The 144,179-nt window shown below is 39.2% G+C and overlaps 2 protein-coding genes across 2 annotated transcripts; both read right to left on the bottom strand.

Annotated features, from left to right (window-relative positions):
• Positions 1–45,239: 45,239 nt before the first annotated feature.
• On the bottom strand, positions 45,240–74,757 carry LOC127417941 (melatonin receptor type 1A-A-like). The gene is made up of 2 exons (XM_051658220.1): positions 74,465–74,757; positions 45,240–47,713 (listed from the first exon to the last, which is right to left on the bottom strand). Exons 1-2 carry the CDS (start codon positions 74,649–74,651, stop codon positions 46,845–46,847), a joined length of 1,056 nt encoding a protein of 351 aa, XP_051514180.1. The 5' UTR covers positions 74,652–74,757; the 3' UTR covers positions 45,240–46,844.
• Positions 74,758–91,875: 17,118 nt separating this feature from the next.
• Positions 91,876–143,324, bottom strand: LOC127417939 (protocadherin Fat 1-like). The gene is made up of 27 exons (XM_051658217.1): positions 140,060–143,324; positions 136,061–136,375; positions 134,646–134,707; positions 134,188–134,502; positions 133,514–133,743; positions 132,840–132,883; positions 132,469–132,608; positions 129,991–130,266; positions 129,408–129,618; positions 123,853–127,911; positions 122,978–123,174; positions 116,362–116,515; positions 115,683–115,916; positions 108,530–108,919; positions 108,222–108,436; positions 107,108–107,245; positions 106,822–106,965; positions 106,498–106,686; positions 104,561–105,362; positions 104,352–104,483; positions 102,312–102,463; positions 101,459–101,912; positions 101,079–101,232; positions 100,856–100,966; positions 98,992–99,593; positions 98,216–98,329; positions 91,876–93,240 (listed from the first exon to the last, which is right to left on the bottom strand). Exons 1-27 carry the CDS (start codon positions 143,322–143,324, stop codon positions 92,846–92,848), a joined length of 13,494 nt encoding a protein of 4,497 aa, XP_051514177.1. The 3' UTR covers positions 91,876–92,845.
• Between the last annotated feature and the right edge of the window lie 855 nt (positions 143,325–144,179).

Genomic DNA, 144,179 nt, shown 5'->3' with positions numbered 1-144,179 from the left:
GCTCACTAAATCGACGCCGGATGATTCGGCTTTGCATTTTGCTTCATACTCACAATATTTCAGTTTTTCTGTAGAATTTATTACAGGTCTTCAAAATATACAAGTCGTTTTATTCATCTTACTTCTGCAAACGACACCCATATAATATCTATTAAATCCAACTTCCAGGCACAAACTCCAAATGATTTCATACGTCCTCGTCAAACAAGACGAGTCACTCCATGTCTATAATACAGTGTTATGAAATTACTTGCTTTATGTTGGAAAACAATCTTTAAAGCTCCAAACCATACATTTAAGTTAAATAAACATCAGACTATGATATTTATCTGGACACATAATTTCAGGTGCCTTCTATTTTCATGACAAAACCAACCTTAAATTACGTTGTATTTCACATGCAAGCATGTTTCCCGACACTGCTTCACATATGTTCCTGACATTTAATCTAGCAAACAGGTCATGTTCAGGTGTCCACAGATGCTATGTTTACCATGTTACTATGTTTACTATTGGCTCAACACATCCCTAAGCAGCACAAATATGCCATCCAGGTGCCGCAACTGCGACGTCTTTTGGGCCATGCGACAAACTCCCTCTAACCTGCAAACAGTGCAACAAGCTGACCAAGCACCACTACTGTGGTGTCTTTCGGGCCATGCGACAAACTCCTACTACACTGAAAAACAGTGCAATGTGCCGTTCACAGGCCACAACCGCAGCACGTCTTTCAAGCCATGTGTCTAAGCATACATGGCCCCGTAACCTCCATTGTGCCATTTATATCAAACAAACCATTACCCACCTAGTGATCGACACAATCGGGCCATTTTAGTTCTTCCCTAAAAATTTCACCATAAGCCCACACCTCTGCACCAATTTCATTCGAACATGGCCTACCATACGCCCTCAATGCTTGATGACTCAACCCATTCATATTGCAGAATGAGTTCTCGTTTATATGCAGCATAAACTTTTCTCATGGAAACACAGGCTCCTCCTATTAAATGCTGAGTGGTCCCATGCTCGAGGATTCAGCCTGTTTCGTTTCGCATAGCGAGCTCCTTCAAAATACAGCATATATTCACTTCCTCAAGAATCAAGCGTTCTATCGTCCAATGCCGTGCGGGCCCACACTTGTGGACCCAGCCGCCTTGCAGCTCCGAGCGAGCTCAGTAATAATACAGCTAAAACATTCCCACGAATTGTATGCTGTCCCTTTTAACGCAGTGTGGTCCCATGCCTAAAATTCAGCTCATTCATTTCGCAATGCATATGCAAGCCTGTATCCTGACATTGCTTCACATACGTTCCAGTCACTTAATCTAGCAAACAATTAAGCCTAAGGCATCCACAGATTCCATGCTTGCCATGTCTCTCTCAACACTCTCATTCAAATGCAGCACGGCTCTCCTGTCCAAACGCAGCACGGGCTCTTCCATTCTAATGCACCAAGAGTCACAACGTCCAAGCCGCAGACTCTCCTGTTCGAATCGCAGTGAGGGTTCCCCCTTTCAAATGCAGCATGGGCTCTCTCGTTCGAATCGCAGTAAAGGCTCTCCCTTTGAGTGTAGCAAGGGTCACCACGTCCAGGCCATGGGAGGGCCCCCATTTTAATGCAGGCTGGGCTTACCCATTCGAATCGCCATGCAAATCTTACGTCAGTAGGATGCAGGAAACGCAACAGACTAAATCATTTACGAGAACCAGACCAACACAAAGAGGTCATTCAATTTACATTTTCAACCTGCCAAATTCTGTCCAGCTCTCCCAAGCTAAATTCCCTCTCAACAAAGAAAACAGACTAAACCTAAAGAGGGCTTTCAATATTTATTTTCAATCTGCCAACTCCCATCCAGCCCTTTTAATGATTAGCACACTATCCATTATAGAGGGTCCTAATCCAGAACCCCTCTCAATCCACTTTTGTAGATGACAAAAACCTAGCAGTTTCCCAATTCTGGTTCCAAAATGATTAATTCCAGCATCTCAGAAAACTATACTCAAGCCATTCCTTCCGCATCTGTGCCTCAACCACAGCAGCCCAAAAAGGCCTGCCTGAACACCAAATATGCCTACAGGGCCGTTGGTCATCTGGTGCTTATCTCAGCTACATCCATACCAACCGTCTCCATATCAGAAACAAGCCCTCATCAGATAACCACGAGGCATTCACGATCAGGACCAGGGGGACGCTAGCTTTATCCTGGTCAGTCATCTAGGCCCCACCATTTAGATGCCGCGGGGGCCCCTCTGGCCAGTCCGATAGCCAACCCGTCTAAAATTGCTGGACAGGGGGTCAAACACTCAAGGGCTCTCCTGTTCGAATCGCAGCAGGGGGTTCTCCCATTCTAAAGCGTGCGAGCTAACTCAGGTTTATTCGTATCGTGAGCTCCCCGTTTGAAATGCAGTGAGGACTCCTCCGTTAGAACACTGTGAGGGCCCCTCCATTGCATCTGGAGGGGGGCCAAGGTCTGTTTTGAGCAGCTAGGATTCATGCCTCCACTCAGGCCAATCCTGCCAGACCACGGGGGAGGCCCATCCAACAAAATCCATTCAAGGGCTCTCCTGTTCGATCAGCAGTGGGATCTCCCAACCGTTCACGGCCCGGGACGACTTCCCAGTCTAATGCAATGAGGGCCCCTCTCATTCAAATGCAGGTTGGGCTTGCTTGCTCGAGGGCTGCCGAGTCTCCTTCCAAGGGGCTCGCAACATTCACCACACAGGCCCATCCGTCGAACCAACCAAGCCTGGAGGGAGACTTAAGGTTGGTCTGGGCAGCTAGGATTCACGCCTCCATTTGGAGCGACCGTGCCTTGTCGGGTGTAATGATCCTTCCAGTGCACAACAGCTCTCGCAGAGGTCATTTCCATGTGGCCGTAACCGCCACTGTCCCTTCAGTGTTTCAACTTACATTCACTCTCCAATCTCTACCGATCCTACACCTCCCAGTTTCCTATCCAACGGCCCCATTCGATTCTATCTTCTTTGGCACATCTGCCCATCTCACACAAAGATACGCAAGCGACCCCTCCTGCAAATTCGTTTAATCATTTCACGCTCCTTTTGGGGGTACAAGAAGCATTGCAATATATTTCATCTCATCTCAAACACAAAGGCTCCGTAGACAACAGATCGCTGTCTCATTTTCTGGCATCTTTTGAGTTTTTTTTTAGCTTTGGTCGAGTCTTGAGCCCCTTTTGCCCAGGACAGTGAACCACACATTTACACTATCCTCAAGGCAGGATTATATTAATTTGTGAACTACTGAATCAGCAGTAAAATCTGACAACACTGGTATCATAAATTGTGCTTCTTTACCTCCGATTACGATAAAAAAATGAATTTTCCCAGCTTGTGTAGCTAATGCACATGCGCATTCTCAAGCTGATTGACAGGTGATTGGCTCTATTACCTGTAAGTTTTACATCTGTTTGGGCTTTGTAGAAGTGACCCGTCTCTGCTAAATAGTCTCTGGTCAGGGTTTGGTTGGTGAATGGTCCAGTCAGACCCTGCTGGTAGATGCCAAAACTATACCATTTTTAGGGTAAAAAGTCAAGTTATTTTCAAGTCATTTTTATTGTATAGCACTTTTCACAACCAATGTTGTTTCTAAGCAGCTGTACAGGAAATTATGCTATAACAGAAAATAAAGGTGTAATGTCTTAATTGATTGATTATAGCTAACTTTATTTGCCCCATCGCTGGGAAACATCACATGTAACACATCTACGATACAGTTTATATCCCCACTGTGTACAATTCATTCTCCTCCCCCACATATAACACAACACATAGTGAGTATTCCTATTATTTGTTCAAGATGTTAATAGCCATAGGCAGAAACGAGTGCTTATACTTTTTAGTCTGCACCAGGAGACCTTGAATCTTCTCCCCAACGGAAGTAACTGAAATTCATTGTGGAGAACATGAGTAGAATCAGCTACTATCGTATGTGACTAAGTAGACACTGTTTATAAATCAAGAGGAGATATGTGTAGATTTTAACACTAATGATCTTCATAGCAGTCTAGTCTTATAGTCTTAGGCTGGGTTTTCCGAAGCACTAAGCAGAATGTTAGTAGCAATTAAGTAGTACTTAATCTCTAAGGCGCGTTTCCCAAAAGCATCGTTATCTAAGTAGTTCGTAAAAATTTTAGAAAATTAATGAGATCTTTGAACTGCTCTTAAGTCCAGTAAGTGCAACTTAAACACTTCTTTCTGGCATCTTTCACAGTTTATCAAAGACAATGGGACATTGAATAAATTGTATTAATATATTTTGATAATTGGAAAGCCATTGGAAACTATTTCAGAGGATAAAAATGTGTAGAAAAAAAATGCAATGAAATCAATACATAATACAGTATAACATTATATTAGCCTTCTTTCCATTGATGACCTTTCAAATGTAGATGTGTATTCTGACAAAATATGTTTTTGCAAGCAATATATAAATCATAAATATTTCATTATATTATAGTAGATGTTTTGCAAGTGACTGATTTTTGGAGGGCTCTTAAAAGCGTGAAATTGACTTTCCTTTTGCCTTTGACGTTACACCTCAGGATAGTCGCTAGTGAAAGGTTGGGCCTGTGCAAATTCTTGTGGTGCCATCAGCCAATCAGCTTTGTCAGCATGTCAGGATGTCTTTTTTCTATGGCTCTAGAGTGAGATTAGTGACTTACAGCTCAGGTGATTGACTTGAAAAACCTGGATGTCCATGAGCAAAGATGGCACAATTCACATTGCATACCTCAGGTTGTCACATTCCATACCAGATGAGCAACTGCCATTGACATGAATGGGAATTGTAACGAATATAACACCTTTTTCCAAGTTTTATATATCTCCTTGGTTGAAACACACAGCATGGCTGAATGGCAGGTAAAAACATAAAAACAAGTCAATGAAACATTCCTGATCATATGCATTCATAGAAAGCAGTTAGTTATTGTAACATTGCAAAAACATATGCAACTGGGTCCATCAATGAAAAATTATGCATGTGCAATGTAGTTACACCAGATTTGGGTGGCATCAGAAGTAATATAAGAGTGGTCCTTGAATAAGAGTTAGAGAAGGAAGCATTAAACTGTGTGATGGGAGTTGGCAGAAAAAATCTCTAGTAATGTGTCTGAGCACAGAGGGGGCATAAGCCAGAGCATCCATGAAGAGGATATTTAGAATTCATTATGTTCCAATTTTTCGTCCACTGTTAACACTTCTGTATAAGAAAGTAAATGTATGCTTTTAGCAATACATGGGCTGCAAAATGTAAAAAAAATAAAATAATAAAATAAAATAAAAAAAAATCATAGAAATTGTAAAATCATAGATAATACAACTATTAAAGGAATAGTTCACCCAAAAATGAAAATTTCTCTTGTAAACAATGACGCACTTCCTGACTCCTCCACCTGACGCGTGACCTTACCAACAAGCTTAACTCATCCCTCTCATGAGCGCACATCACAGAGATGTACGGAAGCGAAGATTTGTAGTTAAAAAGTATATAAGTATTGTTTTGTTTCTAAAAATAATCAATCGTTTGCATTCAGAAGAACTTTATTTGTCGACTGGAGTCGTGTGGATTATTTTGATGCACCCCAAATATGCATTTTGGACCGTCAAAAAATGGAGGACATTCATTTACATTGTTTGAAGGAGGAGGCCTGAAATGAAATCCTAAAAATCTTAAATTCTGTTTTTGCACATTCTTGACCACCTAATTCAAAGATTTTCATTTACAGCAATATTTAAATACAAAGTGTTTGTTCATGTGTGAATTTACTGTTATGTTCATGGCAGATGTTTTCTAACCAAAGAGATGTGCACAGAAGTTCATGACTTGCGATGGTAAAGGTTACATTGGCAGGTAGCTAAGGATGCAAATTGATCAACACCACAAATATAATGACTCCAATTTTCAAATGTTAATGCTAATTTGGCATAAGGTTTATCTTCAACTCGTCATAAATCATGATCACATCTCACAATACTTTCCTATTCTCCTTGATGGCTTAGGCAGTCACCTGACCAGCTCTATTTCAGAAGAGCAGCCGAGCTGGACTGTGCCCATTCTCAAGCTGGTTTCAGAACCACTGAGGGTACAAAAGTGTTTCATGTCTTGGAAGAGAGAATGGGATTCTCGTTCTTCAACAGATGGACCTCATCTGTCACCTTGACAAGAATATTGTGCTCATTTTTTGTAAAAAAAAAATAATAATAATAATATAGTTACATTGTATAGGCCCCTCCCTGTGTTGTGAGCTGGTCTACAATCAGTTCATATCTGGCACAAAGATTCTAAAACACTGAGGTATGGTTAATATGGGAAAAGTGGGACACTTTTGGAAATCTTCCTCTTCCGTGCACTTCCAATTATGATCCAAATGCAATATGGCTACACATTATAACTTTATAGAAAGCTTAGTATGTCTCCTAGTCAAAAGCACAAAAGAAATCAACCTGCAAGAGAGATAGATCAACACCCCCGATAGTGTGGCAACCCCACTACGACATCTGTAGATCACCCCTGTGCATTACCAGTGACAAATACTGCTGTACCTACACACACCGGCACTCGCATCCTTATTAAATCCATCAAAATGCTCTTGCGAGGAAATTAAGGAAGTACAGTAGTTATCATCATCTGCATTGGCAGTTTTAGTCATGGAAAACAAAAGCTAATGTGCCATGTAATTCCATTGTCTAGATTTTAAACAGTTACTGATATCGGTACAAGCTTTATAAACAATCTAAAAAAATAAAATTAAAAATTAAAATATATATTTTCACAAATCACTTCAGTTTGGGTGCCAAAGACAAGCGCAAGTGTGGCGGTGCAGTGGAGGGTAAAGATAACACTAGTATTACAAAATGAGCAAGACAGAGAAGCTGACTACGCCACCCCATTTCTGTGAACAGGGAAATTACTACCCAAAATAGGGCACACAGGATCGTTACCACAGAAGGCAAGAGATGACGTGGGTATCAATACAAAGCTACTTTTATTTCACAGGCAATAAATATATAAATCTGTTAAAGTGACAGTTGTGCAAAAATTCACTTAGACCCTCTACAATGCGGCTCAATGCAACAAAATAGAAAAACAACAAAACGAAAAGGACATGAGCTGAGGCTTACCAGTAGGGTGGCCAGCTGAGAAGCGATTATCCTAAAACCACACCACTCACCCAATTACACGTCACACAATCACACTCACACTACGTGAGGGAGAAGCAGTTGCCAGTGGCAAAACACTCTTGTGAGAGAAAAACCACCACCAAAGGGCAAGGACAGCTAGCCTCCCTACCCCCAGGGCTAGCCTTCAGCTCCTGAAATAAAGAGATTGCAATTAGCCACCAGACATACATTCATCTACACATTTTAGTAGAACTCAAAACATAAAGAGGTCCACATTTTGGCATTTTGCTATCAACAAGTTACAAACAAGATGTAGCTCAATAGGTTCACACCAAATTGCCAGCAAAGCCCAGACACAACCAGTAAGGTAGCCAATTGCTATAAAGAGAGAAAAAAAAAAAATAATAGTTACTACAAATGAAAAACAATTATTAATTGGGCTTCAGCCAAATTAAACCAACATAATGAAACAAACTTTTAAGGGGACACCTTTTTGTTTTTTTCCTCACCGGGGTGGAAACGGTTTGAACCCTATGTGGCAGCAGGGGTGTGGTCAAGCGTCCGTCCGGAGAGAGAGAAAGCTGTAAGGGCGCTTGCACTTGAGCTAGATTATGTGTAACACCTGTCTCTAATTCCAGTGAGCATGGGGAGAGCGGCATATAAGCAGCCAAGCCACCAGCAGAGAGAGAGTGTCTGGCATAAGAAGGCCACGGTGCTCCTGAAGTTGCTACGTTTAATCTGTTATGTTTGTGAAGCTGATCTGTTTAAGTTACTACGTGCCTGTGAAGCTGACGAGTTTGTGAAGTTATAAAGCATTGAAGTGGCCGATTAAAAGTCCTACCTGAGCCTGGAAAAACCTGCTTCCCTGTGTTCTCCTTCCCTTCTGTTTGTGAGCTGTTACACCAAACAAAACAGGTTCAAAACAGTGTTACTATGAATGTAAACTTTAATACAGTGAAAGACACTCTATTAGCATAACATATATAAATACAAATTTACAACATTCTTTTGAATGTCCATGTACTAAAATAAAATATTTGATGCCATGAGTGTACCTTAAGTCAGTGTTTACCCAACCACTGTGCCGCGGCACATAGTGTGTTACCGTGAAATATTGTCAGGTGTGCCATGGAAAATTATCAAATTCCACAAAATAAGTACATTTTTTAAAAATAATTTCAGGGATCCAAACTCCTCACCTTTCGGAGAAATTCGCCATTTTGAAACCATAATCAGTCACTTTTGTGACTGTGAAGAGCAATGATTAATGTGCAAAAGTGACTGATATTTATACGCGTTAATGGGCTTTCGCATGACTCGCGTCAGCGCTGCAGAATACATTGAAGTCTATGAATTGCCGCCACTTTACACCAAAGTGTTTTTCACACACACGTTTTTGCTTCACCAATAATATCTTTGAGAGTACTAAGCAACAAGAAATATTTAAAAACTGTCCAAATTTGTGAAGAAACATTGAATGTCTCAATTTCTTTTAATTAAATATTACCTTATCGTTTACGAATATCAGAGACCCCAGTTACTGAACTAATTTAAATTCACCAAGAAAACGCTTAGACCTAAACATAAATGAGTCCTTTTATTACTTTCTGCTATCAAAGCAACTGCAAGCATTTTTTCCTCTTCCAAATATGTTTAAAATGTTTATTGTGCACACCTCCCGCTTTTTTTACGTGGCAAACTCATAAAATCACCCCTCTGTGACGCTTTCTGCAACTCGTCATTTGGAGGGCAGTGTGGCGCTTGACGCTGGCGTTGAACAGAGCGTTGATGCCTCGACCCAGCTCATGTGAAATGCACTTTACAATGACGAAAGAACACTACTGAAACACAAAATTATTATTTTTTGTCTATTATTGTGGTGTTTTCTGATAAAAGCCATGCTCAGCAGTTTAAATAGGCTACTGTAGGAAAATGATACTGTAGATTTCGGTCATGGAAGACTCAAAATGATTCACTGACTCACTCCTAGCACATAAGATGCTCATTTGTCACCACCTAGTGAAATTTCCAGAAGGAGACACTGAACTAATCAGTTAATAAAATTGAACAAATTTGTGAAACAGAAGCAAGCCTCACCAAAATACTCTTTATTTTGCAGTTAATTCTGCACAAACTTGAATCACTAAAATAGCTGGAATTGGTGCGTTTAGCTTATTCTTTAAAAAAAAAAAAAAAAAAAAAAACAAATCACGAGAAAACATTTTTGTGGAGCAGTGATTCTTACCTATTTCGCCCATCATTTTTTTATTTTTTTGCATAGCCGAATTTCAAACATTAAAAGTAAAAACGCTACTAAGACGGACAGAAAACATGGACAAGTTCTTAAAAGGAAAAATATTGACGATGGTTAGCCTATGTGGGATGGTGGTGTGCCGTAGAATTTTTTTAGTCGTAAAAAGTGTGCCGTGGCAGAAAAAAGGTTGGGAAACACTCCCTTAATTTACTATTACTATTATTTTGAATGGCCATGGAAAATGAAGCAATGTGTTAACAATTTTACGTGGTCACAAAAAGTAGTCCGTTAATTTACCTGGTGAACTTTCGCCTTTTGCTGACCCTTTATGCTTTGCAGAGCTAATGTGTGCCTCTAAATCACTTGCACCTTTATTAGCAACTGACACATAAGTGCCAGCTTTAAATGTCATACATTCTGCTTTTTGTCTTGGACGTTGTCTGCCTTATTGTCTACGACAGACACTTTTGGACATTGGTTATGCAATTACACACCATAAACCGGACTTCAAATTCCTCAATGCCGACCCGCTGTTTACAAACACGCCAGCGGAGCCCTTTGTCTGGGCAGCCTGGCCGCAGAAACGCAGAAGGAAAAGGGGAAACAGAGCCGGCATTCTCATCAGAGTAAGATGTCATGCAAATTGACCCCCGCTACCCAGTATTCTACTGGCAAATGTTCAGTCTCTGGACAACAAGCTCTGCGAGCTGAAAGCATGGATCTCTTTCCACCGAGAGACGAGGAACTGCTGCATTATCTGCCTTACGGAAACTTGGATGTCTGCAGAGATTCCAGACTCAGCCATCGAACCCGCAGGGTTCTCCGTGCACCGAGAGGACAGAGCGAAAGACCTCTCAGGTAAAAGCAGAGGTGGTGGTGTATGTTTTATGATCAACAAATCCTGGTGTGATCAGAGGAACCTACATTCGATCAAGTCTTTCTGCTCTCCTGATCTGGAATTTCTCATGCTGCTGTGTCGACCATTCTGGCTACCGAGGGAATTCACAGCGGTCATTATCACAGCTGTGTACATCCCGCCACAAGCCGACATAAGCAAGCAGGAAACCGCGCACCCTGAGGTCGCGTTCATTGTGACCGGGGACATTAACAAAGACAGTCTCAAATCAATCGCACCAAAATTCCACCAACACATCAGTTTTAACACACGAGGGGACCGGGTTTTGGACCATTGCTACTCTCCCTTCCGGGATGGCTACAAATCCCTCTCCCGCCCACCATTTGGCAAATCGGACCACTCTTCCGTTCTGCTTCTGCCCGCTTACAGGCAGAAACTGAAACAGGAAGCACCCACTCTCAGAACGATCCAGTGCTGGTCGGACCAATCAGACTCTAGGCTACAAGACTGTTTTGATCACGCGGACTGGGAGATGTTCCGGTCCACCTCTGATGATGACATCCAGCTTTTCGCTGATAGCGTCACGTGTTTCATCAGAAAGTGCACAGAGGTTATTGTTCCATCCAAAACAATATGGATCTACCCGAACCAGAAACCTTGGATTAATAGCAATGTTCGTGTGGCACTTAATGCGCGGACCTCCACTTTTAATTCCGGGAATGCAGAGGAGCATAAATAAGCCAGTTATGCCCTCTGCCCTCAGAGCAGCAAAACGGCAGTACAGGAACAAGATTGAAGGACAGTTTAACACCACCAACTCTAGAAGCATGTGGCAGGGAATTAATATCATCATGAACTTTAAAGGGAATAAAAACTCCGCCGTGAACACCGCTGCCTCTCTCCCGGATGAGATAAATACTTTTAATGCACATTTCAAGGAAAATAACACCGCCCTCGCAGATAGAGCTCTTGCGGTTGAAGCTACAGAGGTTAGTTCACTCTCCGTCCCTGTAGCGGATGTAACCCGATCCTTCCGACGGCATTCCGGGCCACATCATCAGAGCGTGCACGAACCAACTGGCTGGTGTTTTTACAGACATTTTCAACCTTTCCCTCTCTTTGTCTGTAGTCCCCACATGCTTTAAAACATCCACCATTGTGCCTGTACCAAAGCAATCAAAAATCACTTGCTTAAATGACTAGCGTCCTGTTGCTCTGACCCCCATCATCAGCAAATGCTTTGAGAGACTAATCAGAGATTACATCTGCTCTGTGCTGCCTCCATCACTGGACCCATTGCAGTTTGCTTGCCGCAACAACCTCTCCACTGATGATGCCATTGCATCTACAATACACACTGCTCTCTCCCACCTGGAAAAAAGGAACACTTATGTGAGAATGCTGTTTGTAGACTACAGCTCAGCATTCAACACCATAGTGCCCTCCAAGCTTGATGAGAAGCTCTGGGCTTAAAGAACTTGCTGTGCAGCTGGATCCTGGACTTCCTGTAAAGCAGACGCCAGGTGGTTAGAATGGGCAGTAACATCTCATCACTGACCCTCAACATTGGAGCCCCACAGGGCTGTGTTCTCAGCCCACTCCTGTACTCCCTGTACACACATGACTGTGTGGCAACACACAGCTCCGATGCCATCATTAAGTTTGCTGATGATATGACGGTGGTAGGTCTGATCACTGACAATGATGAAACAGCCTACAGAGAGGAGGTGCTCACTCTGACACGCTGGTGTCAGGAGCACAACCTCTCCCTCAACATCAGTAAGACAAAAAGCTTGTGGTGGACTTCAGGAGAAGAGAAAGAGAACACAGCCCCATCACCATCAATGGAGCACCAGTGGAAAGAGTCAGCAGCTTCAAGTTACTGGGTGTCCACATCACTGAGGAACTCACATGGTCTGTCCACACTGAGGCCGTTGTGAAGAAGGCTCATCAGCACCTCTCCTTCCTGAGAGGAAGTTTGGAATGAACCGCCACATCCTCACACGGTTCTACACCAGCACTGTAGAGAGCATCCTGACTGGCTGCATCTCCGCCTGGTACGGCAATAGCACCGCCCACAACCGCAAAGCCCTGCAAAGGGTGGTGCGAACTGCCAGACACATCATCGGAGGTGAGCTTCCCTCCCTCCAGGACATTTATACCAGGCGGTGTGTGAAAAAAGCTCGGAGGATCATCAGAGACTCCAGCCACCCGAGCCATGTGCTGCTCTCATTGCTACCATCAGGCAGGCAGTATCGCAGCAACAGGACCCGCACCAGCCGACTTCATGACAGCTTCTTCCCCCAAGCAATTAGACTTCTGAACTCTTGATCTCTCATGATCAATATACATCAGCACTGCACTTTATTAATCTTATTATCTCACACTGGACTGTCATAATTATATCTCTCTTAACAACACACTTGCAACTGACTATCAACCAACAGCCTGAATGTCAATACAGTAAAATACAACCTACTGTACATTTTATATATACTATATATATATATATATATATATATATATATATATACAGGTGCATCTCAATAAATTAGAATGTCATGGAAAAGTTCATTTATTTCAGTAATTCAACTCAAATTGTGAAACTCGTGTATTAAATAAATTCAATGCCCACAGACTGAAGTAGTTTAAGTCTTTGGTTCTTTTAATTGTGATGATTTTGGCTCACATTTAACAAAAACCCACCAATTCACTATCTCAAAAAATTAGAATATGGTGACATGCCAATCAGCTAATCAACTCAAAACACCTGCAAAGGTTTCCTGAGCCTTCAAAATGGTCTCTCAGTTTGGTTCACTAGGCTACACAATCATGGGGAAGACTGCTGATCTGACGGTTGTCCAGAAGACAATCATTGACACACTTCACAAGGAGGGTAAGCCACAAACATTCATTGCCAAAGAAGCTGGCTGTTCACAGGGTGCTGTATCCAAGCATGTTAACAGAAAGTTGAGTGGCAGGAAAAAGTGTGGAAGAAAAAGATGCACAACCAACCGAGAGAACCGCAGCCTTATGAGGATTGTCAAGCAAAATCGATCCAAGAATTTGGGTGAACTTCACAAGGAATGGACTGAGGCTGGGGTCAAGGCATCAAGAGCCACCACACACAGACATGTCAAGGAATTTGGCTACAGTTGTCGTATTCCTCTTGTTAAGCCACTCCTGATCCACAGACAACGTCAGAGGCGTCTTACCTGGGCTAAGGAGAAGAAGAACTGGACTGTTGCCCAGTGGTCCAAAGTCCTCTTTTCAGATGAGAGCAAGTTTTGTATTTCATTTGGAAACCAAGGTCCTAGAGTCTGGAGGAAGGGTGGAGAAGCTCATAGCCCAAGTTGCTTGAAGTCCAGTGTTAAGTTTCCACAGTCTGTGATGATTTGGGGTGCAATGTCATCTGCTGGTGTTGGTCCATTGTGTTTTTTGAAAACCAAAGTCACTGCACCCGTTTACCAAGAAATTTGAGCACTTCATGCTTCCTTCTGATGACCAGCTTTTTAAAGATGCTGATTTCATTTTCCAGCAGGATTTGGCACCTGCCCACACTGCCAAAAGCACCAAAAGTTGGTTAAATGACCATGGTGTTGGTGTGCTTGACTGGCCAGCAAACTCACCAGACCTGAACCCCATAGAGAATCTATGGGGTATTGTCAAGAGGAAAATGAGAAACAAGAGACCAAAAAATGCAGATGAGCTGAAGACCACTGTCAAAGAAACCTGGGCTTCCATACCACCTCAGCAGTGCCACAAACTGATCACCTCCATGCCACGCCGAATTGAGGCAGTAATTAAAGCAAAAGGAGCCCCTACCAAGTATTGAGTACATATACAGTAAATGAACATACTTTCCAGAAGGCCAACAATTCACTAAAAATGTTTTTTTTATTGGTCTTATGATGTATTCTAATTTTTTGAGATAGTGAATTGGTGGGTTTTTGTTAAATGTGAGCCAAAATCATCACAATTAAAAGAACCAAAGACTTAAACTACTTCAGTCTGTGTGCATTGAATTTATTTAATACACGAGTTTCACAATTTGAGTTGAATTACTGAAATAAATGAACTTTTCCACAACATTCTAATTTATTGAGATGCACCTGTATATATATATATATATATATATATATATATACTTTTTGTTATTGTATAATGTGTATTCTATATTGTGTGTATTGTATAATGTACATTGTATGTTATTATTTGTATATTGTGTTGTGTTTAATTATGTGTATATTAGATTTTAAATTGTGTTGTGTAAATCTGAAGTTTATTGTAAATTGGTATATGTCTCATCACTGTCACAACTATGATGTTGCTCGGAACTGCACCCAAGAATTTCACACACTATTGCACTTGTGTATATGGTTGTGTGACAATAAAAGTGATTTGATTTGTTGTCCATGACAGCCAATCCGCAAGTATGCGAGTGATACACATAAACTGCAATGTATTGGAAGCATAAGTTACCGGGGACCACACTAAAACAAAACATTAGCCAGTTGGAATCGACCTACCTGGGGGTAATAGGCAGCCTGCTCTCAACCACAAAACTACACAAATAGGACACTAACCTGGCTACAATAAGTAAACACACACTTTAACAGTGCATATTCATCAGCAACAACATTAGCCAAATGGCAAGGTACATAGCTCCAGCAGAACTGCGTGCATACACACAGGAGCAGTCGTAACGATGACGCATACCCAGGTGACATAAACTCTGCCTTAAATAGGCAAGGGATGCCCGCTGATAGGCTGTCACTACTGTCAATCCCTTGACAACCACAAACATTAGGGCAGGACCTAACCTACCTTGCCACACAAGCATCCATAAATATACTGAAAAAAGTGTTAATTGCATCAACTCTGTATACTGTGGTAATAATTTTTTGCAGCCAAAGTGTCTTGGTGTTAGTTGAAATGATACATATGTTTTCATAAAGCTGAAGTCCACTGCATAAATCAGTTATGTTTTCATATTACCTACATTCATTATGTAAAAAGCTTAGAGCATAGTGCCAAACAATAAATATGCATTATGACATTCATACTAAATGTTTCGTATTCTCTTATGAGAAAGCAAGTGCCTCTATAAACAGAATCTCCCCAATCAAAGGAGCCTGTCTCAGATTAATGGCTTTTGCAGAGGAAAAACGTGTCTATTTTTAGAGCTTCTGCATTCATATATTTATACATTTATATGAATCACATTGTCTTTTGCCTTAAGCAAATCTGCACTGTGTTGACTCCCCTGTAAAGGCTGAGTGGATGGCAATACTGCTTCCTTCCACAGATGAAACACAGTCAATTGTGGCAGGTTAAAGGGGCATTCAGTAGTTCTCTAGTTAGCATTAACATTGCTCTTCTTTGTGTACTTTAAGTACTGATGTGACAGTGGTGTTAGACGCTGTACTGCCATCTTTCGACGTGGCTCAGTATGATCGTCTCTGCTGACCCCGTCAGGTCTGGAATATAATTTGCATCTGGAAAATGACAGAGTTTGAGGTCATATCTAAAATTATTTATTACTACTATAATATAATTGCTTTTCCAAAAAACAAACGTCAGAAAAGCAAACATGCTTCTACTGTTAAGGACAGATTATTATTGTCCCCCGTATCAATAATCTTTGGAGACTGTCTGTAGGATTTCATGGGCTGAAGAATCGTTAATTTCCATGCTCAGAGGCCCCTGGAAATTCCTCAAAAGCCATAAAACTAAGAGCTCACAAAATGGCTCCTTAAAGTCTGGCATGATCCAACTAAAAGAGATAAGGATGACAATCTGTGTAACTTAATCATTGTGAGACACAAGGACAGATCCGTCCGAAAACACACTTGGAAAAACTCTACCACTAGAAAACACATTCCAAGAGAGAGATAAAGAACCGTCGCCCTGGAAACCCATGAAAAGCTAAGATAGTCTTTATTCTGGACAATAACAATTTTTCTAGGCTCCAAATTAGTCATGAGACTTCCTCTCTGATCAGTATTCTGCAAACAGCAGCAAAAAAAAAAAAAATCCCTTTGTTTCATTCATTAACACACAAACACTTAAAATTTAGACATTTCCTGTGTCACATGACTATCGTCATTGGTTCAAGACACAGAGATTGAACAGACGGGGAACTGTTGAACTCCTCTTTAGGAGGACAAACTAATGCTCTGTTGAGCCTCATGTACTCAGATATGTGACAAAGGCAGGCTTACATACAGCCTGATAACAACCATGGCAAAATAAAACAAAGGGAGTCCAAAACAGACTGCAGATCCCATGAAGCCTTGCTCACTTTACACCGATGTGTGAAATTATGAAGGATCGAACTCTCAACTCCTATTGGATGAGGCGCACGACAAAATGCGTCCCTCAATCATGACATCATCGGGAGTATAAAAACGTCAGAGATCTTTCTGGGCATTGCTTCCAGCTACAATATGTGAACTAGATGCAACTCTGCTGCTCTCAGGTGTAGCCTCGTTGCCCAAGGAAGTAACGTAGGTACCTGAAACTTTGGCCATACAATCTCCATCTCGCTGAATGAGTTGAGATTTCTCCATGTTCCACCGAGCATGCTAACTGATCTGAAGGAGACCGCCGAGCAATCCATGTCTTCACCCTTTTGCCTGCAGAAGTGAAGAAAGAAGATTTATCTTCCTTCAACCAGTCGACTTCGCTGTTTTCTCCGCCAAACCGCCGAGAATCAGCTGTCGTACAGGCTGCTGACAGAGCGAGGTTACGGCCTCCTGTCATCACCTGAGCTTCGAAAAACCGATTTGGAGTCAAACGACGGATGAACACACATTCTACATGCGTCCTCACGCGACTCAAGTAAGAGGTTTACGTCTGAGCAGAGATATATTATTATAGTGTGTTATTCTTGTGTATCAAGGCTATTGATTTATACAGTTTATGAACTGCAGAGTCTGCTCATTGATGTAAATAATAGGTATTACTGTAACTTACTGTTACTACGAATGAGATTTGCTGTGTTGTCGACCAACCACGTTGGACTGTTGTGTATTTACATCATCGCGGGTGAGACCGGCACACTGAATTTATCCATTAAAGAACAAAAGACCGCTGCGGACGGATTACGAGCCATTCACCGCGTCTCTGAGTGGAAAACTAACAGTTGCCTTCTCAACCACGGTTGGTGCCATTACCCTGTTCTCTCTCTCTCATACTAACGCACACACACACACACACACACACACACACACACACACACACACACACACACACACACACACACACACGACCCCTCACAAACATTCCCGCACACACATTTGGCAAGTAGATAACTTGCCGATAAAGCTCAGCAGCTCAGTTTGTCCCTAAGTTAAGGACCAGCGGAGACACGTGTTAAATGGGCAGACGCCATTAACCAGTCTCTCCGCCCACATTCACGTGACCTATTTTCCGCGAGAGCCACATCCGCCATTTTGTGCCCTCCTTCCCTCCTTACACACACACACACACACACACCCATGTTGGTCTACCTATCATTATGAGGACTTTCCATAGACATAATGATTTGTATATAGTACGAACTATAGATTCTGTCCCCTAAACCTAACCCTACCCCTAAACCTAACCCTCACAGAAACCTTTTTGCATTTTTATATTTTCAAAAAAACATAGTTTAGTATGTTTGTTAAGTGATTAAAATTATGGGGACACTAGAAATGTCCTCATAAACTACATTTATAGCATAATACCCTAGTAATTATCAGTTTGTAACCTAACAAATTGTCCTCGTAAACCACATAAACATGCCAACACACACACACACACACACACACACACACACACACACACATATAAACACACACCTTCCTCATGTATTATATAGGCTTAATTGTTACCATATCTATTCATGTTACTGTTTAGTTTGTAGTTGGAAGTCGGAAGTTTATTGACTGCATTGTATTGAATATTAATTGATATTACTGCATTAATAAACTTTGTTATACTTTAAAGAGAAGTGTTTTGGTATTGTTCTGCATGATCCTGTGTCAAGGGCTGGCAGGGGATGTCAGTGCTCAGATTCAAGCCTTCATTTTTTTCCCTTTGAATGTTGATGTTCTCTGGATGTCGACTTTCCAAAGAGAACAATCCTGTACAGAGACTGCTATACTGTTTGGTTATTAGTCCCTGATTCCAGGGTGGTGCCCCGGTGATATTAATTCTTATTAATATTCTATTGATTTTGATAATTGATAATTATCTTTGATGATTGTTGATTTGAAGAATCAATAAGCAAGTGTTAATTCTAATCAATGTTCTATTGATTTTAATAATTAATAATTATCTTTGATAATAATTAATATTCTATTGAATTTGATAATTGATGGTTATCTTTGATGATTGTTGATTTAAAGGATTAAAAAGCTAACATTGATTCTAATCAATGTTCTATTGATTTTAATAATAATTATTAATTATTGCTAATAACCAAACACGCTACTGAACGAAGCGCCCCGTGTGAGGCCACCTACATGCCAGTTTTGTCACAGTGTGTATGCATAAGAATCCAAAATAATAACTTGAATCATTAGTTCAAAGTTTGGTTCTGTTTGACGATTGACATCTCTCACAACTTGCCAGGCATAAATCAGTGTGGGGTGAAAGTGCTCTTAGAGTGGATTAGGGGTTGGTAAGTTTACGATAGTCTGCTCAAATCCTGCTGTTGTTGTTATTTAACTCCTAACACTTTCGCTTAGATGTTACAGGGAGGTGTCAGGTCACAATTAACGTCCACCAAGGAGAGGTCACAGTGAAATTTGCACATTGCATAACAGTAACCCGTAAGCCACAGGTCGAAGCCTCTCACCTGTGTGTTTGTGTCAGCATTATAGCAACTGTAACACAACAAGCTATGAGAGCCACTGTGTCGCGAGCATTTTTACTGCCCCGGTAAAATGAGTCGCCAATTGCCCCATGTGGCCGTAGGTGAAGCTCTACAGAGGTCAGATAACCCAGCACTGCAAGATGTGGTCGCCGCTGTCCTCCATCTCTCCATAGAGGAGAGAGATAACCTTAACGGCTACATGTTAGTCGTTGTGATGAAGCATTGCAGGAACTAGTTTATTATGTCAACAACCTGGTCGTGAAGCCAAAGCGCACAATCACAGACCTCGTGGGCCAAATGTTCCTTCATCACTGCAGAACCCAACTGCAAACTGCAGAGCACCAGGCCCAGCTCACCCAGCTGCAGAACAGCTACCAAAAAAAAAAAGAAACAGATGAAAAATCTCAGCCTGCCCCAAGAAGTTAGGTGCACGCAAGCTGAGAGAGTCCGGGCACAGGAAGATCATGCCCGGATGCAGGAGGTAAATGAAACCCTGTGCAGGCATGCTCAAAGCTGCCTAGCTAAGAGCATAGTCAGATCAGGTAAGTGCAGCTGCTGACCTGGCCACCCAGATAACACACAGCACAACATCTGACATCGTTGGGCAACAGAACCAGGGGAGTGGTGACCAGACACACCCCTATGATCACGCCGGGCCAAAATGGCTAAATGCTCACCGGACGAAAGGAAAGGTACCTTTCGAACGGAAACCAAAACAAGAAGGTGAGTGAGAAGACAAGGTTTCAAATCCCCCCAGAGGACAAGGTTTAAGACTGGAAATGGAGGGCATAAATGGTACGGTAAATGACGGTAATGACGAAGCCGACCACCTAGCCAAGCTAGGCATGGAACGGGCACGGCCTGGGAGTTCTGAGACAAGTGGCTTCAAATTACCCAAAAGTGTGCAGTAAACACAATCATCGCTCGGCAGGCAAAAGAAAGGTGAGGAGACCCACAGACCTGCCTACAGACTCTGCACCTGGGACAGAGACCCAGCAATGCAGATCTGATCACCATGCAGGAGCAAAATCCAGCCATCCAAACTGTCCGGCAGCGGGTAGCAAACCTTGCAACACAAGGGACCTCTCAAACCCCACATTGTGAGTCAGAGGAGCTACATGCTCTCCTTCATGACCAGCCGCATCTTAAACTGGAGAAAGGTTTGTTGGTCTATACCCAAACTGACTAGGGACCAGCTCGCTGGGTTGTCCCAACCGATCATAGGAGAGTGATGCTTGCCCACACTCACGACTCCCCTGTCGGAGGCCACCGGGGTTACAAGGCCACCCTCTAGACCCTCCAGCAAGTCGTTTATTGGCCATTGATGGCCCGCAACACCTGGTCCTATGTCAAAGGATGCCTGGTCTGTAGCCAGTTCCAGCTGTCCAGACCACTGGATCGGACCCCACTCCAGAACCGAGGAATCACGTTCCCGTTATCCCATCTCCAGGTGGATTGGATTGGACCAGTCCCCAAGTCATCTCGAGGTAACAAATACCTCCTTACGGTTACCTGTGCTTTCACCAAGTGGCTGGAACGCCTTCCTGCTCTTAACGACACAGCCACAACAACCGCAGTCTTGCTGCTGAACCATGTGTTCAACCACTGGGGGCTACCCCGCACCATTGATTTGGATCGAGGAACCCATTTCACCTCAAGCATCATGACTATCATGGGCGTGGAAGTCAACTTCACTAGGTACTCTATTTCAGGTTCACCAAACCAGCAGGAATCTCTAAAAATGTCCTACCAAATTGGTCAGGCCCCTTAGAGATCGTGGGAAAGCTCTCACCAGTAGCCTACCGCATCAAGGTCTCAAAACCAAGCCAAACACCAGCATACAAATGGGTCCATTCGAACCAGATTAAGCTCTTTAAGCCATTTTCCAGGTCACGTCTTTTATTTTGAAAGTTTGAAATGAGACGTTGTATTACAATTTTAATGGTAGAGAATTTTATTCAGACAAATAATCTAATTATCTGTCATTTATCTTTCTTAGAACAAGGCTAATTCCAATATACATTTCCCTACATAATGATGGAGGTATGCGACACTTTAATCCGTACCGTGTATATCTTCATTAACCGAAATTCCTACATGTCTATGCTTCATGTTATTTCTAAAGACAATTATTACATTTATTAGAGTACTGCTTAGTGTAAAATAACCCTCAAATATCTAATGATACAGAATGTCAAGTTAAAGGAAAGATTAGAATTATTTTTGATGATCAAATTTAGCATGTCCATGAATACTATATTTGTACTAACTATATATAATACTAACTTTTTATATGTTTCCAAGCAACCAAAGTCATGGTTTACACAAAATTCATAACAATAGCTGTGCCAAGCTACTTTGCACTAAACGAATGAAGACATGTGCCATTTCATTGAGATGAAGGTAGGCAGGCCCCCCTTTCTATAGCTATGATAACAAAGAAAAGAAAATTACAAGTTGCTTTCCGGTTGCATTTGTAAATACTGCTGAAAACTGTAGACTACACACAACATTTTTAAAAGTTTGAGGGAATCTTGTATGAGTTATCTGTAAATTCACTGATACTATCCAGGGGGGCACCACACTACGGAATTTTTTAAATTTGTCTTAGGTCCATTTTTATTTCAATGGATATTAAAGTTTTTCAGTATAATTAATCAGGTGTGAATTATTGTTTAAAGGTCCGGAGAGCTACCGAAGCAGCACATAAAAAATACAGTGGTCTAAACAATTAATAATTCCTTACCTGTCCAACAAAAAAGAAGCATCATTGGCATCACTATTCAGGTTTAGTGTAACACCGTGGGTCATGTGATTTCAACATGGTGAAACACATTGAAGGGGGTGACCCACACCATGTATAATAAAACACTTTTTATAGAAAAATAGTATGAGTACAGTCTTCATCTCATGTGAGTGTACATGATTCAGATCATTCTTCACAAAAACACAATTCATTCATTAATGTGTAAAATGTTTTATATTAGCCCCAAATTACTGAATGCACCTTTAAGGACACGCGTGAACCAGGAGGAAGCAGACACGGCTGACTGATACTCCAGGGCTTTCACAAAATACAGTATGAAAGTCCACTCCATTTTGAATGGGTTTTTGTGGGGAAAGGCTGCTCATCCAGAATACTAATAGGGCAAATGGAGTTCAATGAGGATATTAATGAGCCAGTGAGGTGTGTGATTTTAACAGAAGTAAAAACTGATAATTAGGCATTATGTTTAAATTGTGTGCCTTTGATGAGGTCATTAGGGGTTATTCTGCACAACAGATGTGCTAAACTGCTCTACATTGCCTTTTGAGGGCAAAATCATTTACACAGTGGGACAGAATGTGATGGGAATTTTAAATCCCTCAGCATCGGTAGTTTTTTGTTAAAGATGGCTTTTAAATGACTAACCTGTCAGGCAGGGAGTCATGCTTATCAAACACAAAGAAATTATGTTTGTTTTTCATACGGATTGTTCTTGTTATTTGTTGCAGAGGCCGGAAATCAGTGGGAGGTCAGTAAGCTGGCACAATCAGCGTGCATGGGTGAACATAGCAAGCTTTAAGGCATGATTCACTGCACACACTCTGAACCTGTAAGCTCTCTCTCTCTCTCTCTCTCTCTCTCACACACACACCAACACACACACACACACACACACACACACACATAAACACACACAGTGCAGAACCCCATATAGTTTTTATACAGGTCGAACAGTCTTCACATACAAAAAAGACTTGTACACAAAAGTTATTTCCTATAAAACTCATGGTTAGGTTTAGATTTGGATTAGGGGCTAAAATTAGGAAAAATCATAATAACATCAATCGTTAGTTATTTTTCTCTATGGGTGTAAAAGTCGTTTTTGTATGAGCCAACTCTATTTCCTTACAACTTCTCTCGTACCGTTATTGTGAATTCTCATGAGAGCTGGTTGTTTTTCCACAGAACTAGATTTTTACAAACTATGTGTTAAATTTTGAAAAACGTGCGCTCTATTTCTTTTAAATAAATGAGGCTTGATTTTATATTTTGTAATATAATGCAATAACATTCATACATTTTAAGTATTGCAATACCTTTTGGGGCAAAGTATGTTTCCACTATATGATGCTTTGTAAAACTGCATTGCAATCTAAAGAACAACATTTTGAGCTGCATTACCTGTCAAATCCTTCACGTGTGCTTTTGTCAGGCTCCCATTGTTTCTCTACAGTGAATCACAGAGACGAGATAAAGGTGAAGACACTAAGCTAAACAGCAAGATCGAAAACTCAATTAGAGATTTTGCTGCTGCAGTGAGGTGGATGAGAACAGAGGAGTTTGAGCATGTGAGGGTGAAGGATCATGGGAGCTGCAGACAGGAGTTCACACTCGTTATAGACTATCTCTGCCCTACTTAGGTGAATACATTGGCGGCTCGGCTCATTATTGCCGGGCAGAGAATGATATCTTGTGGTCAACCGCGTGACACATGCTGTTTCATGATTGATGAGAGACTGAGGCTGTTCATATGGCTTCCTGGACTTCTGGTGTTTCAAATTATTCAGATACTTTATTAAATCATTATTAAAATTCATTCATGAGTACAGTACTGAATCAAACCCAAAGTATCTTCAAGTGACATCCACTGAAGAGGCACCTGGTTATCATCTTTTTCCAGGCAAAACATTTGTTAATAATTATTGAGAAATAATTATAAACAAATAATTTTAAAAACATGGAACGTTAGACAATGAAAAGGAGTGGAGAGAGTGTGAGAAGGACATGGACATATAATTTAAATAAATTAATCCTGCAAATAAATAGTACAGAATTAGAATACAGATTAATAAAAAATAAAATAAAAAATTCAGGTGTACGACACCCTATTATCTAGCCTAAATTCACGGTCTTTTAACGTTCCTCTCCTCAAACCTGCTTGTTATCCTTGTTATGAGCGTAGATGCTGTGTTTTCAGAACTAAGCGTTGACAATTCATTATGTAATCTGTTTTAACACAAAGGTTTAATGAAACGTAAATATGTGCAGCTACAGTAAAGTGATTATTTACATATTCCTCCCAGAGAATCATGGTTTCAGGGTAGTAAAATTCATTCAGGGTTGCATTATATATTATTAAGGGTTGTATTATGTATTGGCACAGTTCTGGCAATGTTCTACAAGGTTTTTTTTTTTTTCTTTTTTTTTTTTTTCAGCAGTGATTTACCACATGCTAAAATGAGTATTAATTTTGAATAGTAAAATGTGTTATTGTAAAATCTGGGTATTTTGGGTCACATTGTCTCAAACAGCATAGTGTCCCTTGTGTTTCTCTAAGATTTTATATCATTTTATGTTTAATGTTAAAACAGTTTGAGGTGGAGGTGTGCATGTTTATAGACATAGGGAAATAGCTTGTGTTGTCACATATCAATTTTGTGGACTTAATGAACCCCACAAACATTTCTGTCCCTGTTTTATTCCAGCTTCAACTCAGGAGTTACACAATTCTGATTATTTAATGCAGTTTAACAATGCTGCAAAAAAAAATAAATAAATAAATAAATAAATAATAAATAAATAAATAAATAAATACATTATTATTATTATTATCATTATTATTATTTATACAACAGTTAGTTCTGGTCCTCTAATTTAACTGGACAACAGCATATCAAGAGACACTTCACTGTTTGGATCACTCCACTTGTCCCTATTCTCTGTTCTGCTCTGGCTTATTTGGGCTATTTTTGTTAGATTATCAAAAAGTAACTAAATAAATAGCCATATTGTGACTAAAATTTATATTACTCTTTAATAACTTGTTAATATAACTGTTGTATAATTGTATAAAAGCAATATCACTTTTGCAACTGTGCTGATATATTTTTTTAAATGATCAGAATGTACTCTGCTCTTTGTTTGTTTTATTTTATTTTTTCATTCAGTTTTGTGTAGGCTATCATTTTTTCAGTTCTGATCACATAAATAATATCAACAGAAGCATTGCAGAAATATTTCCATACAATCCACCTAGAATCTTGAAATGCTAAATAATAACTAGAGTATAAACATTCCCCAAGATTTTGCCTATGTTTCAACTACACTGACATGTAGTACAGTGACATGACAGAATGATCTCATGAGTTTATCTAAGAGGCAGTAGATTCATTTAACTAAAAAGTAAAGAAACTCCAAATCAGCACTGCTGAGGGAGGTTTTGTTGGGAGTTGTCTCATCTCAGCCCATTAATAAAAAACTGAGGCAGATGGATGATGAAATATAAAAAGCTCATTACTTTAGCACTGGAGAATATCATTTAGTTCCAATTAATGTTTATTTAAGCACAGCACCCCTCTTTATTGCTCTGGTATATGATATTTAATGTGCAAACTCATTTCACTCGGAGCAAAGGATCGTGTACCCTGTCCTTGTGAATTTGAGCACAAGCCAAGGCTGCTGGCCTCGCATCAGATTCCACTTGCTCTTAAACTTCACACCCATGTCCCAGGGACATGGAGGTTAACCTTTGTGTTAGGTGAAGGTTGTTCAACTAAAGAGAGTGGATGTATATTGCAAGTAACATGTTCATTGGCCAAAGGAATGTGATCACATGCACATTTTGTCATTTTGACATTTTGTCATTGATAAATAAGCCCTATAAGCCAGAATATTAATAGTTTCCTTTCTTTGTCACCCTCCTGTGTTCAAAAAAGATTTTTTGAATGGCACTAAATGGTGCATATTTAAAGTGCCTATTAATTCAAGGAGCAGTTTGTCACTCCTGACATCTCATTCTCCTCAAATGATTATCCGGCTCGCTTTATTTGGGAATATATGAGCCTCGTGTGTCATGTGAAAGCATTCTACAGCCTCAGCCCTATAAATAATACTGGTGTGTTATGCTATATCGGGATAAAAAATCTGTTACTATGCATTTTTGAATATCAGTTAGCCCCTACTGTTTGTGGTCTTCAGGAATTTCTTATCACATCACATAGTTACTCAGAAAAAGAAAAGAAATAACAACAACTCTCCATTGACTAAATTGCTGCTGGTTTAAGCCTAAAGCAGTTATTTTAATTAGCCATACATTACGATACCAAAACCCTTCTTCCAGTGGTTTCAACAAAATTTTGACTGGCTCTGCATAATGTGAGATCATTCTAAAAAGCCATGATTTAAATAAATCTGCCGGTACTTCTTGCACTTAATGGCTCATTGTTAGAGTATGTTACAAAGAATAAGAATTAAAGGGATAGTTCACCCAGAAATGAAAATTCTGACATAATTTACTCGCCCTCTTGTTGTTCCAAATTGGTATGACTTTCTTCAGTGGAACACAGAAGAAGATGTTAGCAAACTGTTAGCCTCAGTCTCCACTGACACATTTTCATTGTATGGAAAACAATGCAATGAAGGTGAATGGGGCTCATATTTTCCAGAACATCTCCTTTTGTGTTCGACGGAAGAAAGAAAGTCATGCGGCTTTAAGATGGAAAGAATCTTCATTTTGGGTGAAATATTCCTTAGAAATAAAACTACTGTATATTGTGATATTATGAAATGCAGAAACAATCATCTGAACACAGTTTAATATGCACATTAATAGCTAGTCATGTTGCATATCAATGCAGTACTGCAAGACACAAGAATAAAAATGAATTTAATTATTCATTTATTCACTTATTTAGTCAGTCAATAACTTATTTGCTTGTCTATTCAATCCACCTGATGCCATTCCTGCTATTTGACAGCAATCCAATTTGTGGTGATACGTACTGTACATGTGCACAGCAGGGCTCCAGCCGAACAGACTGGTCAGGCAGGACGATTTAAAAGACTAATGAGAGTGCAAGCACAAAGGTCAGCCCCATCAGACCACACTGTGAAACAGACTGATTACTGTACTCTACACAGCTGGATTGGATCTCCATGGACATCGAGTGAGTAACACATTAAAGTTGCAAGTCAATGAAAAAGTGAGATATCAGTGCTCTTTATCTAGTTTCAGTTACTGCAAACTGGCAGAGCAAGCTAGCAGAAATTATGATACCCACTTATAGTGGGACCGTCTGTGTGTGATACTCATGATGTATAAAAAGCCAATAGGAATGAAAAACACAGAGCACCACAGGGCTCAAGGCCAAAGAATAATGGTTGTGTTGAGTATAACAATTTCCTTTATGTTAAAAATGAATACTCATTGGCATAGGACTCCTGATGTTTAGTGAGGTTAATGCATGCTGACTTCACATATATGTTTACTCTTCCAGCTGGGAATATGTCAGCCAACCACCAGGCATCACGTTTTATTCTTAGCTGCTGCCTCTGGTGTCTTCTTCTCTCATTTTTTCAACCACCTTTTCTTGAACAACACCCTTCCCTTGTTCTCTCCCCAGCTCTTTTTTGCCTCTCTTTTAAATTATTGCTCACATATATCCAATCCTTAAGTTGATTTGATTTGAATTCAATGACATTAAAGGAATAGTTGTAACAAATTAGGCTGGTATTCATTCAGCTGACCGCCAGAGGGAGCCCTCTCCCAAATACTAACATTGAATTGTTTCTTCTATGGTGATTTCCTGTTTGCACTACATAAATAACCATGCCTTTCCATTGTTACTTTGCAAAGTATTGCCAGTTTCACTGCCTTACCAAGTGGTTTTCCCATTGCCTGTATTCATTGTCTTCATGTTATGACCATTGTGCCTGCCTTAATGGATTACTGATTTTTGGATTACCGTTTTGCTCTGTTTGCCTGGTTGGACTGATTACTTGATAATGACTACTTTGCCTGCTTCAACGATTATGTCTCTGTGTTTTGGATTTGTTTGCTGTGTTTAACAAACTTCCTGCATATGGATTCTACCTTTGCCTCCATGTCGAGTCCCTCACAGAATACTTCGCCACCAATGAATCAAGTGGAAGTTTCTTAACTCCAGGCTGCATTCGCTTACCAGAGCGAACTTCTTGCAAGTTACCAAGAGTAACTGAACAACCTAAGAGCTGCAAATGAGAGCATCACCCACTACATCTTCCATCTGCACAAGCTACACCGGTAAGATTTGCTCTTCTTGATAAGTTTGATGGTTCACCAGAGAAATGTAAGAGATTTCTATATCAGTGTAGAATATATTTCTCCAACCAACAAGACTCATTCAGCCAGGATTCGAAGAAATGTGCATTTATGATGACATTACTTACTGGTAAAGCATTAGACTGGGCTTCTGCTGTTTGGGAGACTGATAGGCAACTCCAAACTTCATTTGATTACTTCGTTTTCCAGATCCATGAAGTGTTTGAATACCCAGAGTGAGGTAAAGATGTCTCCGTTCAGCTGCTTCATTTACACCAGGGTTCACATTCAGCAGCTGACTTTGCTATACACTTCAGGACACTAGCAGCAAGTGGATGGAATGATATCGCACTTAAGACTGTGTTCAGAGAGGGACTGAACCACAATCTGCAGGCCGAACTTGCATGCAAGGATGAAGATTCTATGCTCACTGAATTCATTTTGTTGGCTGTAAAGATTGATAATTTACTGCATAATTCACCACATTCTAAGATTAGCCCCAAGTCACAACTATCAGTCCATAGTCAAGTCCAGGCATGCCCCGAAGCTCCTGAACCTATACCGATCACATATACAAAAGTTTCTGTTGAAGAACGTGATCGTCGTCATAAGGAGGGACTGTGCTACTACTGTGGTAAAAGGAGTCATCAAAACTCTGCATGCCCTCACAAAGACAAGAAATAACAAAAGTGAGTACCAAGAATATTTCCTCTCCCATACACCACAGTTTTTCTGTTCCCATTGAACTCCCCTTTGACGATACATTTAAATGTGTTTCTGCACTCATCGATTTCAGGGTCTGCAGTTAATTTCATTCACCAAGATCTTGTACAAGAACTCCATATCCCAACAGTACTTTGCATACCCACCATTAACATCACTGCTGTGGATAATGCACCCATAGGCACAGGCATCACTCCCCAAACTGTTCCAGTAACACTACGAATTGGATTATTTCACACAGAAACCATATCTCTTTGTCATTAACTCACCCAAGCATATTCTCATTCTGGGTCATCCATGGCTGGCTGTCCACGATCCCATCATCTCCTGGAACCAGGGTGAGTTAAAACAATGGTCAGACTATTGCCGTTCAAATTGTCTTCATTTCACAGTTACCATGCCATGTTTTACCACTAGCATTGAAAGTCCTGAGATTCTAGCTCGAATCAAAATCCCCAAAGATAATTCAGAATTTTCTGAAGTATTTAGCAAGATCAAAGCAACTCAATTAACCCTTCATTGTCCATGGGACTGCACTATTGATTTACTGTCCAACATGGCACCTCCCAGGAGACCTGAAACCTTTGTTATAAAAACCTACGTCGAGGAGGCTCTAGCTTCAGGTTTTATTCGTCCTTTCACCTCACCAGCTGCAGCAGGCTTTTTCTTTTTTGAGAGAAAAGATGGAGGGCTCCGTCCATGTATTGACTACCAAGGGCTGAACACTGTAACAACCAAATACAGATACCCACTCCCTCTTGTTCCATCTGCCCTAGAACAACCACATGAAGCACGTATCTACACTAGACTTGATTTGAGAAGTGCTTACAATGTAGGGCTTGATTGGTTGTTTAGATCAGTGTTACTATCAGAAATAATTATTTCTTTAGTTGTTAATTAATATTTTAATTAAATCTAACTCATTAAAATCTCATGGGTCTCCAGTAAATGTAGTGTGCTACGTTTAGGAGCGGGTTTGGTTATTAGCAATAATAATTATCAATTATTAAAATCAATAGAACATTGATTTTCAATGGCGTCTACCAGTCACCGCATGTATCTGCTTGTACGATAGCTTGGGGACAAAGCTCAGCTTTATCACGAAGCTATCTACGAGCCAAAAATGTGTGCGAGAATGTTTGTGAGAGGTCGCGTGCGTGGTTAGTACGAGAGAGAGAATTAAGTGACAGCCCCAAAGCCAGTTTCGCGATCATGGGAGAGAAGTTTATCACTCAGAGACGCGGTGGGCGGCTCGTAAACTGTCCCGCGGTCTTTGATTCTTTAATGGATAAACTCAGTTTGCCAGTCTCACCCGCGATGGTGGAAATGCACAACAGTCCAATGTGGTTGGACTACAATACGGCAAATATCATTCATGATAATTAATACCCTGAGTATTAATAATGAGCGGACACAGCGGTCCGTAAACTGTACAAGCAATAATGTTGATACACAAGAATAACACATTATAATATTCTATCTCTGCCCAGACGTAATCCTCTTATTTGAATCGCATGAGGACACAGATAGAATGTGTGTTCATCCGTCCTTTAACTACGGCTCGGTTCCTCGAGGCTCGGGTGATGACGGGAGGCCGTTTCCTCGCTCTGTCGGCGGGCGGTATGGCTGCTGATTCTCGGCGGGCTGGCGGAGAAATCAGCGACGTCGACTTGAAGATGGAAGAGAAATCTTATCTCTTCACTTCTGCAGGCAAACAGATGCAGGTGCGGATTGCTCGGCGGTCTCCTTCGGATCTGTTAGTGTTCAGTGGAACACAGAGTAATCTCAACTCGTTCAGTGAGATGGAGATTGTATGGCCACAGTTTCAAGTCAGACGTTACTTCCTTGTGCCACGAGGCTGCACCTGAGAGCAGCGATGCTCGCCGTGTGTAGACGCAGCTCAAAGTTGCTGGAAGCAAATCCCAGAAGCATTTCAGAGGTATTTCTACTCCTGATGATGTCATGGTTGAGATGCGTTCTGTCATGTGCCTCATCCAATAGGAGTTGAGAGTTCGGTCCTTTAGTGAGCAAGGCTTCATGGGATTTGTAGTCTGTTTTGGACTCCCTTTGTTTCATTTTGGTGCGATTTTTATCAGTAAAATTTATGACATGGTATGTGGGCCTGAGTAAGGTTTTACGACTGTGTTAGGCCTGCCTTTTTGTTTTCTATCTGAATACATGAGGCCCAACAACAATCTCATTCATAGTAGAGGAGACGAGTGGAAAACCACATTCATCACCATTAGTGGGCACTGAGTACCAGGTGATGCCTTATGGCCTCCAACGCACCAGCTGTTTTCCAATCATTCATTAAGATTTTCAGAGACCTCAAGTGTGTCATCGCCTACATCAACGACATACTTATCAACTCCCAAAATAAAGCACAACACATTAAATGCCAAGATGGTCCTCTTACGTCTACAGAAACATCAACTCCGCATGAAAGCAGAAAAATGTGAGTTCCACATTACCCAGACAACATCCTTGGGGTATATAATCAGTCATAGGGGCGTCGAGATGGATAACTCCAAGATCCAGGCAGTCTCGGAATGGCCAAGACCCAATACTGTTAAGGAGCTACAACGTTTTCTGGGCTTTGCGAACTTCTACAGGAGGTTTATACGCAACTACAGTCTCATCTCTGCCCCTTTAACATCATTGCTCAAAGGGAAACCATTCAAACTACCATGGAGAGTCTCTATTCAAAAGGCCTTCAAAACCCTCAAGACAAGTTTCACAACCGCCTCCGTTCTCAAGCACCCCGATCCTAACCAACTGTTCATTGTGGAGGAGGATGCATCAGACTGTGGCCATGGTAACCCTGGAAAACTTATCCATGTGCTTTTTCACGTAAACTAAACTCCGCTGAAAGGAACTATGATGTTGGAAACAAAGAGCTACTCCCCATGACGTCTGCGTTAGAAAAGTGGCACCACTGGCTTGAAGGATCTGTCCATCCATTCCAAGTAATCACCAACTATTAAAAACCTCGAATACATCAAGGGAGCAAAATTACTCAATCCAAGACAAGCCCAATGGTCACTCTTCACAAGATTTCAATTCACAGTCGCCTACCACCCTGGCAGTAAGAACTGTAAGGCTGATGCTCTTTCCCATCACTATGATTATTCTCACAACATACCTCAATGTATCCATATTACCACCTTCAGTCATCGCACCTGTAAGCTGGGACATCATGGTAGAAATCAAAAGAGCCCAACAGACAGACCCTGCACCACCAGAATGCCCCCCAAATAAACAGTATGTACCACACACTCCATGCCAAAGAACAATCCAATGGATCCATACATCCCTCAGTACTGGACACCCTGGCATCCAGAGGACGATAAGCCTGGTATGTAACTCATTCTGGTGGCCTTCACTCATCAATGATGTCACTGCATATGTTAAGGCATGTCAAGTTTGTGCACAGACTAAACCCCCCAGAGAACTGCCAGCCGGCCTTCCACAGTGTTGGGCCTCATGTATTCAGATAGAAGACAAAGGCAGGCCTAACAGTCATAAAAAACATTCCTCAAGCCCCCTCCTAAGTCATAAATCTTACTGATAAAATCGCGCCAAAATCAAACAAAGGGAGTCCTAAACAGACTACAGATCCATGAAGCCTTGCCCACTAAAGGATCGAGCACTCAACTCCTATTGGATGAGGCACACAACAGAACGTCCCTCGAACATGACATCATCCGGACTTCAAATAATTCTGAAAATGCTTCCAAAGTTGCTTCCGGCTACTTCGTTCACCGAATACGGACGTAGCTTTTTGCTGCTCTCCGGTGTAACTTCGTGGCATAAGGAAGTAATGTCCGACTTGAAACTGTAGCCATACAATCTCCATCTCGCTGGACGAGTTGAGATTACTCTGTGTTCAACCAAACACTCTAACGGATCCAAAGGAGACCGCCGAGCAATTCGCATCTTCATCCGTTGGCCTACAGAAGTGAAGAGATTAAAGATTTCTCTTCCATCTTCAATCAAGTCGACATTTCTGAGTTCTCCGCCAGACCGCCGAGAATCAACAGCCGTACCGCCCTCTGAGAATCAACAGCCGTACCGGCCGCCGACAGCGCGAGGAAACCTCCTCTCGTCATCACACGAGCCTCAAGAAACCGGGTCAGAGTTAAAGGACGGAGGAAAACACATTCTACCTGTGTCCTCATGCGATTCAAGTAAGAGGTTTACGTCTGGGCAGAGATAGAATATTATAGTGTGTTATTCTTGTGTTTCAAGGTTTTTGCTTGTACAGTTTACGGACCGCCATGTCCGCTAATTATTAATACTCAGGGTATTAATTATCACGAATTTGTTTTGCTGTATTGTAGTCCAACCAAATTGGACTGTTGTGCATTTTCGCCATCGCGGGTGAGACAGCAACTGAGTTCATCCATTAAAGAGTCAAATAACAAGGGACTTTTACGAGCCCCGCTCGTAAAACCGCGTCTCTGAGTGATGAACACGGCTGTTTCATCTCCAGCTATCGCGAAATCAGCTTTCGGGCTGTCACTTAATCATCTCTCTCTCTCTCTCTCTCTCTCTCTCTCTCTCTCTCTCTCTCTCTCTCTCTCTCTCTCACTAACCACACTGACACACACACACACACACACACACACTGTCACACACACACCTTATGTGTTATAGGATTATTTTTTTATTTCCATATCTAATCATATCACTGTTTAGTTTGTAGTTGTAAGTCGGAAGTTTATTGACTGCATTGTATTAATTATTAATTGATATTACTGCATAAATAAACTTTGTTTATATTACAAAGAGAAGTGTTTTGGTTTGTTTTGCATACGCCTGTGTCGTGCTGACGGGATGTCAGTGCTCGGATTCAAACCTTCATTCATTGTTTTTTATTCGAAAATCGATATCCTTCGGATGTCGATTTTCCTAAGAAAACAATCTAATATTGAGACTGTTTTAATATTCGGTTATTAGTCCCTGACTTCAGGGTGGTGCCCCGTCAATGTTAATCCTTATTAATATTCTATTGATTTTTGATAATTGATAATTATCTTTGATTGAATTAGAATGATCAATAAGCTAGTGTTAATTTTAATGTTTCTTCGATGTTAACAATTGATAAGTGTTGATTTTAAAGGATTAAAAAAAAAGCTAACATTGATTCTCATCAATGTTCTATTGATTTTAATAATTCTTTAATTATTAATTATTGCTAATAACCAAACTTGCTCCTAAACGTAGCACACTACATTTACTGGAGTCCTATATGAGGTTTTAATGAGTTAGATCCAATTAATTAATTTAAATATTGATTAATAACTACAGAAATAATTAATTATTTCTGATAGTAACACTGATCTAAACAACCAGTAAAGCCTACAACAGCCACTGCCTATCCCTCAGACTCTGGTCCCACCTGTCCGTTGACTTAATCACAGATCTGCCAAACTCCAATGCATATACTACCATCTTTGTTATCATTGATCGTTTCTCTAAGTCATGCAGACTAATCCCCTTGAAAGGTCTACCCACTGCCATTGAGACTGCTAACGCTCTCCCACCAAGTTTTCAGGATCTATGGTTTGCCAGAAGACATGGTGTCAGATCGAGGACCGCAGTTTACCTCCAGAGTCTGGCAGGCCTTCTGCAAGCAGCTAGACATCAACATCAGCCTCGCATCTGGTTATCATCCTCAAGCAAATGGACAGGTGGAGAGGCTGAACCAGGAGTTAGGCAGATATCTCAGGTCGTACTGCAGTCGTAAACGAATATGTGGAGCGAATATGCTCGGAACTCACTCGCTTCTCTACTGGACTCTCTCCGATGTGTGCTGGGCTACCAACCTCCTATGTTCCCTTGGTCAGGTGAACTCTCTACAGTGCCAGCGGTGGATGATTGGATCAGGCGGAGCGAGCAAGTGTGGGACAGTGTGCACGTCAGACAGCAGCGGGCCATCCAGGCCCAACAATTCCAAGCTGATTGACGGAGGCGTCCCCACCCTGACTACAAGCCTGGTCAGAGGGTCTGGTTATCTACATGTGACCAAGTTGCGGCTACACTGCAGGAAGCTCAGCCCCAGGTATGTTGGTCTGTTCAGAATTCTCAAACAGATCAATTATGTAACATACTGATTGGAGCTTCCTGCTAACTACCGCATTTCTCCTTCCTTTCATGTGTCATTGTTGAAACTGGTCCACCCGACATCTGGCCCCGGAACCACGGATCCTGAGCCGCCGCCTCCATTGGAGATCGACGGATCACCTGCTTGCATGGTCAGAGAGATCATGGACTCTCGTCGTAGAGGGGGCCAGATGCAGTACCTGGTGGACTGGGAAGATTACGGACCAGAGGAGAGATCATGGGTAGCCACCAACAACATACTGGATCCATCCTTGATTCATGACATTCACCAAGGTCACCTGAATTGTCCAACACCACGACCAAGGGGTCGACCCCAAAGGAGAACACCGGGAGTTGTTCATGGGGGGGGGGTCTGTAATGAATGAGGCTGGTATTCATTCAGCCGACTGCCAGAGGGAGCCTTCTCCCGAATACTAACATTGAACTGTTTCTTCTATGGTGACTTCTTGTTTGCACTACACAAATAGCCATGCCTTTCCATTGTTACTTTGCAATGTATTGCCAGTTTCACTGCCTTACCAAGCGTTTTTTTTTTTTTTTTTTTTTTTTTTCCCCCCATTGCCTGTTTTCATTGTCTTCATGTTATGACCATTGTGCCTGCCTTATTGGATTACTGATTTTTGGATTACTGTTTTGCTCTGTTTGCCTGCTTGGACTGATTACTTGATAACGACTACTTTGCCTGCTTCAATTACGTCTCTGCCCTGTGTTTTGGATTTGTCTGCTGTGTTTAATAAACTTCCTGCATATGGATTCTACCTTTGCCTCCCATGTTGAGTCCCTTACAATAGTTCAGCTAAAAATAATACATTTGTCATTTTACCCACCTTTATGTCATTCAAGATCTTTATGACTTTTATTTTTCCTTGTTACATAAAGGTGAATTTGCACATAAAATATTACAATTTGTGCAGAATATCCTGGTCACAGTCTTCCATTCATAGTGAATGAGAACTGCACTTAAATTTTAGGGCTTACATTTCAGTATATTCCTCACACAATACCTTTTGTAACCCTTAAAAAAAAAAAAACAATACTTGGAGCATCCAGTAGTGCATCCAGTTTTGTGTTTTTTTTTTTTTTGTTTTTTTTTACTGTGCTGTCATTTGAGGTTGACAGCCTCAGCTGTCACTTTCATTATATGGAAAAGATTTGGGATGGGAATCGTGAGGAATTGATTTCAATTCCTTAAAGGTTCCATTAACGATTCTTACTTTTGAAAGATATATTTGGAAATAAGAAACTGAATTTTTATTGCAGTTACTGCCCCCAGCAGTCTGTTGCCAAAAGATGAGGATTTTATAGTGCAGATATAACACAAAGGGGGAAAAAAAAATACAATTCTTGCAAAAGACATGTTTAAACAGTCTTTAGGTCTTTTCAAAGACTTTTTAGAAGTATAAATATAGTAGAATAATTGCTCCTAATGCAAGTATATATTAAATATAGTTCTAAATTTCATTTACTTTATTTCCACTCATTAAAACAAAACTTGCAAAGTGAAAGCTTATTATTAAAGGGATAGTTCACCCAAAAATGAAAATTCTACATACAGTATGAATACTTCTAGCAAATTGAAATTAACTTGTAAACAGGGCACTTGCAGTTAATCTAAATTTGTGAACTGCTCTTTAATTTTACATCTCTTCCAAATTTTTTTTATGAAAGATTTATGAAAGGTCACTGTATATCTTTATAGACAGCTAGTTGTATTTATTTGATCTTCAATGGGAAATGCACTTACAGTTGTGCTCAAAAGTTTGCATACCCTGGCAGAAATTGTGAAATTTTGGCATTGATTTTGAAAATATGACTGATCATGCAAAAAAAATGTCATGTCTTTTATTTAAGGATAGTAATCATATGAAGCCATTTATTATCACATAGTTGTTTGGCTCCTTTTTAAATCATAATTATAACAGAAATCACTCAAATTTCCCTGATCAAAAGTTTACATACCCTTGAATGTTTGGCCTTGTTACAGACATACAAGGTGACACACACAGGTTTAAATGGCAATTAAAGGTTAATTTCCCACACCTGTGGCTTTTTAAATTGCAATTAGTGTCTGTGTATAAATAGTCAATGAGTTTGTTAGCTCTCACGTGGATGCACTGAGCAGGCTAGATACTGAGCCATGGGGAGCAGAAAAGAACTGTCAAAAGACCTGCGTAACAAGGTAACTTGCATAACTTTATAGAGATGGAAAAGGATATAAAAAGATATCCAAAGCCTTGAAAATGCCAGTCAGTACTGTTCAAATACTTATTAAGAAGTGGAAAATTTGGGGATCTCTTGATACCAAGCCAAGGTCAGGTAGACCAAGAAAGATTTTCAGCCACAACTGCCAGAAGAATTGTTTGGGATACAAAGAAAAACTCACAGGTAACCTCAGGAGAAATATAGGCTGCTCTGGAAAAAGACGGTGTGGTTGTTTCAAGGAGCACAATACGACGATACTTGTACAAAAATGAGCTGCATGGTTGAGTTGCCAGAAAGAAGACTTTACTGTGCCAATGCCACAAAAAAGCCCGGTTACAATATGCCCGACAACACCTTGACACACCTCACAGCTTCTGGCACACTAATTTGGAGTGACGAGACCAAAATAGAGCTTTATGGTCCCAACCATAAGCACTATATTTGGGGGGGGGGTGGTCAACAAGGCCTATAGTGAAAAGAATACCATCCCCACTATGAAGCATGATGGTGGCTCACTAATGTTTTGGGGGTGTGTGAGCTCTAAAGGCACAGGGAATCTTTTGGAAATTGATGGCAAGATGAATGCAGCATGTTATCAGAAAATATTGGCAGACAATTTGCATACTTCTGCACGAAAGCTGTGCATGGGACGCTCTTGGACTTTCCAACATGACAATGACCCTAAGCACAAGGCCAAGTTGACCCTCCAGTGGATACAGCAGAAAAAGGTGAAGGTTCTGGAGTGGCCATCACAGTCTCCTGACCTTAATATCATCGAGTCACTCTGGGGAGATCTCAAACTAGCGGTTCATGCAAGACGACCAAAGTGTTTGCATGACCTGGAGGCATTTTGCCAAGACGAATGGGCAGCTATACCACCTGCAAGAATTTGGGGCCTCATAGACAACTATTACAAAAGACTGCACACTCTCATTGATGCTAAAGGAGAATACACAATATTAAGAACTAAGGGAATGCAGACTTTTGAACAGGGGTCATTTCAAACATGCTCACTCATGTTTTCTTTAAAAATGGTACATATATTGCCAATTCTCCAAGGGTATGCAAACTTTAATATGTGTTTTTAACTTTAATATTTAACTTAAATATGTGTTTGTGTTTGGGTTGAGGTTGAGAGCATATTTCCAGTTCAGCCCATTTAAATTGTCATGCAGGCACATTGTGCAAGTCTAAAAATACACATTGATGAATGAAATATGACTGCCACCTTTTCTAAATAATGCAATGTCTAGTTTAAGGAGACACTTCAAAGTCTACACTCAATCATTTATCAGATGCATGGAACCCCACCCCCTCCACAACACACACACACATAGTTTATTTTATTGTAAGTTGTGTTGCATTCAAAATTTAGAACATTCAACCGCTTCAGCAGCATTTCTTTACTTTGTTGCATATTATTTCATGCAATTTCATAACAACCATGGGTATTTCTGTCAGATCTGGTTCTAAGCCACCAATGGTTATGTAGCACCTTATGTCAAATGTTTTTCTCAGAATGTTCAGTTGTCCTTACCAGAATGTATAGTTAACTCTCCACTACCCAGGAGATATTGAATCCCTTCACTTTAAGGTCAGATGAGCATCTGGTGAACCTTTGACCTCCACATGGCCATGACAGACAGTGGTCCAGCTAGTTAGACACATGGCATTAGAGCTGACTGCCTTTTCTTGATACGAACAGAGTGTTAACCACCATGACGTATGTGCGATCCAGTTCACCCAACATGGAACAGCAACAATTCTCGTGTAAAGATATTACTTTATTTTTTTGGATTTTGTATACAGATTGAGTAACACCGCTCCTGCCCGGGGCTGTATTTTAAGTCAGAGTTGAAAAATTTATAAAACACTGTAATATTTTCATTTGATTATAATGGTGTGTTCTTTCTGCCTAGATGAAAGGATAAGTTTCTTTTTACCTGCTGTGCTCTCCAAAATGGAGAAAATAAAGACTGTAAAAATATTGGATTTATAAACTGCAAAGTATGATGAAATTATAGAGGACCTTTAGAGATGTGGCTCTCCATGATTGTTTATACTTGATTTCATAAATACAGCACTGGTTAAAGGTGCACTATAAAGAAGATTTCTTGTTTAATTTTTGATTAGAAATTAACAAAATGCAACTCTGTCTTATGACAAGTCATACAAATAGTTAGACATAGCAAAAACATAAGAAATTGTATAGGAGTTTGCTCAGATAAAAATGTAAAACGACTTTTGCTCACATAGAGAAAACAAATTAAATTTAACCCCTTACCCAAACCTAAACCGAACCATAAAGTTTAACTACTTTACTAAATCCTAAGTCAAACCATGATTTTAATAGGAACAAAACCTTTGTGTACCAGCCAGAGAAGAAATTAAATATCAGGTTTGGAACGAGACGAGAGAAGCGTTATCGAGACAGGTTATTGACATACATCAGTTCAGGTTAAAGGGTTAGTTCACCCAAAAATGAAAATTCTCTTATTATTTACTCACCCTCATCCCATCCAATATGTGTATGGCTTTCTTTTATCAGCTGAACACAAATGAAGATTTTTAGAAGAATTTCTCAGATATGTAGGTCCATACAATGTAAGTAAATGGGTGCCAAAATTCACATAAGGGCAACAAAAAAATATTCCAGATGACTCTGGTGGTTAAATCCATATATTCAGAAGCGATGTGATAGGTGTGGGTGAGAAACAGATCCATATTTAAGTCCTTTTTTACTATAAATTCTCCTTCCTACTCAGCCAATCTCCACTTCACTTTCCCATTCCTCTTCTTCTGTTTTTGGTGATTGACTTTCTTTGTGGGATGAGAATTTATGATAAAAAAAATAAATAAAAATGACTTACAAATGTATCTGTTTCTCACCCACACCTATCATTTCATGTCTGAACACATGGATTTAACCACTGGAGTCATATGGATTACTTTTAAGCTCCCTTTATGTGGATTTTGGCACTTCAAAATTTTGGAACCTATTCACTTGCATTGTGAGAACCTACAGAGCTGAGATATTCTTCTTAAAATCTTAAATTCTGTTCTGCAGAATAAAGTCATTCACATTTTGGATAGATTGAGGGTGAGTAAATCATGAGAGCATTTTCTTTTTTGGATGAACTATCCCTTTTAATTTGCCTGAATTGTATTGATTTTCTGTTTGTTGATTGGTTAGTATCTATAGGTATTAAAGCTGTACCTTTTCCTACGAGCCAAGTCATGCAACATCTTACGATTTTGCAATCTCACGAAATCTGTGTTCAAAACCGTGTTTTGTAAAATGTTATTCTATATTCACACCCAGGTTCGATTTGGTGGGAAATTTCTGGCTTCCGTCATTCGTCCTTGCAAATTTATGCCATGTCCGTAAACAAAACAATGTCTGGCTACTGTTTTTTTTAAAGGAATTTATGAACTTGTTTCAGTGCACTTTATGGGCTCTATTTTCATGAATGTGCAAAGCACAGGGCTTCGCACTACAACCGTCTTATCCACTTTTCGTGAGAGCACTAATTATAATCGCAATTTTCGGACCAGCACAAAGCCCAAGTGGCCGTGTTTGCACTATTGTGGATGAATGCGCGCAAACCGTGGGTGTATTTTATGTAAATTAAGTGGCGTAAAGTGCAATTTGCTATTTTCCTGAGAAAAAGGTCATTGCGCTAAGATGTTTGAAAACCACATCTTAACTCAGCGCAAAGTTTAAACTTAGTTTTTGCATTTGCAATTTGTAGATTCCACTAGCAGGTGGTTGTAAAGTTCATGTCCAAACTCTGAAAATATAGAGGAGAATCAAATGATGTCACTGACGATCAGAGTTGTAGCCATCTTCTAATAAACAAAAATGTATGAGATTTGCATTGAGCTATCTATCTGTCATGGTTTATTTATTACTATTATTATGTTTAAATTTACATTTGTATTTATCATTTAATTTGTAATGGTATTTTTCCACCTGTCATAGAGTGATTTTTAAGTCACTGCAAAATGTGCTGGTGGAAAAAAATTGGAAAGAGTAAAATGTTTTTGAATTGGTATGGTTTTTTGACTACTTTGTTATTGTGATTATATTTTCGCATGTATATAGCACACGCATGTATATAGCACATTATATAGTGCATGCTTGCACAAAAATACCAAAACTTCATGGCCATGCCCACTGACTTTGCATTTATGACTTATGGCATAGCACTGCGCTTAACGCTTGTGCTCTTAAAATAGGACCTGATGTTGGAGCTTTTAGCCCATTTTTTGTTGGGATCCTTTGTTTATTTATTCTTATTTTTCTGAGAATGAAGCATAGTTTGAGCAACTTTTTGTCTGAATGCTTGCTTTCCTTTTATTAGCAATCTGGTCAGCTGACAATATAACATTTTTATGCCAGCAGCCATATCACCCTATAGCTCTAGACTGATTGCCCACTGAAGCTAAGCAGGGTTGAGTCTGGTCAGTACCTGGATGGGAGACCACCTGGGGTAAACTAAGGTTGCTGTAGGAGGTGTGAGTGAGGCCAGTAGGGGGTGCTTAACTTGCGATCTGTGTGGGTCCTAACACCCCTGTATGGCGATGGGAACACTGTACTGTAGAAAGCCACCATTTTTAAGATGTTAAACTGAGGTCCTGACTCTCTGTGGTCATTAAAAAATCCCGGGTCACTTCTCATAAAGAGTAGGGGTGGAACCCTGTTGTCCTGCCAAATTCCCCCATTGGCCCTTATCAATCATGGCCTCTAAATAATCATCTTCCATCGTTTGGCTCTATCACTTGACTATCTCCTCTCCACCAATAGCTGGTGGCACTAAGACTGCTGTTGCATCATCCAGGTGGATGCTGCAGTCTGCTGGTGGATGAGGAGAGTCCCCTGTCCCCTATGTAAAGCACTTTGAGTGTAGTGTCAGAAAAGTTCTATATTAGTGTAACATTTGTTCATTCATTCATATAAATTAATAATGTTAACAAATGTCATTATGTTATGTCTGTCAACAGCCAGTGATAGAAACACAAAGCACAAAGTTTCAACTAGCAGTTACATCATATTCATATTTATTGATGGACTGAACAATGCTGCAATATATTTCCACTCACGTTTCAGTTCAGTTACCAGACTGAAATTAATGTTATTGTTTTCTCTGTAAATATAGAGGGTTAAGGCAGGAATTCCAAACACAAGTATTTAACTGTGGAATAACAGCACAGTAATTTCATTTCACACCTGTTTGTTGCAACTGCCCAGAGAGAGTGATTCCATCCACAGTTTAAGCTTTAAGATAAAGAGCAGATTTAAAATTCTCGAGAGCCTAACACAACATCACTTTATGAAACCCCTCTCCATAGCCAAACGAAAACTGAAAATGTTGCTTACTCAATTATGTTTTTAGCTCCATTGAATAGTAAGCCATTGTTTCTTCAGCTGTCCAATAGCTGCAGGTTGGACTGAGACTTGCTGATAGTGAAATCTTGACTCTGCAGACAGACAGACGCACACAAAAACATGCACAATTGCACATACACAAATACACGGTCCTCGCCTGAACGCACAGAAACAGCGGGCTTCATCAAACTGCTGAGCTCTGGACTTGAGCAGGTTCAGAGTTGAGTCTCTCTGGCCCTGAAGGAAGTTTTCATTGTCCACAGACACACAGGACTGTGTGGCATGCCATCACTTCACAGAGATGCTCTGGGAATTTTTAGTGCTCAGATAAAAAAGCTGGTACACTATATGGCCAAAAGTATATGTACACCACACTCATATGTGCTTGTTGAACATTACATTTCAAAACCATTGGCAAGAGTGAGTTGGTCCTCCCTAACAGTTTCCACACTTCTGGAAAGGCTTTCCCCTAGATGTTGTAACATGGCTGTGGGGATTTGCTCCTGTTTAGACACAAAAGCATCAGTGAGATCAAGCAAAAACACATTCAGTATGAACAGCCCCTAACTTGTCTGTTCGTGCACAGTGTTTTTCATTTAATTACAAAGCCGAACCAGACCCAAACCCAAAGTTATACTTGAAAAACCTGACCAGTTTGCTAGGTCCCTTTGGGCTGAGGTCAGGTATTAGGCATCTAAAGGTTAATAAAAAAAATAAAATAAAAAAAAATGCATTCCTGTTGACCATTACATCATTTACAACTTAAAATACAACTTGCATTTGGCGCCACCCTGTGGACATTTCACATTAAAATTTGAGTTCACTGGTGCCAATACGTTCAACAACACTTCCAGCTTCTGCCACTGGGGAAGTGGTTTGAATTTTGGTTAAAACGGACCAATTTCAGCAGAACCTTTGATCTACTGTCGCTATACTCATAGTGAGATCAGTCTGCACAAAGCTGCAAGCATACAATTCTAAGTCTTTGTAAATCATAGCTCTAAGATTTGTTTTTACTGGAATTAAGAAGCATAGCAAAACCCATTACTTAAAAGGTGGTGTCCACATACTTTTGGCCATACAGTGTACTTCTCTACAGGAATAAGATAAAAAGTCTCCCAACAACCTGATCACTTTAACAATTTTTCTGTACAAGGCAGTATGGACAGATGTATGGGGGAATAATTTCACTTTGATTCTGCCTAGTATGTAATAAACTTGGCATATGCCACCACCACATATTTCCTTTTGGCAAGGTGTGCTTGGAAGATAAGTATCAAATGCAGTCTAGCAGTAGTGGTACATGCATAATGGCTACCTCATTACCACTTGAATCTCTCCTCTGAGAATCAGCCTAAGATTAAAATATGTCATCATAATGTAATCCAAAAAAAAAAAAAAAAAGTATCCACAGATGGGGTGGCTACTCTGTGGCTCATCCTTTAAAATCTTATTTAATCTGTTGAAGTTCATTAAGATGAAGTGAAGAAGACATGGATTTGAGTCGCCCGGGAAAAGAGGGGGTGGAGATACTCAAAGGAAGGCTGATCCCTCGTCAAGCTTGTGTGGAGACAAACGTAATTACTTAAGCTTTCACTGATTTTAAAGACACTTCCCGCCAAATGTCCAGAAATAACCATCCACGGGCACAGAAGCAGGCCAGTGCAATGAGTTTTTGGTTTGCTCTTAAATAAAGCTTTGCACGATTATTCTCAAAGTGTATGCATGAGAGGAGCCAGATGAGTCACTATGAAAGGCTTACGTATGCGAATGTGTATGATTTGGGGGGAAAGAAAGTGTGACGTGAGATGTCAAAGCTCATTATTTGATGTGCTGGAATTTGGAAAGCTTGAATAGCAGCAAACAGAATGCACATCAGTGTGTGTTAAAACCACCAGTGGGATCATTCCAGAAATGAATGCATGTTCTGTCTTCATGGAGGTGTCCAATAAACAAAGTGAGGCTCTAGATGCTGGGATGTTAAAGGAATAGTTTACCCAACAATGAAAATTATGTCATCATTTACTCATGCGTATGTTGTTCAAACCTATATGACATTCTTTCCTCTGTGGAACACAGTAGGAGATATTAGGCAGCACGTTAACCTCAGTCACCATTTACTTTGATTGAATCAAAAAATATACAATGAAAGTGAATGGTGACTGAGGCTAACATTCTGGCAAACATCTTTTGTGTTCTAGAAAGAAAGTCATACTGGTGTGCAGGGGCACATAATGCACATGCTTATATGGGCTGAAGCCCAGGGGCCTACAACTCCCATGGGGCCCAGCTCGTGGCCATGGGGCCCATTTTCCCCTATCCATGTTCGCAGGAGGAGTGCGTTTAAACGCTTTCAGCGGGAGATGCGGTTGTTGACATGGCGACAGTGCACAACCGTTAAAGTCGTCCGTGTAGTGCTTGTTCAATGCCCCACACACACACACAATTATGTATAAATAGCACTTTAATAATGCTTAGCTAAATATGTAACCTTTGAAAGCTCTCTTGATAATCCAGATTCAGGAGATCACAATTGCCTTTTATGAAATCCAGTCTTAACATTAAAAGACAATAATACTAATCATAAAAAGAATGAAAAGAAGGGGATCCATTGTTTCTCCTGAATTTTTGTTGGTTTTTATGTTGTAAACAAGAAGGTACTGTATTGAACATCAACCACCGATAGGACATTACAATGTGATTTCATTATTAGCATTCATAAGGTTTTTGTATGTTGTGTGGTTCTAGCATAGACATCGAAACATACAGTATCAACATTTTTACTTCAAATTGATATTTCATTAAAAAACGCAAACCCCTTTATGTATGAGCAATTTTTAGGACATACAAATGTTTACTTTGTTAACACAGTTAACACATTTTACAATTAACTCATTTGTCTGACATAACGGATTGTTTTCTGGAGACTGGTCGGAAACATTGTGACAGTACACACACACACACACACACACACACACACACACACACACACACACACACAAATCAATAAATGCATAAAACACACATTAATGTTTCACTGTAACATGAAGGTATTTCACTCATATTTTATACTTTTTGAGCTTTGATGATAATTAAAAGAGTGCAAATCACTTTACAATAAGTCCCATCTGGATTACATTTTTGAAAAAAGTATTGAACCTGGTCTTGTGACAGTACACCTCACAAAGTTCTGAGTCCGACCAGTCTTCAGAGGCTTTGTAAAGATATCTGTAAAGCTGAACATACATGAAAGGTTTTACATTTTAGTGTCTATTCAAATGTACTACAAAGTATGTGCACACTTTACATACAAACAATGTGGTTTATTTCTATATCGGTCTATGCCAAAATACAGATCTTGGGTTTTCAGTTTGATCGCTATACTTTTGGATTTATATAAAAGCTTGCATTGCTTTTCAGCTTAACTGCACTTTATTGTGATAGTCTAACTATGGTATGTAATATGAGTATTAAACAAATCATACAAAAGAGCTGAAGGCTAGCAGATGAACCAGAAGAATCCTGTTATGGTACATCAATGTGTAAAAAATATAATTTTCAGTTGGCAAATTTTACCATTTTCTTCATATTTCATAACATATGCATGTCACAAGTTATTGTGACCCCTCAAGAGGTTGATTACACTTACATTGATATCCAATCCTAAAACTGTAATGAAAGCAGTAAGACATTTGCATTCAAAGACAAATTTTACAATGTTGTTTGCTTTAACTGGCCTGCAGGTTAATTTTTATATAACTACTATACCATAAAGTACCATAAACATGTAGTATTATTTTGCAAAAGCACTGTATGGCATGTGCCTCACACAGCCTCAAAGATTGTTTAGAAATTGCCTATGCCTAAAAGAGAGAATCTGAGATCATAAAATGACTTTGCTGAGCACTTATCAGAATGAAGGGCTATTAATCTGGCACCTTGTTCTGCTTGTACGACAGTGTGTGCATTGGTTTGTAGCATAATGTCCTGTAAAAATGTGTGTATAAAATCAAAACATTTTCCTTACATTATGAACTTGTAAACACTAAGACCAGCAAGATATTTGCAGTGCACCTTTTAAGAAGCAACAAGTACAGGGAATACATACGCCTGTACTGTATATACGTTATACATACAGTATCTGTTATAAATACTTTGATCTGCAAACAGCTGAGATGTGTTTTTGGTATGTGTTGTTTTCACAGTGCCCGTTTTTATACCGAGTCTACTTTCACTCTGTTGTTGTTTGTCATTAAAGGGGATGGCTTGCTTTTGATCCGGTCAACAGCATCATTTGAACTCTCTGGGAAGAACATCCTCGCAGTGCAGATAGAAACTATAATTTTTTTGTACTCTCTTCTGAAATTCTGGTTTAGCAGTCCGTAGACTATGGCATTAAGGCAGCTGTTGAAGTAGGCCATGAAATAACTGGATACAAAAAACCACTCTGGGATGAGAGGCCCGACCCGAATGGGGTTCATGGCAACCGCCAGGCCGATGAAATTGAGAGGGGCCCAACACACAGCAAAAAGTACAAACACCACAAACATGGTGACGAAATTCCTTATGTCATGCGGTGTGAGCTTAGGCCGGAACTCTGGTTTGACACGTCTCCTCACCTGAATCACTAAGATCCAGATTCTCAAGTAACAGTAAGTCACAATCATAATTGGAAGAATGAAATGGAAAAACACTACGGCAATGGTGTACGCCGAACTTGCCGACTGCGCAAATGTGCAAGAGTAAACCCTGGGGTCATACTGCAGGGAGCCTACATAAAAGTTTGGTACTATAGCAACCACAGTCAATATCCAGATTAGAATGACATAGCAAAGAGAGTTCTTGTAGCTGTATAGCTTGTCATACTTGAGACTATGGCAGATATAGCAGTAGCGATTAATGGCGATACCAGTGATGTTAAATATAGATCCAATCACGCTCAGTCCCATTAGGAATCCACTGATTTGGCAGTGGAGAAAGCCCAAATTCCATCCATTATGGAAAATAGACACCAGCACCAGAGGATAAGGGTACACGGCTACCACCAGGTCAGCTACTGCCAGGCTCACCACAAATATGTTCCCTGCAAAAGAAACACAGTGTAAATACAATAAATGCAATTACAGGGATAAATAAGATAAAACTGAAACAATGGGAAAAAAATCAAGCAAAAAGGCTTATTATAATTCCCGAAATGCAATATCTGTCCAGTCAAATAAAGAGGTTTTATATAACTGCCGTGCATTCACCATCCCTTGTGAAAACAAAAACGTTTTGCAGGTGGCCTGTCGGGTTCCCTAAAGTCATCAGATTAGATTTGTATGAGGTCTGAGAATGATGTGTTTCAAAAAATAAAAAATACGGTGCCCGTTATATCTCCTGTCCTTTTCAGGATGGATGCCAGTTTACTTTTACAGCATGACCTTTACCACATCTAATTAAATGATATCTTTCCCAAGTCTGTCAGATGCTTTCACTAATAAAAGGATTTGGGTTGCATCTGTTATTGTCACATGATATTTCAATCGCCCATTACGACCCTTTAAAACTTGTGGGGCCCATGTCAGGAGACACATTAGTTGATGGGGGCCTATTTGGGTTTAAAGTTCAGTCCTTGAAATCATGTATATTATGGTGACTATACAGATGTTGTCAGATGTTTGTAAAGATCTAGAACACATCATTTTGAAAGACAGAAAATGATACATTGGACATTGCCTTTACATCAGACAACTAAGGGAAATTTAATTGGACAACAACAGCCAACTGACCCTGCACAACCTTCACAATTATAGGAACATGTATGAACTGAAAACTAGTCGCCTGGAACCTGTTCACCCATCTGTCTTCACTCATTACTGCTAAGCCTGCACAACTCTGGCCTCTATGCTCTAAAGCCTGTTGATATTGCAGGGAACAAGTTTAAAGTGTCTGGAAATGTTATTAAAAAAAAAAGGTTTCCTCATCTAGGCTACTTGTCAGTTATGTAACTGACACAGCATGTGCTGTGCAGCACAAATCTTGAAATCCTGAAGGATTTTCATATAAATACATTCATGATTTAGCAAATTTAGCTCAATGTTATGAGAAATCATCAGAGCAGAAGACCTTTCCAGAACACTGACTCTATATTATTCCTGTGACATGTCAGCGGCTCCTCTAATTTGAACGGCTGTGTTCCTCAAGTTTCATTTGAAGTGAGGAAGACTAGCAGAGACAGGTGAAAAATGAACAGAGATGTGGGAGACCCAGCAGGGGCCCCATAGCACGACTCATAATTCTCACTATACAAGTCAGCTGGAGACATCATGTACAACACGGCAGCACTTTGAGTATACATTTACTGCAACTAAAAAACAGTTTACCTTGTAGACTTTTATAACTATAACTAAAAAAGATGTTTTTAAAATGAACTTTACATGAACTTTGTAAAGTATCTGAGTTTTTCAACGTCTAGGGAAAATTATCGGTTAAAACTTGTGGAACACAAAACTGGTAGAACATCCATCCTCATTTGTTTTATACATTTAAATCAACATTAAAAAAAAAAAAGCTTTTATATATAAGTTTATTTTTATTTAAAAAAATGTATATACATCTATATTTATAAAATATATTTTAGATTTTATATGTCTAAAATGTCTAAAATATTTAATGGAGTGTCTATTTACGCAGTGCAAATAGCCCATCTTGTTGGCAGAGGCTATTTACACTAACTCTGCCCACCACTGCTCAGATTTTTCTCAGGTCAACTGCTGATCAAATGAAGGCGGGCATATTTGAATTTTTAACAGGTTAGACATTTAGTGGATTAAGAGATTGGATAACTAAGTGACTATTTGTACTCCAATAATCTGTTGGAAACACAAGTTTATATGACAAAATGCACCATCATATGCAGCCAGAGTAGCTCTGGGTGTAACGACAGTATGTGATTGTGTTGTCATGCTGGTGATCTGGGTTTGAATCCCACCCCTTGACATACTTTTTCCCATGTCTCTACTACTTATAGTAACAAAAGAGATTCCTCGCAGTGAAGGTCGGGGAGTTGATCCGGATAAAATGAACCATGGTTTTACTGTAGTAATACTGTAGTAAGTAACCATGTGTTTTGGTGGACTATATAGTACTAATGCACTAACCATGGTGTTACTACAGTAACATGTTGTTAATAGTAATTAATAGTAATCGTGTTTAATTTTGTGGTTACTATGATTTTAATAGAAAAATACCATGGTGATACTATGGTTACTGTAATAAAAACATGGCTAATTTTTGTAGGGTAGGGGTTGGTGTAGGGTGTCTGTGGGACTCCAAATAAACACAATAAAAATGTTTCAGTGATGCCACTATACTATATGTTAGTATTTAAACAGGGGTGTAAGAGTATCTGCCACTATTTGCACTAGAGTGCAAATAGATGCCTTTTGTTGCTTTTTACACTTAGTAAAAAATAGCCTCTGCCAATATTTAAATATATACACTGGCGGCAAAAAGTTTGGAACAATATACAGATTTTGATGTTTGGAAGGAAATTGGTACTTTAATTCACCAAAGTGGCATTCAACTGATCACATTTAGCATGATCACTCCTTGAGTAATCATGCTAAATTGCTAATTTGGTACAGAAAATCACTTGCCATCATATCAAACACAGTTGAAAGCTATTTGGTTCATTAAATGAAGCTTAACATTGTGTTTGTTTTTCAGTTGCCACAGTATGCAATAGACTGGCATGTCTTAAGGTCAATATTAGGTCAAAAATGGCAAAAAAATAAAAAGCTTTCTCTAGAAACTCATCAGTCAATCATTGTTTTGAGGAATGAAGGCTATACAATGCTTGAAATTTCCCAAAAACAGAAGATTTCATACAAAGGTGTACACTACAGTCTTCAAAGACAAAGGACAACTGGCTCTAACAAGGACAGAAAGAGATGTGGAAGGCCAGATGTACAACTAAACAAGAGGATAAGTACATCAGAGTCTCTAGTTTGACAAACAGACACCTCACATGTCCTCAGCTGACAGCTTCATTGAATTCTACCCACTCCACACCAGTTTCATGTCCAACAGTAAAGAGAAGACTCAGGGGTGCAGGCCTTATGGGAAGAATTGCAAAGAAAAATTGCCCATCCTTTACCCGTTACATTGGTGCCGAAACCCGGGAGGGAAGAGGGATGCGCTGTTGTCAAGTCCTCGCCACTGCCGTCCGCCAGGGGAGGAGCCGTGGCCATCCATCAGGGGACGGAGGAGTCTCTGCCAGCCGCTGGAAGTTGGAGGAACCGCTGCCATCTGCCAGGAAGGGGAGGAGCCGTTCCATCTGTCAGGGGTCGGAGGACATGCTGCCATCTGCCAGAGGAGAAGCAGCTGTCGTCCGGAGGTTTTCCCAGCCTGAATTGGCGGCGGAGGAGTGTGACAAGGAGGAGGGCATGGCCGGGCTGTAACGATGGACACCCAGTGCTGAATCAGCCCAATCAGCGGGAGAGGGATAAAGAGGAGCCGGGGATGCCAGAGAAAGAGAGACTCACACGGCCGTGCTGTCTGTGTGTTTTATGTTATGTTTAAGATTGTTTATGTCATTAAAGTTATGTTGACAGTTCTGCCGGTTCCCGCCTCCTTCTTGCCAATCCTTTACCCGTTACATTGGTGCCGAAACCCGGGAGGGAGGAGGAATGTGCTGTTGTGGAGTCCTGCCAATGCCGTCTGCCAATGGGAGGAGCCACAGCCATCCGCCAGGGGATGGAGGAGTCGCTGCCGGCCGCTGGGAGTTGGAGGAACTGCTGCCGTCTGCCAGGCAGGGTAGGAGCCATTCCATCCGTCAGGGGTCAGAGGACTCGCTGGCGTCTGCCAGGGGAGGAGCAGCTGTCGTCTTGAGGTTTCCCCAGCCTGAATCGGGCGGCGGAGGAGTGTGACGAGGAGGAGGGTGTGGCCGGGCTGTAACAATGGATGCCCGGCGCTGAATCAGCCCATTAGTGGGAGAGGGCTAAATAGGAGCCAGGGACACCAGAGAGAGAGAGAGAGAGAGAGACATGGCTGCGCTGTCTGTGTGTTTTATATTATGTTTAAGTTTGTTTATATCATTAAAGTTATGTTGACAGTTCTGCCAGTTCCCGCCTCCTCCTTGCCCATCCTTTACCCATTACAGTTACATCTATACATACATACATATATATATATATATATATATATATATATATATATATATATATATATATATATACTGTATATATAAATATATTAGTACTGTTGGCGATTAATTTAAAATATATAACGTGTTAATTTTTTAAAGGCATGTACCGATTTGACATTACATTCTCACATTTTATGCGGTTCCGTGTGAGTTCTGAACACTCGTTAGAGGGCGGAACCCTTGCGATGGGTCCAGCGGGGACATTACACTCGGTTACACACCACAAAAAAACACAAAACAGTGAGTCTGTGCTGGAGAAATGACCTCTTAGAAAACAAATGCTGATGGCACTGGTGACAAAAGTTAAGTTCTTTGCATCTTTTGTAAGTCAGTATTTTACCACATGGATGCTCACTCAAATTTAACATAATTTCAACGTTGTACCCGTTGCCATTAGTGTCAGCTAATGACTACCAGACAGTCTGGATGAATTATATTTCCATCGGCAGTGTCAGCGCTAAAAGAACAAGATGCGCTTTTCATATGGAGTTCAATGCGGTGCTTGCTGCCCTGAAACAAATCATGTGCATTCCATATTCAAAGTGAAAACACAGCCTGATGACTATAAATATAGTGGAGGATGAGGGTTTTTCATGTGCATTGCAATGCATAAGTAGTTCTATCAATCAGTCAACATCCCACATAGACTGGTAAAAGTTTAATGTTTCTATAATTGGTGCTATTTTAGTGAATTTCTGCTGTTGTACTGTGGAGTCCGGAAAATGTTAATAAAGCATTATTGTTACATATTGTTTTGTTATATTGTGTTATTCTTTCCAAAGAAGGAAATAAATGCATTTTGACATGAAATACTGTAAGTATATATAGAGTCAAATTTCAGCACTTTTAAAATCTGACATTAATCGCAATTAACTATGAAAAATCATGGGATTAATCGTGATTAAAACTTTTAATCTACTGTAAGCTCTAATATATATATATATATATATATATATATATATATATATATATATATATATATATATATATAAAAATATATATATATATATATATATATATATATATATATATATTTATAAATGTATAAAATATAAAAACATGATTCCAGGTTGTTTTTCACCAAGCAAAGTTTTAGCGCTTGATAAAAGGTAAGACAGTATTTTTCCCTTTTGCTCTGGTGTGCATTTTACATACATTATTTAGACAAGTTTGATTATATTTTAGACCATTTTAAGACAGATTTTAAACCATTTAAATATCAAAACAACCCAAAGAGGCTTCGCTGCTTCACAGAAATGTGAATCTGCTGGGCAGAGCGCATATAAAGTAGTGACAGTTTGATTATTTTTGTTTGTTTATTTATGTATTATTATTTATGTATTGTACTATTTTAGGTTCATAGCTCACTGTGCTCTTTATTTGCTGCTATTTGGAGTACTGTTTGAGAAAATTCCATTGCAATAAAAAAAAATTATTCTCGCATCCCGATTCCCGATAAAAAACGATTATACTTTCGTGAAACCTCACGGTTAACTGAATGTTAAAAACGGTAACCGTGCACATCCCTATTCCAAACCTGCATGCTGTTATGTTTTGAAAGGAGACATTTTTGAAGAATCTTCCTGCAACAACAGTTAATAACGACTATGGCTGTCAAGCTCAAAAAAGTACAAATAGCACTGTATGCATCATATCAATCCTAAATTCAAAAATGGCGTGTCATGTTTGGTTACGACACATGTGAGAATCAGTGCCATTTTTGGCATTGATGGCATCAACATGCCATTTTTTAACCTGTACTTAAACATGAGCTACTGTAGATTCATGAGTCAGATTATCAGTGAATAACAAATTAAATGTCAGTACTGTATGGTTTCAGAAGACATGAACTGCAGTGCACAGGTCATATAGATCACTTTGTTTTTCCTTTTTGGAGCTTGACAGCCTCTGGTCATTATGAACTGTTGTTGTATGGCAAGATAAATATTTTCTTTTGTGTTCCACAGAAAAAAATAACAGCATACAGGTTCGGAATAGTGATGTCCAGTTTGTGAACAAATCATTCTTTTGAACCGGTTCTTTTCAGGGAAAAAGTTGAATCAGTTGAATCGGACTGAATTGTAGTGCCTTGGAGGCAGAAGAGAACTAAGAGAAATTGAACAATTCTACACAGAATGACTTAAATACAGAATCTACTCTGACTTACTTTTGAGCTATAAAGAGATTTGGACTGGTGCCAGCAAGTCTGAGTTTCTCGCATCTGGCAAATCTTAACTGCCTTAAGAACAGAGGTAAATGGGGGGAGAAGCACAACAAAACCCCTCTCCTCTTTGATAAGACTGATAAGACCATTTACTGAAGAAACTTCCCCATGGTTGCCATGGGAATTTCAGAACAAAGACATTCTGTTGTTCTACAGTATAACCAACACTCTACATTTAAAATTATTACACTAATCATGAGGCATGTTTCTGGCTTACCATCTCACATGAAGCTTAATTCATGAATATTTGACATGGACTTTGGGCTTTTCTTATTTCACTACTATCCAAATATACAGCCGTGTGAAGGATTTTACCAAAAATTGACAAATGCATCTTATGCTGATGATGATCCTGACAAATATGTTTCTCATGTAATGTATTATCCATGTTTTAAACTAGCAAACTAATTAGTAGGAAGTTTTATCATGCATTATAACTGAATTATAACTGTAATTTAATATGAAAGTACAAGTGTTTGGTATGTAATTGATTATCTCTTAAATTCCAGAATGATGGTGTGAAGTATATTCGGGTCATTTGCAGTTATAATTTTCACATGAAATTCATGATTAAAATGTTCATATTTGAGCGGGAAACTGACAAACCTTAGAACAAAGGCCATAAATTAATTATCTTGAGGGGATGACACTTTGACCACAGGCCCTCTGAAAGCCACCCCTGATTGGCTTAGAGCCTCTTTGGGGTGTGAACAAAACGAAGGGGTTAAAAGACCAGCCTGGACAACCCCGCTCTCTCTCTCTTCTTCACACTTTTTTGATATCTGTCCTGGGAAGTCCAGAGTTCTCCCTTGCAGGAGTCCTCGCCTCCAGGTCTCTGCCTGGTCATTCCATCACTCATCCATTGAACCAATCAAAGGCCTCCTGGAACTGAACCAAGCCAAAGGACTTCTAAGGACTTCAAGAATTCCACACACCAAACCATGCACGCAATGCAGTACAGACCTCCAGACTTTCGCTGAAATCTGGTGCTTTCTTTAATATAATTTGAGTAACCCAATCTCAAATTACGGCATACTAAATGAAGTTCTCAGGGTTTGTTCAAGGCAAGGTCTACAGACTTCATAAAGTTCATTTTTCTGTTACAGACAATTGTCCATTCATCTTCTGTAAAAGCTCACTTACTAACCCGTGTTTATCTTTGTTTGTCTATGTGTTAGTTTAGTTGTTTGTAGTAGATTAGTTAATAAAGTCAAAATATTACAAAATAAAGTTTGTATTCAAAGAGAAGTTGATTGTGTATTTGATTAAATTACATTGGTTCCTTGAGATCTGTCATAAACAGCTCAAAAACTGTATTTCAGTCTATTTGTGATATTACTTTCAATGGCCATGAAAGTAATATTACTGTAAGAATTAATCTTACATTCCGATCAACTCATCGCTGGGCGAAAACTTTGATCGGATGTAAACATTGTTTACACAGTTCACAAATCGGACTGAATGCTTCGTTTCCAACAGTTCTCGTGTCAAAAGTACAATGAGTCACTCACAGCAGTTCTTGGGCCAACAGTATTCCGAATTTTTTGGAGGTGTCCGACATACTGAGAACTGATGAGCTGATGATACTGAGCATCCATGGGCCATGTGATTAAGGGGTCACAATGTTTGTTACTGGATTATTTTGCTGAACAGCAAAAAGTATAACAAATAAAACATACTGGAAATATGTTTATGACTTAATTGTATGACGACCATCATATCAATGTATGATGATCTGGTTGCAGCAGTTCTCAGCTCAACACTACACTGACTCAGTCGCAAGTCGTGACAGCTCTCGATACATTACACTGAACAGAGAACAGTCTCTTTCGGACATACTGAGAACTTATGAGCTGCAAAATGTACGTTTCTATAATAAAAAAATAAAACGTACTTATGCTTATGACTTGATTTTGTTTTATTAAATAGCATTTAATCAAAGCATGCTAAAATTTCAGCTGTAAATGTAAATGAAGTTTACTATGCATTGAGTGTAGGTATTGGGTGCTTTATGTGAAAAATATAGGAAACATATTTAAAACCTAATAAATATTGGTCAGTCATTTTCAATGGACAGGATTGCTGAATGAATTAGTGATGACAAATAAACACCCTTATTAATAACTCAAAAGAAAAATACTAATAATCCACAATATGTGCCCACTTGTAGCTTTATTTGAGTGTTTAATCATGTATTCCATGTCGCCGGGTTGATAGAGTTCTAGTGACGTCATTACGCGATGACCTAAAAGAACTGTTGAATCATTTTTTTGAACTGGTTCATTGAACGAACTGTCCGAAAGAACCAGTTCGTGGAAAAGAATCAGACTTCCCATTGCTACTTCGGTATGTGGGTGAGTAAATCATATTATTCCTTTAAATTACTAGAAAATATTTTTACAGAGACTACAATGATTACAACACCGTTGGATATGAGTTATAATACTAATATGGTCACTAAACACTACTAACGTCAACAAATTTGATGAATATAAAAACGTTTACCATGATGTCATGCTCTCCCTGTAAATACAAAGTATTTACTACCATCTTAAAACTAACAGTCAGTGCAACACTCTCTGAACGCTGAGCCAATAGGAACATACAGTATTAGTAGAATGGCTCAGCACATGTAGAGTAAACATCCTTACAATCATGTCACTTCTACCTAGAGAGTTTGTTTGTGCCACTAATGGCATGTATACTGCAGGGCAAACCTTTGGGTATGATTCTTCCACACCAACACACATACAGTGAGTGAAATTCACGGCCATATTCACAAGATCAGAGAGCCAGAGGAGTGCAAAGAGTAGTTCTCACTTCATGAATTCCTATACATCCGTCACTGCTTTTTTTCCTATTCCTTTTTTTTTTTTTTTTTAAGCAATGCACTATATGATATTATCTCACTGTCACTGTTTAGTGTCATCCTGGCTAACAATTCAACTGTTTGGTTGCAAGATAAATATGATATCATGTCTAACTGCAGCATGAAATTAATCAAATCACTCCCAAAATAACATTTGTTTTAATAAAATTTTATTCCATAGCATCAATCCCTAAATTAAAAGTGAATAGATAAAATGAATGTTCCAGTACCCTTACTCCCAACCACTTGAATGGTGTCTGTGAGCAACCCCTTCAGTTTGGCAGCACAAATTTACTGATTGTATTCTGATGTTAAATAATATTCTGACTTGAAATAAGCAAAGGTTATTTGGATGTTACCACATAAAGCATCACTGTGGCAGCGGGGGCATGGTCAAACGTCTGCACAGAGAGAGAGAAAGCGGTAAGGGTGCATACACCTGAGCCAGATTATGATTAACACCTGTTTCTAGTTGCAGTGAACTTGGGGAGAGTGGTATAAAAGGACCACGCCACCGACAAGAAAGAGAGAGAGAGCCAGAGGTCTAGAGTCCCGCTGAGTAGTTGATGTGTTAATGTGACGCTAAAGAGTCAATGTGACGCTAATAAGTTATTGTGAAGCTATTGAGTTATTGTGAAACTGTAAGCTCAGAAAGTTGACAATTAAAAAGCCTTACCTGAGACTGAAGAAACCCGGTTCCCTGTGTCCTTCCCTCCCTGTGTGAAGTTTTGCTACAATCACATTTTATGATGAAAGTTAAAAAAAAGTCAGCTCTCAGTTCATAGAGTGAGGAATGTATGTTACAGTATGTCTTAGTTTACAGAACTAAAGTGATCTTGGCTTTAACCTATTTTTTTTTTCTTAAGCCACAAATATCTTTAGTCTCATAGGTATCTGTTAAATTTAACCAATATACTTTAATGAATCTCCTTCAAATCTACTCTGAGAAATATTTACTGTAATAAAAGTGTGATAACTAGCCTCTGTGCACTTCACATACTGAAAGATAGTTAGTTCAATCATAAAATTCCAAGCACACTACTTGAGGCTCTGTGGAGAGTTCAGATTCTGATGTGATTCAGCAAGGAACTGTAATCAGATATGATGCTTAAATTAATCTGATTATGATCAATGGATTCAGAGTTGTGCCATAACAGTGCTGTAGGCACTGCACACAATCACGCATTAACTTGTCATGCAAGTGACATCCCTCGCTCAACAGAGCATTGTACACCCAAGTGCAAACATTAGAAAATGCAATAATTTAAAGCTAAGGCACATCCCTGTTTACTATCAATTCAAATGGTTAAAAGAATAGTTCACCCAAAATGAAAGTTCTTTCATCATTTACTCACCCTCATGCCATCAGAGATGTGTATGACTTTCTTACTTCTTCTGATCACAAACAAAGATTTTTTTTAAGAATATCTCAGCTCTGTAGGTCCTCACAATGTAAGTGAATAAGTTGTAAGTTAATGTAAGTTGTGTCACTTCCTGTTCCTGTTGCTGGCAGCACGCTGCACGAGTGTTTGTGGCTTGCTAGCTTAAACACTCGTTAGAGACACGCATCCAAACACTAGTGGAGGTCAGTGAGAAAGAGCAGCCGGTAGATACTGTTTCGGACGCGGGTAGTACAGAGTGCAACACACACACCTTGGTTCCGGCTGATGAGTCACCACAGAAGGGCGTTTGGGTGATGTCTCGGTGGTATATTAGCTCAGCAAAGCAACACCACTCTCCCATTCCTGTTAGGGTTTCCATTCGATTCTCCCCACTCAGTGATGCACCCACTGAGAATCATGTTGAAAGAGCCCTTGTTATTGGTGATTCTATTGTAAAAAACGTGGAAACAGAGACTCCAGCCACTATTGTTAAATGCATTTTAGGTACCAGAGTGTCTGACATCAAATCAAATTTACAAGTGCTGGCTAATGCTAAACATAGATTCTAAAATTGTTATTGATGTCAGCACTAATGATGTCCGGCTTCGCCAGTCAGAAATCACTAGAGATAATGTTAAAGAGGTGTGTCAATTTGCAAAAACGATGTCAGACACTGTAATATGCTCTGGCCCCCTGTCTGCTTGTCGTGGTGACGAGGTTTATAGTAGATTAGTGTCACTGAATGGCCGGATGTCTGAGTGGTGTCTGGAGAACAGAACAGGATTTATAGATAATTGGAAGAGTTTTGGTGTAGACCTGACCTGCTAAAGAGAGATGGATTCCATCCCTCCAGGGAAGGTGCTGCTCTCCTCTCTAGTAATTTGGCTCATAGTCTTAATAATGATAGTATTTGACTAACTGGGGCCCAGATCAGGAAGCAGACAAACTGGCTAATCCGAACATCTGCTAGCTGCCTTGCAACGTCACACAGGTCACATAAATTACAACACATAGAGACTGTATCACCTAGATATCATATAGAGACTGTGTCTGTTCCCTGAACTACCAAACACAAAACCCTCATTAAATCATTTATAAAAAATTGGATTAAGGACAAACTTGAACAAAACACCATAAAGATAAACACCATATAAAGATAGGGCTACTAAACATTAGATTCTTTCTACCAAAGCACTAATTGTAAATGAAATTATTACAGATCATTGTTTGGATGTGCTCTGTTTGACTGAAACCTGGCTTAAACCAGATGAATATATTAGTTTAAATGAATCTTCTCCCCCAGGTTATTGTTATAAACATGAGCCTCATCTGAAGGGTCAAGGAGGAGGTTTTGCTACAATTTACAGTGAAGTTTTTGGTGTTACTCTGAGGACAGGATATCAATTTAAGTCTTTGAACTAATAATATTTAATGTGACACCGTCAGATATAGATATAAATAAAAAAAAACTCTGTCACCTTTTACCCTTGCTACAGTATATAGATCACCTGGGCCTTATTCTGATTTCCTTGGTGAATTTGCAAATTATTTATCAGATCTTGCAGTCACTGTAGATAGAGCTTTAATTGTTGGTGACTCCAACATTCACATAGATAATGAAAATGACACATTGGGATTAGCATTTATCGATATTCTCAACTCTCTTGGAGTCAGACAAAATGTGACAGGACCAACTCATCGCCATAATCATACACTAGATTTAATTCTGCCATATGGGGTTGATGTTGATACTATAGAAATTCTACCACAGAGCGAAGACATCTCAGATCATTACCTTGTCTCTTGTTTGCTGCGATCAGCTAATGAACTATTCTTTCGACCACTAAAGACAGCTTCACTAATAATCTTCCAGAATTGTCTCACATACTCAGTAAGCCAAAAAGACTAGAAGAACTTGATGTAATAACAGAAAATATAAATATTTTATATGGTACAATGGTACAATGATCACACTCATGCTCTCAAGGGAGCAGCTAGGAAAAGCTAGTGGAAGAATACAAAATTAGAGGTATTTCACGGTGCATGGAAGATAGTGTCTGTAGCTACAGACAGGCACTAAAAGCTGCCAGGTCAGCATATTTTAGCAAACTCATACAAAATAACCACAACAATCCTTGGTGTTTATTCAGTACTGTGGCTAAATTGGTTAGGAATAAAGCTGAACCAGATATTCTGTCGCAACACAATAGTAATGACTTCATGAATTTCTTTACTGATAAAATTGAAATAATCAGAAATAAAATTAGAATTATGCAATCAACTGTCACAGCATCTCAGAAAACAGTGTCTCATAATTTTCCTCATGAGCAACTTCAACCCTTCGCTGTCATAGGTCATGAAGAGCTAACAAAACTTATAAAAAAATCAGAAGTCACAACATGTATGTTAGATACAATACCAACTAAGCGCTTAAAAGAGGTTTTCCCTGTAATCTCAAAACCTCTTCTTAATATTATTAACACCACGCTATCCTTAGGACATGTCCCAAGAAACTTTAAAATGGCAGTTATCAAACCACTTATTCAGAAGCCACAGCTTGATCCTGGAGAGTTGGCTAATTACAGACCGATTTCAAATCTACCATTTATGTCGAAAATACTAGAAAAGGTAGTGTCCTCTCAACTATGTTCATTTCTACAGAGAAATGGTATATATTTCAGTCAGGATTTAGGCCCCATCACAGTGCAGAGACTGCACTTATCAGAGTTACAAATGACTTGCTCTTATCACCTGATCGTGGCTGTATTTCTCTTCAAGTGCTTTTAGATCTTAGTGCTGCCTTCGACACGACAGATCATGACATTCTCTTGAATAGGCTGGAGAATTATGTTGGCATTAGTGGACTTGCATTAGCATGGTTTAGGTCCTAGTTATCAGACCCATACCACTTTGTATGTGTAAACGAGGAATTGTCAATTCAAACAAAAGTTAAGTATGGAGTGCCACAGGGATCAGTTTTAGGGCCTCTGCTTTTCTCCTTATACATGCTTCCCCTGGGAGATATTATCAGGAACCATGGAATATGTTTCCACTGTTATGCTGACAATACCCAACTTTATATTTCTTCTAAACCCAACAAAGTTCTAAATTCTCTAAATTAGCAGAGTGTATCAATGAAATCAAAGATTGGATGGCCAGAAATGTCCTTCTACTCAATTCTGACAAAACAGAGGTACTAATTATTGGACCAAAAACCTCTAAAAATAAGCCGCTAAAATATAATTTGACTTTTGATGGTTGTACTGTTACGTCGTCTTCTCAGTGAAGAACTAGGGTGTTATATTTGATACCGGGCTGTCCTTTGAAAAACAAATTTCCAATGTTTGTAGAACAGCATTCTTCCACCTCAGAAATATTGCTAATTTACGACACATGCTCTCTGTTGCTAATGTCAAAAAACTAATTAATGCGTTCATGACCTCAAGATTGGATTATTGTAATGCATTACTGGGAGGATGTCCGGCAAGTTCAATAAATAAACTTCAACTGGCTACCAGAGTGCTGACTAGAACCAAGAAATATTATAATATTAGTCCCTTTTTATCGTTGTTACATTGGCTACCTGTTAAATTTCGTATTCATTTTAAAATTCTGTTAACTACATACAAAGCTTTGAATGGTCTAGCTCCACAGTACTTAAGTGACCTTCTGACACGCTATACTCCATCACAAATTTCTGGCTTGTTAATAGTTCTTAAAATATCAAAATCCACTAAAGGAGGTAGATCTTTTTCCTATTTGGCTCCTAAACTATGGAATAGTCTCCCTAACACTGTTGGTCTAGACTAAAGACTCAACTATTTAGCCAGGCATACACCTCATTTATCCATCAGCTCACAATTAGGCTGCTTTATGGGGCTTTTCCACTGCACGGTACGCTCGACTCGACTCTGCTCTCTTTTTGGGGTTTTCCACTGTGGATAGTACCTGGTACCTGATACTTTTTTAAGAACCACCTTGGTCGAGGTTCCAAGCGAGCCGAGCTGATACTAAATGTGATGTCAAAACCCTGCAGATCACTGACTGGACAAAGAGAATCGTCACTAACAGCATCACTGGATTTGCGACACGGGACATCAACCCACTAGTTAGCAACAGTGACAGCAATATCATTTGTTCACACGACTTTCGAATTGTAAAAAGAAATGGCTGTGCGCAAAACCACGCCGTGGTCAATAAACGAGGTGCAGACGTTCCTCTCGTTAGCGACGAACGAAACGATGCGAAACAAAAAAGTCTTTCAGGAATTGTCTCAGCTGGTCGGACTTACCAACAGTGTAGGGAAAAGTTTAAAAAACTACAAATTGACTATAGAGCCATCAAGGACCACAACAGCCGGAGTGGTTCAAACAGAAGAAAGTGGAAGTGGTTCGATCAAATGGACGCTATCTATGGCAATAGACCGGCGAGCAATGGGAGGCAGAGTGCCCTGGACTCTGCGTTGTTGGTGTCCACGATGGAGGATGGTACGTTTTGTTACATATTCTGCTTGAAAGCTTCACTTTATTTAGTTGACCAGCTACTTGAAACCTTGCTTCTAAAACAACCAGGCCAAATTAACTGTTACACTTGTGTAAAATCACCATGCAACAACTGCTTTATGCAGCACAATGAGCTAGTAGCTAACAGCTAGCGGTCGTGTTATTGTTTATGGTCAGTAATGTTTGTGTCACGTTTAAGATGACGTCACGGCAGTAGAGGCGGCGCAACTATGACGATCAGCCTATAATCCCACCCACATTGAGGTGGCACTAAACTGCAGTGGAAAAGCAGCTCAGAAATGTAAAGCAAGCAGAGTCGAGTTGAGTTGAACCGTAACGTGCAGTGGAAAAGTGAAAAAGCTCTGCTGGAACCAGAAACATCCATCATGATCTATAACTCTGCATAAAATTGAATGGCATCTACACTAATATTATTCTGTTTGTTTCCATTCATATCCTGAGGTTACCAAAGCCAGCCAGATCCAGCTCCGTTCCTGCTTGGTGTCAGACTCTACTGCTACGTGTCTCTGAGTGATGACGACTAAATGCAGCCGGTGCTAGCCAGACATCACTCCAGTGTTTTACAATGGACTTCAGAGGATGAACTGATGCCAACTCCAACTGTAAGACATCGGATACTTCATATGCCACAGCCTTGGACTTAGGATGGACCCCACCGAACCTCACCAAAATGACCTGCAGGTTGAACTGCGATGCACCTCATTGATCTCTGCCTGCATCACCTTTGTCTATTGATGGACTACACTCTTGAAATGGAATACATAGACTATCATTTAATTGCCAACAAATGCCTTCATCAGCCAACTAACAAAGGACAATTCATCTATGTGAACTTCTTTTTAACACTGGACCTTAACACTTACTTAGTTTACTAATCTTAAACCATGACCTGCACTGCATATAAATAACTCATATTGGCATTATATTCATGCTGGTTAGCCAGAGGGGAACTGGCCCACACAGTGATCCTGGTTTCTCCCAAGGTTATTTTTCTCCAATAACCAACATCTTATGGAGTTTTGTGTTCCTTGCTTGCTCACAGGGGTTCTAAATACAATTATTATATAATTATTAAATTTTTATACACAATTTACAATCATATTTAATCAAACTACACAATGATCACTCTAAGACTTTATAGATATTACAGTTTCATTTTTTATTTTTTAATGCATGATTTTCTGTAAAGCTGCTTTGAAACTATGTGTCTTGTGAAAAGCGCCATACAAATAAAAATGACTTGACTTGACTTGAATGGTGACCAGAACTTTGAAGTTCCAAAAATCACATTAAGGCATACAAGTCAACAATTAGCCTTCAGTGGTTAAATCCATATCTTCAGAAGCAACATGATAAGTGTGGGTGAGAAACAGATAAATATTTCAGTCCTTTTTTTGCTATCAATCTCCACTTTCACTTTCACATTGTTCTTCTTTTGTTTTTGTCGATTTGCATTCTTTGTGCATCGCCACCTACTGGGCAGGGACGACAATTTATAGTAAAAAAGGACTTAAATATTGATCTGTTTCTCACCCACAACTATCATATAATTTCTGAAGATATAGAGTTAACAAGTAGAGTCTTGTGGATTACTTTCATGCTGCCTTTATGTGCTTTTTGGGGCTTACAGATTTTGGTACCCATTCACTTGCATTGTGAGGACCTAATGAGCTGAAATATTCTTCTAAAATTCTTTGTGTTCAGCAGAAGAAAGAAAGTCATACATATCTGGGATGGCATAATTGTCAGTAATTTTCCTTTTTGGGTGAACTATCCCTTTGAAGCCATTTGAAATGGAACAGTGCAGATTTACACAACAGTTAGTTCCGTTCTCTAATCTGATTGGGCAAGCTGCTTTCCAAGAGTGCTGGTATTTAGTATAACAGCAGTGGAATGCTTCACTGTTTATATCATTATTTATGTACAACTCTATTTTCACTGCCTTACAGAACTACAGTATTTCAATAGAAAAGCAAAAATAGACAAAAATAGAGTGAAAAATAGAAAAAAAATAGCAAAGACAAATTATTAAATAATTATAAATATTGTGTCTAAATGTAAGCTATACTCAAAATTAACTTCTTGTTTATAGTACTGTTTATAAAATAAATACCATGCTTCTAATCGTACTGTCATACAGAATATTCAGCACAACACCACTCTTGCTTGTATGAAATTGCTCAAATAAAACATTGTTCAAAGGAAGCACAGGTAATTGAGCTTAAATCTCATGGTTTCAGAACGTAATTGAGTATTCAGAAGTCATTCAGGTCTCTATGATATATACTGTGAATGTAACTGTCAGAGCCTGGAAGTCTGCAGATACATTCATCTTTGAGGTGACAGGTCTCTTTCCATATAAATCATATACATGATTGTGATATAGCGCTTCTATTCTTTTGTTGTTCTTTCCATTCATTCTACTGTGCCCTTGAGCTTTTCAACAGTCAAATGCAGCTAAATAAGAACACATTTCCATAACACTGTGTGTGTATTCATCCAACTGAAAGTAAAAAAGTCAGCTCTCAGTTCATAGAGTGATGAATGCATGTTACGGTATGTCTTTGTTTACAGAACTAAAGCAATCTTAGCTTTAACCTATTTTCTTTTTTCGCAAACCACAAAGATCTTTGGTCTCATTATAGGTGTCAGTTAAATTGATCCAATATCCTTTAATGAATCCCCTCCAAATCAAAGCAACCAGATATTAAAGCAAATATCATAACAATGGTCAAATTGTGGAATATTGGCTTCTAATTATTTCATGCTGGGTCTCTCTTATTTTATATTCAGTCTTTGTAAAATAAACACTCTATCACCCCTGCTAAGTATGAATACAGCACTAGAGAGAAGCTCCAGATAACTACTGAGTTCAGAGAAATATTACGCTTAAATCAATATTTTACTGCTATGAGATCCTGGAGGGCTGTTTCTGATGATACTGCCATCTTCTCAAACATCATCACTCATGTCCCTCTGCTTTATATATCTAAAGTGAAGCGGAGTGGAAAAAAGAGTGTGAGGAAGTATTTGGCATGTCCTTGTATTTTGCATATTCAAATTTAGCTCACATCTTGACAGTGACACGTCACCAGTTGTAAGGTATTTTATGGTAATACCTAGATAAGGTATTAAAGGTAAAAATGAAAAATCACCAAAAGTACTTTTCAGAGAGGCAAGTGACAAGAAAATGTCTTGGAAACTGATGGAGGGAACGAGATGTTGTGTCGATGTAGTGACACTAGGGGTTCGCTTTTGAGAGCCCCAATCACCTTTGCTTTATTCAGAAAAGGCCAATGAAAATTGGCGAGTGGAATTTGCATGCCACTCTCCACCCCGGACATATGGGTACAAAAGGAGATGGCGTGCACAACTCATTCAGATTTGTGCTGAGGAGCCGAGAGAGAGTCCCGGCCATGTCAACGGTCGGTTCAACGCCGTGGCAGGAGGGTCTCATTCCCTCCAACAGAGAACAGAGTTTACATCAGTAACCAAGACGTTCCCTGTCTGTCACTCACTCGACATTGTGTCGATGTAGTGACACTAGGGGTTTCTATACAAAACAGGGGGCTCTCTGTAAGGCAGGTAGGACCACAGAGAGATCCCAAGAGGGAATCAGGCACGGCCAAGGGGGATTTAATCTCCTCGCACCCTTGAGGAACCTGGTGATCAGGTCATACTGCCGTGAGGGTCTCCCATCCAGTGTGTCATGATATGCTGTTATAGCAGCCACGTACACCTTCAGGGTGGAGGGAGACAGCTGTCTCTCCAGCCCCTCCTGTAGGAAGGACAACACAGGCCCGACCGTGCATGTCTGTGGATCTTCCCCGCGGGAGAACACCAATTCAGAGCGTACAGCCGCCTCGAGGAGGGGGCTATGGCCTGAGGGATCGTATCTACCACTGCTGGCGGAAGGCATGGAGACTCCAGAGGTCTGGCCATGGGTGCCGGAGCGTGCCCTGCCCCTGATTGAGAAGGTCCTGCTTCAGGGGAATATGCCAGGGAGGGGCTACTGCCAGGAGCATCAGGTCTGAGAACCAAGTCCTGTTGGGCCAGTACAGCGCAACCATCAGGACTTGCTGCCCATCATCCCTGACTTTGCACAACGTCTGTGCAACGAGGCTCACTGGGGGAAACGCGTACTTGCGCAGCCCCCGAGGCCAGCTGTGCACCAAGGCATCCGTGCTGAGGGGAGCCTCGGAGCCTTCCATGACTTCACCAGCTCCTCGTGCACTTCCGGCAAGAAAGGCACCGGGGCATATGGCCGCACCCCGAGCCCAGAAACCAATCATCCAGCCGTGAACACTCAGGGTGGGGTGGAGGGTTCCACTCTAGCCCGATGTTTGCAGCCGCCTGGGCAAGCACGGCTGCCAACTCAGCGTCTGCTTTGTCCTGAGCTCTACTGCCCGAGAGCAGGAGCTCAGTAGACTCGTCCCCTTCTGAAAGCAGGAGCCCACCCTCTGAGGCTGCGACCAATAACTCATCCTCGTCGTGAGCCCCAAACAAGACATTAAATCTGCCCTGCGGCAGACCGCCTGCCTCTATCATGAACTCTACCGGGCAGAACGTGCGTGCTGGGAGGTCCGCGGGGACTGAGCCGGTGGAGAAACTCCCATATCCACATCCAAATTGCCCACTGGCGCTCACTGACCCAGCCGCCTGAGATTCAACACAGGATGGACCAGGTCGGGAAGCAGCCGCGGTGGCTCTCTGCTTCACAAAGAAGGAAGAGAGCCACGACCGCAAAGTTCTCATGGGCAAGTTCTCACAGTGAAAACATGACCCATCCACAAAAGCAACCTTGGCATGTTGGCGACCCAAGCACCCGAGACCATCCGGTGGGGAGAGATAACAGCCACACCCAGTAGCACAAAGGCGAAAGGACATCTTTAAAAAGACACCAATTGTTTGTGCGAGCTCTTTTAGAGAAAATATACTCTTTTGAATATACTCTTTTACACCTGTGGACTTAGCCGCCGAAGAGCCCAGGGGAAGCACAACACTCGACCGTGCGAGGGTGACCACTGATGCGCACCGTAATTCCAGCGGCAACAGCAAAGTGATGGGACGAACACACACATGCGCTCGGCTCCGAAGAACAAGTCTGAATGAGTGGTGCACACCATATCCTTTTAGGGTGTGTTCACACATGCAGGTTTGGTTCGATTAAAACGAACTCTGGTGTGATTGTTCTGTTAGTGTGGTTCATTTGAACAAGTGTGAATGCTGTCACCCAAGCCTTGGTGTGCACCAAACAAGCGGACCAAGACTGCCTGAAAAGTGGGTCTCGGTCCGTTTCCAAACGAACTCTGGTGCGGTTCGATTGATATATGAACGCAGTATGGGTCAAAGACGTCTAAACAGACCAAAAACAGGAAGTAATTTGCCAAATACTGACCTCAAGCATACCTGGTTCTTCTCATCATAGGAGCTATGTTGCCCATTACAGTTTGGTACAGGCGTCGGAACCGCCGTCAGCCGTCCTTGCAGCATATCTTCATTTGTGTGTGCAACGGAGGAATTCCTGGTGCTGTTTTGACTCCTTTACATATTTTATTAGCTCTTCGTTTGTTCTCAGCTGGTAAAAATACCACCATATATACATATATAAATATAAAGAGTGCATTTCGCCCAGCAGCCAGCATTGTTTTGGATGATCGGCAAGTTCCGTCAAAAAATATATGTCATAAAAGCTGTCCAATCAGGTTGTGACTTTATCCTGATGCCTTTGGTTTTGTATCATTAGGTTCAGTGTTAAAAATGCCAGTGTGAACGCTAAGCGAACCAGGACTAAATGTATAATTTTCTTTTTTGGTCCAGACCAAGAGAACCAAGAGAACCAAACTACACGCCCTTATACCCGTATGTCCGGGGCAGAGAGTGGCATGTAAATTCCACTTGCCAATTTTCATTGGCCTTTTCTGAATAAAGCAAAGGTGATTGGGGCTCTCAAGAGTGAACCCCTAGTGTCACTATATCGACACAAAGTCGAGTGAGTGACAGACAGGGAACAGCGGTGTTCATCTGTACCTCAGTGACATATTTAGAGCCACATAACATTATCTCTGTAGATAATAAGACCAGTGCGGAGACAATCAGGGAGAGATATGACATTTGATATTAAGTCATCTGCCACAGTCAAACCCAAATAATGTTTTACAGTCTAACCTTGCAAAAAACATTGCAGGAATACTGAAACCAATTCAAAGCCAATAGAAGCAAACTGAACATCAGTATGCATACGTAGGGATGTTGCTCACATGCATTGACAAAAAGTTTTAGTACGAGCCACACAGTTGGCACACAGAACATTCACATTTTGTTCTACCAATTGGATACTAGACTGAAATCTGTATCTGAAATCTGACACATTGGCAGAGAAGGGATTTCAACTGGCTATGTTTAAGAGTGGATGAGCCAAGAGTGGTTCTTTAAAAGTGAGTCAGTCTGTAACTGAGCTCTGCATCAGTACAGTGCATCAGCAATTGCCCATTCATTAAGACAGCGAAACAAGCCCAAAGGCAGGCCGAGAGGATGTGAACTCCAAAAGAATAAATGAAGCTTCATCTCAAATAGCAAAACATTACTGAGCTTCCCGTGGGGCAATGCAGTATGATATCAAGACTTCTAAATGTAAGGTGAAAAAATAGTTTACAGTATATGTCCCTGCAAAAGCTCATGTACATCTTTGTGATTTTAATAGTTGTTAGATTGATTTCCATCAAAAATTATGATGTGTGATAATATTGTCTTATGCATTCATTAGCTTGTCATTCCAAACCAACGTACTTTTTTCCTTCAGTTAACCACACATGACAAAAGAACCTGGTTTGAATGTGTAATTGCTTTAATGAGATTTGGCAGCATTTTCAGTTCATACAGACCTATGGTCTTAAATTTTGGTCATATGGCTTCAGAATATTTGGAATACAGTGCATTAGTCATATTAATAACTACTTTTATGGTACTTTTTGTCCTTTCTGGAGCTTGACAATCTGGATCACCAAACACTTTTGTTGTAAAACAACAATGCTGATATTCTGCTAAATGTCTCCTTTTGTGTTAAAAAAAAATCTTGCAGGTTTTGAACAACAGTAGGCAGGGGCTGACTGGGAACAAGAGAAGGGGGGGGGTGGGGGGTAATGCATTTCACTGTCCCCTTGTGCATATTGTGGCCCCCTTCATCATATCACAGCCCACTTTGGCACTTCCGTCCCTGACAGTAAGTGAGGAAATAATGACAGAGATTTCATTTTTTAGTTAAATATCCCTATAAATTTTAATGTAAACATGCTGAATAAACAACTTTTTTATTGAGTTTCAACAGCATTTCCCAAATTGTTAATTTATAATGAATCATTCAATTTAATTTAATTGTATTTGTTGCAAGGCAGCATCATGGACAGCTGCTGTCCCCATTTGTAAATCACATACAGTATATATTATGTATGTTTACATTTTCACAGATATAAAGAAGTCACATTCATATATGCAACATTTATTTTAAAAATTCTACAAAGATACAACCTACTGTATATTTTATATATACTATTTTTATTGTATACAGTGTATTCTGTATTGTGTGTATGTGTATTCTATATTGTGTGTATTGTATACTGTACATTGTATATTATCATTTGTATATTGTGTTGTGTGGTATTATGTGTATATTAGATATGTAAATTGTGTTGTGTAAATCTGATGTTTATTGTAAATTGGTATATGTCTCATCACTGTCATGATTGCTATGTTACTCGGAACTGCACCCAAGACCTTCACCCACTATTGCACTTGTATATATGGTTGAGTGACAATAAAGTGATTTGATTTGATTTGAAGATGTCATTTTCCCAAATATTATTATTATTATTTTTTTTACCCCAATTTGGAATGCCCAATTCCCAATCTGCTTTTTTTAAGTCCTTGTGGTCGCATAGTGATTTGCCACAGTCTGGGTGGCAGAGGACAAATCCCAGTTGCCTCCGCGTCTGAGACCGTCAACCCGCGCATCTTATCACATGGCTTGTTGAGTGCGTTGCCATGGAGACATAGTGTATGTGGAGGCTTCACGCCATCTACCGTGGCAACCACGCTCCCCACTGAGAACGAACCACATTATGGCGACCACGAGGAGGTTACCCCATGTGACTCTACCCTCCCTAGCAACCGGGCCAATTTGGTTGCTTAGGAGACCTAGCTGGAGTCACTCAGCATGCCCTGGGATTCGACTAGTGAACTAGCGAACTCCAGGGGTGGTAGCCAGCGTATTTTACCACTGAGCTACCCAGGCCCCTCAGTTTCCCAAATATTAGTGGAATCTGAATATGCACATATCTTTATGTTCATATATGGCAATATATCTGACTTCTGTATAGGTCTATATTTACAGCATGTACCCTAACAAACACATAAACGTGATTTTTAGAAGCTTTTTTAAATCAAGTGTTCACAGGAAAGACTCCTGTCCTCATTCCACCCATAAAGAGCCAGCTGAAACATTTAGTACACGTTGGGATCACTGATATGGGACCGTCTGCCTGTCTTGTGTCATATAAGATGCATACAGTACAACATCAGGGGCAGGGGTATAGTCTCATTGGCAACTGGATAATGTAGGTACACTGGCTGTGTTGAAATCAGTCTTAACTATCAGCAGGGAATGGTTGGTCTGAATAATCCAAACAGACAGTGGTGCCATAGCAGATCAAGTCTTTAAGGTTGAGAGGCTTAAATAAAACAGATAGCCCACAATGGGGGAGAGGAACCACTTTGTTTCAGCACAGAAGGACAATCAGGGGGGAATGTGTGTGCACTTGTGTGACTGTGCATATGTGTGTTTGTGAATTACTACAACTTTGTATATAAGGCGGAATGATTGCTAACTGAATATTCCCACTGAGTAAGTGGGCTTCACAACAGGCCATGGGAGGCTCTTTCAGTAGTGAGAAACATAATGAAGCACACATTCAATGAGGCTAATGGAACAATTACTGGGTTAATTTGACCCACTAATACTGCACTGTACTCAGTGGGAGCAAACATCGCAAAACATATTTCAATGTCTGAACACTAATCTCTCTTTTTCAGCATTGTCCACATTTTCTGGCACAGTCACATCAGTTTGACAAAGAATGTTTGAAACATGATAAATCATTGTAGCCGGAGAATAACAAAATGACACTTGACAATACATTTTACTTGAGAAAACTAGCATACTAGTTTATCAATACCTTGATGCAATATAACTCTTTATGTAACTATATCCAGTAAATTTAACATGATCTATTTACATAAGTATATAACTTTATTTTTTATTTTGTTTTAAGCGCATGTGACATTCAAATTCCTGAATGTTTTAGATTGAAATATTATAATAATGCAATATGTTTATACTTTAATATGCTAACATTTAAACTTTTAACCCTTTTATTTAAAGCAGCGGTAACACTTTACAATAAGGTTCCGTTCGTTAACATTAGTTAATGCATTAGGTATCATGAACAAACAATGAACAATATATATTTTTTCCAGCATTTATTAATGTTTGTTAATGTTAGTTAATAAGAACACAATTGTTCATTGTTAGTTCATGTTAGTTCATAGTGCATTAACTAATGTTAATGAATGCAACTTTTGATTTTTTAAATGTATTAGTATATGTTGAAATTAACATGAAATAACATTAATAAATGTTAGTTCATGTTAATTAATGTTAACAAATGGAACCTTATTGTAGTGTTACCAAAGCAGCTGTTTGGTCCACAACTCCATAACTGAGAACATTACAACCAAGATGTGTAACACTGGAGAAACAAGAAGAAAAGGTGTCATAATAGACTGAAAGGCATACACTAAACTGCAGGGTAATACTTTACATGTCAGTGTTTCACATATTACAGATTAATATAATTAATTACATTTGCAGTAATAATAACATCAATATGCAAATGCAATCTGCACTGTAAAACATGGCAACCTGTAATGTTTACCTAAAGGAGCTATTTCTACCTGATCTAACCCTTTAAATGAATTTTGTTGCTTATGTTTTCAGGTTGATTCAGTGATGTTAAATAATACTTAAGACTTGAATCAAAGGAGTTATTTAGATGTTACCTCATGAAGCACATTTTAAGGTTAGCTTTATAATGACACATTTAATTTTTCATTAGAATTACTCAATACTGAACACTGACAACTTAGAATGTTAACAGTAAAATGAGCGACTGCAGATATGAAGGCACCAAATGAAGGCATTTACAATAAGCATTGGACAATCTACATCATTACCAATTTCACCAGTTTTTTTTATCCTAGTAAAAGTAGTGCTGTTGTAGTTCTCACCCCATTGCCACAAACTTTACAGTTGGTAGACAGAAGGTCTAATATGCAAAAAACAGTGGCATATGTATCGGTGTGACACCGGTGATAAGCTCTCCATCCACTCACAGGCAAATGACTGGCCTGTTCAGTTTTGTTTGATATTGGGCCAATTACCTGAAGCCTCTAAAAATAGTCTCTTGTATGATTCAGGACAATAAAAAAGGCTACCCTGTCAGGAATGACAGAAAACATGACAGGATGCTGAGTAAGAAGCCAGAGCTTCCTGTTTGAGTCACAAATCTTCCTGATTTGTGGAATAAAACACTACACCATGTTACAGTGTGTTGCTGTTTATTTACATTTGTAAATACTGAGTAAAACACATGCACTACATATACTCAGCCTATAATGACATTGTGGAGCAGTAACACTGACTAAGAAATGTGCACTACCACAACCATTAATAGTAAACAGGGTGTCCTGTGTAAATAACGTATTGGGGGCAGTTCACACCGAACGTGCTTTTAGTTTACCATGTAAACATAAGCTAAATTGACGTCTTTGAACGTTGCGCCGCATCTCGCCATTTTTTCAGCGTCAAGTTTAAAGAGCATCAGCTTTTCTCAAGACACCTGCGTTCTGGTATATCTGTTGCGTTACGGTGTTTTTTGTTTTTGTTTTTTTTAGCTCAAGAACGTTCGGTGTGAACGGCCCCTTATGCTGTCAGTGTGTCCAAACTGGCAATACAAAACATTCGCGTCCAATCTATTCCATACGCTTTAGTTATAGAAAATCTAATATCACACACAATCAGCTGACGATGTGCTGATCAGACTCTTATGAATCTGACTGTAATAAGATTTGATTAGTCCATTAATTGGAATCGAAGTGTCCAGATGTGCACATGTCCTGAACGCATCTCTGGAATTTTATTGAAAGATATCACTTCATGTTTCAGCGTTGTTTAACATTACTGATAACAAAAAGTCCAACATAATTAAGATGTTTGATACCGATCGAGTGAGACAGTAGCGTCTTTCAAATGAGTAAAATCGATCTTTAATAACGCATTTGTGTGTGCATCTCCAGCAGCGATTGTTTTATTGAAAATGCACCCACAAAAGAAAGAACTTTCAGAAAGTTTAAGTGGATAAAGAGAAAGCGCTTCGGACAAAGCTAAACCCGTTTCAGAAAGTTTGGTCTGATCATCTCAAATTTTCATCTCAAAGTTGCGCTTTTTTTTTATGTGCATCTTTCCTCTTTTAACGCTGCACTGATTTATGGCCACTGGAAATTTGTGTGAGGTGTAATGTGAAAAACTCTTACCTGCGTTCCTAAGTTTCTTGTTTCTGTACACGGAGAAGATCACCAATAGGTTGCCCAATATATCAACCACGATAGTGAAGATCAGAAAGCTCCCCAAAGTTGTGGCAACCCAGGGAGGATGATTCAGAGTGATCTCGGTAGGGCTAAGCGAAGAACTGTTCATCAGTCGGCTACCATTTATTTTCATTTTATCTTCACTTCAATAATCCTCGCCATAAATCACAGTATTTGACTGCACTGGAAAAGCTTTTTGTGGGTTGTTATGGCGTTTGCGTAAACGTGCGTAAAATGAAGGTCTGGTATCATGCCATGCTCATCGATGGTGCGGATGCCTACGTGGTATTAGCGCGGACATGTGTCCGCACCTTTATAGCTTTCTATCTACATCAGATTGTTGGTATGTGACATCTGACAGCAAGTTCTTCTCAAATTCCCATGGTTGGGTTCCTCTGCTGTCTGGAGATTGTTGAAATAATGCTGCCCCGCTGTGGACGCAAACGAAATCGGCTTTGAGTTTGGGTCTGAGAAGGTTGAGCTGTTGCTTCATTCACATCGACTTGCGATTATTTATGCATGTGTTCATTCAATATTTTTTGGTCCTTCATGGTTTATTTACGTCTGAATCGATCAATTCAAGCACACAAAACAAGTGTCGTGGGGAAAATTGCGTAGCGGTATAGCCATTGTGTCCTTAAGCACGACATTTGCTCCAGGGAAGTTTCTCTGTAATAGGTGTACTGTAAGCAGGGTTGGGGAGTAACGGAATACATGTAACGGGATTACGTATTTAAAATACAAAATATAAGTAACTGTATTCCACTACAGTTACAATTTAAATCATTGGTATTTAGAATACAGTTACATTCAAAAAGTATTTTGATTACTGAAGAGATTACTTTGCATTTTATTGTCATTTGTTTCATTTAATATTTAGTCCTTTCAGATGAAAAACATTTATACATATAAATGATGCGATCCAAAGTGCATTTGAACAGTGGTGAAACACTTTTTTATGAAGTGTTACATTCATACGGGCAGACAGAGAAGTTAGTTTGAAGTAAGTTTGGAGCAGAAGAAATAGAAATAAACCTTGTGTAAATTGTCAGCTTTACGCTAAGCTAAAATGATATTTCAAGCCATTTTACATGCACGTTACCAGGCACGATCATATTTTTTTATCAAGAAAATTCACATTGGATCATAATTTCTTTTTTTCTAGTAAGACCTTTGATATTAGGGCAAAAATCGTATTCTTGATAATAATTATTATATTGTTTTCCTGTAAAAATATCTAAAAATCCTTAAAACAAGATCAGTTTGATTTATCTTGTTTTAGAAACAACACTGCATAAAATATTTAGGTTTTTCAGAGAATGTATTTTTAACATGTGTATTTTGTCTTACTGTACTGGCAGAGTTTTTATAGTCAAAACAAGTGAAAAAATCTACCAGTGCTGAAGAAGTAATTCAAAGTATTTAGAATACGTTACTGACCTTGAGTAATCTAACAGAATACGTAACAAATTACATTTTACAGCATGTATTCTGTAATCTGTAGTGGAATACATTTCAAAAGTAACCCTCCCAACCCTGACTGTAAGTCACTTTGTACAAAAAGTGGAAATTTAAAGGAATTAATTTGGCATATCAGGGTTTTGCTTGATACATAACAACATTCTGTTACTAAGGCTTAATTTAAAATCAAAGTAGATTGGATAGACAAAGTGATATGATGTTCTAATAAAACTTTGGCAACCGTGGTCATTAAATATACAGAACAAAGATCACATCATGTGTTAGCTGTCATTGTTCCCAAAGCTTATCTTGCACACATACAGAACAATCAGGAGACTTGATTGTGTTCTGTGTTGAACACTATTGATCGAGCATAAAGTACAGCGTACAGTATAAATATCTATTGAATAGCCATATTTGTAATTTATTCTTCACTTTTAGCATAGTGTATTGTGACCAGCATGTCTTTGTCATTGAGCACAGTGGCTGTATCTTGAAACATACTTGTAATGTAAATATGAAATTTATGTTATATCTATTAGTAAGGTCTATTATTTGGGTTAAATAGTGTATACAGTGAGTTTACCATCTTTTGCCATATTTTTCATGCTCATTTCCAAAACTGTATTGATAGGGTAAAAGAAAATATGCTCAATAATGTATCACAATATAAAGACTCAAATTATAAGGAGTGTTTCAACTGCCAGGCAGAACTGGCAGTGCTTAGAAGCATCTAAGAAACAATAATAATAATAATAATTGTATTTATTTATCACACATTATACATTTGCACATATACAGTGAAAATCTTTTTTTTCACATATCCCAGCTAAGCTGGGGTCAGACATGTTACAGCACCCTTGGAGCAGATAAGGTCAGGTGGCATCTTGGTGGTGCTGGGGCTGGAACCCCTGACCTTCTGATCAATAACCCAGGGCCTTAACTGCTGAGCTGCCACTGCCCTGAACCACCCCTTCAACCTCTAGACCATGCAGCTGGCCTTGCTCAAGGGCCCAACAGTGGCATCTTGGCGGTGCTGGGGCTGGAACCCCTGACCTTCTGATCAGTAACCCAGAGCCTTAACCGCTGAGCCACCACTGCCCTAAACCACCCCTTCAACCTCTAGACCATGCAGCTGTCCATTTGCACATGCAGCTAGATGTATTCGTCATAGAGTAATATGGTCCAAATACTCTTTGGACTCTGGCTCAGCACCATGCATTAGCTTTGCATTTGAGGACATCTGATAAGTGCCAGCATCTTTAAATAACCCACCCTCAATGGTAGCAATTTTATCTCTCTCATCCACATGCACAGCACAAACATGCCAAACTATACATTCTGGTGTGTTCAAGGTTAATGGGGTCATATATACAGTACATATATATTTTTTTCATTTGTTGCACCAAAAACCATCATAATGTAATTTTACATTCTGTTAATTTGTTTTTACATTTTCCACCCTTTCTCTGAGCCTTACAACTAGTTGGTTGCTTTTTGCTACTTTGCCATTAAAACTTCTAGGTAAATCCCCTGTGTTGTGATTGAATAGCCTCTTTGCAGTTAATATTAACCTTTACTTCAAAAGCAGCATTTTTTAATAGCCTTCTTTACATTGTGACAAAACAATATGTGCTGTACTGTGCTACACAAACTGTCTGACTGACATGATCTAGGACCTTGTTAAAAATAACCTTCAGCCACTTGTTCTTAATTTTGGATCCTCTGGAAGACTATGCAGAGCCACATGTGCTACCACACAAACATCAAACATGTTTTTTATTTTTTTAAACTAAGATCAAGGAAAATTTGATTTGCCTTAATATAATTCCCCTTTAATAGATCTCTTGCACTTAATAAATAACATGCTCTTTATGGTTAGTGGTTGTGGGTTGAGTTATCATGTTTAAATACTGAACGTCACTAATTAGACTTTTTCCCATCTGGTAAATTCTTGATTCAGTGTGAATTTTAGGAATCCCATGTAATTTTATCAATCTGTTGTTTTCGAAACCCCATTATCAATATACTTCTATATTGCCATTTAATATAAAACCGTAAGATTTGCATTTGACTGAATTGTTCTTGCTCTTTTGACAGTTTAACTTGGATGCACAACTGACAACTATCAACTGACTTTTTCACTTTGGGTTATGTTTTTCATCCAGGTCAAGACCAGTTGAGTACCCTTGAAGTCACAGAAGAAAAAAAAAAAAAAACATCTTATCTGAAATGGAACAGATTAATGAGTTGGAGTCTGGGAGACAGTTTAATGAAAAAGAATCCAATACAATTTTGCATTAGCTCATTCATCACTAATGCAGATCTTAACATTTATTGGCATGTACCCTCACCCTCATGTACCCTATCAGAACACATTAACACTGGATCTCATTACACTTTACCCATGGTATTGGTTACTCCAGAGGACACACTAGAGAGGGGAATAATTCAGCATCTTTGTGCATCTGCATTAAACATTTTATCATTTTACTGTATTACCATACATTTTTACGGTAAACACTAACAGAGAGAGAGAGAGAGAGAGAGAGAGAGAGAGAATAATTACACATATTTTTATTTCCCTTGGCTCAGTTATATAATTTTAAAATAAGGTTGCATTTGATCTCTGCAATGTGACATATACTGTAGATATGAGCAAATAGGCCATGCAATGGCAAATTAAAATCAAGCATACAGTATATATATATATATATATATATATATATATATATATATATATATATATATATATATATATATATATATACACACACACACACACACACACACCCACACACGTTGGTGCAGCTATCATTATGAGGACTCTCCAGAGACATAATGATTTTTATACTGTACAAACTATAGATTATATCCCCTAACCCTAAACCTAACCTCACAAAAAAACTTTCTGCATTTTTACATTTTCAATAAAATATCGTTTAGTATGTTTTTTTAAGTGATTTGAATTATGGGGACACTAGAAATGTCCTCATAAACCACATTTATAGCATAATTCCCTGTAATTACCAGTTTGTAACCTAAAAAAAAGTCCTTGTAAACCAAATAAACCTATTATCTGACTGGGCCGCCAGGTCTAGTCGGGGGGTATCCCTCCCAAGGGGAGGACACCGCGGAGACCACACCTCGCCCCAAGAGAGGGGGGGATATTTAAGTGGAAGAATACATCACATGGTCTTTCCAACCATGTGGAGAGCCTTCAAGGTAGATCCTGTCCAATGGGGGAGGCGTTACTACAACATGGAGACTGGGGCAGAGGGAAATGAATTAGCGGAAGATATAGATCGCGTGGGGTTAGCCTTACAGTGAACCGCCACATGCAGAGCACCTACCCCAGAACCGGGCTCTTAGTTAGCACGTGTACTTGGCCGGCAGCGAGTCTCTCCGAAAACTCGACCGCCACAGGGCTCGGAGGAAGTCAACCAGGGAACAACTTTTGTGAACACTACTGGGAATTAACAGCGCACGTCTTCAGCTCAAAAGGAGGTGGAAGGCGCTATGTGCAAGCAATACACCCAGCTGGCTATCCCGGGCTTATCCGCTTGTGTTGCGTGCCACTACCTGGGACGAAACCAGTTCCACCCGGAGGTTGTAGAACCTTGCAAAGGTGTTGGGTGTTGCCCAGCCCGCTGCTCTGCAAATGTCTGTTAGAGAGGCACCTCTGGCCAGGGCCCAAGAAGCCGCTACACCATGGGTAGAATGGGCTCGTAGCCCTACCGGGGGCGGCATGTTTTGGGCGTGATATGCCATAGTTATGGCGTCAGTGAGCCAGTGGGCGATCCTCTGCTTGGAGACAGCGCTTCCTTTCCGCTGTGCACCAAAGCAGACAAAGAGCTGCTCAGAGATTCTAAAGCTCTGCGTGCGATCCAAATAGATGCGTAAAGCGCGCACCGGACACAGCAACGGCAGGGCTGTTGGCGGTTGACATATGCTACCGCTGCCATGCTGTCCATCCGAACTAGCACGTGCTTGCCCTGGATCAACGGCCGGAACCTCCGCAGGGCGAGCAGAATTGCCAGTAACTCGAGGCAGTTGATGTGCCAACGCAGCCGCGGACCCTTCCAGAGGCCGGCGGCTGCGTGCCCATTGCAAACAGCGCCCCAGCCCGTTTTGGAGGCGACTGTCGTGACCACGACGCGCCTGGAGACCAGTTCTAGGGGAACACCTGCTCGTAGAAATGAGAGGTCAGTCCAAGGGCTGAACAGACGGTGACAGACCGACGTAATGGCCACGCGGTGAGTCCCGTGGCACCATGCCCATCTCGGGACTCGAGTCTGGAGCCAGTGCTGCAGCGGCCTCATATGCATCAACCCAAGCAGGGTGGCCACCGCTGAGGATGCCATATGCCCCAGGAGCCTCTGAAAAAGTTTCAGTGGAACCGCCGTTTTCTGTTTGAACGCCTTCAAACAGGTCAGCACCGACTGGGCGTGATCGTTCGTAAGGCGTGCCGTCAAGGAGACTGAGTCCAACTCCAAACCGAGAAAAGAGATGCTCTGAACCGGGAGGAGCTTGCTCTTTTCCCAGTCAACCCGCAGCCCTAGTCGGCTGAGAGCACCAGGTCCCTGTGTGCGCACAACACGTCTCGAGAGTGAGCTAAGATGAGCCAGTCGTCGAGATAGTTGAGAATGCGAATGCCCACCTCCCTTAACGGGGCAAGGGCAGCCTCTGCAATCTTCGTAAAGACGCGAGGAGACAGGGACAGGCCGAAAGGGAGGACTTTGTACTGATACGCCTGACCCTCGAACGCGAACTGCAGGAAGGGTCTGTGTCGAGGAAGGATCGAGACGTGAAAGTACGCATCCTTCAGGTCTACCGCCGCAAACCAATCTTGATGCCGGATGCTCGCTAGAATGTGTCTTTGCGTCAGCATCTTGAACGGGAGTCTGTGTAAAGCCCGGTTCAGTACTCGCAGATCCAAGATTGGCCGCAACCCACCGCCTTTTTTCGGTACAATGAAGTAGGGGCTGTAAAACCCTTTCTTCATCTCGGCTGGAGGGACAGGTTCTATCGCGTCCTTCCGTAGGAGGGTAGCGATCTCCAAGCAAGGTAGCAGCGTTTTCGTCTTTCACCAAGGTGAAGTGGACACCGCTGAACCTGGGCGGTTGCCCGGCGAAGTGAATAGCGCAGCCGAGTCAGACTGTCCGGACCAGCCCTCGTGACGGATTGGAAGGTGCAAGCCATGCGTCCAAGTTCCGTGCAAGGGGGACCAAAGGGACAACGTCATCGGATGTACCGGCAGGTGGGGCCTCGCGGTGGGTTGGAGCTCGAGGTGCCACACCACGTCGTGGCCGTGCTGAGTCCGAGGACATCAAAGCACTTACCTGGCTCCTTGTGACCACCCCCGGAACAGCCTGGGACGGGGGAGGAAGAGGCCTGTCCTCGTGACCCGTGGAGACTGTCACATCGGGGGTGGATTTGTGCCACAACTGGGTGCTCAGGGTGGGAGACCGCCGCTGGAGCGCCAACCTGCCAAATGGAGTGGTGGACGGTGGTCGTGATGCCAGCCGTACACACCGGATACGTGACCCAGGAAACAAGGAAACCACTCTTGCTGAGCTCTTGAGTACTGCAGCCACTTGAGCATGCTGCGCAATTAAATGCAAAAGGTAACAAAAAGATGAAGATCTGCTTACCAGCTCCAGAGCAGCGGGTTTCGTTGTCCCTGGGTCGCCCGTCTCAAGGGCGCTTTGAAGCCTTTCACGGGTTCTGGGCGGCCGCGAGACGGGTGGCATCTGCTTCCTGCGATGGGCTCCACACCGGGGCCGGGCTGCGGCGGAGCCGGTGCAGTCACCGCAGGGGGACGCCCTTGGCAATGAGTAGATGGGGTGCAGGATCTTGAGCCGCGCCGGGGCAGGATATGCCGGCTAGCATCCATCTACTGCTCTACCATCGAGAACTGCTGGGCAAAGTCCTCAACGGTGTCGCCGAATAGGCCCGCCTGGGAAATGGGGGCAGCAAGGAATCGTGTCTTGTCGGCCTCACCCATCTCGACCAGGTTGAGCCAAAGGTGGTGCTCCTGGACCACTAGGACCACCGCCCGAGAGACCGCGCCGTGACCTCCATCGCTCGGAGAGCGAGGTCAGTCGCCGAGCGCAGTTCCTGCATCAATCCCGGGGCGGAACTACCCTCGTACAGTTCCTTTAGCACCTTGGCGGACTTGCAGGAGAGCCATGGCATGCAGGGCGGAGGCGGCTTGTCCAGCGGCACCGTAGGCCTTGGCCGTCAGAGACGATGTAAACCTACAGGCCTTGGACGGGGTCTTTGGGCACCCGCGCCAGGTGGCGGCGCTCTGTGGGCATAGGTGCACCGCGAGCGCCTTTATCCACCGGGGGATTGCCGAATAACCCTTGGCCACCCCACCATCGAGGGTAGTGAGAGCAGGGAAGCTGAAAAGATCGGGACCGGGCAGTAAAAATGCCTCCTGCGACCTTATCAGCTCTTCATGCACTTCCGGGAAGGAACGGGGGGCGGGGCGTGGCTTTGAGCGGCGCCGCGAGCCCAGGAACCAATCACCGAGCCGCGAGGGTTCAGGGAAGAGCGGTGAATCCACTCTAACCAACGCTCGCGGCTGCCCGGGAAAGCATGTCGTCATCTCCGCGTCAGCCTGTGACTGGCCGATCGACCCCGAAGGGAGGAGCCCAGCTGAGGCTTCCGACTGGACGAGCCCGCTCTCCGATGCTGCGCTCGAGAGCTCATCACTTTCGCGGCTCCGAATAAGAGGTCGAACTCGCCATGAGACGAGCCGGCGGACTCACCCGGAAGCCCGATCGGGGCAGACGAGCGTGCTGGGGAATGGGAGGTCCGCGGGGGGATAGCCGGCGGAGGCGGTCCCATTGGGGTCCCCAAATTGTCCCCAGTGCTAGCCGCGCTGGCCTCAAACCGGTGGGTAAAAGGACCGAGGCGGGAGCCTCTGGGGTGGCTCGCTTGCTTACGAAGGCGAGCCGCGACGTTACCATGGACATATTCTCGCAATGAGAACATGACCATCCACGAACGCCGTTTCCGCGTGAGCAGTGCCCAGACACGAAAGACAGTGATCGTGACCGTTAGAAGGCGAGAGATAACGAGCACAACCAGGAATAACACACAATCAGAAAAGCATCTTTAAAAAGACGCGTCTTTAAAAAGACGTTCCGTGTGTGCCGCTCTTTTAGAGAAATATATACTCTTTTAGAGAGGAAAAAATGCAATTTCAGAAAATATACTCTCTAGTTTTTCTGCCGAAGCGCCCAGGGGCGTTCTCTGCAGTGCACAGGAGGAAGAAGCCGCTGAAATGCGCCGTCAGATCCAGCAGAGGTGAATGAACAGTAGTATTCAGCTCAATGAGCATGACCGTTCGGCTCCGAAGAGAAAATCTGTATGAGTGATTGCATACCAGCTCCTTTTATACCCGTATATTCGGGGGAGTGGCATGCAAATACCACTCGCCAATTTTCATTGGCCTTTTATCAAAGACCAGAGGTGTCTCGGGCTCCCAAGAGTGACCCCTAGTGTCACTACATCGACACCAACATCGAGTGAGTGACAGATAGGGAACTTGTAATATGTTATGAAGACCTCAATCATCAATTCATGTCATGCTACTGTAGCTGCTGCAAATATTAGTCTCAAGAAAACTATGCAATATACAGTATATTTGTGTATTCTGTAATTACCACAATTATTGTGTTAAATAGTGCAAATTGCAAATAGTGCATGCATAGGTTGAATTTGCATTGATTTTGGAGGGGCTGAATTTCTGACAATATATTAAACATACAATTTCTGACAATATATTGCAGCTTCTGCAAGTTAAAGTTCTATTTTGTACTTTTCAATTCAAATTTCACTTAAATACCTCAGCCATCAATTCATGTCATGCTAGCTACTTTATCGTGTTGTGAAAAAGATGGGAACAGACAGCCTGGCTTCCTAGCAGATCTACTGTCCAAAGTTATGATGATGCAGATTGTCAAATTCCTTTAAACTTATCTTTTGGTTTGTCAGCCTCTAATTTTGTTGTCAACAAAAAGAAAGAGGGACAAAGCCATGTGCTGAGTATCAGACTTAAGAGTGTATTGTTTGTTTCACTGGCATTGAATATATATATATATATATATATATATATATATATATATATATATATATATATATATATATATATATATATATATACAGTATACGGTTGATATGTGGTGGACATCCGACCTCTGAGTTACCATTGGTTTTCCTCAACGAAATAAAAGATTACAAGTTCAGGTATTTGTGTGGACTTGGTTAATTACTTTCTGAACTTTGTCAGTGTTCAAATACGAGGAATCCTTGCTCATATTACAGAGAGTGTGAGAAAGAGGATACAGGACCATGACCATCAATAAATCATTAAAGTATACTGCAGGTTAATTCTTAGTCAGAGCCATTGTTGTTTAAAAGTAAGGACAGAATGGAGTTTGGGTTTTAGCATATTTATTTATTTATTTAATTTTTGGGAATGACATGAGGGTGTTTGACAATAATAATAATGACAGAATCTTCATTTTAGGTTAACAATTTCTTTAATAATGATAATAAGATGCTCTACCAAGTTTAAATTAGATCGATTTGTGATCATACACTGGTTTTGGTCTACTTCATATGATCATGTTGACAAACTTTTTGTGTGTGATAAGGAAACTTGTGGTTTGTAAATTAAAAAGACAATTTAGACCTTCTAGGAAAAACCATCTAAATGGATGGCCATGTGAGTACATAAAAACAGAAAATGCCCTTGCAATTATGTGATTGTTGATAATGTTGACGTTTGTGTTCATAAATTGTCTACCCCAGGGATTAACCAAATTTTGTGAGCAATCGTAAATTTGTAAAGGAACAGACAGAATATTCATCTTAATTATATCTATGATTCGTTATGACATGGTCATGAGTGATTTTTTTTTTTCAGAGCCACAACACTCCAGGTCACAGCTGTGAGTCCTCATTCTCATTGGAGAAGTGAACACAAAAAGAGAAATGTCATATTCTGTGCTGAGAGATGAAGCCATAATGCTTCAGGAGCACCTAAAGGGGTTTTGAGGTTTATATGAAGTTGCAGTGAAATAACAATGACTACATCAGTGGAGTTTAAAGAAAGACCTGTAGTAATGAACAGTTAGGCCAAGCTAAATGGTATGAAAGAAATTAAGGAGAAATGAAAGACAGAAAGAGTGTGACAAGGATATTGGTTACTGGATAGAAAAAGGGGAGAAGGAGGTCATGGTGAATTGAAGAGATAGTGAAGAGAGTCACCTAGAAAGATGGATGGGGTTACTCTTGAGTGAAAGAGAGAGAAGAGAGGTTGTAGAAATGCCAAACAAAGATTAAACAAAGTAGATCAATTAACAATAATTGAGCACAGTGAAACTGCCGTTTTCTCATCTGGTTATCTCTGTAAGGAGAAGACATGTATGGAATCGATGAAAGCTATGAAACACACTTCCCAGTCCCAACAGGATTTCGCCAAACTTTCTGATTTTTGCAAGCCAAAATTACTGACTTTGCAGCGGCTTTTCTCAAAAACTGCAAAGTTACTTGCAGCATTTTTTGTGTTGTTTTGTAGAGAAAGGTCACCAATAATCATTACGAATGTCTGATTCATACAGTATGTATGTTCATAAAAACTGGAAATTCAGTAAGAATGCTTCAGATACAATTATAACCTATCATTATGTAAAAATGTCATTATGTTATAATTGTGCAATGATTATGAGCAATGAAGCGGTTTTATATTTGTATGCACATAACTGAACACAAAAGATGATGTTAGGCAGAATGATATTCTCAGTCACCATTCACTTGCATTGAATGAAAAAAAAAAAGATGGTGATTGAGACCAACATACCGCCTAACATCTCCTTTTGTGTTCCACAGTAGAAAGTTATATGTGTTTAGAACTAATTGAGGGTGAGTAAATGATGACAGAATTTTCATTTTTGAGTGAACTATCCCTTTATTGTCACAAAGTAATAAAACAGACTTTTTGTTATAAGCACAAACTTTCAGTCAAATTTTGTTGTGTTGCTTGCCAAATCTTGGCATTGAATGGAAAATTGACATGATCATTTCAAGTGACATTTTGGTAGAATGGTGTGTGTCTTGTTGGGCCATTTTCATTTTACAGACAAAATTGTCATATTGGAGCAACAACCCAAGGAACAGTTGTCTTGTTTGTTATGTTCTCTGGGTGGTAAATAACATTGAGCATGACTGAATTGAACAAGCACAATCGGTATTCAAGGTTGGAATAAAGCGTGTGTAGTTTTTATCCATTTATTTATTTTTTCCTGGAAAAAGCCTGGAGCAATGAAAACTGCAATGAAGCAGTTATTCTCTTTTTATATTCCCCCCCAAAAAGCATACTTTTGAAGCAAGTAGGAGAACACTGACTACTTTATGTATAAACACAGAGTTTAAACAGGATTTCATCACTTTCTGACCTTCTGTAGAGACCAGGTGTGAAGAGACTGCTCATGACAATTAGTTGCACTAAATAGGCTATTACCACCTGGTCTTCTCATTAACATGTTTAATTAAACTTTGCACATGTGTGTGTGTGTGTGTGTGTTTGTGTGTGTGTGTGTGAATTCCTGAGGATTATATGAATGCTTAACTCTCATAAAAGTCTGTGAGGTCGTTTGGCACTCAAAGGTCAAAATGAAAATGTTCGGTGATCAGTGTTGGGAAAGTTACTCAAAAGATATAATCCACAAAAAATTACTTCTCTAAAAATTGTAATTAAATTCCTTTACTTATCACTTTTTGGGAAAAGTAATCATATTACTAATTCCATTTTGAGCTACTTTATAAAACACATTTTAGAAAACATAATTGATATATTGAATGTATTCTATATAAATAATATTATTCTAGAAAAATGTGTAACCCCAGTGAAGTACTTATTACAAATAATTAATTTCTTACATTTTCCTTAAAACTTTTAACTTTTACTTTTAAATAACTCTGATTACAAGAATTTAAATTGTAACACTATTTAAAAAAAAAAAAAATTTTTTTAACTTTAAACTACTTTTGAGGGTGATCTGGAGATTGTGTTATAACTTAAAGGAATAGTTCACCCAAAAAGGAAAATTCTCTCATCATTTACTCACCCTCATGCCAACCAAGATGTGTATGACTTTCTTTCTTCTACAGAACCCAAACAAAGATTTTTAGAAGAATATCTCAGCTCTGCAGGTCCATACAATGCAAGTGAATAGTGGTCAGAACTTTGAAGCACTGGAAAAGCAGCATAAAAGTAATCCATTCGACTCCGCATATTCAGAAGTGATATAATAGGTGTGGATGAGAAACAAATCAATATTTAAGTCCTTTTTTACTATAATTCTCCACTTTCACTTTCACTTCCACATTATACTAATAATAATATTAATAATTCCTAATGCTTTTCTAGCCACTCAAAGTGCTTTACATAGTATTGGAGGAATCTACCCAACCACTACCACTGTGCAGCACCCATCTGGATGATGCGATCGCAGCCATAGTGTGCCAGAACGCCCACCACACACCAGCTATTTGTGAGAGGAGAGTAGAGTGATGTGGCCAGTTCATTTATGTAGGGGAATATTAGCAGGCCAATGGGCAAATTTGGCCAGGACTTCGGTGATATACCAACACTCTTTACGAGAAGTGCCCTGGGATTTTTAATAACCACAGAGAGTCAGGACCTTGGTTTAACCTCTCATCTGAAAGACGGTGCCTCATCTGTAAAGGTGGTGCATATCGCCACCTGATCGGGGCTGGTCAAAGGTGGAGATTTATGGTAAAAAAGGACATAAATGGGGCATGGATAGCTCTGTGAGTAAAGACACTGACTACCACCCCTGGAGTCGCGAGTTCGAAACAAGGGCGTGCTGAGTGACTCCAGCCAGGTCTCCTAAGCAACCAAATTGGCCCGGTTGCTAGGGAGGGAAGAGTCATATGGGGTAACCTCCTCGTGGTCACTATAATGTGGTTCTCCCTCTAGATGGGGCGCATGGTGAGTTGTGCGTGGATGCCGTGGAGAATAGCGTGAAGCCTCCACATGCGCTATGTCTCCGCGGTAACGTGCTCAACAAGCTACGTGATAAGATGCGCTGATTGACGGTCTCAGACGTGGAGGCAACTGAGATTCGTCCTCTGCCACCTGGATTGAGGCGAGTCACTACGCCACCACGAGGACTTAGAATGCATTGGGCTTTCCAAATAAAAAAAATAAAATAAAAACAGGACATAAATATTGATCTGTTTCTCACCAACATCTATTATATTGCTTCTGAAGACTTGGATTTAAACACTCGTATGGATTACTTTTCTGCTGCCTTTATGTGCTTTTTGGAGCTTCAAAGTTCTGGAAACCATTTACTTGCATTGTAGTGACCTACAGAGTTGAGACATTCTCCTAAAAATCTTCATTTATGTTCAGCAGAAGAAAGTTCTTGGATCTCGGATGGCATAAGGGTGAGTAAATGATGAGATCATTTTAATTTCTGGGGTGAACAATTCCTTTAAGTACCTGATTTTACACATTCACAGTGGCCCCAAAAAGTATTCTGGCACTTTTGGACACTTACATCAAAATGTATGCATTTAATTGAGTAAAAGAAACAAAATATCAAATCAAGTGTCATCTGCAAAAAAAAAAAAATTAAAAAAAATAATAATTTAACTAATTTCAAGTTTCTGAGCCATCTTTGCAATTTCCTGAACCATATTTGCAATTACCTTTAACTAACTGACCCCAAAGTAATTTAAGTTGATGTATGACGCACCTCAAGTTCACACAGATATCATTCATCATCACGTTAAATATGAACATGTTCCACTAAGTTTGACAACCAGAAAGTGTCTGAATACATTTGTCTTAATTGTAAACAGTACAGTATACATTATCTATTGTTTTATAATTTGAAACCTATCAGACTTTTTAGTTTTTGTGAACTGTTTTGCTTGAAAAGTGTATTCGTGCTATATTTCTTTAAAATACAGTACTGTAAATGTCACATGGTTTGATATTTTGCTATATAACGCAAAGATATTCATACATTTTTAAGTGTGGCTTAAGTGTAATACTTTTTTGGGCCACTGTATCCAAAAGAAGGGATAAACGTCTGTAACTCTTTGCAAAAGTTCTTGAAAAGTTTTTAAGAACTTTGTTTAGGCTTTGTTTCCCATAAATACAGAGGCTTCCCCTTGTGTACCTGTTGTTTAGGAAAGAGATGCCATCCATCACTGACATTTGAAATTCTATCACAGACCAGCTAAACCTTCTATTAAAAGCATGTATGTCTCTTCTTCTGTGTATTTTGTTATCTGAGAAGTTCACATATGTGTTAATGCGTGCAAACCAGACACTAGCCAGAAGAATAATGGCTTACATGCACAGATTTGTTTTGTGATTATCTTTACTTTTTGATTGATTCATATATAGAATCCCATTAACCAACCATAGTCACTGAGACTTGGAAAATCTCTTGAATCTTTGTTGTTCAAGGATCAGGATGGACCACATTATGACATCACATGACCGCATCAGGCAAGGTCAGCCTGTTACACTGTTACACACACGTATACTGTTCTCTCACTCAGGCAGCCTGTCACAACTTGTCTAAGTATTTAATTGCTGTCACTATCTCATACAGTGATTTGTAAGACATGCACAAGTGTAGTAGTAGACCTGTCTTCTCCGAAGCATACTGTAGAAGTAATGCAGTTGATATTATAACATGTCTTCTAATATCATAAAATCAAAAGGATCTGGACTTTTAATTAAATAATTTTGATGATTACACTGTTTCTTTCTACTTAAATTCCATACGGCAGTGGCTGTTTGTCATGGCAGCGTACCTGCTCATCAGTAGCAGATCCTGGCATGGGTGATATAGGCAGCCGCCTTGGGCGGCAGGACAGGATACCTGATCGGCCTACCCCCCAGAGCTGTGTTTCAGCTCTCTAGGTCCACAAAATGCAAGTGAATGTTGGCCAGAATCTTGAAGCTCTAAAAAGCACATAAAGGCAGCATAAAAGTAATCCATAAGACTCCAGTGGTTAAATCTATGTCTTCAAAAGAGACATGATAGATGTGGGTGAGAAACAGATCAATATTTAAGTCCCATTTTTCTCTAAATCTCCACTTCAGACATGAACAGGCATCAAATGTGACTTTCAGATGTGAAAGTAGAGATTTAGAGTATAAAAAGGACTTAAATATTGATCTGTTTCTCATACTGTTGTTGTTGATATTAAGGTGGGCGCCACGTCGGATCTCGCCTATAGGGCACCAATTAAGCCAGAACCACCACTGCTGCTCATGCAGATTTATTGGTGTATGCTGCTCTCTAGTGTTCAAAAGTTTGTGTATTAGATATGGAGTTGCCTCCTATGAACACAGACCATTCATTAACGAGAACATTGTTTAAAAAAAAAAATAATAATAAAAAATATATGTACCTGCCTCATTTGAAGCATTTTGGCTTAGAACATTTTAATTGAATCAAGCAATTAGTGAATTATTGAAGTGCATTAACTTGTCAAATTAAAATAACTGACAACTGTCATACCAAAGCAGCCCTGCGTTCACAAACATTGCAGTTATATTTATGACAACTTATCAAATGGGGGTGTTTCCCCGTCAATGAGAAAAAATTCCCAATTTACCTAAAATCAACCAACATGTACCTCTCTTTAAAACTGATATTGAATTGAATATGCACTAAATGTGTTGACTGATTTTTTTTTTTTTTTTTTTTCTTAGTTTAGAAGGTAGAGCATCTGTGCATCATACTGCTGTTCATTTTAACAGAGAATTCGAAAACATTACGTTTTAAAATATGTAAAACTTTGTGTGGTCGTACACTACCAGTCAAAATTTTGAAACACTTGACTGAAATGTTTCTCATGATATTAAAAATCTTTTGATCTGAAGGCATATGCTTGAATGTTTGAAATTAGTTTTGTAGGCAAAAATATAATTGTGCCACCATATTAATTTATTTAATTATAAAACTAAAATTTAATAATACAAAAAAAAAAGTTTTTGAAATTGATGACTTGGACCAAATAATAAAGAAAAGTAACCAATAAGTGCCCAACATAGATGGGAACTCCTTCAATACTGTTTAAAAAGCATCCCAGGGTGATACCTCAAGAAGTTGGTTGAGAAATGTCAAGAGTACATGTCTGCAAATTCTAGGCAAAGGGTGACTACTTTGAAGATGCTAAAATATAACACAGTTTTGATTTATTTTGGATTTTGTTTAGTCACAACATAATTCCCATAGTTCCATTTATGTTATTCTATAGTTTTGATGACTTTACTATTATTCTAAAATGTGGAGAAAAGAAAAAAAAAATTATAATAAAGAATGAGGTGTTTCAAAACTTTTGACCGGTAATGTATGTTCTAAAAGAGTAACATGCTTTCCTGTTTTAGCCATGAAATAAAAGGTGACCATGGCAGCAAATTACCTTCTAGTCATTATTGCCTAAACAACCCTTTTGAAGACATTTTGCTATTAGCCACAGATCATCAACCTTTGCGAATGCAAATTTCACAGCTTTAGAAAAGTTCAAACTCCCCTCATGAGACTCTTTGATTGCATTTGATGAGCTCATGGACAAGGAGAACTGTGTTAGGTTTTATGTAGGAAAAAGGTCTTCAGATGGTGTGATAGTTTTAACCATCATATGGACACAGAGATGGCTTTCTACTCTTCTACCGCCTACTGTTGCCTGATGTGTATTGTAATTGTTCAGCTTGTAATTGCTGTAATTGTACAGTCTTGAAACTTCATGGTCAAGTACAAAAAGACTAGACATATTTTGATCAAATGTCTTAAAAAATATTTTATTTTTTGTATATACTGTAACAACATTGAAAAGAGTCACTTCTGCAGAGAGAGCAGAATAAACACAGCACTTAACAGACAACATATAACTGCCTATTGTGTAAAAATTTAAATCAGAAGAAGCAAATGTATGAACACCAGTCATTTACAAACAATAATTACTTCAGAAATTTTCTTTTTTTTCTCTCTCTCAATTCATACCAAAACCTGTACTATTATCACGCTGACATAACATCTGTATCAGTGACAAAATTTCAGTTACTTTTGTCAGCCTTAACAAAGAAAAAAAAGAAAAAATAACACACAATTATTCAAAGGTGCACTCTGTGATTTTTTTCCTCATGACGTTCTGGTTATGAGACATGCAAGAACCAATGACGTTTGATGTAAATTACACCCAACTTGAAACATTGACTGTTCTTGGTCACTATGAACTGCCATTATATGGAAAATATCTATGTGAAAATTTTTCACAATTCTCTTTTTGTGTTCTGTTAAGAAATTACAACTTCAAGGTTAATAATGAACAAATCCAGGGAGAATTTGAATCTTTGGGTGAACTGTTCCTTTAAGGCTGACATATTAAGATCATGGCCAGCTATATATTGTTCACTTTATCCCCCCCTCTTTTCACACACCTTTTCTCATGAAATAAATTAATGGCTGACTGTGAATAGCGCACATCTAAAATTTGTATCAAAATATAACTGAGTGCACCTTTCTAGTCAGTCTAGAACGGCATGTTAGAGTGACATATTTTACCATACGAGTGTTGACTTGAGGAATTAAGACAGATGGTTCTGCATGAGAGACTAATTGTGGTTTCAAATAGGAGCACATAAACCCCCCACAGTCACACCTCAGTCTGTGTTGATGGTACCAGCCAAGGCTTCATCATGTATTTCACGGTCATGAACCATAGAATTTCTAACCACTGGCTGACATACCTGTGGGATAGAGATTTGAACTGGGCAGGGTGCCTGGGGTCTCACACAGGACTTTTTGAGGAATCAGGTGTTCCTGCCCGAAATTCAACAGGTGCTAATGGTGAGCCTTGAGGCATTTCAATGGTTGTTTCATGTGAGTAGTCACGGCTATGGTGTTGAGTGAAGGGCATGGAGTTTGACCTTGCTGTTGGGTGGATGACTTGGTCAACCTCTGGCCTGACATAATGCTCAACGTACTCTGGAACTGTAGGCCCTTCATCATGAAGAATATTATCTGGAATTGGCAGGAAGTTCTCAATGTCATCGCCTTCAGAAAGATACTCCATGTCAAGAAAGTCTGGCGTGGTGTGCATTTGCACAAATTCACACTGGAGAAAACCTTGGGTTCCAAAAGAGTAAACATTGTGCATCCAATCTGAGGTGTCCCAGTGATAGCCTGTTTAACAAACATATCCAATTTCACAATGTGATTCTTCAAGTTACATTAAGGCAAAATCATATGAACTTTACACATTTATTTAATAAATATAATAAGGGCTGTCGATTTAACAGATTAATTTAGTGCGATTCTAAAAAAAATTAATGCATTAAAAAATGTACGTGATTAATCATGCCCTCTGACCCTTACGTAAATTCTGTTATAAAAGTATTATCTGCCATCGGAGCAATTCAAGTCTCAAAGTGTTTGTGCTCACAAGCAGTGCAGCTAAATAATGATGCTATATAACAGTGAGATGCTCCAAAAGCTTCTGTCTGAGGCATTTGTTTGTAAACTGACAACTATGACAAAATGATTCAATTTAAAATAGCGCAAATGGAAAGCCAGAACTGTGAGAACAAAACAGACTGAGCAACTCGTGCAACATCCATGCAAAATGGATTGCTGACGACTGTAAGCTTATGTTCAATGACAAACTGTATATTGACTTCTAAAGCCACTTTTGTATTGCCTAATCAATGTTTACACGTCTGTCTCAATAATGCAATATATTTAAATCTGAATTGTTACATATATACAGTGTATAAAATGGAAAAAAAAAAACGAATAATAAACTAATAAATAAATATTGATATCTATCTATCTATCTATCTATCTATCTATCTATCTATCTATCTATCAATCTATCTTTCTACATTTGTGCTCAAAAGTTTGCATACCATGGCAGATTTTGTGAAATTTTGGCATTGATTTTGAAAATATGACTGATCATGCAAAAAATCTGTCTTTTATTTAAGCATAGTGATCATATGAAGCCATTTATCATCACATAGTGGTTTGGCTTTTTAATCATGATGATAACAGAAATCACCCAAATGGCCCTGATCAAAAGTTTACATACCTTTGAATATTTGGCCTTGTTACAGACACACAAGGTGACACACACATGTTTAAATGACAATTAAAGTTTAATTTCCCACACCTGTGGCTTTTTAAATTGCAATTAGTGTCTGTGTATAAATAGTCAATGAGTTTGTTAGCTCTCACGTGGATGCACTGAGCAGGCTAGATACTGAGCCATGGGGAGCAGAAAAGAACTGTCAAAAGACCTGTGTAACAAGGTAATGGAACTTTATAAAGATGGAAAAGGATATAAAAAGATATCCAAAGCCTTGAAAATGCCAGTCAGTTCTGTTCAATCACTTATTAAGAAGTGGAAAATTCGGGGATCTCTTGATACCAAGCCAAGGTCAGGTAGACCAAGAAAGATTTCAGCCACAACTGCCAGAAGAATTGTTCGGGATTCAAAGAAAAACCCAGAGGTAACCTCAGGAGAAATACAGCTGCTCTGGAAAAAGACGGTGTGGTTGTTTCAAGGAGCACAATATGACAATACTTGAGCAAAAATGAGCTGCAAAAATGGCCAAGTTGACCCTCTAGTGGTTTCAGCAGGAAAAGGTGAAGGTTCTGGAGTGGCCATCACAGTCTCCTGACCTTAATATCATCGAGCCACTCTGGGGAGATCTCAAACGTGTGGTTCATGCAAGACGACCAAAGACTTTGCATGACCTGGAATCATTTTGCCAAGACGAACGGGCAGCTATACCAATTGCAAGAATTTGCAAGAATAAAAACTATTACAAAAGACTGCATGCTGTCATTGATGCTAAAGGGGGCAATACATAGTTAATCTTATTATCTCACACCGGACTGTCATAAATTATATTCTCTCTTAACAACACACTGGCAACTTACTAATCAACCGACAGCTTGAATGTCAATACAGTACAATACAACCTATTGTATATTTTATATATACTATATATACTATTTTTTTTTTTTATTGTATAATGTGTATTCTATATTGTGTGTATTGTATACTGTACACTGTATGTTGTTTATTAGATTTTAAATTGTGTTGTGTAAATCTGATGTTTATTGTAAATTGGTATATGTCTCATCACTGTCACAACTATGATGTTGCTCGGAACTGCACCCAAGAATTTCACACACTATTGCACTTGTGTATATGGTTGTGTGACAATAAAAGTGATTTGATTTGATTTGATCTGAATAAGTACTAAGGGTAGGCAGACTATTGAACAGGGGTCATTTAATTTTTTTTCTTTGTTGCCATGTTTTGTTTTATGATTGTGCCATTCTGTTATAACCTACAGTTGAATATGAATCCCATAAGAAATAAAAGAAATGTGTTTTGCCTGCTCACTCATGTTTTCTTTAAAAATATATTACCAATTCTCCAAGAGTATGCAAACTTTTGAGCACAACTGTACCTACCTACCTACCTGCATCTCTCTCTCTCTCTTTCTCTCTATCTCTCTCTCTCTCTCTCTCTCTCTCTCTCTCTCTCTCATTGCAATTCATTTTATTAATTAATTGGCATATCATGTAATTAAAAAATAAAATAATAAAAAAATAAATCGATTGACAGCCCTAAAAGATAACATACTGTTTGTGAGATGAAAAATGTATTTGTCTGAAAAACAATAGGTGTTGGTAAATAACTAGTTTGCATGATATGTAAGCATGGTTAAAAAGTTAGAGCCACTGTAAAAATGTTTATACTGTGGCCACAAATAGTATAAGGACTATTAAGTCACACTTAAAAATGTCTGAATGTCATTGCATTAGACAACAAAATATCAAAGCAAGTTTCATCTGCAAACAAATGATATTAGAGCTTTTCTGAGAACTAACATCACTTAACATTTTTTGCAATTACTTCTAACCAACTGGTGTCAAGATATTTTTTAGTAGATGTTTCAGGTCAGTTCCCCTCAAGTTCAGGAAGAAGTCCTAGCAGAGTAACCACAGGTGTAGTTCATCGCATTTACTATGTTCCACTGAAGTTTGACAACCGGAAAGCATCCAAAAACTTTGTCTTAATTTAGATTTTTGAACAGTCTATTTTGTATAATTAAAAACCTAACAAACTTTTATTTTATTTTTTTAAGTTGTTTTGCTTGAAAAGTGTGGTTGTGCTATATTTCTTTTAAATAAATGATACTTGCTTTAATATTTTTATATCTATTGCAATGCCATTCAGACATTTTTTAGAGCTACTTAAACATCCAAATACTTTTTGTGGTCACTGTAAATTGTTACATCATGCACTTTCTCACAGCTACAAACAGGTGCACAGCACACACTTTTCAGTACAGGTCACATATAGTGTTAGACAATATGGCATGCTTTGAAATTGAAGCTCATTAATGCATTGCATTTTCTTTGAAGAACTTGTTTTAATCTCCAAGCTAAAGAAGATTAAACATCAAAGTTCCCCTGGGATCGATGGCAATGCATTAGAAGTGAACTTGTGCCTATTCACAGGGACCATTCTATTCACACAGAAGTTGTGAAGTGTAAACAAGTTTGCTAAGGTAATAAAGCATGCATGAAAGGTCTGATATACAAATATAAATGCAGAAATGAAAACTGAGATTTTCATGAGAATCTTTTGTTGACAAGTCAAAAAAAAAAAAAAAAAAGATATTCTTACATTTTTAAATGAACCTGCAAGGTGCCAAACAGTGAGTAATAAAACATATTGACTGCATTAGGGTTAGGAGCAGGGAGTGAGCTTGAGTTACAGGCAGATTGCTGATAATTGTGTCAGAAAGATTTCTGAAACCACCAACATGACATGAAATGTAACATATACCTTTTTTGTCACCATGTCAAAACTATGTTTTGACAGGGTGTTTAACTTTGGAGGCTTGAAAAAATAAAGAATAAAGAAGTCAGTTATTTAATCACAAAAGGCCTCATGGATCAAACATACTAATTGATGAAGTATGTAATCGGATTTTGATGATGTTCACAAGGTATTTTGTTAAGTATTCTGTGGGTATCTGACAAAAGACTAGACACTTTCAAGTCTAAAGGAAATCACACACAAGACAACACAAGCCATTTTTCCACCATCGGGCCGAACAGTTTTCATCGATCCAGGCCAGCTGGCACGGTTAAGATTTCTTTTTCCACTGTGGTACATAACAGATCCGTCATTTGGCGACACCGTGAGAGATGAACATTGGAGCGAGTGCAGCGTGCAATGGAGGATGATCGCATATTACAGTTTTTAGGACTGCATTTTCCCCTGATTTTACTCTGCTAACAAACAGCAAAGACATGGACCATGTCGCAAAAAGGAAAGTAAAGAGAAAAAGGTGCGAGGATTACCATAATTTGCTGAGGGCTTGTGTATGCCAGACATGAACGCGCAGAAAGGTAAAAGTTCCCAGACAAGCTAAAAAGGATATTTATTGACAAAATATTATATAAGTATTATATGAAAATAGTATATGAGAGTATATTGATGTATTTTGAGTTTAAATGAGCTAGTAATCTACTTCCCTGACGAAAAAGGCGTGTAGAAAAATACATGTAATCTACAATACTAGTTAAACCATCATAATACAATCATGAAGATACACTAAACGAGTGCCATGTACTAAAGCCATTCAACCAGCACGGTTGAGAACTGTTAAGTATGATTAGCTGACTGTGCAGAGAATTCCGGGCAGAGAATGGTTTATAATCTTGCCGTGCCAAAATGTGCTTAAGTGGAAATGTTGTGCTCAGAACCGATCAGCCCGATGGTGGAAAAGTGGCTAAAGAGGAACCCTTGAATTTATCTAATACTCTACTTCTCTAATTCATAAATGTCAGTTCGCTAGAATATACCAGATTCAATATATACCAAAAATATACCAGACTCATTATAATAAAGGAGTTCTAGAAGCAGGAATCTCAGAAAATTCAAGACAGCATAAATAAGACTTACAGTACACTGTGGTATCTGTTTGAGTTGTTTCAGGGTCTGTGACCAGATTTAATCCAAATGGGGGCTGAAGTCATTACAGGCTATTAATACACCAGTATGTGTTGCATAGCAGAAAACATTGCTCAATTGAAAAGTAACTATTTTTGCTAACATTTAGCAACTTACTGTTGTCATCCATGAATTCTGATTGAAGAGAGCATACCGACCGAAGTCCTCTATCATCATGAGAAACACTGTCGCCCTCCATTGCTAAACAGGAATTGAAGTCTAGGGCTTTTTCTGAAAGAATAAATATAAAACCAGAAAACAGCATTTCTGTAAGAGACACAACTAAGAATAATTGCAAAGATTTAAAGGAATATTCTGGGTTCAATACAAATTAAGCTCAGTCGACAGCATTTTTTGGCATAATGTTGATTACCACAAAAAAAAAATAAATAAATAAATAAATAATTTAAAAAAAAAAAAAAAAATATATATATATATATATATATATATATATATATATATATATATATATATATATATATATATATTTTTTTTTTAATTTATTTAATTTATTTATTTATTTATTTATTTTTTTTGTGGTAATCAACACTATGCCAAAAAATGCTGTCGACTGAGCTTAATTTGTATTGAACCCAGAATATTCCTTTAAATATATATATTATTTTTTTTATTTTATTTTATTTTATTTTTTATTTTTTTTACATATTTATAAAAAAATATAAAAAGGCAAAAATGTGGGGTTCAGTAAGGCACTTACAATAGAAGTGAATGTGGCCAGTACATAAACATTAAAATACACACTGCTTCAAAGGTATAGCCACACGATGTAAACATTATACATGTTAACATGAATTCAGTGTGATACATTTTCACTAGAACAGAACTCTGTTGTTGCCTAATGGCCTCCAAACAAAGATTCATATTGCACTTACCATCATACTCCTCCTCCCAGTCTGTTTGCTGTATGGAATCATTTTCTGATAAAGAATGGGAAGCTTTGTAGTGGGGTAAGTTAGGCGCTACACTACACACAGCTACAGTCTTCCGAAGACCAAAGAGTGGATCTGGTGTAAAGCCTGAAAACTCAGGCATGGAGCATCGGTTGTTTAGGGTTTCTCCAGGAATGCTGGGTGTGTAGGAGATGGGTCGAACAAGTACTTGTGGTGGAGCAACCAGACAGGAACCTTTTTGGGCCTGGTTGTATACATTGGACCTCTGAATATAAGAATCAACAGCATTGTACTTGTCAGTGTCTTTATCCTTCTCCTGAGGCTTACAGGTGCCATTCCACACTATTAAGAAAAGAAGTGCCAATACAAAGATGGCCGTCAGGAAGGCCAGCATTCCAACCAGCTCTCCGAGCCAAGAGTTCCAAGACGATGTCACAAATTGGTTCCTGACTTCTGCGTCCACCTCACACAGTCTCCCAGTGAAGCCCACCGAGCAGGAGCAGTTAAAGGATCCGTGCGTGTTGACACAACGGCCATCATTGAAGCAAGGCCTGTCCACACACTCATCTATATCAATCATGCACCTGAAAATTGCATATTTTAGAAAAACATACTTTCTCTGTTAAGCACACTTGAACAAATTCAATGTTATTGGTTCAGTCAATATACTTTTTTGAAAAAGCAGTAAGCTACATACAAGTAACTATCAATACTTTGTAGATAACTATGAAGTTAACTTAAAGCTAATTAAGGGGGCAATATCTTTCAAAACTATCCAATCTTTTAATTTATAATTTAATTAGAGTTATATTTTTCTGGCACAAGAACAATAAGTTCGCAATAGTGGGCAACAGTGACTGCACACTTTTCAGCCGTCTGGGTTCTGGAAGTATTTTTTCCATAGGTATTACATAAAGTACATCATTAAAAAGAGTTCTGAACAAACCAACCAGCTCCGAGGTGAATCGCAACATTACAAACTTTGATTTGAAGGAAAACAATATCTGAAAATCAGACAAAAAGACAAAGGTACAAGACTTTGTACATCTTTAACAAGGGAATTACTACAATCCCATGAATCAATGCGAATGACGTAATCGAAATAAAAACAATGGAAAAAGATTAAACTATTGATTTAAAGTTGTTTATTATAAGTGTAGGATCAATTTATTGCAAAAATATTCAGATATAAACAAATATATAAGTTGTTTGAGAGTGTGGGGAGACTGACTTGATTGCGTCATTCACAGTGCATTATGGGAGTTGGCGGTCACTGCACAGCTCTTTTGCTGTGGTTTGTTTGCCATGATTGGTGATTGGTGGATCTTTTTTGCTGGGTCTTTTTTGCTGGATCATGGATAGAACAGTTCTTGCAGTTCAGGAATAATGTAGACTGATGACTTTACAGTTGTCCTGTTTTTAAAGGTTTATAAGTTATTGTTAATAATCAATTCCCATATGGAAACATTTTATATGAGATTTTTTACTTCCAAAACCAAACTGTTGCACTCTATTAGAGTGACATCATCAAACTTAAACAGATGAGTTTTTTAATGAATACAACTAGGAAATGTGGACCCTAATTTATAGAGTATAACTTGAGTTGAAATTCTGACATTAAAAACAGTGATGTTTTATTATGTACTGCCACTCATTGGAAAAAGTAGCTCATTGATGTAAAAGGTACACAGTATTTTGAAAACTGCTGAACTACTGTCACGCTACTGAAAAATGTTGTTTTCTCAAAAATGTTTGGTCAGTCAGTTATTGTCTCGTTTTTAGCTATTCCCCGACAATAAGCAAAATACCACAATATGTCCCAGATGCTGAGTAAATAATATCAGACCTTTCTCCTTTGAATCCTGGCTCACACTCACAGATGGGTCCATCAAGACTGTCTATACACTTTCCACCATTACGGCATGGGTTCTCTTTGCAGAATGGTCCTATTTGACACCTGCAGTCACACAGAATTACAGGATTGGGTATACTTCTGTCCCATTTACAGGTCAACTCTATGCAAAAAAATATAAACAATTAAAATCACTTGTACTAAGAAAGCACAGTACCTTTGACCTGAGAACTGGCCTCTACATATACAGTTGTAATCCAGGTTATTTTGAATGCAGGTTCCTCCATACAGGCAGGGATTGGAGTCACAAGGACTTATACTGACCTCACAGTGAGTCCCAGTATATAAAGTTCTGCATTTACACAAATAACCTGCGAGGGAAAATCAAAATAACTTTTACATACTGTATAATATGGAGAGTAAGATATGGATTTATCAAATACGAAATCCAAATAAATTGTTTCCTTTTGTGTTCCAATGAAGAAATAAAGAAATAGGTTTGGAATAACATGAGGATGAGTAAATAATATAACTTCAGTTTTGGCGTGGACTATTTCTTTAATACAAATTCATTAATCTATGTGGGGCTTGATCTACCTCCATTCTGCGTCATTAAGCAGCTCCCTCCGTTGTGGCAGGGATTGCTGGAACAGTCTGGAGATGATGGGAAGAAGACACAGCCAGGAGACACTCCCACCATGTCCTCAATGGCAACCCCTGATAAACCATTTGAGTCCAAGGAGAGTCTCTGTCCGTTTAACACCACTGAATCCATGCAGCCCTGTAGGCTCTTTGATACAGGCAGATTGCTTCTGGAATGGGGAGTGTGTCCACCCAGGACCACCTGGTTGCCCAGGTTAAGGCAGTGAAGAGGGCCGGGCGCAATGCCCGATGCAGAATGGAGCTGATCAAGGACCAACCTGGCATGGTTACCCTTCACCTCAAGCTCTGCCATGTGCCACTGTCCATCATTCACCAGGACACTGTGTACAGAAACTGTAGCGAGACCCCAGCCGCAGTCAAACTGGAACTGCAGTCTGCCTCCCGCTATCTATAAAATGAACCAGATGAGAACATTTTCAGATTAGAAAAATTTTATAATAATGTCATTACCAAAACATTTCATAGATACAAAAACATTTACCCTGCAGTACTAAAAAGCTTAAACCATCTTAAGGTGGTGTATTGGTTTTAAGTGGTTTTAGTTGGTCTACCAGTCAGCCTGGCCAAACTGGTGTTTAGCTGGTTGGCCTCTAAAACCATCATAATAGGCCAGCCTGACCAGCTAACCACCTTGGCTCGTTTAAGCAGATTTTTCAGCAGGGTGTTGACTTCTCTAGGGAAACTGGTTTGATAAGACTTAATCTAAATATTTATGTAACTCTCTTTTTTTTTTTTTTTTTTTTTATTAAACACATAAAACAATCAGTCATTTAACATTCTCATATACCTCTAAAATGCTGTGGCCTTTTCCTCTGGCAAACATGACTGTTCCTTCTCTTGAGAAAGTTTTCAACCAAAGCATCACCTTCACTTCTCTAGTGCTTTCTCTCAGGCCATATTTAATGAAGCTGCTCTCACTAAACGTCATTGAAGATCCTCCTTGGGGCAAAGAGTAAAATAAAGTAAGTACCATAGTAATTAAAAATATACAGTGATAAGTATGGATCCTGGTTTGCACACCTTTTAAACATTAAAGGGATAGTTCACCCAAAAATGAAAATTCTCTCATAATTTACTCACCCTCATTCCCTCCCAGATGTGTATGACTTTCTTTCTTCTGATAAACACAAACAAATATTTTTAAAAGAATATATCAGCTCTGTTGGTCCTTAAAATGCAAGTGAATGGTGACCAGAACTTTGAAGGCACAAAAGGCAGTATAAAAGTAATCCATAAGACTCCACTGGTTAAATCCATATGTTCTGAAGTTATATGATAGGTGTGGTGAGAAACAGATCAATATTTAAGTCTTTTTTAACTGTAAATCTACATGTTCACTTTCACATTTTGGTGTGAAAGTGACATTCACTTTCACATATAGCCACCTACTGGTTGGGGCTGGTCAAAGGTGGAGATTAATAGTAAAAAAGGACTTAAATATTGATCTTTTATGTATTACTTTTATGCCTCCTTTATGTCATTTTTGGTCCTCCTGAGTTCTGGTCACCATTCACTTGCATTGTATAGACCTACAGAGCTGAGATCTAAAATGAGGGTGAATAAATGATTAGATAATTTTAATTTTTGGGTGAACTATCCCTTTAAATCTAGCTGAAAAAAATAACGGTTTTCACCATGGTCATTATATTTTCTACCTCAATACTATAGTTACTACAGTTACTGTACCACAATAAAAATATGGTAACTTGGTATTAGCCTTCATGTTTTTTTAAGGAAGAAAGTTGTGACAGTTTCTGAAAGCTTCTTATACTGTTTGAAGGGTACCCAATATTAATTTACTATAGTTAACAGAGTAACAATTGCTGTAGCTATGGTCCAGGATTTTGGCAGATATATATATATATATATATATATATATATATATATATATATATATATATATATATATATATATATTTTTTTTTTTTTTTATAAAATAAAAAAATAATAATACAAAATTACATACTGTATGTGGTTGTGGGAACTAGAGATAATTACAACTGATGATGTTTTTAAGGATACAATGGAGGGTAGGTATTTCTCAGCTGAGGAAACTCACTTCTTCCTTCTAGTTGATTAACTGTTAAAATACCTCACTCATCATACTCAAGAGAAGCTGTCATTCCATGCATTAATTATGGAAACACCCTTGTATCTTAAATTACCCGTGTAAACACTGCTCCACCTAAATATTAAATCTGCAAATGGCTGATAAATGAACCATTTATTTTTTTACTTAATAAATGTGTTTACACTACTATACCAACTTAACCACTAAATGCTTGCAAATTATTATTAATTATTAATTAAGAGAGCTGGGAACAAATCAGTTTACACCTATGATGGGTACTCTATTTCAGTGTCTCTTAAACTTTTTGTCTTAAATACCCCCACAGCCCCATCAGTAATGCTAAAAAACCCCTTTCTCCAAGTACCCTTCTGACACCAAACCAGAAATGTACTGTAGAAAAAGTAGCATTATTATTAATACTACTAAATAGTGGTCATCATTACAATGATTCAATGGACAGAAAACATTGATGCAGTGGCTGAAAAACAGACTCTTATGTAGCTTCCTCTTAATTTATTAAGAATGTTTTTACAAGACATTTACCTCTATCCAGTGTCTTCATATTATATTTATAAAATACATAAACAGTATGTTTGCTACTGTATGTGTGTCATCCACACAAATTATTGTTTTGCGATGAATAATTTGTGTGGATGACACATATACAGTAGCAAACATACTGTATATGTATTTTATAAAGTGTGTGTGTGTGTGTGTGTGTGTGTGTGTGTGTGTGTGTGTGATGTCTAATGTTACCTGAGCATTTGCCTTTTGTACCACCTGTGCATATGCATCTGTGCTTGTCTTCCACGATGCCTGACAAACACTCATATCCCTCTGGACATGGATTGTTCACACAGCTTTTTTTGAGCTTTGGGCATTTTCCATCTGAAAAACCATAAAATGTCACAACTTTGTCCATCTAATGAAAAGAATATAGAATGTAAGAAGTTAACATAGTTTACCTTTGCACAGACATTTGGCTGTAATGAGGTGTCTAGGTGTGACATAGCTCACTAAGGCAGTGCTATATGTAGACATGCTGGTCTGGTCCAGCAAAACCACTCGCCTGCACATGTTACCAGGGCACTCAAAGCTTGAGCACTGGCTGTTTAAAACCCTCTCTACATGTAGTCCTGTCATCTCTCTGATAGATTCCCTGGAAGAGTTGATCTTCTGAAAGAGGGCTTCCAGCGAGCTGGCACCTTTTCCAGATCTCTCAAAGAACAGAAGAACATCCAGACTGCCACTGATTTCTTCAGTCTGCAGACTGATCAGCTGCATGTCGCCTCTTCGGACCCCCGCAACACTGCGGACCGCTCTTTGGAAGTTCCTCCAGTGGTTCTGGATAAAATCCTCGGCGGTGATGTCAGTGAAGCATACAGACATGGAATTGTCTAGCATCTGCTGAGTGACCTGCTGCACATGCACTGTGACATTGGCTGAGGCTGAGAAATGTCCATCGCTGACTGAGACATTGAGCTGGTAATGACCCACATCCAGGCCTTCACGGGCCAGCAATCTGCCATCCGTGGCAACCACAGTAAACAAGCTGTTTGACTGAGGCTCCAGACTGAATGTGAGTGTGTCATGTTCATCTTGATCCGTGGCTTGGACTCTTCCCAGCATGCCTCCTGAGTACTCATCCTCTAAGAGGGTGATGAAAACATCCAGGGAATGCACAGATGGGGGATACAAACTCGATTGTACTACAAGCACACTGACAGATGTAGTTGATTTCAGTGGGGGCCTGCCATTGTCAGACACCTGTAATCAGCATACAGTATTTTTAATTTGAAACGAATTTAATATTTTATGATAATTTTTATTAATATCAAACATAATTGAAGTATATAATTCATAGCAGATCATGTTAATGTACAATCAAATAGTTAGAAATCTCATGAAACTTTAAAATACTGGATTTTCATATCTGTATTTAAATGTACATAAAATACATATATACTAAGCATTATAGAACATTTTAATGAATTATCAATGAAAATTATTGTAGAAGCACTTTACAACAAGGTTATTTAATTTAACATGCAATGGCTAACATAAAAATAAAAATGAGTAAAACTTTTACAGAATTTATTTATCTTGGTTGAAGTTCATTTCTATATACTGTATATAACATTTCAAGTTGTATAAAATTAACATTACTTAATGTATTATGAACGAACATTAATTAACAATGTACTAAATGTACAATGTAATAAATAATTATCCTAGATTGTGTTAACTTATGGTAACTAATAGAACCTTAATGTAAAGTGTTACCATTATTATAAAGCCTTGAAAATAAATTGGGTATTTTCTAAATTCTGTCAATTTCTTAGAGCAGTAAACTATCCATGACACTTGTTTAACACAAGAGGGAGCTTTCAACACATGAATCTGAGTCCCATTCTACAATGAAATCTTCCACTAAGTGGCTCAAAAATGTACTTGGAAGAAGCCACAATCCAAACGTATAAATGTCATTGTATTAAATATAAAAATAAGAAACCAAGTGCCCAACCTAGCATTTTAAAGAAACAAATATGTTTTATAAATTCACTAAAAATGACCTTGACACCATATGGCAAAAGGTGGTGGCACAAAATGGCCCTAGCATCATTTATTTGCAAATGCTACTTTGTTTGAGATTCTGTTATCTAACATAATGACGTTATGACATTTTAAGTATTACTTGAGTGTCCAAATACTTTTTGGGGCCACTGCATATTTTGATTATAATAAAGTGTTTTTACTTAAACACCAAATGCATTTCCTAGGTTTACATAGACATTAATAATACTGATAAAAATCAGGCCGCCATCCTCACATTCTTTATCCATGCATACCAAAAACAAGCAAAGTCCATAGAGAAATTAAATTAACCGAATTGAGCTCGAACCTGCACTTGCAGTATGTGCTGGCCCTTTCTCAATGGTACTGCTGTCCTGATCACACCCTGCTGGTCTATACTGAAAGTGTTTGTCTCATCACCCCTCAGAAAACTAAAGGAGAAAGGAGGCCCATTTTGGAGGAAATCATTGTCTGTTACATTCAGGTGTAGCACACTGGCCCCTGAGGGCAGATTCTCCTACAGAAAAGAGAAAGAGAGTCTTTCAAACAGACTTAAATTATCATAACCTAAGCCTAGGGCCTAGGCTAAGCACTAAGTAAAAGAGTGTGTACAATTTAATTTGCTCTACTCTATAGGAGAGGGTTCTCTTGCCTGGATGATGAGACTGTAGTTAGCCTGAGAGAAGACAGGGGGATTATCATTCACATCAGACACGACCATGTTGATTGTAGCACTGCTGGATTTGGGGGGATTTCCACTGTCAGAGGCCAGCACTGTCAGAGTGTACCCCGCTACCTAATTTAATGAGAAGACGGATGGATATGATCAAACTTCAGGTGCCATTCTTGCTTTTGCATGGAATGAGGAGTATGTTGACAAAACACATCATTTCAAGATCATGCCAAAGGATGCTATTCAAAGAGTCATGAAGTTTTACCCTTTCTCTGTCCAACTGATGGGCTACTTTCAGTTCACCACTGCCTGTGTCCATGATGAATGGGCAGGTCTGGTTGTTGTCCATAATGGAGTAGTAGATTTGGTTGTTTAAAGGTCCATCAAAATCATTCGCTAGTACCTGTGGATCATTACACTTGAGGTTTATCTCACATGAACCATATGTCTTAATTATTTATGTTGTTTTAGGGACATAATCAAAATAAAATCGTATAATTATAACTAGATTTTTGAGTGATGCTTTCCAAAAAACTTGCCACCACAATGCTAGGGTGGCTGCCAGGACATTAATACGCAGTAGCAACAATGTAATGAGTTTTAGTGCATTACTGTGTTTAGTTTAGTTTAGTTTAGTTTAGTCTAGTCCAGCCATGGCTGAAAATGTATCTTTGGTCTCAACAAAACACAAACAATTACATTTACAACATACCAATGCAAATACATTCCAGGTATAGTACATAGAATATAACAATCATTAGGAAAAAAATACATATAGCAAATATGATGCTCTAATGCCTTCTACTTTATTTTAATAAGGATGCCTTTTGCACATGGAACAAAGGATTTTTTATAAATTAACTTTGTGGACTTTAGTATCCTAAAACGTTGTCCTGATGGAAGAACCAGAAATTTCATGATTAAGAGGATGTATTATGTCATTTGTTATTGACAAGGCCTTTCTGTGCACTATCATAATGTATAAGTCACCCATTGATTTTGTCTGGCACCCACAATCTTTCCAGCTGTTTTAATAATCCTACCCAGTTTTGTTTTATTTGCCAACGTCAGTTGTCCATACCATACGGTTATGTTGAACACTAGAATACTTTCGACCAGGCTGGTATAGTCTCATTGCAGGACACCTTGGCTGACAGCAAACTATCTTAACTTCTGCAGCAATAATAACCTCTGATTTGTTATCTTGGAAATTAGATAAAAAGTTAGTTTGCTGTCAATTAAGGTCCCCAAATACTTAAAACAAACTAAATGAAATATCTTGAGAACCTAAAACATGGCTTAAACTTAACTTCCCACACTATACTTTACTTTTTAAAAATAAAGTGTTGCTTCAGTGCAAACATATGCAAAGCACTTACTGTCAGCACTATGCTCCCTGGCCTGCTGTCCTCCCTAACTACAGCCGAGTAGACTTTCTGGCTAAACTCAGGGCTGTTGTCATTAATGTCAAGGAGGTGGACAGTAACAGTAGCTGTATCACTGAAGGACTGTTTCCCTCTGGCGGTGGCCTTCACTGTTAGGTAATGCTGTGGAGAAACCTCATAGTCCAGTGGCTTGATCACAAAGATGTCCCCTGCAAGCACAAACATACACTAGAATCCCCATAGCCACAGTGGAGTCACACAAAACTGTCAAGCAGAGGGAAAAGTGTGTATGTGTGTGTCACCTGACTGTGCGCCAATGCTGAAAGCTCCTTGCTCGTTGCCGCTGGTGATGGAGTAGGTTGTCTGGGAAGTAATTTCCCAATCCCTACTTGCAGCAAAAACAGTCAGAAGCTTAGTACCTATCGCAACATCCTCAGGGACTGTGGAAACGTAGACTCTGTGCTCAAATGCCAGTGGATGGTCATTTGCATCCAGCACAGTCACAACCACAGAGCAGAGTGAGGAGAGTCTATGGGGAGAGCCCTGGTCTGTGGCACGCACCCTCAGTACATGTGTGGCTTTGGTCTGTCTGTCCAGGGACCTTTCTAAACTGATTATCCCTGAGCTCTCCTCAATAAAGAACAGACCTCCAGCAGAGTCTTCAAACGAGTAACGTATTTTACCGTTCATACCTGGAGAAGAAGAGACAAGATAAAGAAGTTAGGAAAGTGTGTTTTAAGATCTGTATCTGTGGAGTATCACACATTTTGTGGGCCCTCTCGAATCATGACATGGTGCTGTAGTTTGTACATTTTATAATTGGATTTATGGTGCTTAATGAAAAAAATGCAGCATACTCGATTTATCTAGAGGAGTCTACTTTGTTGTAGAGTAGTATTCATTGCTAGACTTGTGCTGTTTGTTTACTGGCTTGAACTTGCGTTGCTTAAACGTGTGTTGGTGTGTGTGCTATATTGTTTTGACTTGTCCCAGGGTATTCACTGCTAGATTTAGAGTTGTTTGTCCAGTGTAAAACCATCGTTGTTTTTAGTGTCTATAAACAGTGCTTCACTCGTTTTAGAGTATAATTTATTGCTGAAGTGTAGCATAATTTATTTGCGGTGTACTGAAGTCGCGTTTGTTCTAGTGCTGTTCACCTCGCGTGACCAGTTGTTTCGGTTGCCCACGTGACTAGGTTTGTGCTAAGTAGCATTAAGGCGTGTCCTGCTTTTTTCACTGTATGGCTCGTTAGTATCGCGTAGAAGCGGCAGCGGAAGTGATAGCCCTCGTGTGAAGACCTACTTGTGTAAAGACCAGTCTACCTGTGTGAGTCCACCAAGCAAGGACACGACAAGGTGCCACTCACCATAGCACTTAAGTATCTTTTGATTGTATCTCTTTTCTTATTTTCCTTGTACATACTAACATGTCTACTTCACAAATAACATATGCCTTCAAGCACATCCCTGTTATCTGTTACAGACCGTTTACACGATATAGATGCAAGACAAAACGCAACCCACACAACCTACGGCCACTTTGCACTTCAGCACCTGCTCTGCTCTCTTTCTCAGTGGGACTCTGGAACTGCCAGTCAGCTGTGAACAAAGCTGACTTCATTCCAGCCTTTGCCACACAGTCCACCCTCAGCATCCTGGCACTGACATAAAACATGGATATGTCCAGAGGATACAGCAACACCTGCTGCTCTCTCCAACAACTTTTCCTTCTCTCACACCCCTCGACACACCAGTAGAGGTGGGGGAACAGGTTTGCTCATTCATAACAATTGGACTTTTTCACCACACTCTTCTCTATGTAACAATGCTACTTTTGAATTCCATGCTATTACTACAATGCAACCCACAAAAATACATGTTGTTGTCATTTATCGCCCTCCAGGTCAGCTGGCAAACTTTCTCGAGGAGTTGTATGTCCTGCTGTCCTCCTTCCCGGAGGATGGTAAGCCACTTGTGGTTATTGGTGATTTCAACATACACCAAGACAAGCCCCAGGACACTGAACTGAATGCTCTTCTGGCCTCATTTGACTTGGAAAGACTAAGCACCACAGCAACACACAGATCGGGCAACCAGCTGGACCTCATTTTTACACGTAACTGTACCAACTCAAATATTCTTGTTACTCCTTGTCTCTGATCACTACTTTGTTCAATTCAACATGACTTTCCCATCTACATTAAAACAGACTCCACCTTTGGTTTCCTTTCACCGTAACCTCCGTTCTCTTTCACACTCTCGCCTTTCCACTGCTGTCTTTACCTCTCTTCCCATACAAAATGTATTTTCCACCCTTGATGTAAACACTGCCACAGACACACTAAGCTCTACTTTAACAACCTGTCTAGACAACATCTGTCCTCTCTCCTCAAGGCCAGCACGTACTACACCACCCAGCCCCTGGCACACTGACGTCCTTAGTGAACATCGGACTGACCTCAGAGCAGCTGAGAGGAGATGGCGGAAATCTAAAGATCCAGCAGATCTAGGTAAATATCAGTCTCTGCTTGCAACTTTTTCACATAACGTTAAATCTGCAAAAACTTTCTACTGCCAGAACAAGATCAACAGCACCACAGACACTTGCAGCTTGTTTAGAACATTCAACACACTTCTCTGTCCTCCCCCTCCACCGCCTGACACATCACTGACAGCAGATGTCTTCGCCACATTTTTTACTAATAAGGTTACAACCATCAGAAATACATTCTCAGCACCTCACCCTGTCAAACACCCATCTCCTGTATGCAACTCCTCTGTCTCTATGTTCTCTCCTCTGACTGACACTGAGGTCTCTAAACTCCTCCTCTCCAACCACCCCACCACCTGTTCCCTTGACCCCATTCCTTCTCACCTTCTCTAGGCCATCTCTCCGTCCATCTTACCTGCACTCACTCACATAATTAACACATCTCTACTTATAGGCACTTTTCTGACTACATTTAAGCAGGCTCGAGTAACCCCACTGCTGAAGAAACCCGCATTTAACCCCACACAAATAGAACACTACAGAGCAGTCTCTCTCATCCCATTCATGGCAAAAACACTTGAAAGGGGCAGTTTTCAATTAAATCTCCGCCTATCTCTCACAGGACATGCTGCTGGATAACAATCAGTCAGGCTTCAAAAGTGGACACTCCACCGAGACTGCCCTGCTGTCTGTCACTGAGTCACTGAGACAGGCGAAAGCTGAATCCAGATCATCCATCCTGATTCTACTGGACCTTTCTGCAGGCTTCAACACAGTCAACCATCAGATCTTACTCTCCACCCTCTCTTCACTGGGTATCACAGGAACTGTGCTTGACTGGTTTAATTCCTATCTCTAGATAGGTCCTTCATGGTAGCCTGGAGAGATGAGGTGTCCAAGTCACATCAGCTACTTACTGGGGTACCTCAGGGCTCAGTGCTTGGGCCACTTCTCTATATACACAACATCACTGGGACCCATCATTCAGGCACATGGTTTCTCTTACCACTGCTACGCTGATGACACGCAACTCTACTTGTCTTTCCAGCCCAATGACACCACAGTGACTGCTCGAATCTCTGCCTGCCTGGCAGACATCTCGGCCTGGATGAAGGAACACCACCTGCAACTTAACCCAGCCAAGACTGAACTCCTTGTCTTTCCAGCCAACCCTGCTGTTGAACACAACATCACCGTGCAGCTGGGTGCAACTACAGTAACGCCTTCCAAAATGGTCAGAAATCTAGGGGTAACCATCGATAACAAACTAAATTTCACAGACCACATCTCAAAGACCGCAAGATCATGTAGATTTACACTCTATAATATCAGGAAGATAAGACACTTCCTCTCTGAACATGCCACACAACTTCTTGTTCAGTCACTTGTCATAACTAGACTGGACTACTATAACGCTCTCATTGCAGGCCTCCCTGCATGTGCAATTAGACCCCTGCAAATGATCCAGAATGCAGCAGCACGTCTGGTCTTTAATCAACCAAAGGGAGCGCAAGTTACACCACTCCTTGTCTCTCTTCACCTACCAGTTGATGCACGCATCAAGATCAAGGCTCTGATGCTGGCATACAGAACAGTCACTGGGTCTGCTCCAGCATACGTAAAATCATTTCTGCAGAGCTACGCGCCCACTAGAAGCCTGCGGTTGGCTAAGGAACATCGCCTTGTTGTACCAACACAAATAGGCACCAAAACACTTTCCCGGACTTTCAGCTTCATAATACCGCGTTGGTGGAATGACCTTCCTAACTCCATCCGTGAAGCTGACTCATGTTCTGTCTTCAAAAAACGGCTAAAAACACATCTTTTCCATGAGCACTTAACCAGTCACAAAAATAAATAAATAATAATAATAATAATAATAATAATTTCCTTGTTGCACTTTAATCTGTTTTGAATGCTATTCTGATGCTAGTGAAACTTTGTAATATGGCACTTTTTCATACCACTGTCTCCTTAAGATGATTCGCTTATGCGTTCCTCTTTTGTAAGTCGCTTTAGATAAAAGCGTCTGCCAAATGAATAAATGTAAATGTAAATGTACAATAAAGAGGCATATAGGGGAGACCGGAGCTAGTTGTCACATGGAGAAGTTTTAATATGGCTGTATCTTAGTAAGATAAGATTTGGAGTCCAATTTTACACGTGTTTTTTCTCTAGCAGAGGATTTGTATGTTGGTTTCAAACACCTAGTTCAAACCCCTTTTAAATTAGATTCATTTTTGTGAATCCTCCCATCTAAAGTAAATTTTCACTATCATCAAATTTTTTGTTTGTTTAGTTTATGGGTAAACACGTAGACATAATCAAATTAAACTGGTGTCAACTACATTATGAAGGCAGATTTTACCAAAAGGTTTCAATGTGTTCAATATGTTCAAAGTCAGGTCAGCGCATGTTGTTGCATTTTTATAAGGGCAGGTTTTCACGTGTTTTAAATGTCATAATTTATTAGTTGTTTATTAGTTTATTAATATTTTCTGACAAAAACAATGTTTTGATATTTTTTTACATTATATTTAAAAAAAATAATTTTTGTAATTAATCATTTTGTGCTTCATAATTATTTTACTTTTTACATTTTCGGAAAATAGGTTCACATTAAGTTCACACTAAACCAATGCCACAGGTTTAGTGACAAATTCAGTTGTGACAACTTGCCCCATATGATGTAAAAATATACCATGCTATTGGGGCGTGTTGTCACAAGGTGTTTTTAACGAACTGTGTAACTATATAGCTTTTCTTTTTTTCTTTTCTTTTTTTCAAGATTTTGAGGTATGTGGCTATGAAGAAATTGACTTTCTTTATTTTTGACCTGTCCTGAGAAATATTCGATGTAGTAAGTAAAAAGCATTATACCTACAGTATATAGCCCCAGTCTCCCCTTTGCTATTTTTTTCACATACTTTCTTTTATTACAATATTAATAATAATAATAATAATAATAATAATAATTTTTCTCAGAACCTGAATTGAGGAAGGGCATATCATTATAAGTTGTGAGTTGGTTGAAACGGAGCACTTGCGGTAAGAGGATGTAAAATTACATCCCACGCAGACCTCTAGTCTATTCCATGTGATGACGCTGGAAATCTGATTGCTTCTTGTTGCCTTAATTTGCATTTTATACACAAATGCCTATTTCATATGCTCATTAGTGCAGTGAAAGCAGACCTAGTTGTTAGTGTTACCCAGTCGTCCAGCGTAATTGCCTTTGACTAATTAACACCTCTGAAATTCCTATGATGACAGCTGAGTGAATTGGAATTAATCACTTCACAATCTCCCCTCCAATCAGCAAATGCTCTTGAACACATCCTGTTGATGTTAACTCCTGGCTGGGCTCTAAACGGAGCTCTAACATGAGCTGGAAGAATGAACCAGTAATTATAAGACATTCACCCTGGCAGTTGTTTATTTTAGTGATTAGTGCCTACAATAGTGTTTGTGAGACAGACAGGCCTCCGCATAATGCTGCAGCAGAGAATCTTATCAAAGGAGACAGGCATCTCACCATCTTCCTGTGGTAAGACAGTTGGAACTGAAAGACACCACAAAGGTCAAATAACAGAGATGGGCAAATATGATCGGAATGTCAAAAATTTGAGTTAAACAAGCAACAGGCACTGGGCATGAGCCCACATCCAGTTAACAGAAAGTTTATTGTAATTTACATAATTTTAACAGATAATTCAAATTCCTTTCAGTTATTTTAAAAGATAGAAAAAAAGGTATTGGGTCTATTGCATTTTCCTAATTCAGAAACATATTAGACTACTTTTAAAGATGAGAGATTCCAAGGGTAGTCCAATGGAATAATTCATGGGACATTGTTCATTAATTTAGGTGACCAGATTGCAAAAACCGTCTGTTTCACATTGCGAGGGCCTAATAAAAAGTAAAGGTAAAAAAACAGCAACACCATGCTTGGTGAGAGTAAAGAGGTCTTGCCATAGTAGTTCTCAATATCACATTAGAAATATCAAGCGTAAGAATATTTTACTGACAGATCATGACGAAAAATTTACAATCCAGGATATAAGTGTGTGGACCACTGCGAGAAGTAACTGTCACCTTTGCATGGAGCCAAGACAATTGTGCACAAAGGGTGAAGATTATATTCCATTGTTTCAATATCAAGGAACTACTACATACTGAGTAAAGACGAGCGCGAAGACAGTGCCACACAGAGAAAAAATGGCATAGGCTAATAACCACCTATGCAACAACTGCTTCAATCAATATGCACAGTCCTTGAAGCAACTAATGTAAATCTGTCAACAATCTAACAATTCAGCATTTGTATTGACTGTATCAGAGAATTTGCACAAATGAAAAGCTCAAACAATCCAAGTTTGTCTGGTCAGGCTGGTTTGATTGCTGGTTTTAGTGGAATTTTGGGCACTTGACAGCTGGCCAGGGTGGGAGACCAGCTAGACCAGCTGAAAACCAGCTTGGCCAGGCTGGGAATCCATCTAGACCATCTTAAACCAGCTAAGACCAGTAAACCAGTTTAGGATGGTTTTAAGCCATTTTCTTCTTCTTCTTTTTTTTTTACAATAACACTTTACAATAACGTTCCATTTGTTAACATTAGTTAACTACATTAGTTAACATGAACTAACAATGAACAATACTTTTACAGCATTTATAAATCTTAGTTAATGTTAATTTCAACATATACTAACATATTTTAAAAATCAAAAGTTGTATTAGTTAATATAAGTTAATGTTCTATGAACTAATATGAACAAAAAATGAACAATTGCATTTTTATTAACTTACATTAATAATGATTAATAAATGCTTTAAAAAATAAATTGTTCATTGTTTGTTCATGATATCTAATGGATTAACTAACATTAACAAATGAAAGCTTATTGTAAAGTGTTACCAAAATCACAAAAAAACTGGTTTTGACAAAGGAGGAAAAGATGTTGATACCGATGTCTGCATCGAAGGCCTCTAGTCGTGCCACGAATGTCCCGGGTTGCGTATTCTCAAAAATGCTCACATGATGTGGGTCAGATGTGAATTTGGGGGCATTGTCATTACTATCATCAACCACAATGACCACAGCAGTTTTGCAGAAGCGATTGCCTCCATCCATTGCACGTACAGTTAGGTTGTACATATCAGTCATCTCTCTGTCCAGGGTTACCAGCGTCCTCACGGCACCTTTAAGAACAATATAAATATGTTTTCATATGTAATATATTTATTCAGTATGTATTATTTAAACATGAGTCTTGGTTCCTGCCAAGGTTTCTTCCTGATCCTACCTAAACATATATATATATATATATATATATATATATATATATATATATATATATATATATATATATATATGCCATTCTCGCCTTTGTCACACAATGGTTGACCTCTTTTGTGAAACTTTTATGATGTTTTTTTATCATTTTGGAGCTTTACAACCAAACTTCCCATTCACTGTCATTGTATTTTTCAACACTTCTCCATTTCTTCTCTTGTGTTCGAAAGAAAGAAAGTCATTTGGGTTTGGATCAATATAAATGTGAGTAAATGATGACAGAATGTTCCTTTTTATTTTTAACCACAGCAAGATAAAATGGTAATATAACTCTCATTTTGTTTATTGTACCTGTTTTGGAATCAATTTTGAATGATTCAGCACCACTGCCACTCAGCTGGTATGTGATTTCCGCATTTGACTGGATATCTGCATCAGTGGCTGACACTTGAAGAATTTGTTTTCCAACAGGTACATCTTCAGGAACAGTTTGAGCATACACATCCTAAAGAAAAAAAAAAGTGAATCACACATTTTATATCTGTATGTGAAACTGGAAGAATGCAGGAAGATTCTACAGTTAGAATGGCTTGGTTCTAAAGTATAACAGCAGCCTCTCTGCTGTTATATTGTAGAGGTGAAATAAAAACAATCACTCACATCTTGTGGGGATTTGCTGTATCTGTTTCTTTCATCATTGACATTATTCATAATCTTATTCATCATATCCTCAATCATTCATATTTTTATCCTCACATTATCATGTGTTCTAAATTGAAGTGAGAGCAAGCAAAAAAGAATGTGACTATATGGAAACATACCCCATCAGCACATATATCATGTCTTCAACTTCATTTTGGGCTCTATTTTCATGAGCTCGCAAATCACAGCGCTACACGCTACAACCGTGCACTATGTCTTATCAATTTTCATGTCAGCACAAAGCACAAGTGGGCGTGGGTAGAAGTGTGGGTGTATGCGCGCAAAGTGTAGGTGTTTTGTGTGTTAATAAAGTGCCGCATAGTGCAATTTGCTATTTTTCTGAGAAATAGGTAATTGTGCTAAGAAGTTTTAGAACCACATCTGTCTAGGGGGCCTGGGTACCTCAGCAAGTATTGATGCTGACTACCACCCCTGGAGTCACGAGTTCAAATCCAGGGTCTGCTGAGTGACTCCAGCCAGGTCTCCTAAGCAACCAAATTGGCCCAGTTGCTAGGGAGCGTAGAGTCACATGGTGTCCTCGTACTCATGATTAGTGGTTCTCACTCTCAATGGGGCACGTGGTAAGTTGTGCGTGGACCGCGGAGAGTAGCATGAGCCTCCACATGTGGAGTCTACACGGTGTCATGCACAACAAACCATGTGATAAGATGCGTGAATTGACGGTCTCAGAAGCGGAGTTAACTGAGGCTTGTCCACCGCCACCCGGATTGAGGTGAGTAACTGTGCCACCACAAGGACCTACTAAGTAGTAGGAATTAGGCATTCCAAATTGGGAGAAAAGGGGATAAAAAAAAATTATATATATATATATATATATATATATAAAACAAAAGAACCACGTCTGTCTAAATTTAGTTCCTGCATTTGCAGTTTGTAGGTTCCACCAGCAGGTGGAACATATATAATATATAGATGCCTCGTTCGACTGGTTTGGATACATGCAGTGCCATCTTGGAACGTTTAACAAAGAGGGCTGTTTGAATCATTTTGAATGCAAGTGAGTGAGTGGAGGAGATGCCTCAGACCAAACTCCTTGCTCAGACTGCTGTATTAGCTACTTTTGTGTGGAAACGGTATAGCGGTCCATAGAAACAGCTGCTAATAAGGTATTTACGGATGAATATCTATGCAGAGGAGGCTTTCACACTTGCGTCATGTGAGAAGCAGTTTGAACTCCATCCTCGTCAATCCACAAACCACAAGCTGTCCGGAAGCGAACATTTTTAGTAAAAAAAAAGTTTTAAATATTGATCTATTTCTTACACACACCCAGCGTTTCACTTCAGAAGACATAAATTAGACCACTGGAATCATATGGATTATTTTTATGATGGCTATATGTTCTTTTTGGAGCTTCAAAAAGTTGGCACCCATTCACTTGCATTTTATGGACTAGGGGTGTGCTATTATCTGTATTTGTATCTGTATCTGTTACTAAGACTAAATTATCTGTATTTGTTTTTGTATTCAGATAGAACCGGATGTGGGTGTGGCTTAAAGTGTCTCAAAACTAATTTTAAAATGTAACTCTCTTACATTTATTGTTTCTGTATATAAAATATGGATAGGCCTATTGAAATATTATTATTATTAATTAGTATATTATTATGATTATTTAATTGAATTAATGAATGTTACATTTATATAGCACTTTTCTGACACTATACACAATGAACAGGGGACTCTCCTCAACCACCACCAGTGTGCAGCATCCACCTGGATGATGCAACAGCAGCCATAGTGCACCAGTATGTTCACCACACACCAGCTATTTGTGGAGAGGAGAGAGTAAAGTTATAGAGCCAATTAATGGATGGGGATTATTATTAGTAGGCCATGATTGAGAAGGGTCAATGGGGGGAATTTGGCATGGACACCAGGGCTACACCCCTACTCTTTTCAAGAAGTGTCCTGGGATTTTTAATGACCACAGAGAGTCAGGACCTTGGTTCAACATCTCAAACAAAGAACAATGCCTTTTTTTAAAGTATAGTGTTCCCATCACTATACTGGTGCATTAGGAACCACACAGACCACAGGGTGAGCACCCCCTGTTGGCCTCCCTAATACCTCTTCCAGCAGCAACCTTAGTTTTCACCAGGAGGTCTCCCATCCAGGTACTGGCCAGGCTCAACCCTGCTTAGCTTCAGTGGGCAACCAGTCTTGAGCTACAGGGTGATATGTTGATATATATTTTTATTGATATATAGTCTTTACTTTTTTCTCACCAGATGAAGCTGAATATGTAGGCTACATTAACTGTGGAATGTGTTTATTAACTTTGGTTTCTCCTGGTATTTCTGACATTAATATCTGCTGAAACAGAATTTTCGTTCATGTCTGTGTAGTGTGAAAGTATAACAATGCTATTCTGGAGGATTGAGGTGTAATGCAATTGTGAAATGTCAAGCACACATGTTGCAGCGGATATTAAATACAAATACAAACATTAAAAGAAATGAGAAAAAAATAATGAAGCCTACAAACAGGTAAAAGCACTGTAAATCTACATCAGAAAGTTTTATGATTTATGAGTTTTATGCTTATTTTGTGTGCACGTATTTTAACATAATGTGGAGGACATAATTATTTAGTTAAACTGCATGTGCAGAATTAGCAAAATGCAGTGGAATAAATAGCAAGAGTGAGCCTCTATGCATTTCCAGAAGAGAAAAGCGGGAAAAATGCTGTTTGGTTTGGTTTTTCTACGCAATCCTCCATGTGCAGAAGTATTCTAAATAGATTAACAAGTATTTAAACTTCTATGGAGCATTTAAACTCTTTGTGAATAAATACTAAACCATGCAATTACTACCTTAAATGGTGATGTGGATATAAATGTGGTCAGCTTTAAGAGACGGACAGACGAGCTCTGCTATAAAATCATCACTTCTCTGGTCAGGAATTCAAAGAATTGTGGTACTCGAGTTTGGACTCGGAATCGATTCCGAGTCATGAGTCCAATTTTAACTCAGACTTGACTTGGACTAGAGCCTTTCGGACGTGGGATTTTTTTCTGAGTCCGGCCAAGTCCATGACATTTGTGATGCAATGAAAAACAAACAAACAAACAGACAAACAAAAAAATAACATAACATAGGGTGACCATATGTCCTCTTTTCCCCAGACATGTCAGACCTGAAAAAAGCATCCGGCCAGGATTTTAAAATTGCCTCTAAATGTCCGGAATTTGGCTTTGTCTTCATATTGATGTGCTCTCTACAGTTAGTACTATCATACATTCTGTGTATTTGATCCTGCGCATCAGTTTTCATGCGTATATGTCATTACGTGTGATTATTCTGGCTGAGAGCAGCAGTGTGCCCTCTTTCAAAGTACTTATTTAACTCTCTCGCCCACGCGCACATGCCGTATGTGTATGCGGGAAAGAGATCGCCATTCGCCAGATGTGCTCTGCCACTCTCATCCAGAAATATCAATAACGTAAGTATACTTTAAAAAGTACGTTCCTCAATCCTGCAAATTATTAAATAGAACAAATGTTTAATCAGACTCACATTACTATGCAAAGTCATTTTTAACTGAAAATGTTGACTATATCGAGACAAAATCAAATTTACTACATATCAGGGACATTTAAACTAATATGACGGATTAAATAGACCATGATGGAAATTGTACAACTCAGTCCGTAACATAATTGCAGCGCAACCTCTGTGTGTTACCTGTAAAGCTGGCGCTTGCGTTTCAATGGCAAAAAAGTCAGAAAATACAATGAAGAACACAAGTGAGTGGAGAAGTCTCTATTCACCTATTATCATACTAAATATAATGTGAAAAGAACTAAACGTCAGCCCAAGGTGAGTTTTATCTTGACTTTAGGGAAGTAGGCTACACCTGGACACAGCAGGAGGACTGAAAAGTGTGAAATGTAGTACTGTAGTATATAAATATTTTTTTAATGGTATCTGATCTTTTCTGTTTTTATTTTATGTTGTTGTATTTAATTTTATGGCCATTATTAAATGTTTTAATATTACCATATATTAAATGTATTAAACACATTAAATGTATTTAGTTAATTACATTAAATGTATTTCACCCATAATTTTAGATAAAACTAAACTAAACTGAATGGACAAATTGAAAATGAAGTAGAAATAAAAACAAAATTAAAATCCGAAATAATAATAACTCTGGTGGAGGGGAAAAGCAACAAATAGTTGAAATGTCAGCAGAACGCAATAAGAAGTGTGTTGAAGGACAGTTTTGTCTTCATACACCTAAAGCATATGCTTTCATCCTGAAACCACTTTGAAATTTGTTCAGCAGGATACTAATTGTTTGTTTTTTGCATTTATATTGAAAAATTGTTTTTCTTAGTTAAAATAAGCTTAAAATATTAATGTTGAGTTTATGGTTATAATTTTAAATCAGATTATTTTTTATTTTATTTTTTTTTCAATTTGGTATGCCCAATTCCCAAGTCCTTGTGTTGGCATAGTGACTTGCCTCAATCTGGGTGGTGGTGGACAAATCTCAGTTGCCTCTGCATCTGAGACCATCAATCTGCGCATCTTATCACATGGCTTGCTGAGCATGTTACCGCAGAGGCATCCACACACAATTCACCACACGCCACACCGAGAGCAAGGACCCCATTATAGCGACCATGAGGAGGTTACCCTATGTGACTCTACCCTCCCTAGCAACCGGGCCAATTTGGTTGCTTAGGAGACCTGACTGGAGTCACACAGCATGCCCAGGATTCGAACTCACGACTCCAGGGGTGGTAGTCAGCGTATTTACTCACTGAGCTACCCAGGGCCAATTAAATCAGATCCTTGAACAGATTCATTCAGACTCGGACTCGACTTGGACTCTGCCTGTTATGGACTCGGACTTGATTCTGACTCAGCCCCTTTTGGACTCGGATTCAACTCGGACTCGATTGTTTAAAGGCTCGGACTTGACTCGGACTCGACAAAGGTGGACTCAAACCCAACACCAGGAATTTAAAATCATGCTCAGGTTTGTTTATGAATCCTTACGTGTGAATTATGTGAAACATTTGGTGTTAATGTGTTAACAGGCATTTTAAGAAGTGGAAAATGTGTATGATATAGTATCTTAGTTAATGTTACTCTTGACCAGATTAGATTTCTGAGACACGCACAATTAACGAAGACTGAAATGGAGTAGAGACCACGGCCGTCCGATGAACTTGAAATCACACTATGCGCATTTTCATTCATAAGGTTTACATTGCAGTAATATTGGCTTCACTGACTCATCATTGCAATTTCGATATGCTTATTTAAAATATAGCTTAATACCCTTGCTCACTGAATGATCAGTCTTTCTAATATTTGTTCTATTATTCGGATGAATTCATTATTAGTTTTGAAGTCATTATTTGAGCCTTTCCGAATAAGGTATTCAGCTTCAGGCACATCCCTAGTATGGACCTACAGAGCTGATTGACTATATAACAGGACACAGACAGTGCAATAACTGGAGAAGAACCTCTGAATTAAATTGCACTTGACCCAGCCCAATAGTGCTTTGCATGTGTAATTTTGTGAAACCCACTTGTGCCTAGACTTAGTGCATGCTTGCACGAAAATAGCAAAACTTCATGGCCGTGCCCTCTGACTTTGCATGTATGACTTAAGGCATTGCGCTGTGCTAAGTGCAAGTGCTCTTAAAATAGGGCCCATTGTGTGAATAATAATAAACCTTCTAATGCATTAAACCTTATCTGGTGAAATATATATACACAAAACCCTTCATTTGTTGAATATATAGGCTGTAATTTGGAAAATATTTAAGTATGTATCGCATGCTAAACGATCAACTGATTAATCGGTTATTGATCTTTTTATCAAATCCACTATCAGTTGATCTCTAATCCGAAGTATGTACTGCATTTGAAGAAGGATGAACTTCTTGGCTGGTAAAACAGTACTGCCCAAGGAATTATGAGATACAACAATGCCCAGTGGATGCACAATTCAGAATCTCGCCAGAAATAGTAGGTCATCCGGGTATTTCTCGCTTATTGTTAAATGAATCCTGAGGATTCGGACATACTACTCCACTGTCATACTGTTTTTGGGATACTATAAAGTTGGGAAGTATGGATATTCAAATACAGCAAGTGTTTTTTAACAATTTGTAAAATTGCAAAGTTCTCCTTTAACTCTTTTCAGAGTACAAAGTTCAGACACAGTTAACACAGTTCATAGTACAGAGCAAGGGCTAATGAATATATGCATTTTACCATGTCACAAACAGGACTGTTGTCATTTGCATCAAGGACAGTGATCTCTATGGCAGCCTTTGTCACAAAGATTCCATCGGTGGCTGTGATGTTTAAAAGATAGAAATCTCTCTCCTCCCTGTCCAGAGTTTTCCTGACAGTGACTGCCCAGACACCATCTGTATACTTCACATCAAACCGGCCCTGTGGATCTCCACCTGAATGCATAAAAAAAGGAAAATTTACTTCAGCCTAATCAGAAATGTGGACATATTTAATAGACAGATTAGCAGTCAAATCATCATGCATTTAATGTAATTCAAAACAGCTTAGGGATTCATTGTCATTTCTAGCTGCATACAAGATACTAATCAGGCATTGTAATAAAACTGAGGCCAATCACAATATGTTCTGAATATCTCTAATCAGTGTCAGTAATACAAAATACTCATATACATATCATAGATAATTCATAACATCCAGCAACTGAGCTTGTGGCATAAGCTCTGTAATATATTTACCGACTTTTCCAAAAGATTAACACACACCTTACAAAATGAATTTCATTGCCGTGATTAAAGGCTAAAACCTTTCTTTAAATGGATAGTTCACCAAGTCTGTTTCTCATTCAAAGCTTTTGTATGGCTTTAAAAGACTTAGAATATAGTGCACAAGGCGTATGGTAATTTTTCGTTATTTTTGGGGCTTGATAGCCACTGGTCACCATCCATTTTCCTTATGTCCTTATGTGTCTCACAGAAGAAGAAAAAATCATACAGGTTTCAAACATAATGAGGTTAAGAATACAGTATGATGAATTTTCATTTTTTGGGAAACTATCCATTTAATAATTCTATTTCTCAGGTTTCATTTACAGTGTTGTATTGACAGTGTACCTGTGATAAAGCAGATGAACCTCCTGTTGACCTCCTCACTATCAGAGTCAGTGGAGTTTAGAACTGTGACAACTGTGCCTGGTGCTGATTCATCTTCTCGCACAGTGCCTTTAAATAATCCTTCAGTAAATAATGAAGGGTTGTCATTTGTGTCCACAACTGTCACTTCCACAACAGTAGTGCCTGTCATCTGTAGCCCCTGGGCTCTGTCTGTGGCCACCACTGTGATTCTGTATCGGTCTCTCTTTTCTCTGTCTATCTCTTTATGAGTGGTTATCCAGCCTGTTTCACTGTCCACTGCAAACATCTCTAGAATGTCAGGGTTCTCCTGGTTTTCATGCAGACTATAAGTGACCTGACCGTTCAGCCAAGAATCCAAATCAGTGGCCCTTAGCTGCACTACAGAAGTCACTTTTGGTAGGTTTTCAACAATATAAGACTGGTAGGGGAAGGACTCAAACTGAGGGCTGTTGTCATTGACATCCTTGAGACGAATACTCAAATCCATAGTTGAGACAATTTCCATCCCCTTTTCAACGTGCTGGACCTGTATTGTGAGCTGATAACTTTTGGTATTTTCATAATCAAGCCGTTTTGTGAGTCTAAGCTTTCCAGTGTTGCTGTCAATGGCAAAGACATCATCTCTGTTACTCTCTGGGGTGTTCCCTGCAACAAGACTATAGATTACAGACCGCTCATCCATGGCTTGGAAGATATCAATCTCATTTCCTACAGGCAGGTCTTCAGAAAGTTCAAGCCCAAGCAATGGTTCAGCAAACTTTGGGATTGACGTTCCGGCAAGAAGTATTCTAATTGAAACAGGAATAATAGATTGCTTTGGAGGGCTACCAGAATCTTTAGCCTTCACAAAGAAGGAATACAGGCCATTTTCCAGACCATTTAGACTTTCCTTTGTGACAATCACACCACTAAGGGAGTCAATTTCAAAGTGCCTTATATCAGAGTCGATAGTATAAATTATATCAGCATTACTGCCCTCGTCTTCATCTACTGCTGATATTTTGATTACTGTTGTGCCTCTGGGAGCATCTCCAGGCACAGTAGATTTATATTCTGAAAGTGTGAACGTGGGTGAATTATCATTCACATCAGACAGATTTACAACAATAGTGCAAAAGCCCAATTTGCCACCACCATCTTTAGCCATTAAATTGATGTAGACTGTTTCCTCTCCTGGGTTTTCTCGGTCAAAGCTCTCAGCAGTGTGAATCTGCCCATCAGCATTGATGGTAAATTTATCTCTAGCAATATAATTTACAATGAAGAATGTCAACTGACCATACATCCCCAGGTCCTTGTCAATGGCTGTTACTTGTATAACCAATGTACCAATTGGAGAGTTCTCCTCAAGTTCTACAAGATACTCATCTTGAGTAAATGATGGGCTATGGTTATTCTCACCCATTACATAGATGTTTACCTCTGCATTACCTCTGAAAACACCATCAGTAACAGACAAAATTAAGCTATAAAAGGGCTCGAGAGACTGTTGGCTAAAGTTTGCAGTCACAATTACTCCACTTGCTGCATCAATGGCAAAGATGTTGTTGTCATTTCCAGACAAAATTGAATACTCAAGAGAACTTGTTGCAGAGCTGTCAGCATCATATGCTTTAACACAAGTCACAAACTGTCCTTGAGGAGAAAGCTCATGTATGGTGGCAATATAAAGATGTTGTGTAAATACAGGTGGATTGTCATTGAGATCAGTTACATATATGATCACTTGGACCTCAGTAGACATTTGAAATGGTCCTCTGTCAACTGCTTTTACAATCAGTTCATGCCGTGACAGAGATTCTTGGTCCAACAGCCCTTCAGTCCAAATGACTCCACTTTTCCCATCTATTCTGAAGTAATCCGAGACAGTTCCACCCTTTTCATACAACTGATAAAACACTATTGCATTGCTTCCTGAGTCAGAATCCACGGCTGCCACTTGTAAAACAGAAGTTCCAATTACAACAGACTCAGAGATGCTAATGTTGTATGATCTTGCTTCAAATTTGGGTGCATTGTCATTGACATCTTCCAATATAATATCTACAAAAACATCAGAGTTAGCCCCGGTTAGAGAGTCTGTGGCCTGGATGCTCAATCGATATGCAGGATGAGCCTCATAATCCAACGGCTGGATGACTTCGATGACTCCTGAATTGAAGTTAATTGAGAACTGATTGAAAGGGTTTCCCCCACAAATGCTGTATACTGTTCGAGGTCCTGCTGACGCACTGGCCACAACCTGGAGTATGGAAGTATGTATTTGAACATTCTCTGGGATTTCGATCTTATAAAAAGGTCTTTCAAACACTGGCATGGCTCTATTCACAACTGAAATAAAGACCTCTGCTTTTGAGAACAGAGGTGGGTCGCCACCATCTTGCGCAGTAATGTTGAGGACAAACTTGCCGACACTTTCTGGCTCAAGAGGATTTTTAAGGGATATTTCTCCTGAGGGGTTCACCTGAAAATATTTATCATGCCCTTTTAAATAGAATGTAACCTCTGCATTTCTGCCAATATCTTTGTCCACAGCAGTCACCTTCCAGAAAACCAAACCTACTGTTTTATCGATCTGCAGAATAGCACTGTAGGGCTGGTCTACAAACACGGGAGCATTATCATTTACATCTTCAATATGTACTCTCACAAGCACCTGAGCAGTTCCATTCAACTTTGGCTCTTTTGCAACCTCCACAAAGATGTCAAACAAATCCTGCTCCTCACGATCAAATGGGATACCTGTGGAGAAAAGCACTCCAGATGTGTGTCCTATTTCAAATCGGCTATTAGGGTTGAGAATGGAGTAAAACAAAGGTTCATTGATTCTATTTCCAACTACAGAAAGGATTGCCAGGGTTTTCTTCTCCGATGAGCTTTCCTGCACATAGGCTGTGAAGATTTCCTGGGTGAACCTCAGATTGTCCTCTTTGTTATCTTTAACAGTGACTTTCACAGTAGCAGAGCCAGTAAAACTCCCATCATAAACTTTGGCCATCAGCCTGTACCTAGTGCGAAGCTGTGTAGCATTTTGCACAAAAATATCACCTGAAATTGGATCAATCAGGAATTTGTTTCCTATGTTGCCATCTACAAGTGCAAAGCGTAGTTTGGTGTCTGGCAATGAGTCATCATCTGTAGCCTTTACTGTTGTCACTCTCACCCCTTTGTAGGTTGGAAGGAAAACGGTTGTCTCATATAAATCCTGACTGAATTTTGGTGCACAGTCATTGACATTAATGACATTGATAGTCACATTGGCAGTGTTTTTTGAGAATAAACATGGCGTGCCAGTGTCATGAACTTGTACTCTGAAGTTAAACACCTTTCTCTGCTCATAATCCAGGCTGCTGAGGATCTGAATAGCTCCAGTCCCTGAATCGATGGAAAAATATTTATGAGCGAATGGCTCCATGATCTCATAGACAAGTCTGCCGTTTGTGTGCCTATCAGCATCTGTTGCATGAACTACAAGTGGAGCATTCAGAGAGGTCAGAACCACACACCCGACAGTGGCTGACTCACTGATAAAGCCAGTGAATTTAGGTTGAGTAAAAACAGGAGCATTGTCATTTTCATCCTTTAGTTGAATGTTTACTGTGACACTGCTTGACATTTCAGCCATGTCTGTACCTTGTACGATCAGTTCATATGATGAAACACTTTCAAAGTCCAGCTTTTTCTTTGTAACGACAGCACCAGAGTTTGGATTGAGCTCAAATGCACCATTCAAATTTCCTTCTTTGATTTGATAGAAGACAGTCGATTGGCTGGAGGCTGAGACTATGGTTACAAAACTCCCAATAGGGACAGATTCACTGACCTCAAATGATATTGAATTGAAGGGGAATTTTGGCTTGGTATTATCCGAGATTGTAACTGTGATCTGGACAGCTGTAACCACACTGAGAGGAGGTTTCCCTTTATCTGATGCTTTTACTACCAGCTCATATTGGTCTATGTTTTCACGATCAAGTTCCCTTGCAACTGTTACGATGCCCGAAGACTGATCAATGCTGAAGGAATTTCCATGATTTCCTGTACCATCAGAGAGAAGGAAAATACACATTAAGAAATTGAGATCAATATTATACATTCAAAGCACAATTGTCTCACTGGCAATTGCTGTACTATGATGCTGCTGACTTAGATACATACAGTTGTTCCACTCTTCAAAAGTCTCATTCAAAATCACCAAAACTTTTCTGACAAATAAGAAGCCCATGCAGTCCCCACACAGCTGTGGAAACATTTTAGTCACCATATAATTTGGTACCATTCTATATGATTTTGAGTTCCCATTTTGTTTCAGGCTTTACAAATGGGTATTATTTATGCAATTTTGTTTTAATTCACAGGAACTTTTTATGAATTCAGAGAAATATTATAGAGGATTTTTTTCAATAAAGTATATTTGAATTTACCAAAATATTCATTAGTGGTCTGCAACCCACTAGATGGGACTTTAAGGTGCACTATGTAAGTTTTTGCTTATTAAAAATGTTTTACACATAAAGACATGAATAGCTTTTTTAAGAAATATGTTGAAAATGATGTACACTCACATGAGATGAATACTCCAGTCATATCAGAAATCCAATAAAAGCTGTTTAATTTTACACAGAGCAGGTCACCCCCTCATGTTGGCCATGTTAATAGCACCTAACACTGTGTCATGCAATTGACTGAGTTATTACCAATAATAATTTACTTTATATAGCACTTTCAGCCCAGGGCTCAAACATAAAAGTGCAAGTAAACAAAACAAGTAAACCAAACAATGAAACAACAAACACTACACACTACAAACAACAGTGGTGCTCAAGTCAACAATATAGACCAGAGTGATGGCATGGCATTGATTAGCAGGAGTGTGATCCAGACAGTCTAAAAAGAATGAGTGCAAGTGAAAAGATAAATGTCCAAACAATAGGGAGTCATGTAACAAACCGCTTGTACCTGCAGCTCTCAGGCACGAATCATGGATAAACGGTGAGACATCAAATGCCAATTGCGAGTATACGGCTACAGTCGAGAGAGAGCTGGCGAGTCGCGCCTGCACGGTCACAGTACACCGCTCAACAACGCAATATTTTTTTTTTATTAAAACCAAGAATGTCTATAATAGGGATGTGTGTAGTAAGAGAAGGAGAATAACACAGATTAAAAGTAATAAAACAGAAGATAAACAAACATCTTCGGTGTGAAGCGGCAGCAAACAAACTTCCAGTATCCAGGACAATGGTTGTCAGTATAAAATCCAAAACCACAAGTACAACTGGGATGGATGGGATGAGTAAGAGCCAGCTAAAATCTTACTTAGCGCACCTTTAAAGGATGGCCAAAAAAAAAAAAAAAAAAAAAAAAGGAAAGTTTTTTTATTTAATTTGTAATTAAATCAAGTGTTTTAGACATAAATTTATTCATGTAATATTCAAGTACATCAATGAATGCCAGCTGTTTTGAGTAATATTTGACTTTTTGGGACTAACAATTAGACTTCTCCTTGACAGTGGTAGTAGACTGTCCTGTACCTGAATCTATGCTGTAGTGGATTTCAGCATTTAGTCCTTTGTCTTTGTCCAGAGCAGTGAGCTGTAACACAGATGAACCAACAGCAGCTGTCTCCAACACACGAGCGGTGTACTGAGGGCTGGTGAACCATGGTGCGTTGTCATTATTGTCCTCCACATTGATAATCACTCTCAAAACATTACTCTTCACAGGGAAACCTTGATCCCTAACCTGGAACAATATGACATTAAAACCAGCAGTTAAATCATTATGTGATGTTTCTTGCACTGAAAGGACTGAATATTATATTGTTATGCAAGCCATAAAAGATCAGAAGCTGCTTTTTAGCCATTATGCCCCAAAGATCTGAAACTTTCTACCAATTGAAATTAGACAGGTTCTAAGCATTTACATTTAATATATAAAAAGTAACTAAACACGTTTTTTTAATTAGCTTTTGGGTAAAATAGCTAACCAAAATAAAGCACTGCAAAGAGCTCATCAGAAATTAGTATTTTAGACTGATCCTGAAGTCACAATTTTATTGTTTTGGTATACCATTCCCACTACTTTTATGAATGAAATTAAAATACATGGTCTTACCATTACAGTGAGGATATGTCTGTGCATAGTTTCGTGGTCCAGTTCTTTTGTGGTGTACAAAAAGCCTGTCCCAGGGTCAAGACGAAACTTCTTCAGAGTAAAATGGTCTGTGCTGCTCGACAGTGTGTAGGACAATTTATTCTTCTTATCTCTGTCCGTTGCATTTATTTCCAGTATCTTCATCCCAGGCAGGGTCTCCTCTGGAATACTTATCTCATATTGGTTTTGGCCAAATTGAGGTCGATGTTCATTTGTGTCTATAACATGAATTGTGACCTGTTTAACAAAGAAGAAAGCACATATATGATTACTTAACAGTGAAATTAGCCCACCTTGGCAACCACACCCCCACCTGTTCGGCCAACCCGGAAGGTCCTATGTCCCATCTTACATCTTCCGTGCCTGGTCAAAAATCCAGCTTGACTAGTGTTGGGGAGTAAATAATAACGCTACTAACTTACAATATTTTTCAGAAGCAAGACAGTTGCTCAGCCATTTTCAAAACAGTGTAGCATTTCCATTAACAAGCAGCTTTTTCCAATGAGTAGCGATGCAGCATTACAAAACGGTAAATTTTTATCGCGCACTCAGCATTGAAGCCAAGGGAGTAATCAAACACGCTCACCTAAGGGACCATTCCCACCATTGCGTTAAAAAAACCTACATGCAGCTCCATGAATAGAGCAGAATGCTGGTGTCTTGAGGCATGTTTTTAATAGTTGTAGAGTTTTTTTAGCTTGACGTAGCGAGCCTTCACGAGACGCTGAAAAAAACACGAGACGTGGTGCAACGGTCGAATATATCGGTCTGGCTCATTTTTACACAGGAAAACAATTTAAAAATAGTGCACACTGATAAAAAATGCATTTGGTGTGAACAGCCCCTAGTCATCCCCTTCATCTGTAGTGTTTGGAAGTAAAATCATTTAAATGAATCGGCTCGTTCATATGGTTCACCTAAATGGACTACTTTCAAATAAATTATTCACTTTACTTGAATCCATGCTGATAGACTTGAGTCACTGCGCAGAACTGCACTGTATTACTGTTAAAGTGAAATACTGTGTTAATTCCTACTGTTTATCATTATATTTTCGACTCAGCTATATAAAATAAAATTGCGCGTTTCTTTTATTTTTGTAAGTTTATATTCAGTATAAATGTATATGTTAATTAAATTTTGATAGCCTTATTGTTTGAAAGGTCACCCTAATTGGGATCTTAATGTTTTTGTGTGTTCTGAATCTGCCCTACAAAGCCAAGATGCAGGTACTATGCTAGCAATAAAACTGAAGAAAAAAAAAATACTGTGAATAAAAGTGTTTTGAGTTACCAGCCAAATGTGGATTTGAAAATACTCTTTCTCTTTTTTCTCTGAATCTGAGCATAGTTGAGCCAAACTCATCTATCACAGGACAGATATTGGTATAAAAGACCTTATTTCTGTTGATTTGTACTTGCTACACTTTTATTTTTGCAGGGCAGATTAACAGATTAACGAGCAAGCAACCTCTGTGAAATACAAATGTCTTCTGGGTTGCTGTGTTGTACCAGGTTAGGACACCAGCAAGTATTATTTGACCTAAGACACAAATTTATGGATATTCATGGTTATATTCATGATACGCACAGACCCAGAAACTGCCCATAAGTAAGGAGCCCATTATGATGTGACAAACTATACTGGGTGCAATCTCCCAGAGGGCATGCTCTCTGCCACGGGAGAAACACAGCTCTCTTTTAAAACATTACTCCCTATCAAATCACTCTTTGCCTCTGGGTCTGCCAACAGTGATGGATGAGTCTCGCATTGTGACCTGATAAGGCTGTCTGGCTTGGCTGATACATGCAGGGATCGCCCAAGGAGTGGTAGGTTCACACCATGAGAAAAGGACAAAGGCATTAGAAAGAGAGCAGAGAGCTTGACTCCAGCCCAGTGTGTGCAATAGTATCGCAGTATGCAGGTGCCAGGGCACATTCCAAAAAGTTGAGTTATAATGTTTTTACAAGAAATAGAAGATGTTCTATTGAGATTGAACCTGATCTTTTCATGTGGAATAGCAGAGTTGAAAGACAAAAGAGTGAAAGGGATAACAGTAAAACTCAAATTCTTTTTTTTAATGTAGTGAGATCAAATGGTTAAAATATCAAGCATTTATAAAAAATAAAAATAAAAAATAAATAAAAACAAGCTGATGTATTCACTTTCTGAAGAACGTGAACCTAGCAATCATTGTATGGCATGAATTCATGTTCTTTTTAAACGGTCTGTAATTTAAGAGATGACGGAATGGATATATAATACCTAGCATCGAAGCAACAAAACAATTATCCTGTCACAAATCAGATTCACGTGTATACAGTCTTTGTCAAGGCAAAGATGTGTATCTTTTTTCTCATCTCTCCATCCATTGTTCAACCGATCCAATTTTATAAATGCATGGGCAATTTCCTGGTAAGTACCATTAAGAAAAAACACCTGAGTGCTGATGTATCTTGTTCCATCTGTTGCTTCAACTGTAAGGTTGTAATTTGACTGGCGTTCAGCATCTAGATCTCCAGCGATGATGATTGTGCCACTAGCCTTCTCCACATCAAACCAGCTGTAAGTGTTCCCACCTGTTAGCACCAACATGGACAGCAACCGCATATTAAATATATGATTTTTCTCTAATAGGTGGAATTTTCACATTAGCATTTGCATCAGTTATTAAAGTAGAAAACATGAGTGAAAAATTTTGTTATTATTATTTTGACGGAACTCTAGCACAGAAAATAGATTGAAAGCACTCTAAGACAGAAAATAATGAAATAATGAAAATTGTGATATTACTATTTATCAGCAGATACCTTCTGTACAGTTCAGGTCACAAGCCATCTGTAGGATGTGAAAACTCTCTTTAGCGTATATGTCTCCTTGTGAATTAAGCAAGCAAGAGGAAAGAAAGCAGTCGAGACAGAAAGGAAACAGGAAGAGAAGATAGAAAAGAGATTTCAGTTAAGTGAAAGCTAATTAGGGCAAAATCAAGGTCGGTTTATTGAAGATCAACTGTTAAAGGAGTATTGATTAAAGAGCTAAAGCATCTAGAATGATTAGATGACTATACATGGTCTATATTAGCAATTCCTTCTTTAAGACTGATGGTGGTGTAAACTGATGGCTTCAGATCAGTAGTCCTAAATTGGTTTGGACATACTTTGGTGACCCAACACAGAACCAAATTAGTTCATTGTACAAAAGTAGAGAGAAATTTCCTTAAAATCAAAAATTGAAAATGGCTTAAAATCCCCATGCATTGGCCCAAAAAAAAAAAAAAACATAGGCTGAAAACAAAAATGGAAAAAAACACTGAGTCAGTTATTGTTATAGTACTAGCCTTATTGCCAAGGGGCAGGTAATTATGCAAAGTTTGATTGGACAGCTTCGGGTGTCAACAACAAAAGATATGGGAAGCATTTTCTAAGCAACCCTATCAGAACAGACCTGTGACCCACTTCTGGGTCGTGACTCACCAGTTAATAACCACTGCTTTAGATCGTTACCTTTGATTGTAAACCATACAGGAGAGTCAAGAGGCTGAGTGCTGATGACTCCCACCATATGGGCCACAGGATCACTCTCCATCACAGAGAATGAGAGCGAAATCTCCTCAAACAGCAGTGGTTGTTTAGGCAGATTAGGCTTTGGAATCCACTCAATGTGCAACCGACAGATGGACAACTTCGAAGGCTGCCCGTTGTCTGACGCTTTAATCTGCAAGAGAACAGTGGGAGCATTTTCTCTTGTTTATTCGCCATGGTGTACTAGCCTTTTTAAGTCATTTAGTGTTCCATAGGGGAAAAAAAAAGTCATACATTTGAGCGAAATGAGGGTGGGCAGATGAAAACAGAATTTTAATTGTAAACTTAAAGGCAAATGACCTGCGGAAGGTGCAATTACTAAATTTAGAAGTAAATGGGTGACTTCTGCCACACCAAGTGTTTTTAGACAAATAATTTTTATACAAAATTTGTACTTAATCTTAATTTTCAAAGACATAAAAATATATATTTTGTGGAAGTTGCATTCACATACACATAAGAATGGAAATGGTGCTTTAATGTACTAGCAATTGCTGACTGCAGAGGCTTACTTTCGAATGCACCTCCAGTGATTTCACTAGCACCATTAGGAGACTGGGAATTGAAACAAACGTACCATGAGAATATGATACTGGCCTGCTGAAAAGGCTTCTGTGGAGAACACAAATCCAGTTTTGGGCTCAATAAAGAATTTCCTGTACTCTTCACCCTCCTCTATACTGTATGAGATATCAGAGGAGGGGCTCTCATCTCTGTCAAAAGCAATCACTCGATAAATTGGCTCCCATTCGACTGCCTCTGGTCGTTCCACCAGCTTGATTTTAAATATCTTCTCCAGGAACTGGGGACTGTTGTCATTTTCATCCAACACTTTGACTATCACATGAACGATGGTAGATTTGGGCGGGTAACCATCATCTGAGACAGTGATCTGTTTGTGCAAAACAGACCTCATGCATGAGCAGTTGAGAAATATACCAAGTAAACAAAGCATGATGGAACATGAGTGTGGCATCAAATGTTCCATTTAAACATCAATATTCTCTTGTTCATAAAAGATGCGGTGCAGCTTACTTCAAGAACATGCTCGGTTTGCTTTTCTCTGTCCAGTTTTCGTGATGTTGTTGTCACCAAACCTGTGCATGACATGACAAATTGTGCAGTTCATTGTATTTCTTCCTCTGATTGAAGAAACTTTAAAAATCAATAATAAAAAGATCCAAGCTGTTCTCCTGAGGCAGGGTCAATCGCTAACAAAAAAAAAAAAGGAAACTTTTGATCTATGTAACCTAGATTCTACATTTTGAAATCTCCTCAGAGAGGTATTCCTTTATATTGCATTCCTTCGTGTATTCTAAAGAAATGATTCAGTTTGGAGTGTAATATACTTGCTACTCCTGGACACACAGTCTGCATGGTCACAATACTTCTCCAAATTAAGAATTAAAAAACACTCAGTACAAAGTGTAGTAACTGAGTTCAGTTGATTCAAATGATTTTGTCAGGGAAGAACTTTGAAAAACTTTTTAACCTGCACTTTATTTCAGACTTGAATTCAGACTTTAAGATGAGTAACTTACACTGAAAAAAAAAAAATTTTTAGGGGGTGTTAATTACTATTCATATGCACTGGTTAAAATATACCCTTAACCTATATTGCATGCTAAACTGAGAAAAACTTACTCAAAGAAAGTGGGTAGAGAGTAGTTTAGTTTTAATTATAAATGATCATTATATATTCTTTTTTGTTTTCTTTGTGTGTGTGTGTGTGTGTGTGTGTGTGTGTGTGTGTGTGTGTGTTCTTATTTGTGACCACAGGGGTGATCGTTGGGGGTCAGGGTGGGGCTGGTGACTGGGGAGGGGGAGGTAATAGTGGGGGTTAAATGTTAAATGTTGATTCAATGTTTATATGTTGTGTTTTTTCTTTGTTATATGTCCATGAATAAATAAAAAATGTTTATTGAAAAAAAAAAAAAAAAAAAAAGATTCTGCCATTATTCCATCACCCTCATGTTGTTCCAAACCCATATGACATGCTTGCTACTATGGAATACAAAAGTAGATGTCAGGCAGAGTGTTAGCCTCAGTCACCATTCACTTTAATTGTGTGGAAAAAGATGCAGTAAATAAGAATGTTTACTGGAGGCTAACATGCTGCCTTACATCTGCTTTTGTGTTCCAGGGAAGAATTTATGTCATATGGGTTTGGAACAACATGAGAGTGAGTAAATGATGACAGAATCTTTAGTTTGTGAACTATCCCTTTAAGAAAGTTTTATCTCTATTGGTGTGTATACATTATACTCAAGTGCAGGAGTCTCAAATGTTTTAAATACACTTTATTAAAGATTATTTAAAGTATATTTAACCATTTATCCTCCTTTTGCTTAACAAACTTGAAAATAATTACTTTAATAACAGATACAGAAAATATATCAAAAATACCATAGGCAGGCATGTTGAAGTTTTGATGAGAAGCAGGAACTTACCTGTCTGAGAGTTTATGGCAAAAAATCCCTGTGGATTCCCACTGGTAATTTTGTAAGAGAGATTATCGCTTGATTTAGAGTCAAGGTCAAATGCTTGGATCTGGATGACAGACACATCTTTGGGAGAGTTCTCAGACACAGAAGGATAGTAAACAGGCTCTGTTGTCAGTGGCGCATTATCATTGACATCCTGAACCTCGATAAAGACTTCCACAAATGAGGAAAACGGCACAATTCCCTGGTCTGTGGCATAGATGGTCAGCCAGTAATGACTTGTGGTTTCATGGTCCAGGATCTCTTGTGTTCTTATAATGCCTATGACAAATACAAGAAGGAACATGTTGCACTACATGTTAAGTACTAATACACAATTTAGACTTAAGGCAGCACCAGCAGTGCTGCCATAAAACCTTGTCACATGGTACTGAGAGTTTTGCATTGTAAACTTGAAGTTCAGATTAGGACGAAACAGAAATGAACCATTCAAAGTAGGAACAGGGACAGACTGGCACAATGGTAATAATATTCTTTTGAAAAGAAAATTGTAATTAACAGAGGCAAAAAATATTATCCAGCTGGGATCTAAGAATTAATAACATTCTCATTTGCATATAAGATTAAATGTGTAAAAGAGCAGACATTTTATAAAATATTGAGAGAATAAGTGTGTGTGTGTTTAAGGGAAGATGAGGCAGCTCTTTTTGTTCCTGTCTCTCTGCAGTGTCTGTTTTCACACTGTGGGCTTTCTTCTAAAGGTAGCAGTGTGGCTTCTACAACTCTAGTAAAACTTGATAAGCTTTCTCCTCGGGATGAAAGTATCCTGCATATCCCTTTTTGTTTCTCCCTCTTTTTCTCTCCCTTTTATTTTCTCACTCTCCTTACGATACCACTATGGTACAAATAATAAAATGCAATTGTCATATGTTAATATAATATACTCAGTTGTTGTTGATGCATAATGTGTCCATGGACATAGTATGTGTCTTAAATATAATTATAAAAATATATAATTATATAATAATTATATTTATATATATACACACACACACACACACACACACACACACACTACCAGTCAAAAGTTTTGAAATACTTATTCTTTATTATAATAGTTTTTTTTTTTTTTCACATATTAGAATAATAGTAAAGTCATCAAAACTATGGAATAACATAAATGGAAATATTGGAATTATGTTGTGACTAAAAAAAATCCAAAATATCTCAAAACTGTGTTATATTTTAGCATCTTCATAGTAGTCACCCTTTGCCTAGATTTTGCAGACATGTACTCTTGACATTTTCTCAACCAACTTCTTGAGGTATCACCCTGGGATGCTTTTTAAACAGTATTGAAGGAGTTCCCATCTATGTTGGGCACTTATTGGCTGCTTTTCTTTATTATTTGGTCCAAGTCATCAATATCAAAAACTTTTTTTTTTTTTTTTATTAAATTTTAGTTTTATAATTAAATAAATTAATATGGTGGCACAATTATATTTTTGTCTACAAAACTAATTTCAAACATTTAAGCATATGCCTTCAGATCAAAAGATTTTTAAGCTCATGAGAAACATTTCAGTCAAGTGTTTCAAAACTTTTGAAAGGTAGTGTGTGTATACAGGTGCATCTCAATAAATTAGAATGTCATGGAAAAGTTCATTTATTTCAGTAATTCAACTCAAATTGTGAAACTCGTGTATTAAATAAATTCAATGCACACAGACTGAAGTAGTTTAAGTCTTTGGTTCTTTTAATTGTGATGATTTTGGCTCACATTTAACAAAAACCCACCAATTCACTATCTCAAAAAATTAGAATATGGTGACATGCCAATCAGCTAATCCACTCAAAACACCTGCAAAGGTTTCCTGAGCCTTCAAAATGGTCTCTCAGTTTGGTTCACTAGGCTACACAATCATGGGGAAGACTGCTGATCTGACAGTTGTCCAGAAGACAATCATTGACACCCTTCACAAGGAGGGTAAGCCACAAACATTCATTGCCAATTGGCTGTTCACAGAGTGCTGTATCCAAGCATGTTAACAGAAAGTTGAGTGGAAGGAAAAAGTGTGGAAGAAAAAGATGCACAACCAACCGAGAGAACCGCAGCCTTATGAGGATTGTCAAGCAAAATCGATTCAAGAATTTGGGTGAACTTCACAAGGAATGGACTGAGGCTGGGGTCAAGGCATCAAGAGCCACCACACACAGACGTGTCAAGGAATTTGGCTACAGTTGTTGTATTCCTCTTGTTATGCCACTCCTGAACCACAGACAACGTCAGAGGCGTCTTACCTGGGCTAAGGAGAAGAACTGGACTGTTGCCCAGTGGTCCAAAGTCCTCTTTTCAGATGAGAGCAAGTTTTGTATTTCATTTGGAAACCAAGGTCCTAGAGTCTGGAGGAAGGGTGGAGAAGCTCATAGCCCAAGTTGCTTGAAGTCCAGTGTTAAGTTTCCACAGTCTGTGATGATTTGGGGTGCAATGTCATCTGCTGGTGTTGGTCCATTGTGTTTTTTGAAAACCAAAGTCACTGCACCCGTTTACCAAGACATTTTGGAGCACTACATGCTTCCTTCTGCTGACCAGCTTTTTAAAGATGCTGATTTCATTTTCCAGCAGGATTTGGCACCTGCCCACACTGCCAAAAGCACCAAAAGTTGGTTAAATGACCATGGTGTTGGTGTGCTTGACTGGCCAGCAAACTCACCAGACCTGAACCCCATAGAGAATCTATGGGGTATTGTCAAGAGGAAAATGAGAAACAAGAGACCAAAAAATGCAGATGAGCTGAAGGCCACTGTCAAAGAAACCTGGGCTTCCATACCACCTCAGCAGTGCCACAAACTGATCACCTCCATGCCACGCTGATTGAGGCAGTAATTAAAGCAAAAGGAGCCCCTACCAAGTATTGAGTACATATACAGTAAATGAACATACTTTCCAGAAGGCCAACAATTCACTAAAAATGTTTTTTTTATTGGTCTTATGATGTATTCTAATTTTTTGAGATAGTGAATTGGTGGGTTTTTGTTAAATGTGAGCCAAAATCATCACAATTAAAAGAACCAAAGACTTAAACTACTTCAGTCTGTGTGCATTGAATTTATTTAATACACGAGTTTCACAATTTGAGTTGAATTACTGAAATAAATGAACTTTTCCACGACATTCTAATTTATTGAGATGCACCTGTATATATATATATATATATAATAACTACATTAGATAGATAGATAGATAGATAGATAGATAGATAGATAGATAGATAGATAGATAGACAATCAGTCAAATAAATAAGAAAGACAAATAAAAAAAATGCAATCACTGTCATATGTTAATATAATATACTCTCAGTTGTTGTTGATGCATAATGTGTCCATGGAGTTTTTTTTATCAAAATCAAGATTTTAGGTTCAAATGTATAAGGGAAAGAAAGTGTCTTAAATATAAATATATAATTATTTAATTATTATATATATATACAGTATATAAATATACATATATATATAATTTATAATAATAACTATATATATTTATAGATAGATAGATATAAAATATACAAATGTTTCATATACAGTAGTTTCTCAATTGATATGATGATAATAATATTTTGTATCATTTAATAAGGGTTTACTGTAAATTATTTTATTTCTTAGAGGGATAGATCAATCAAAAACATTTAATTCTCTAATTATTTACTCAACCTCATGTTATTTCAAACCTGTATGAATTTCTTTCTGCCATGAAGCATAAAAAGCCAAATGTTAGCCTTAGTCACCATTCACTGTCACAGTATGGAAAAGAGATCCAATGAAAGTGAATGTTGACTGAGGCTGCCATTTTTCCTAACATCTCAGTTTGTGTTCCAAGTCATGCGAGTTTGGAACGGCATGAGGGCAAGTCAATTATTATATAATATTTTTGGGGTGAACTGTCTCTTTAACAATGACTGATGAGTTCAAGAAATAAATAAGGACATATAGGGAAATGGTAATTACCACTCTCTTCATCAATCGTGAACACTCCAAGTCCTGAACCGTCTCGTATGGAATAGCGGATCTCTCCATCCCTGCCGACATCTTCATCATAAGCGGTAACTTTAATAACAGAGGAGCCAACAGGTGCATCTTCACTCACAGCTCCCCAGTCCACGAAGAATGGGAAGGAAGGGCGGAATAAGTTCTCATTAACATCCACAATCTCCACTTGAATAAAGCAGGATGAAGATAAAGAGTTTGGCTTTCCTCTGTCTTTGGCCTTTGCTGTCAGATTGTATACTTGCGTTGTCTCAAAATCAAGAGTCTTTGAGAGATACACAGCTCCTGTCACTTTATCCACCTGAAAGCTTACATCTTCTCCATCTGTTAGGCTGTATCTCACCTGTCCAGACAGGCCAAGGTCAGGATCGTGAGCTTCTAGCCAGAAGATTAAGGTTCCAACTGGAATGTCCTCCCTCACTCGAACATGGTATTGTTTTGGTATAAATATAGGGGCATTGTCATTCACATCCTCCAAATTAATGTGCAACAACACAGTTGATACCTTTTTAGACTCATCAGTTGCTTTATCATAAGCAGCCACTTTCAAAACAAATGATGGGTTTGATTCTCGGTCTAATGGACTCTTAACAGTAACAAACCCTGTTTCTTCATGTATGATAAATTTGTCTGTTTTGGTCAGAAATGAGTACCTTACTATTCCATTGACCCCCAAATCTTTATCTCTTGCTTCAAGCTGAATGATGTCTGTTCCCACATCAGTGTCCTCACTTATATCTACTGAATACTCATGCTGTAAGAACTCTGGGCTGTTATCATTGGCATCCAAAATGTTAATGTCTAACATGTGAGATGAGGACTTCTGCGGGTAACCAAGGTCATAAACTGAAATGTTAAGAGTGTAGTGGTCTGTTGTTTCTCTATCAAGCGATTTGTAAACTTTCAGCCACCCAGTGTCAGATTCAATCGTGAAGCGACTATCAAAATCTCCCCCTGAAATCACAAAAAGCAATTTCCCATTGAAGCCAGAGTCTGAATCGGCAGCCCTGAAGAGTGCTATGCTTGTCTCTACGGGAAGGTCCTCTTTAACTTCTATTAGAGTTGGAGTGGATTCTATAAACCTTGGAGTATTGCGGTTAACAGAATGGAAGTCTGCAAATTCATCATCTGGTACTTTTTGACTGTGTAGTTTGGAGCCGAAATGCAGCAACCCCGCTAAGGTTCTCAAAACCCCAGTCTCTACACATTTGGAGCGGACATGTTTATAAGCATTGACAACAGTTAGATTTAAGTACATAGGAGTACTTGACTTTTCTCCATCACTGGCAGTTATTTGTAGACTGTAAAAAGACTGTTTTGCTGCATCACCATGCTTCAACGGCTTTTTAAGTGTCAGCATCCCAGAGCTGGAATCCAATTCAAAGAGATTCATGTTATTACCACTGTCAATTCTGTACTGCACTACTCCTAGTTCGTCCGCGTCAATGGCAGACACCACTATTATTTGCTCACCGACTCCAAGAGATCTTGGCATGGTAACATCACAATCGATATTCTCAAACAGTGGCTTATTATCATTCAGGTTGGTGAGCGTAATTGAAACAACAGCCTCTGCCTCACGGCGGAAAGGGGACCCCCAGTCTGAGGCTCGAACCCTTAGAGAGAATTTACTCTGCATTGTCTCGTAATCTAAATCTTTAGCAGTGCTTACAACACCAGTGAAGTAATCAACCACAAATGGTTGTTTGTTTGTATTGACAATACTGTAAGTCACATAGCCATTCTCTCCATCATCTCCATCAGTAGCACTTACTGTTATAATGCTAGTCCCTATTGGGACATGTTCATTGACACTGGCTTTATAATTAGACTGTTGAAACTTTGGCACATTGTTGTTCATGTCACTTACATTGACGATTACTTTCGCCGCAGCTCGTTTGTCACTCGTAACAACCTCAAATTCATACTGGCTGACACATTCGGCTTTTACAGGTACAGAAGTGGTAATAAGCCCTGTGTTTGGGTTAATAACGAATGGATTCTCGTGTTGTTTCATCTTATACTGTAACTCATATTTAATCTTTGAATCTTTAGGTAAAGCTCTGACCATGACAACAGGGGAGTGAGGTGGGGCAAATTCACTAAGTGTGACTTTGTAGATGTGCATCTCAAATTTAGGAGTCTCCATATATTCACTTGGCGAACTTACTCTGACAACAATCACTGAGGAATACTTGGGAGGATTTCCCTTATCCTTAGCCTGCAAGGTCAGGTTGTATCCAAAACTGTAACCCTCCCAGTCCACTTCCTTTGTGGCCTTGATCTTGTATTCTTTGCTTCCAGGGCCCATACTGAAGGCCTTAAATTGCTGGAGCGGATCTCCAGCTACAATGCTCAAAAGGGCAATCTCGCCATTTAGCCCTTCATCGTTATCCTCCACAGTCACGAAAGCATAAGTGGGATCTTTGGTTGTGTTCCATGGAGTTAAAGGGACAGCTGTGATGACAGGTGCATGTTCATTGGCCTGCAGTACGTGCACCTTTAGCTTTGCCATGCTACTGCTACTGCTGCTGCTTCCATACATCTTCAAGCCTCTGTCCACAACCAACACATCAATCTCATAAAGAGTCACCTCAGAGTAATCCAGCTTGCCAGTCAGAGTTATGACCCCGCTGGCAGGATGAATGGAGAACATGTCAGTCCACTCTTTGAAACTGAAATAGTACTCTCCATTGGTGCCTGTATCAGCATCTGTGGCAGAGACTTTGCCAATGCTTGTTCTAATGGCTGAGTTTTCAGGTACAAAAAAAGTATATGCAGTTGGTGAGAAAAGAGGTCTGAGATCATTTGTGTCCAGCACGTGTACTTTCACTTGCGTTTGCGCCTCAGCACCTGTGTGTCTTTCAATAGCGTTTACAGTTAGTAGATAGTGGTCTTTTACTTCCCTATTAAGTGTGGCAGAATTCCCTCCTTTGGTCCTTATTCGCAGGAAACAGAAATTACCCAAAATGTACTTCTCAGCTTTGAATATATTCTCATGCTCCCCAGATTCTATCACATACCAAATATCCCAAGACTTATTCCCCACAGAAATGCCCATTTTAGCTGGGCTTTCAACAAAGGTTTTTGGTGCTGAATTTTCATATATTTTCACATTGTAAAGTGAATGAGTAAACTGAAAAGGCAATGCATATTGCACTTTCTGGGCACCTATGCAACTCCACAGAAACAGCACTAGGAGATGGTTAGTCCAGAATTTGCCCATTGTGACACATGTAATTACAGAGCCAACTGAAAAAGAGCAGAGCAACAGGTTGGAGGGTATGATTCTACGAAAATAAATATTAAAGTAAAATTAATTAGATAAAATGCAAATCATTAGATAATTCAATATAAAATTAATAACATGGTCCTGTATTATTTTTACAGCAAGCACTCCAGCAATCAATTATCATTGCACTGTTAGAGACCCACATGTTTTTACATTATAAGCTCCTTGCTAAACCAAATGATGTTCACTTCTCACACATTGTAAAAAAAAAAAAAAAAAAAAAAAAAACACTACAACTTGAAAACTTACGTTTAATTGCTGCCTTAAAGTTTTAATTAAAATCAACATGGCTTTACAGATCATTTAAATTATTATTATTTTATTTTTTTATTTTTTTACATCTAGTCTTAAAAAAGTAAGGTCACTACACAGGGTAAAGTTATCAGTTATGAGAGAACTAAATAGACTTGGTATGATTATCTTACACTGTTACACAATAGCCTGTAATACAGTTTTTTTGTTTTTGTTTTTTTTTTAACTGAAAGAATTAAGCAAATAGGAAAACAGTTCTTTCTTTATTATCATTTGAGAGGGGAAAGGTGGCTTTAGTCGTACTTACCATCACCGCAAAATAATATCCGTCTCCCACTCAGTTTGGTCAACTTACATGCAGCCCACACACTTGTCTCGCGTAAGAATATTTCACATAAATAATTCCCTCTCAAAACTCCACATCAGCCGGAGAGAATGCACGCGGTCTCAGTCTGTCAGTGCTTTCGCGCTCTCTGACGCCTCACTGATGCTGGATCTTTACTGCTCCTCAGAGGGCAAGTCCATCCGTGATGTCAT

The sequence above is a fragment of the Myxocyprinus asiaticus genome, chromosome 27, assembly GCF_019703515.2.
Source record: "Myxocyprinus asiaticus isolate MX2 ecotype Aquarium Trade chromosome 27, UBuf_Myxa_2, whole genome shotgun sequence".
Classification (NCBI taxonomy): domain Eukaryota; kingdom Metazoa; phylum Chordata; class Actinopteri; order Cypriniformes; family Catostomidae; genus Myxocyprinus; species Myxocyprinus asiaticus.
The sequence above is the reverse complement of the archived record's forward strand: the minus strand, read 5'-3'. Positions and strand labels throughout refer to the sequence as shown.

What these genes read in the sequence shown, in the direction of transcription:
- LOC127417941 (XM_051658220.1), bottom strand. Translation starts at nt 74,651, where the DNA reads ATGAAAATAAATGGTAGCCGACTGATGAACAGTTCTTCGCTTAGCCCT. An exon ending in CAAGAAACTTAGGAACGCAG is followed by an intron (nt 47,714 to 74,464) that starts GTAAGAGTTTTT and finishes TTTCTTTTGCAG; the next exon opens with GGAACATATTTGTGGTGAGC.
- LOC127417939 (XM_051658217.1), bottom strand. Translation starts at nt 143,324, where the DNA reads ATGGGCAAATTCTGGACTAACCATCTCCTAGTGCTGTTTCTGTGGAGT. An exon ending in TACAAAAGGCAAATGCTCAG is followed by an intron (nt 102,464 to 104,351) that starts GTAACATTAGAC and finishes CTTTGCCCCAAG; the next exon opens with GAGGATCTTCAATGACGTTT. An exon ending in CTGGGAGGAGGAGTATGATG is followed by an intron (nt 98,330 to 98,991) that starts GTAAGTGCAATA and finishes TTATTCTTTCAG; the next exon opens with AAAAAGCCCTAGACTTCAAT.